This window comes from Notothenia rossii, assembly GCF_949606895.1.
Source record: "Notothenia rossii genome assembly, chromosome: 1".
NCBI lineage: Eukaryota > Metazoa > Chordata > Actinopteri > Perciformes > Nototheniidae > Notothenia > Notothenia rossii.
In genome coordinates, this window is record NC_136912.1 from 67,542,681 (window position 1) to 67,686,859 (window position 144,179).

A 144,179-nucleotide genomic window follows, 5' to 3' on the forward strand; every position below is an offset into this window, starting at 1 on the left:
CCATTGATTACACTTTTCTTTTGTCTACTTTCAACCTTTTCTTTTACCTTCCTATTCGATTGGAAAAGTCAAGAAAATGGTGCCGATTCTTTCTTTTCACCAGACATTGGGCGGGGCTGTCATTTTGCAAGGCAGTGATGTAGTGCTGCTCTCATCTATGGGTTCTTTCTTGGCCCATGCTACACTTTTCCACAAAGTTTCAACAAACCAACTGACCAAAGCTAAAAACATTGCTTGGTGGAGGAAATAAGTGTAGTCTCATGCTTAGTTTGCTTGCTCCACATTTAAAATGATTTTGTCCCTTCATTTCACTTTCATTCACATTATAACCATGCTGGAATCATCCTTGCAATGTTACTAGATCTTGAGGATCGTAAAGTGGCGGTACAGATTTGCCAGATTTTTAAACCAGCCAAGGATCTTCCAAGGATCTGTCATTCAATAAATACGTAAGGCCCTGAAACACCAAGCCGATTATCGTTCGTCAGTCAATGTTGGCCCTTAGATTAGCGTCTGTCGGCCAAGTTTTGCGATCAGCTACAATGTTTGGCCCTGCACACAGCACGATTTGACATGTTTAATCTAGCGGCAGAAGCTTGTGTGAAATTGGTGGCTAAATGCAGTTTTGATTTAATGTGCGTATCATAACAACAGCTTCTAAATCAGTTTCTTTTTTTGGAGATGAATATAGCCTGCTGCTAAGGAGAGTTATTTCCTGGAAAGTAGAATGTACGTTATAGTTGGCTGTAGTGTTTGCAGTGTGAACAAATTAGACTTTTGGGCCAAGATGTTGCCAACGTGACACAACTTTGGCTAAGTTGCCGCTAGGTCTTTAATTTTGGTTTAGTGTGTCAGAGACATAATGGTTTTCAAGGTAGTTTAGGAACACCTGCTAACTCTGAGCTCATATCACACACCTGGGAGCACAAACACATTATCATGAAAACATATCTGTTTACTGAACACACACACAAACACAGGTTACACTTCACTGCGGTGGGTGATTGTTCTTCACAGAGAGAGATGGATTCCTCTGTATGTGATGGAGACTTATGTTGACGAATGCTCCACACACACACACACACACACACACACACACACACACACACACACACACACACACACACACACACACACACTCACACACACACGCACTCACAGTGGGAACCATGAAGTGTGACAGTGCAGTCATACACAGAGCCTGATAACAGCCCCAAAGAGACCCCTGCCTCTTCAAAATGTAACTCCAGCAGCTTCCAAACAACACACACGAGCACAAGCGAGACATTTTACACGAGTGAGGTGGGCACTAACAAGCTTCTGTTTGACTAATAACACGCGTGTTCACTTGAGTATGTGCATACATGTTCCGCAGACAGAGACAGAGATTCCCATCTGACAGAGAGCAAATGCTCGTATTAATATTTGAGTTCGTGCTCTGTCCAGGCGTGCTGCTGAAGAGAATGCATAATTGATGTGGAAATGTCCGACTACTTAATCTCTCCACCCTCCCCGCCTCCGTCCGCTGAGTTATGCTTCCATGCTTAGAATATTGGTATCCATCACACCGTGTATTTATTTATGTACATGTTTGTATGTTTATGAAATAATCTCAGGTTTATTCAGATGAGGATCATCTATTACCCGGGCGTCAGTTTCACAGCAGAGTGTTCAGTTTGTGCTGCAGGTGGTTTATGTTCAGTGCATGGATGGATGTGTCCTCTTGTTCAACACAAAGACAGATGTTTGTGTAGCCATAGCATCTGAATGAGCTTTGTTTTCACTCTCTTAATCATTGTGACTTTAAGTGTCTTAGCCTGTTTCTCTTGGAATTTGGCTCAAACTTCCACATACACAAACCCATATAGTAGAAACAGAATATGGTGGTAAAGATCAAGGCCCCTGTGGCCTCAGTAAACAAATTAAAACACTAAAAAGGTCAAAGTATACCTTCAAAGTCTTCACTAAATATATTAAAGGAGTCTGGACGAACATACTGTAGATGTATATTTGTGTACATTGGTTGGCGGAGGCAGTAATTGTAGTTTTGCTAAAGCCAATCGATAGTGACTGCCATATGTTGTAGTTGTTAATAATTCTCATTTCATGGCGGTTTCAAGGACCTTCAACTGAAAAGGAAAATGTATGAAATGTTTTTAAGAACACACACAGGTGAAATGAAATTGGTGAAATGCTTCTGAAAATGAGATGTTCACTAGTCTTACCACTACATGACCAATGGCACGCAAAAAGCAAGAAGCAATTGTTAAAACCAGGATTCATTTAGATTTCCAACACCTAACATAACTTTGGTTGGACCAATATTGCAATTATATTTTTTACCTAATATATTTGTATCTCTGTTGACAAAATATGTACGACTCCATTGTTGCTCCATTACATGAACTGCTCGTAAACTATTGATTATACAGTCATTTTGTTCAGAACAGCTCATTTCCTGTTTCTTATCAGCTGCTGAGATGCACAAATAGAAACAGAGAAGATGTCTTTTCAGCAGGGTTTTTCTGTAATGTGTCTCTATTTTTATTTGCTGTCAGGTACAAGCCCGCTGGACAGTCCTCGCAACTTCTCCCCGAACACGGCCGGACACTTCTCCTTTGTTCCTGCACGAAGGTGAGCTTTACAGAAACACACTGAAAATAAGATCTGGAGCTTTTCTGTTTTTTTACAAACTCAGTATCAGTAAGATCATTAATACATCACAAGCAGCAGGTAGCATCACTGTTCAACATGATTAACAGTGTGGATAATAGTCATTTGTGGGAAAATAAAGCAGCATTATATAACAGGGAGTGTACACATCGAAGAACAGACCAGTTGTGCTTCAGCTTTTATCCTCAATATCTTTTTAAGGCTGTGAAACGGCTCAGTGGCCCCGGCGCTTTGAGAGCCGCGTTGTTGCTGCTGCTGCTGATGATGATAGTGTGTGAGCTGATGAGGAGCCAGATGATCACTGTGGGGCTGTCACTCAAACCCAGATTAATAAACCTCTTATCTGTCTGGGCTCTCAGAATAGATCGTAATTACTGAGAGGGAAGGAGGGAGTAAGAGTGTGTGCCATGTGTGTGTGCGAGCATTCATGCATGTTTCATTGACAGAAAGTTGCATGCATGTTTAAGCATTTGTGAAATCCAAGATAAGAAGATGTCATATCAAACTTTGGTAAGATGTAATGAAATCCTTAGCAAGCCTGCCTCTTTAATCTTCATTAAGATGATGATGTTTCCATGGTAACACACCTTTCCTGATGTACTAGACCCCCCAGGGTATTTCCATGACAACACATCACATATGGCAGCAGTGCAGCGGCCAAAAAGAGCATTAACGTTGATTTGAATTGAAAATCCCTCGGTCCGAGTGCTGACCTCAGTGCTGCAGACGCAACAGGGACACCATGTGGTGGGGTCGGATATGGCAGGTCAACGATAGGAGGGTTTTACAAATTCCTCTTTCAAAAATGTTTCCCTTGGGGAAACGTTTTCAGACTATTTTAAATTAATTCATGCCACTTTTATTTTGTTTGATACAGGCAAGAGATACAAATTAGGCCACCACCATATGATGAGATGGTAATATCATCTTACAAAATAAACAACAATAATGACTCTTAAACTGTTAAAGCCTGACATAAGAACATCTTTAAACTACATAAATATGCACATTATTCTAATGTCTTTTTAATTATATTTTCTTTTTATTATATTTGTTCTTATATTTTTCTGCTAGCAATATATTTGGTTTAGCACTTTATCCTTATAATGTGGGACAGGTCTGGAAGATAAACTGTGTCAAATAAAACAATGTTATTCCATAAATTCTTCAAAATCGTATTTTCTTCGTATATAAATATTTAATTTTGATCTAGTGGTGGGCAGAGGGGATGGGACTGTGTGTGTGTGTGTGTGTGTGTGTGTGTGTGTGTGTGTGTGTGTGTGTGTGTGTGTGTGTGTGTGTGTGTGTGTGTGTGTGTGTGTGTGTGTGTGTGTGTGTGTGTGTGTGTGTGTGTGTGTGTGTGTGTGTGTGTGTGTGTGTGTGTGTGTGTGTGTGTGTGTGTGTGTGTGTGTGTGTGTGTGTGTGTGTGTGTGTAGCTTTAACAGTGACAGCTGCTAACAGCTTTAAATGGAAAACCCTGTCTTGTCTCCCTCACAGTCACGGACACAGGGCTGACAGGTAACCTCTCAGTTTTGACCTCTGACTTTTTTGCTCCCTCCTTCTGCCGTCACCTTCCTGCCCTCCTCCGTCCTGCATGGCTGAGCACATCAGAAAGTCCCCTGCAGGGTCTCCTCTTCAACCGCTGAGACATACGCTTCTGCTGTGCCATAGAGCTCCATTATTATGTATTATCATCAGAAAACTATTTTAAAAAACAACAGTTAGCTTGGTGACTGGTCTTTGCATTACCAGGTGTACCACTAAAACTCACTGGAGCACCAAATGTGGATTCATCCGCTGCTGGAAAAAGTCCCCAAAAGATGCTCTATTTCCCCTCCTGTTTCTTTTATCCAAAACTACAGTGAGCAGCCGTTTAGAGAAAATACTGAGTATTTCAAAGAAAACTATATATTTGTGATTTTTCAAGACCTACCGACAGTGGCACTCAATTGGCTTGGAGCAACAGGAAGTGTTAAATGATGGAGTGACACATTCTGGTTTTGAGAATGACACAAATACAGAAGAACAGCCGGCCTACATTTGACAAAATCAAACCCTGAAGAGGTTTGGAAAGTGTTGAAAGCAGCTGTGGGTATGGAGCAGAATTGTGAACTCCCTCATGCTTCACATCATGTCTGCAGAGTCTCCTCCTCATGGCTTCGCCTGCACTTCTTGAGACCATGTTATCCTTGTGTTTGCACTTTTCCTCCTTGACCTGAAACACTTTATCTTTCTATATGTGCGGCTGCATTTCCTTGATATGGAGGTTTCGGGAAATGTGTTTACATGTTTGTTTTTTTAAAGCGTGTGATGTCTTCATTTCTTTGTCCATCTCCTTCCCTCCCTCAGGACGGATGGCAGACGCTGGTCTCTGGCCTCGCTGCCTTCCTCTGGCTATGGCACCAACACACCCAGCTCCACCGTCTCGGTAAATATATCTGTCACTTTTCTATGTCTCTGCATGTGTTGTAGAGCATCTTTGGAGCCCACAGATCCTCCCTCCTCTGTGATACCATCGCTTGTTTCCCACCTTCCTCTTTCTTGCTTCCTCCTTTCTAAAGCCCTTAAGCGTACTTCTTCTCCCTTCACTGTTTCTCCTCTTTTCCCTTCTATCACTATCAGGGACACATCATACGTCCCTCTGCTCTAATCCTTCTTCCTCTCCTTTACCTTCTGCCGGTCCTTCATCTCCCTGCTTAATACCCCAGAGCGCGGCTGCTCTGCGCCTGCTGCCTGCAGAATGAGACTCAGCGTGCTTCAAAGGCAGCGAGCCGAGTTATCTGGCTGTTGGAGCTCTTAACATGAGATCCAGACTGCTAGCAGGCCTGCTAGCTCACTGTTTGTTAGTAAATGACTTGTTAGATGAAAAGGACATCCCTCAGTGCCCAGTAATGACTGATTTGAAGGTTGAAAAACTTCTCCACATGTGGGTTCAAATTGAGATCAAATGTAGTTTGAACTACTATTTAAAAACCAGTCTAATGACTGAATATCTTGGACATACTTCACTTTAAAATAGAGTCATTTGAATGCTGTTGGATTAGGCCGTATGTACCAAAGATTTGTAATAAAAACGTTTAAAAATGTTAACACGATTATTGCATGAGCTGCATGTAGTCCAAATAAAAGCAAGAGTCAAAGTGACTTTCATCATCTCGTTCTCAACACACCAGCACATTTTAAGTGACTGGTTTGGAGGCACTGTTGTTAAATTTTGCTCTCTTTATAGCGTCATTATAAATCAATGTGATTATATTTTAATCCAGTCACACAAAACAGTAAAGTGACAGAAATAGAGATTCATACTTTTCTATTTTAAGATCTGAGGATATGTGTGATCTAAAACAAATCTTCAGAATCAAGTTAAATATGACATGTTTATTATCTGGACTAATATTTTAACATTCATTGTCTAATGTGGCTACAGTAGCATACCAACACAGGAAGACAGGTCTCTCTGATTAATTCTTTATCTAGAACTCAATACAAGTCAATTGTCATCCATTACATGTTACTTGTTAGACGCTTTTATCCAAAGCGACGTACATACTCAATACTGTGGCCAATCCACACAGGAGCAATTTGGGCTGAAGTGTGTTGCCCAGGGACACAACGACATGCTGACTACAGTGGGGTTTGAACCGGTGCCCCCCTGATCCGAACACCAACACACTAATCCACTGCGCCACAGCCTCCCATCCATTACTCCTTTGGCTTCAGATCATATTTAAAAGTCAAACGTGTTTTGAGTTTTTTGAAAGCTAGGCCCCGCTTTTGGAGACTCCACACCAAAGACCCTGACCCAGCAGTAGCTCCAGGGCTGAATGCTCCCTGCTTGCCCTGTGTTCTCCTCTCCTCTCCATCCTGCCCCGCAGTAGCTCCAGCGCTGGTTGTAATCTGTGCTCCCTCTGTGCTCCTCCTCTCACAGTCCTCCTGTTCATCTCAGGAGAAGCTGCACCAGCTGCCCTTCCAGCCCACTCCGGACGAGCTGCACTTCCTCACCAAACACTTCAGCTCCGAGAGCATCACGGACGAGGAGGGGCGCCGCTCCCCAAATATGAGACCGCGCTCCCGCAGCCTCAGGTAGGAGCTGCGTTACCAGTTTACAATCTAACCACAAACACTGAGCAAAGTCCTGCCTGCAGCGAGCAGAGGTCACCACAGCTGAAAGTGGAAACACATGTGGAATGGCCATTAAGATTCTCTTATAATAAGAATCAAAAGTGCTTCATTGATCCCTGCGGGGGTTTAAGGGTACGTTACTGTTGCTCCATTGTAGAATAAAAACATGTAATCAGTGAGAGGAAATGTATAACAACATTAAACTATTCATATAATAACAGAGCCAGCCAGCTAACCAATCAGAGCAGACTGGGCTCTGGTTTCAGACAGAGGGTGAAAAGAGGTGCTGCAGCACAGGCAGTATGAGAAAAATAAAGAGCTTTCAAAAAACTATTAAATAAAGAAATGTAACATACGATTCATTTTTTAACGGCAGGAGTAGCATAAGTGATGATTTTACTTGATTAACTGTGTCATGCATTATGAATATGATTAAAGCCAGGTTTAAGCAGAGTATTGCACAGTTAAGTGTTTGCACAAGTTATTCTATGGTTAGACAGTATTGCAGAGTTGAGCTATGAATACATGTAGTGGTTATAGATGCTAACAGGGGTGAAATAAGTCCAGGGGGTCGGTCTGTTGCCTCAGTGCGTTTGATATTTGAGGGAGGAGTTGAAAAGTTGAATGGCCACTGGCAGGAAAGATTTCACTGAAGAATGAGTCCTGCACTGAATTTGCTCCTGAGCTTGACCAGCATTCATAAGGTGGGTAGGAGGCCACGGCTAAACGTTCTGATTCACATCTTGCACCATACAAGTTTGTTGTTTTGCTGCATTGCAATATTGAAGAGACAGAACATACAATGTACAGAAGCCCAGTATTAGTGTGTCAGTGTTGGTCTTATGAGTTTTGTTTGGAAGTGCTTGACTCTGTGATTACTTTGTGCATGAGTTAAACCTTGAACTGCAAGTCAAGACAGCAAAAGACATCCAAAGTAGAAAGTTATCACCCTCTTCATTTCATATTGACTACCAAACCAAATCACTCCTGAGCTGGCCTGTCTTCAGAGGACATTATAGAAATAACCTTATTATTGTATTTATTCAGAGCACTCAGTGGACTAGCCTAATCCTGCAACTCAGGTCTTTAACATCTCCAGTTCATTGCAAGCATAATCTTTTACATTAGTTTGTAATATTCTTTCCTCTTCATGTTTCTAAATGTACTTGACAAAACATGAGAAACATCTCATATTAAAATGCACTCAACACCACTACACACTACAGCCTCAATAACAAACATATGTATGTAAAAATCAATCAATATCTCTGCCAAGGTCAATCTAAATTGACCAACAATGGCAGAATGTATGGCAAAACAGTAATATTGGTCTGCATTACCTTTAACAAGTTGACATGATAAAGTAGTATATAGCTGCTGCCATACAAAACCTGGCTTGTATATTCTTTTTAAATGTGCCACATGAGTTATTCACTTATCCAAATGATACAAATGATGGCCAAGACATTGACATTAACACCAAACATGAAAGATAACTGGACTCGTGCTTAACCAACTTTAGTGTTTGAAGGCTGAATATGAACAAATAAGTGACCAGTTGCCTTACACACAGGCCTCGATGCCCTTAGTTGTGTGCGTGTTCGTGTGTATGTGTCAGATTCCAGAAAGGTCATACTCTCCCCTCTGATGTGTGAGCGAGGAGAAAGTGCACTGTCTATATCACTGACACTCACCTGTGGATCTGTCTGTCCTTCAGTTGTTTCTCTCCGTCCGTCTCCAGCTCAAATGTCTTCATGTTCTCTACGATTCTCCGTCTGTGTGTAGATTGACTTCACCCTCTCCTTTCACCACTGTGTATTTCACCCTTCCTTCCTTACACTTTTCTTTATTCTCATCTTTGTTTTCTCTCCTCACCCACACTTGGTGTCTCACCTCCATCTCTTGCTCTGCAGCTTCCCCCCCCCCCCCCCATCTTTATCTGGATTTATTTACCGCGAGATATTGGATTCTTTCATCCTCCGAGATGAAAGAAGGCGAGACTGAGTCGCATGGTGTGTATCTGATTAGAGTCCCACTGTGTTTGAAGATTGATACCAGGCTCTCAGTATGTGAGTGTGTGTGTTTAAATAAGTGCCATCTCACGTAATCCACCCTCACCCTGTGTCCTTAAATAACTTCCCTGGGCAATAGAACACAATTAGAAAACCATAAAATGAGATGTTGAGAAAAATTAGAGAACAGGAAACTTAAAAAGGACCTATTGTGCTTTTTCGGGTCTTCCCTCTCCTCTACTGTGTTTCTCCCCCGCACACTCACTATGTTACTCTCGTGCTTCTATTGGCTAGCGCTACAACACATAGTACATGATTAATTTTAGGTTAAGAGACAGGACATCTGTAAGTGGTTGACCAATCACAACAGAGCCTGCCAGATAACCAATCAGAGCAGACTGGGCTCTGGTTTCAGACAGAGGGTGAAAAGAGATGCTGCAACACAGGCAGTATGAGAAACATAGATAACTTTTTGAACATTAAAGCATGAAGACATGTCCCAGTTGAGGCACAAAATGCAAACATGAAACCTGAAAATGAGCATAATAGGGACCCTTTAAAAATATTTAAGCTTTTGTCAGATATACAATGAAAGCTCACAAAACAATGCTTTAATTACTCCGAGGAAGTTTATAAACTTGGAGGTGACTTTGAAAGTGTTTCGGCTGCGGGCCCTCATGTGCACGGTGGATGAGCCTCAGCGGAAAGCCTGACATCATATTAGTCCTCCAGCAGTGAGTGTCATTAAAAAGCTCTTAGTGAGCCGTCTGCAAACGGTCTGCAAGTGCAGATAAATAACCAACAGGGGCAGACTGAGGATTAGGGGTCGGGTTCTATTAACCAGCTCACTTTTGGATCCAGTTCCGAGTTGATAGAATCCCCTAATGAGGATACTAGTGCGAGGAAAATGTAGTGAAGAGGATGACGTGAGTGACTGAGAGGAGAGGAGATGGTGATTGGACCCAGGGGGAGGAACAAGTGTGTCTCTGTATAAGAGAGAGGGAACAAATGAAAATGAGCTGCAGAGCACAATTATATGCTAATTTTACGACTCCGGCGTGAGTGATGGCAGTCACCCTTTTTTATCATTTTACACTTTCTCCCTAATTTGTATTCTCCCCATCTCATCCTCGTTGAGTTAAGTTTCTACAGTGTATCTATCACCTCTTATCATTCCCTTATCTCTCCGTCTGTCCACCATCCACCATACTCTTTAGATCCCCATGCATCCATCATTCATGAGCCATGAACTGTTACAGGCTGAAGCACCCCATTGACTTCCTGTCTTGAAAACCACTTTCCCTATTCTATCATACATATCAGTAATCTTAGACAAAACAAACCCGAAGCGGTAATTCTAGTTTCTGTTTTATATTAAAGAGGCCCTATTATGTTTTGGGGGGTTTTGCATGTGAATGGGCTGCAAAGGGTAAAATCCCAGAGTTCCCTAAAGAGGGGGTTTCTCTGAGACACACACCACCCCCCCTTTTTGGAAACACATCATGGACTCCTTTGTTTACTATTAACATAGTGACTCCACTATATAACACTCACATTTCTATTGGCTAGCGCTCCAACACATTGTACATGGGGCTTAGGGGGATCTCTAAGCGGTTGACAAATCACAACAGAGCTGGCAAGCTAACCGATCAGAGCAGAGAAGGCTCTGGTTTCAGATAGAGGGTGAAAAGAAGTGCTGCAGCACAGGCAGTATGAGAAAAATAAAGAGCTGTTTGAACATTAAAGCATATTCCACCGCTTTGTGGTTTTAGGAGATGTTACATAGATGTCTTTAAAGATTTCTATGGTGTACACATGCAATCACAGTACTCATTACATTCCCACATACACACACACACACACACACACACACACACACACACACACACACACACACACACACACAAACACACACACACACACACACACACACACACACACACATACACACACACACACACAAACACACACACACACACATACACACATACACACACACACAAACACACACACACACACACACACACATACACACACATACCCACACACACACACACACACACACACACACACGTAAACACACACACACGTAAACACACACACACACACACACACACACACACACACACACACACACACACACACACACACACACACACACACACACACACACACACACACACACACACACACACACACACACACACACAGTCACACACCTCATCCCCATTCTAGCCGGCTCTCTGTCACGCTCAATTAGGCCTCTCATTTCCCAAGTCGCCCGCCTCAGTTCTGAAGCATCAATGTTATTTTTCTCTCTCACACACACACACACACACACACAGCAGCCTCTCCCCCCTCCTCACCTCTTCCTCCCACCCGCCTCACCGTCACCATCTTATTGGCTGTCTCGACTGATTTACTTCAATTAGCCTCCCTTCCAATAAGCTCTTTTGCATTTTGAATGCCTTTTGTCACAGGTGACATCACCACTTAGCTAGGGGAAGAAAAGGAAGACGCCTTTCCAACAATGTTTTAATTATCCAATTTTATAAAACACCCTGGGTTTGCGATTGTGAATCTTTTATTCTATTTCGTTAATATTTCCGTTTTTTCTCACACTTTTTAACTTGTTGCCCCACACTAAAACAAAAGTACTCTTCACAACTTCCTCCCAAGCCTCGTTTCCAAGGTCGTTTCTCAAAATAATGACGAAGACATTTTTTCCAGGGATTGCCGCGGGGCAATTTTTATTTCCCATTACAGTAGAAATATAGCCGTTTTCTAATTAGCCTTTGTCTGGGTTTCTCGTGTTATTCATCCTGGGGATTCACTCCGACCTCCGCTGCAGCTGGCTCTGTACAGGAGCTTTATTTTAATAAAACAGGCTCTCAGCTACGAGCAGACGAGGAGAATAACACAGACAGGAGGAGAAGATATTCTGTGGAAATTAAACAGAATGTACATAACAGCCTCTGGCACTGAATCCATCTCTGTCAAGGCTAACCTTTAATTACTGAGCCCGGTGGCAGAGCACGCTGCCAGGGCTTTTGATCGATTTTTATTTTTCAAGTAACACGAACATGAAAGGAGAGTTTGAAAGTCGAGGGCCTCAGAGCTCCCAGTGATGGACGTCCATCAGAAAAAGGTTGAGTGTGTGTGGGCGCGCATAGTTGAGCTGTGCTTAGTTGAAAAGGTCAGTCAACAAAAAATTTGAAAAAGCTACTATCTCTTTTACCTTTAGAGTGACGTTCTTAGTTTATTTTTGTAACAGGAAATATTGTTTTCATTTCGAAAGCTTCTAGTATGGTGACCGACAGGAGCAAACACCATTCCATCGCTTTCACAGTTATAAACGCTGCGCATGTTTCATGAAGTTGATACAGACTTTTCTGTATTTGCATGTGTTTTGACACATTTGTTAAAAAAAAGTATTTGCATACATTTTGAAACTGCAGCGCGTTTCTCCGAATAGAAGGGTTTGGGGTTGTTGTAGCACGTTTGCACCTGTCGGCCACCGTATGTTAGGGCTGTGCTTTCGATCGATGTAGGATTAGCTACTGACAATTCAAACTCAACACTTCCTTTCTAATTTCACGTTAAAATCTTACCAAAAAAAAGGGAATTTCTCTCTTGAGCTTCTGTAATTGTTCAGTTTAATTGTCAAGGCAGAAACTCATAATCAAAACCACTTTCATTTTCGAGTTTTTCTTCAATATTTGGTATAACTTAAACTTTATTCTCCCCAATTAGAAACACACAGATTAAACAAAAAATGTTTTGAGGTGGAACATATTTGTGACTCTTTAATAATTTAACTGTAATTATCAATGCTGTTATCACCACAAACTAAATTATATTAACTACCTTTTAATTATTGTGTTTAGAAGCACATCATTCAAAACCTGGACAAAATAAACCAAAACTATTATTATTTTTATATTTATCGCTGATATATTTTTGATTTTATTAACCCCTGTGAATCTGTGCTATCTTGTTTTTCACTCTTACCCTGTTGCTGTTTAAACAATTGAATTTCCCCACGGGGATTAATAAAGGTCCATCTTATCTTATCTTATCTTATGTCAAGATGCCATCAAAGGACCTTTATCCAGAAGTATATAATATAAACAAAATCAAGCTCCCAACAAAGCAGGTGAAAACAAAAGAATAATGTGAGCTCAGCTACGTACTGTACACCTGTGTGTGTGGTAACTTGTCACAGTATGTGTAGGCGTGATGATAAACTGCCTCCATGAGGTTTGCCTCGTATGTCACTTTCAGGCTTCTCTCATTCCTATTAGGCTGGTAATTGGACTGTGAGCTGCCGATGGATGACTCAAAGCATTACCTCATCGTACCGGTCACGTGTGTGTGTGTGTGTGCATGCTTGTATGTTTCTGTTTTTGTGTGTACCGATGACTCATACTAGTAAAGACATCTGGAGACAAAACATTCTACTTTTACCCGCACCTCTTAATCTTAATTTGTGTGACTCTTTAGGAATGCCTGTAAAATACATTTGACCTTGAAAGATTTAAAAAATAAATGGAGACTAGAATTTGGCACACAATGATTTATTAACATGAAGATTATTGCTATGCTTACAAAACGTTGAAATTGCAACTGCAATATTTAGAAATAAATATTTACAGTCATAAATGGATAGAATGAATAATACAGCAGGCTAACAAAGCTTGAAATTGTCTGGAATTAAATTTCTCTCCCATGACATACACATACACACACACACACACACACACACACACACACACACACACACACACACACACACACACACACACACACACACACACACACACACACACAGCCACTTCCTGTCACTTTCTGTCACCTGTCGTCATCCCCTTTTCTCCTGAAAGTGAGACATAGAAAGGTCAAGGATATTGCTGGTGTCGCTATAGAATAAGGAAAAAGATGAGTCCCAGGAGGAGGGAAATAGAGAGGAGATGAAGTCCACTGTGTAGAAAACTGATGGATTGATATTCTGTTGGAGCGGGTATAGACTGAAGGAGACATCACTGTCAGTCTGCCCGGTCATGAAACCCCCCTGAGAACTGATGGACCCTCACTGCAGTTGAGTTGTGGACAACCTTGGTTTATTACTGACAGCTACACACACACACACACACACACACACATTCACACACATGCTATCCGGGGTCCAGTGGTCTCCCGAGGCCTTACCTTTGTGCCGTTCTGTGTGTGTGCAGCCATGTGAGTCCAGAGGTTGCCATGGTCCTCTGGTTTACACCGCTGAAGGCACACATATGATAAAGACCCCGAGGTCCCGTTAGGGCGTGGGTCCACCATCCAGCTCTTATTCCCACTGTGCCCGGGTGACCTGACAATCCTGAGTGTCTCATGTATTCTGGTCAGCACTACCTCCTGTAGGAGAAGATTTATCCTTCAGAAGAACTAGGGCTTATTATCTCAAGTGTAATTACAATTAGTGTAAATGCTACAATATGCATAGATAGCTGTTGCCAACTTTAGATTTTGGCCGGCGCCATCTTTGTTTTCTGCCACCACAAGACTACAATATTTAGACATGAGGGTAGAGCATGGGAGGGACATGCATTGCTATGCCTCTATCCTGATTGACAGGCCGTGGTGTTGGCGGTTGTATTTTATACAGTCTATAGCTGTGAGCATTTTTGTCAAGATTGTTTCATATATAACATTCTTAGGGAACTCAGGAGGTAAAAATATTAGGAATTTCTCCAAAAAGTCAGTAAAAAATAATAGTTATGCACAAAATAGAAGAAGAACAATTATGTTTTTTTCTTTAGTCATTTGTCAATTTATATGAATTGGGACACCAGTAGAGTACTGTAGGTATAAGATTTTCCAATATGGCACCCCTTTCATTACATAAAAGTTAACATTAAAACAGTTCTTCAGATTTCTGAACCCATAGAGCTTAAGAGTTGTTCTCTGGCTGAGTTTCTCCCCCCAGGCACAATTCAATATATAGTATAATACACCTTTCTACACAGGCCTATTGGCAAAACCGGGATCAAATATAATTGTGAAAGTTCAGCTTTGATGATGTGGTGATTGTTTCTCATGATGAGCTGCTTTCATTTTATATTTTAAATTATATAATAACAGACTTGCCATATTCCAACTGGAATGACTCCACTCACCTGTGTTATTGTGTATGTTTCCAGCCCCGGGCGTTCACCTATCTCCTTCGACCATGAGATCGTGATGATGAACCATGTGTACAAGGAGAGGTTTCCCAAGGTTTGTACTAGGAGACACACTTCCAGTACACAATTAAGTCTTTTTTCATGAAAAAAATAAACATTACAGTATTGTTCTATAACTGATCACTTGTACTTTTAAAGGTCTCAATTAAAAAAAAAAGTCTAGCTTTTAGGTATATATATTTTTTATGTTTAAAAAGGACAGTTTCAAATATTTAGTTGGAAGAGATTTTCTTTATTAACCTGTGCACATGACGTTTGTTGTCACTGTAGTCTCTCCATATGTCTGGATTGCGCGTATCTCTACTGTGACTCATCCTTGTCCCCCCCTTTAATTGCCTACCCCCCTCCCCTCAGGCGACGGCTCAAATGGAGGAGCGTCTGGCTGAGCTGCTCTTCTCCTCGACCCCCGATAAGGTCTGCCCGCTGGCCGACGGGGTCCTGAGCTTCATCCACCATCAGCTGATAGAGCTGTCCAGAGACTGCCTGGAGAAAAGCAGAGAGGGCCTCATCACCTCCCGGTACTTCTACGAGCTGCAGGAAAACCTGGAGAAGCTGCTGCAAGACGTAAGTCCAGAAACATTCACTGCCCTGCACTCAGATACCTTTGTTTTAAGAAGGCAAAGAGTATTTCAAAGTTGACGTTAATGGATAAAGAAACCGTATCCTATTTGAACAATTACCATAAACTCACTTGAAACTTGATTGCATTCCTACTGGCTTTCTAGATCCAAAACGTTTAATATCCTTTGCATAAAAAAAGAAAATATATTTATTAGAGAAAATGAAGATAAATGTTTTATATCAAATGAATTACTCGAGGAGAAAACACTCTTATTTGATATATAATATGTAGTTTATTTATTTATTTTTAATAGCTAAATGTCAAGGTAAGCTTATTTATGAAACACCATTGCAACACAAAGGCAATAAGAAGGGCTTTACCTGAGCCATTAAAACAACATTTAAAAGACAAACTCAGTAAGAGGAAGTGGAAAGAATTCAATAAAAACATCTGCAGCTATAATTGATTTTATTTTAAGTTGAACCATTACCAATAAAGCAGGCTTTGGGTTATTAAAGTATGTCTGAAAGCCAATGCTATGAAGAAAGTGCTTAATACTCTGCTTCAATAACAAAACTGTTTGGCTGTTTACAAAATCACTCCCTCCTTCTCTCATCCCATCTTCCATCTACAACACTCACTCAATAAATCCTTTCTCATAGCAGAACATTGACATTTTAGATATTAACGACTCAGCCTCATCTTGGCGTCATCACTAACAGATGAAGATGTTAGATGACGAATTTCCAAATCTATTATAGGCAGAGCATTGTGTCCTTGCTGCAGATGCTTTTCATGGTGCATAAAGCATTCATTTTAAAGTAGAATTTGTTTTATAATATTTAACAGCCCCTGCAGTTCTCTAATTATTTCCTAGAAATAACTTGTAATTGACGGGCAGGTACCTGGAAAGGATTATGCAAATTGGTAGACTTCCAATTAATTAATTCCAATGAACTGCTGATATAACCACTTGTATTCAGTGCAGGTTAGCTGAACCTAAAGTACAAACAGACAATATAAAGAATAGCTTTCACTAATAAATCAATAATGACTTGGGTTCAAATGAAACATCTGCTTTAAAACTCAATACAACTAACTGACCGTGATAACTGCCTCAAACCAATCTATTCAGTGGCAAACTCCCTAGAATATTATTATACCGACCCCTATAATAAAAATTCCAAATGCCGCTGTGTGAAAAGTCCGTCCTGGATGAAGACATCATGACTATGGCAGCCTCCCGGTCACACTCAGTTAATCGTGGAACAACTCACGGCGCGACGCGCTTCTTCGTTCACCCATCATAGTTACAACTGTCAGCGCCTTGTGATGTCATACGACTGGACGGCACACACAACTCCCTCAGCTATATCACATTCCTACACACACTCACACACACACACGTTTTGTTTATTATACCTCTGTTTTGCTAATTACAGCTTGACACGTTTTTACGGACAGTTTTTGTGTTTCTTTGTGTGTGAATGCAGACATTTATTTACATGTGTGTGTCCGTGGTGACATCTCTATTAGCTCAGTGTTCCAATGCCTGGGGGGGGGGCGACATTATGACTCCCACCGGCCTCTTATTGACCTTCTGTTCTACTGGGACACACACACACACAAACTATCCCTCCATCATTGAGACACACACACACATATATGTATGCAGGCCAACACGCACACACACACACATCCTACCCGATTTTAATTTCACACTCCAGCAGTCACCGTGGGCTGACAGATGACTCTCTCAGACGAACAGGAGGGGTAAGGGAGGTGCAGTCGGAGGGATTTTTTGGGGATGGGCGGGGTTTCAAGGGGATTCCGCTGTTTCTGATTGGCCCGTGGGCTTGCAGGGAGGTGGATGTGGAAGCCTGTTCGAATGCTTTTGGAGGGTGTGAGGAACTGGACTCGAGCACATCTGGAGTAGACGCTGAAGCTGCAATGCGGGGTGGATGATGACATCATCAATTAGGCGGCCTTGTGCTTTTTTTGTTGCCGTGTGGCACAGCAGCAGGTGGACAGAGGACAGTATGGAGCTGTAAGCAGGTGGACGGAGGTTTGAAAACAGCCTCTGTGCTTGCGTCGTCTATGGGAATTCCTCGTTTTTTTGTGGCTTTTCGGCAGAAGCATGTCTTGCATCTCGTGTCAGAGGAGGCTGGAGGAGGAGGAGGAGGAGGAGTTTATGCTGGAGGATGTGTTGATGAGGAGCAAGTGGAAGGTGGTCACTCACAGCTGGGAGGAGGAGGAGGAGGAGGAGGAGGAAGAAGATGCAGAAGCAGACTTTACAGTTGAGTCCATCTCGGTTTGATTCTATCAAGCTTTATCGGCACTACGGTCTTGTTGACGTTGATGAGAAGCCTTGTCGCTTCTCAGTTGGAATGCTGTTTAATAAAAAGTTAGAGCATACCAACTCACGCAAACTTTGAAATCACTCTCTGCTCAGCTTTGGTTCTGCTTTTGGTGGCTTTATTTGATGCCTCTTGAGTTGATAGTTCACGTTTTAGTTTTCAGTCGGTTGTAACTTTGTGTCGGATATTTTGTATAATTTTTTGGTTGAAACTAAATCAGCTTCTTTCAGCTTGTTTTGTAATACTGGTGACCGCATTTGAAATATTCCAAAAGATAATTAAGTGTGTTTCAGAGGTCGATGACGAATACATTAATTATTCAATCTTTTTGTAATCAGTCAACTACTGTGGGTGTTTTTTGTCTGTAGCTGGTTAATAATTCAGACTTCTTAATGAGTCATCAGGCGATGTTCTACTGGTGGATCTGACAGTGTGATGTATACTTTTGGATCAGTTAATAATGAAGAAGTAAATGGGCAAAAAGCCTTTTAGAATATACTGAAAAAACGTGTACTTTACTACATTTAGTGCCTTTAGATGATCTGCAACTGTCATTAGGATTTATGAATGGTGCCTTCACTGCTTGGTTGTGACATCTGTTGGTCATCCAGATGTTTTCGTCATCAGATCAACCCTTCCATATCTGGACAGTGATCTAAAGTCTTTTAGGCTGGTGTTGCTTAAAGGGGCAGTTCACCAAGTGACAATGAAGATACTCTTGGTTTCCTCCAGGGGTTATAATATGGACATCTATTTTACATTTAAAAAATGTAACTGTATATATCATAGTATATAAGATCAAATAGATATGTTATCTGAGCATTACATTAACCAACCATTCATTTAAGTAATAACCCTCAATCTAATAATCCTTTAGATGCAGACACACAGAGATTTTGTAACAAACACACACATTGCTGTATAAACAGTGAAAGAAAAGAGTCTCTTGACACATTAAAACCATTTACTGTCACATATTGATAACCTTGGCTCAATTCCCTATGGTTCTGAATTAGCAGTCAGATAATGGAAGTTAATTGAATTTATTTTATGGAGGAAAAACATCAATTCTAACCATGTTTCTTAGGCTCTCTGTTTGTAACCCTGAAGTGTTCCTGTTGTGACAATGCTAAACGAACAGGACTCACACATCGTTGTCCAAGATCACTTATCAGGTGCTTTAGTTGTAAGAAATGTCCGTTTTTATCTGTCCACTACTTCTGCTCCTGACATGCCTCTGTCCTTTGCCTTTGTCCTGCTTCCTTATCCTTTTTCTTTATTCATCCATTTCTTTTTCCTCTCCTCATGTCATGACCCCATTACAGAGCTCGCAGGAGGCCTCCTCACCTCTCCTCCTTTTGTCCTCCTCTGCTCCTGCTCTCATCTTTAATCTCTCCTTCACCCCATCTCCTCCGTCCCTCTCTTCTCACCACAGCACGTCTTCTCTTCATCTACCCTCATCCATCCTTGTCACAGGGGGGCCATAGTGACCTGCCTGGCGGTCACTATGGCAACCTGCATCCAGGCCATCCCTTGCTGGAACCCCAGGGAGACCCTGTTAGACCCCTATGGGTCACCTGAGGGCGAGGGAGAGGCAGATTGCAAACTCAGCTCTGGTGATCTGTCACTGCGATATGTTGATGGTTCACTCTGGATCCTCACCCTCACCCTCAGCATGTTTATCACACACAGCTGAAAACATCTGGCTTTAATTGGCTCTTAGATGGACTCAGGTGGAAACATCACCTGCTTGGAGAAAGTGATGAGTGCTCCTGGGTGTGCTCCATAATAGGTGACGTCACCTCGGGGATGAGAGTAGCCTGTAGAACAATGGCACACAATGCTCGATCTTCGTGAATGTTGTGCATGTTTTCTTTGCAACAGTAGGTTCACTCTTGACCTTAACAGCTTTTTTTCCGTATAAAATGTTTGGTTGAAACCATAAGCGTGAGTATATTTTGAATTATCTGTGGTTTTGACCTAACCAATTTATTCCACAAATATTTGTTTTAAATAAACTGTCACACAGTTAAAGACAAAAAAAACTTTATTTACATTTATTGGCTAACATTTTTTAAATGTTTTATCAGGTGCAAACGTGAATTCAATAGAAACCATATAACCTTTAAGTATAAATGTTTGAAAAATCTTTCAGAATGCTATAATTGTATTTTCATACTTTTGTTTATCACTTTATCAGACAATGTGTCCTAAATATCAATATTGGGGAAATGTTGAAGACCAATTATTAGATTACCAAGTGGGAGATGATTATGTAAAGAAGTTCACCAATAACAAATATAAACCACATCGCAAATCGCAGACAAAATGATCTCAAAGTTGACAAACAAATAAGAGCAATATAATGGAAAACATTGCCTTAAAAGTCGGGAACAATAAAACACTAACATGAACAATGATAAGTAATAAATTATCTGCATAATAATATATTCCATGTGCGCCGGCACAATATATTTGTAATAAAGTGAAATCTACAGACAGCATCAAACAGTACACATGCATATGAGCTGTGGAAGCACATTTCCTATAGGTTAACCCCACCAGGGAATCTCTTCCACATTAGACATGCAGACTGAATACACAGTCTGTCACACACACACACACACACACACACACACACACACACACACACACACACACACACACACACACACACACACACACACACACACACACACACACACACACACACACACACACACACACACACACTATGACTGCTTAATTAGCCGCTGCGCTGTGGGGGTCCATTTCTCAGCTGTCCATTACTCACTGATCACTGGCCTGTATACTCACCTCACACACACGCACACACACTCTGTCTCCTTCACGCTGACGTATATTCACCCTAATACATATTTAGCGTGCACATACAGTATATAGACCCCCCCCTCCGCTTCAGTTTTCATTACAGATATGAATAATTCAGGAGGGGGTCTGGGCGTCTGTCAGCATGGCTCTGCTAGACAAACAGCCACGAGCTGCCCATGCTTTGTTTATGAACCCTGCCTCCACTCTGTTAGCCTGTCTGCCACACACATACAGTACATACATTATAGATACATACATACATGCTGCCTTCACACACACACCCACATTTCCCCCCTGAGATTGAAACATGTTTTACAGTGGGTGGTTTGTAATTGTTAAAGCTTCCACTCTGCACACCAACACGTACACACACTTTACTTCCAGCCCATCTCTTCCCACGGATCAGCGTTTGCTCCAGATGCGCTTCCAGTGGATTGCTGGGTAAATTGCTCTGTCCACACACTGACAGACATTTCACGGTGGATATCAGGAAGCGAGGCGGAGGTCGTTCTGATTTAGATTACCTCTCAGGTGTCACCGATGGAAGGACTCCAATGACCATTTGTCCTCAAACTGTTTGTCCTTCACCAAACAAGACACATTTTCTGCACAGATTCAAGGTCAAACATGCTTTCGTGGTGATAAGTTATTAAAATATGATTAAAAATAATGAATAGATATTTGTATGTCGAAGCTTCCATTAAAAAAAGCTATTTAAGGACTTTCATTACAATCTCTCAAAAGAAAAAGAAAATGTGACAATAAAGAATGAGGTGAACTGTTTCTCTCATGTTAACTCTTCTACTGTTGTGTTGTTTTCTTTGTGTGTCCAGGCTCACGAGCGCTCAGAGAGTGTGGAGGTTACCTTTGTCACGCAACTGGTCAGGAAGCTGATGATCATCATCGCCCGACCTGCACGTCTGCTGGAGTGCCTGGTGAGAGGAACACGTCGCTGTTGAATGTCACATATTCACTGACTGGTCATATTATTAAAACACACACAACGTCTGTCATTTACTTTGTAGCATGCTTCTCACCACTGCTACAGACTACAGGCTCCAGACTTCATTAGCATGCAAATCTCTGACTAAAGTGTCACTTGCATTGTGGGTATTTTAGCTGCCAGGTTTTGATAAAGCCTGGAATACTGTAAGGATATCCTTCTAATGCCTCATTGATTCTTATACTCTTAATTGATGATCTTCTACTTCATAAATATATTTTTGCTACATTTCAGAGGAAAACCTTTTACATTTGACTGCACTACATTGATCTGACAGCTGGGGCTGGTAACACAAAAAGCAGTTCATCAGCTTGCAAATGTGATTTTCCAGAATAAACTACAAACTGTTGTAAAAGTTAGCTCCACATTGGCCAACTGCGGCTTACACAATGATACACCAGCACCAAATATCCAGTTAGATAGATAGAAGATAGTCAAGATATATACCAAGAGTAGTTGTTCCTATGTAATACTTACAATTATTTGTGTAATACTACTAATAAAGGTAATACCTGAATTTGTATATAGGACTTGCACCAAATCAATCATATTCATATATCCCAATTTCGCAATACATATTTGTCTCAGCATGCTTTACAGATCAACAAACATGAATGAAAATTACAAAAATATAAGAAAATAATAAGAAAAAATGTAACCTATAATTGAATGAAATAAAATTAAAACAACAAGAAAAAAAGCATTACATCTAGGACCCAGGAGGAAGGAAGCTTGAAACCAGCCCTAACTACAGTATAGGCTTTATCAGGCAAGATAATATTTTTATCATAATGAACATACATGTATAGAATAATACAAAAGGCAGAAAAGCAAGATTAAACAATCAATAAAGCAACAATAAGCGCAACATATTGGGATACAATCGACTAAAAGAGGATATTTACAGCACAATTACACACACAAGTAAGCCTTATTGTAAATTAGACATACATGTTCATCTTGTGTCATTTTGATTAAGTGGAGAAATGGTCATGTCTTGTTTTCTTACGTGCTTTAATCAGCCTGGCCCTGGTTGGTTATCCTCACCAGCTGCATAAAGTAGTTTCACATTGTAATCACACGACTGCGGTGTGGTGTAAATTAGTCCATTTGAAAGATTACGATGAAATAAATATTAACTGGAAATAGCTTTTTCATATTGTAAAGCTTGACTCCACGCATGGTTAATAAACAATTTAGAGCTTCCTGCTCCCGGCTGTGAAATGATTCAACCACAGCAATTCATTTATGGACTTCCACTGAGCATTTTAAATCAGCCTGATGTACACACACACACACACACACACACACACACACACACACACACACACACACACACACACACGCACACGCACACGCACACGCGCGCGCAGTTTTGTATATGAATACCAGAGGCTCTTTCTCCTACCACCATGCAGAGCTCCATCAGTTTGTGTTATGATGGTGCACATCTGTGGCCTAACAGGTGAATCTAACCTTGCGTGAGCCCTGAAAGGAGAGAAGGAAAGGAGGGGAAAACAAACAAGTGTAGAAGGCAAGGGTAATTGGAGGAGCAGTGGAGGGTGAGGGAGGAGAGAAAAAGGAAGGGAAGAGAAGAGGGGAGGTGTGGAATGCCCGGTGCTGACATTGGTACTTTTGACTAATCACATGCTGCTGAAGCTGTGACACCACACAGGATGGGTTTTTACAAATGAAAGCACACAGATAGAACACCGGTGGTCTATATGTCTTTGTCAAAAAACATAGGAGTTAAATTGGGGTGTGCAAGAACAAAAGTCCGTCCTCCTCTCATTCCTTTGTCCTTATTCCGTCACATGTCCTTGAAAAGCCTGAAATGACGATATTCATGCATCTCAAACAGTACGGTGGTGGTCTTTGTTTTTGTTCTAGCTTGGAGGTTCAGCTCAGAATCTAAAATGGCGTGAGATAAATATAAAAACCGATAAGAAGATTTTTATTGCAAATGGGTCTATATTTTTTAATTGAAAAAGTTAAACTTGTTATTCTATTAAGCAATTAAACAGTGACTGAGAGTTAGCACAATTCATGAACAAAAAGACAATTCTTGGCAACTTTGATCATGCTCAATGCCATCTTTCACATCTTGAAGCCTTAAGGAGACAAGTATTAGGATATTAAAGATGCTCTTTAAAATACAATTATAATGTCTAAGACCACCACCACTGGCTCGGAATAAGATTAGGGCCACCAGATCTGAAACGTATTTTAATTATTAGATTAAAGTCAGAATTCAGAATTGTAATTTACAAGAAAGTTAGCATAGAGACTGACTTGCCAACATGATGCAGCTGTCCAGCATCTCATCTTATTTTCGAAAATAAACAGCCTTAAATCCAGCTAGATTTAAAAATGGGGTACTAAAACGTGACGCAACAAATTATTTCACAAGCTTAAATATTTGCCTTTAACTTTTCCGTTTGTCCCCTCCCCTCCTGCCTCCAGGAGTTTGATCCTGAGGAGTTCTACCACTTGTTGGAGGCAGCAGAGGGCCATGCTAAAGAGGGCCAGGGCATCAAGACGGACATCCCCCGCTACATCATCAGCCAGCTGGGCCTCACCAGGGACCCCCTGGAGGGTAAAGCACTCTCAAACTCAACATTTATTATTATTTGTTAATATATTTCTGTCTCAGTTTGTAACTGATCCTTAGCCGCGTTCACACCGCAGTACTTTTCCCACTTTATTTCCAATATAGTTCCGAAATGTCGCGTTCACACCAAAAAGAGCCGGAACTCAAATTAGTTCATGAGAACCTTTTTACCCCCTTTTCCGTCCCTGCTAGAGAGCAGGAACATTCGTGGGAGAAAAAGTTTCCTATGTCTGATTGGCTGGGCGGATTGCAAATCACACCACGTAAAACTCCCAGAAAGTTTTGTGAAGCCGCCATTTTATTATCCTCGCATTAGCATTATTAGCATTAGCATTAGCCCAGCGCAGAGAGACCAATTTATGGCAACACAAAAGAAAACATGGGAGCGGTGGAGATGAGGAGGTGTCGACGTTCTGACAATTTACTCGGAAGGCTTCAGTAGAAGCTGCTGGGAGTCCCAGCAGCGTCTACTGTAGCCAGTCTCCAACTCCAGGGACTTCCGGCCGGGGACTCCGGGTGGCAGTATACGCCGTGAAGTTGTTTGCGGCCTGCCAGTAAAGAAGAAGAAGAAGTGACGTCAGCGGCTTCATTTGCCTAATCCTCCCTCGGGGATTTATTCCGGTGTGAACGCGATCTGTACTTAGTTCAAGTTCTCATGAACCTTTTTGGGAAAAGTACTGCAGTGTGAAAGCGCCTAATGCGTCTTATGCTAAGCTAGGCTAACCACATCCTGACTGCAGGTTTATACATCCTCTTCCCAAAAATATGTGTTTATGACCAGCTATGCAGCAAGCTAAACATTCAAACATTATTACCTTATTATGACTACCATATTTGATCTGCCAAGCAGTTTGAAAAATGTAAAAAGAACTGCCTATATTTCCTTGAGACAACTGTGTAAACAATATTGATTAACAACTCAAACGACAGTGATTTAACCCTCCTGTTGTGTTCGGTTCAAATCTGACCGATTTACTACTTTCATCAATCATAACTTTTTTGTTTTTGATTCAATTGCATTACTATCCTTCACAGTAGACATTTGAACATACAATTGCTGATCACCACTTTCATTACATTTTGGACAATTTAATCAACTTTGTAACACCCATGGTGTTCCCGGTCCGCTATAAAGAAATGGAATTAGAAACCATCCAGATCAGGTAACACACGGCACACACACAAAGGCTGCCTTGGATTTATTAACAATAAAAGATATATAGATTTTACCTTCCTCATACATCTGAACCCAGCTGTTGACAATTGTTACATAACCTCTGCACTCCTCCTTATTCATAACACATAACAGAAATGTCCAGATGAAATGTGATGATTTAACGGGAAACACACACACACAAACACACACACACACACACACACACAGACACACACACACACACACACACACACACACACACACACACAAACAGACACACACACACACACACACACACAGACACACAGACACAAACAGACACAAACAGACACACACACACACACAGACACACACACACACACGCACACAAACAGACACACACAAACAGACACACACACACAAACAGACACACACACACACACACACACACACACACATACAAACACACACACAAACACACACACACAAGATTTAAAAAATATAGATTGGTTCATAGCCCAGAAGTTGCCTATAGTGTTGATAACGTGAAACAGCTATCGTAGGCTAATGGCTAGCTTGTTTGGTTAGTAGAAAAAAAGTACTTAACAGCTGTAAGGAAAGTAACTAAAGATTATGTTTCAACAAGGATATTTTGAGAGCAGATTAAATAGATGCTAGGTAATATTTGCTTTGCCGTATGCAACAAAATGGTGGCTGTAACAATGTCAGTTTAACTGCTACTAACAACCAGCAACAGAGCAACCACCTGAAACTAATACCTCTGGCATGCCTGGTGTGCTAAATGAGAATTATTTTTCAATGCTAAATAGTCGAGCAAACATGAGGCATAATGTGTTGATAAGTGAGCATTTGAGCTATTTAGTGAGGAGAAATGGAAATCAAATCTTTATTAAGGTCGGACGAATACTGATGAGGATATAAGATCCTGCAGCCAGAGCAAATCTTTCATCTTCCTCACCATCTCCTCATCGCCCGCTGTCATTCTGTGGCTACATACTGGAAGGATTATAGCAGCTGAAAATCAGCCAATGAATGAATCACTCAAGCCGAGTGTAACGTCTTCATGCTTTTTGCGCCGTGATGGATGGTTAGGTACTTTAAGATTAAAAAAAGATCAGGTTGTTCAGCCGCCTCATGTGGTGCAATACAATATGCTCCCCACTGCAGTGACCATTGAGCTGAAATGTATGGGATTTTTTATCCTCAACCAGCTGTGGTGTTCACTGGGAACAAAGCCATGAACATTGTTTTCCTTCCAACTCCAACACCACATGGAATTAGAACACTGCTTCATATGGATTACGTACTTTGTCGGTGTAGATGTGCAACATGAGTGTGGAGCCCTGAGCGCATATACACACCACCTTTAAATCAGATTACTCTTGACCCCCGACCCCGGTGCATGTCTCTGGAACTCAAGTATGCGCCTCTTGTGTGTCTCTGTAGAAATGGCCCAGCTGAGCAGCTATGACAGCGGGAACCCAGAAACCCCAGAGACTGATGAGTCAGTGGATGTGAGTACTTCATCATATCATTATCACGTTTAATAGGTGTTGTGTCTGCAGTGGTGGACAAAGTACTCAGATTTGTTACTGTAAAAGTAGCAATACTACATTATACACAAGTACTTTGTTACAAGTAAAAGTCCTGCATTCCAAATCTTACTTAAGTAAAAGTATTAAAGTATCCTTATTGAAATATACTTTAAGTACTATCACTTACAGTACTCTTTATGCATAATGGCCCATTTCAGAATCGTAAATATTGAGTTACTGGGTTACTATTGTGATTATTCATGTGTTTTTATCACAACTGGTATATGTAAAGTTAATTTGAATAACTTTATATACTGTTGCTGGATATCTTAACCTTTAAACATATGTAAAAGGTTATTTAAACATTGATTTATATTTTGTATTGGCTATTAATATAACCTAAAAAGTAACAAGTATCAAAAGCTGTTAAATAAATGTAATGGACTAAAAAGAACAATATTGGCTTCTAAAATGTAGTGGAGTAGAAGATACACAGGTAAAGTACCAGTACCCCCAAATTGTACTTAAGTACAGTACTTGAGTAAATGTACTTTGTTACTATCCACCACTGTATGTCTGTCAGCATTAAGTTCTAAAACACTCTTTCGTAAGAGATGTTCTTACATGCATTAAATTATCTAGGGGAAATGGAGATATTCGGGGATGAACCTCAGTTAAAGCACTAATAAACGAGGATGCTCTCCTTCTCCATCCCTTTATTAATTATGAACATGTCTCATGTATATCTGATGTGTTTCAGGGTCAAAGCACCACCGTCCCGCCAGCTCCTCCTAAGACCAAACCCCCCCGAGAGGAAGACTTTGAAAACATCAAGCTCATCAGCAATGGAGCCTACGGGTGAGACAGCATGATATTCACATCTTCAATATTCTAAAATGAATATTTAATTGCTGCATTAAAACAAATTCCCTCGGCATGACTTGGTTTGCCGCAATAACAAACAGACTGCCTTAAGCAAAAAGTCAAGTGTTTTATTTCTCTTCAGGGTCTTTTCCATAATGTTGTCGGATTTTAAATAACAACCTGAGCCTGTCTGATGCACAATCCACTCAAAGAAAATGTATTGATTGATGTAGAAGCGTACAATAAACTGAATTCTGATTCTGTAACCTCTGTGTTTCCCCTGTGCAGCACTGTGTTTCTGGTGCGTCACAAGGAGACCCGGCAGCGTTTCGCCATGAAGAAGATCAACAAGCAGAACCTGATCCTGAGGAACCAGATCCAACAGGCCTTCGTGGAGCGAGACATCCTGACGTTTGCTGAGAACCCCTTTGTGGTGTCCATGTTCTGCTCCTTCGAGACCAGAAGACACCTCTGCATGGTGATGGAGTACGTGGAGGGTAAGCTCAGTTTAGTTATATCTTTATCCTGTTGCCATTTGTAGCGGTTGTGTGGTGTTTAATGCGGAGCGTCCTGTGTAGGTGGAGACTGCGCCACGCTGCTGAAGAGTATCGGAGCCCTGCCGGTGGACATGGCTCGGATGTACTTTGCAGAGACCGTCCTCGCATTAGAGTATCTTCACAACTATGGCATCGTACACAGAGACCTCAAACCTGACAAGTAAGACACAAACACACACACCAACATACTGCCACTGAATGCCAATATGTTACCAAATTAGTGAAATAAAAGCATGTGTTTTCTCATTATTTCGTAAATAAATCTTCCTCCTTTCTTTTATGTATATGTTTAAGAGATGGTTGTATTTGTTAAAGAATATGGATACCACACCTACTGTAAGAAAGTAATGCTGAGTTCTATTTTATTGTTAGGAGTTCAAGTAATGGTATTTTAGAGGCTTTATCGGCTTTTTTTACGTTTGGAAATAATCTTTCCTTGTTCTCTCCTGCAGTCTTCTCATCACGTCCATGGGACACATTAAGCTGACAGACTTCGGTCTCTCAAAGATCGGTTTGATGAGTTTGACTACAAACATGTATGAAGGACACATAGAGAAAGACACCAGAGAGTTCCTTGATAAACAGGTACCAGCTCACTTGTTCACCTTTATTTTATGTCGTATTGTGGCGCAAAATAAGGACATTTGCGACAGCTTTTTAAAATATCTTAGAGTTTTTTGTGTGTTTTGTGAGGATTTTATAAAAAGGCAAACTTGCAGCTGAAAGGGAAGTAAAAGTTGATGATCAAAAAAGGTCATAGACATTTATTATAGCCTGAGAGCTTACGCAGTTAGCTTGCCAACAAGTTTTAGGCACCTCTTCATTTCCCTCCTCCATAATAAAACTGTCAGTAATTATGACAGTTCCACAGGTTTTCCCAGAAATATTGCAAAATCATGTCAATCTAATTAGTTTGCTTTGCCATAATATTCACAACTGCTTTTCCCAGACTGATTTGTCTGTGTGCTGATGCCCCTTCAGGTGTGTGGCACTCCAGAGTACATCGCCCCAGAGGTGATTCTGCGTCAGGGCTACGGTAAGCCGGTGGACTGGTGGGCCATGGGAGTCATCCTGTATGAGTTCCTGGTGGGCTGCGCTCCCTTCTTTGGAGACACACCAGAGGAGCTGTTTGGCCAGGTCATCAGTGGTGAGTAGCTGTACCACCACTTTCTTTTTGTCATTTGTGCAATCGGTTTACTCAGCAGCATTAACAGTAGACGGCCACTTTACAGCAGGAGAAATCTCAGAGAGAACTTAATGGAATTTGCATACAGATTTGATTGGTACAAAAATACATTTATGCTCAATTAATGCTTATCACTTTACAATGTATTTATAATCCGTTAATGTTACCGGCTATATAAAAGTATTCTCCTTAATCCTTATATCTGTATTTTATATTTGCTGCTGTAACGCCGTTCATTTCCCTGCTGTGTGACGAATAAAGGCATTCTAATTCTTATCAACTATGAAAAATCTTGCTGCATGTAAGCAGTTAGCTTGCAAGCTAGAACAACTAGTTCCCTGTTCAAGCAAGTACTAGTAATCTAAACCAGTGTTTCCTGAGCTGGCAGTTTTGATGCAACCATGCGGTCACATTTGCGCTAAAAAAAAAACACAAAAAAGAAAACAATATCAATAATTATTAGGGCCGGGACTTGATTAAAAAAATTAATCTAATTAATTAGAGGCTTTGTAATTAATTAATCGAAATTAATCACATTTTTAATCACATATAAATATTTGACCTGAGAACAGTGAGAAGCAATTTTTTTCACATGGATTTTAGTATACCATTGAATAATGACTGAATACATAAGCTTAAGCAACAAAACCTTTTTAGCATATTTAGGAATATAGTACATTTCAGAGATTCAGGTAGCCTATAGGTAGGTAGACCTTCTGTAAACTATAACACTTTGTTTTTTAAGTAAAACACAATACTTTCAAGTACATTCAGAAAATTGGAAACCCTGACTATTAGAAAGCATCTCTCTGTTGCTTCAGAGGCCATAACAGACTTTGTTGATTTACCTACAGTTGATTTAAAAAATCTAATACATTTCAGTCCAGCTCTCTCAATAACCTTGGCCAAAACAATAAACAGTTCAACATAAAGTGCCAGTTGCACCAACAACATAATAAATAGTTCAACATAAAGTGTACCATTTAAAATAAAATAAAAAAGTGCCAGTGATTGACCTCAATCCCTCCTATTCTTCCAATATCCTGATGAAAAATAAAATCTCTCTGTTGCATAGGCCACTGTTTGATCAACGCGAATTGGGTGTGGGTCCTTGTACTCCGAGTCGGGCTAACGTCCACGCTAGCTTCCACGCTAGCTGCTATATGTTTTGCATTGAGGTGATACTTGAGGCTTGATGTGCTGCGGTGATATGCGAATTCCTTGCTCTTATTGACGCTTCCACCCGTCCGTTTTTTAAAACAAAATGTCCCATTCACAGGGCCAACCAAAGCGGTCTCATCAGCTTCTTCGTTCATGTTTGACAATTGTTCACTGTGGTTTGTTGTTGTCTGAAGTCATGAACGTTAGTTGGTGCTCCAGTATAATCGGTACCCCTGAAACTCATCCAGTGAGAAACGTTCCGCGGTGCAAAAATAAGTGCGATTAAAATACGTTAATTTTTGTGTAATTAATTAATCTTAATTAACGCGTTAAAGTCCTGGCCCTAATAATTATACAATAACACACAGTAGTAGTATAATACGTTTTTAACAAGACTCCTCTAAACTACTACATGTTTCTTATATAAGTTCCTGTGAGCAGAATACACCACAGTGCAGAAAAGATGTTGAAGGTAAATGTATTCCTATACGATGGATGACCTGCTTAAAAATGATGTCTTGTGCTGTAGTTCCTGTTCTCTGAGCAAGGCGTGTTTACAGTGTATCTGAATGTTTCATGTTGGAGCCTGGGGGCTTCCAGGCTGACTTGATGAAATCATCAGAAATGGACAGTTGGAAATGTTTCTCTACAGCAGAGAAGCACAGGGTTGACATGCAGGGAATCAAATCAATTGTGATTCCTCCTCTGCGTTTTCTTTGCTCCTTTGAATTCCCTCTGATGAAAGGGCAAGTCAATGGCCATAAACCTGTATTGATCCCTGCATGCCTTTTTTATGAGCATCTGAGTCCGCCTCTCAAGACAGCTGCACCGCGGTGATAAAGAACTCAGGGCCTCCTTGAGTGTGTTTTTATCTGTCTGCTAGATGTGTGCTAGTGAGGTGCATTACGTAGGACACAACTCCAGGGTGCCATCACCAAATGTGTGTCATGAAGGAACAATAAACTGCTAACACTAGCTGTAGCAAAAATAACATCACAGAGAAACAACATATTGGTTGGGAAAAGATATGTTTGATAGGCAACAGCGTAAAAGCTTGTTTGATTTCTGAAAATAAACTACTGCTACTGCTACTGGTATCAGGTGGTGGAAGAAATACTTAAAAGGCCTTATTAGGCTTTTTGGAGTTTTCCATTTCCTGAAGTGTGTTGTATAGGTTTGTGTGCATGTAAATGGTCTGCTAAAACTAAAATCCCAAAGTTCCCTCTGGAGAAATGTTTCTATGCAAGCAGAGCGGAAAAAGTTGAGACCTATAGTTCCACTATATTGTTTCTCATTAGTCCCCTCAGTAATAAAGACACAACATGTCCATGTGTTTACGCTGTGTTTATGTTAGACGAGATCATCTGGCCGGAGGACGACGAAGCTCTACCTTTCGAGGCTCAGGACCTCATCTGCAAACTGTTGAGACAAAACCCTTTGGAGAGACTGGGCACAGGTAACACACACGCTGACCAGGATCTCTGAAAATGTAGTAAACATTATTGAAACGTTTTTTTTCCGGAACCTGTTTTACTTTGTCCGAAGTTTGAACCTGCTTTTGTTTGTTAGTCTGTCTCCAGCGATTGGTTGGCCCAAAGCTGATCAAATCTGATACTGAAGCAGCCGATGTATGTTCTCATCTGTTTCTTCTCTTTCTTTGTTCCTTTACTTTTCACCCCCCCTGTTCTCCACCCTCTCCTTCATCTCCAAAGGAAGTGCCTTTGAGGTGAAGCAGCACCAGTTCTTCACAGAGCTGGACTGGAACAGCCTGCTGAGGCAAAAGGCAGAGTTCATCCCCCAGCTGGAGTCTGAGGACGACACCAGCTACTTTGACAGTACGTCTCCCACCGATTCTTCCAAATCTCCCCCTCTCTGAAACGACACGTGCTCACACAGTTATCACCACATATAATAACCTGCTTGTTTGTGTCTCTCAGCTCGCTCTGACCGGTACCACCATGTAGATTCAGAGGATGAAGACGACACCAATGATGAAGAACCCGTGGAGATTCGACAGTTCTCATCCTGCTCTCCTCGTTTCAGCAAGGTACAGATACATACATTCAAACTATCCACTGAAAGACAGATTGAATTTCAAAATAAAACAAATACATTTACTGTTGAGTGCGACCCATTGAGAAACATGGCTCAAAAACTGAAAGTATTGCATCCAAGCTGGTATGTTATCTGTAAAAATGTTTTACGGAAGTTTATGCCATTATACTATTAACAAGCTTCTTTTTTTTTTATTCAAATGTAAATTATAGTTTTATGATAACAAATATTATTTATGTTTTAAATTTGCACAAAGTCATGAAATAATGTATTTAATAATGTTTATGTAAGGCTTATATATTTTGTTGTGAAAATTATAATAGCCATAAAGAAGAGTAAGTTAATACAATCCAATAAATTAAACCAATAATAATAATTAAAAGGAAATGTTTAAGAATTGAACAATACATTTAAAAAGTTGATTAAATTCAGAGCAAAATTAATCCACATTTGGATCAGATCCAAATCCAGATGCAGAATTGATTTTGAAGTTTTGAGTGCTTTCTTATTTCTTAACGTTTTTATATTTAAGAGATATATTGGATAGGGACTTAATTTTGTCTCAACATATATTTTATCTAAATAAAACAATATGACATCTTACTCTGTCATTCATATTTGTTCCCAAACATGAGTTGACAGGTTCAATAAGTCTGGCTTTAAAAGCCTATGGTGGGGAATGATAAAAACATGAACTGTCTTAACACACATGTCGTGTTGTGTTCAGGTGTACAGCAGCATGGAGCGTCTGTCCCTGCACGAGGAGAGGAGGACCCCCCCGCCCACCAAACGCAGCCTCAGTGAGGAGGGAGGAGACCGTATGGACAGCCTGAGCGGACTCAAGTCCAGAGATCGATCCTGGCTGGTGGGATCTCCAGAGATGTGAGGCCTCCATAAAACACACCTCATAGAAATAATAATAATAATAATAATGCTTTTCAGATGGTCTTCTCCTGCGTTTGTCTATTGATTCATCCAAAAACAAGCTGGGATGTGAGAACTGTTGACTGGAACTACTGTAGATGTGTTATTTTTAGGGCCAGGACTCGATTAAAAAAATTAATCTAATTAATTAGAGGTTTTGTAATTAATTAATTGAAATTAATCGCATTTTTAATCACATATAAATATTTGACCTGAGAACAGTGAGAAGATGTCAATAAAGTGTGCCGTCACACAGAGGTAATTTGAATTGCTTACCGAGGTCCAATGATCCCCAGTCAGGGCAACACATTCGGCTTTCTCCAATAAATTCTCTTTATCTTCCTTTTCATTTTCATAAAGCTGCTGGATTCTTTTTGTCACTGTCTTTTTGCATGGCAGCTCATATGTTGTGTCAGACGATGCAATCTGTAGTACCTTTAGCAGCCCCTTATCTTCTACCACTCCAAGTGGTCTACAGTCGAGTGCAATCCAGTGAGCTGGTTATTTTTTCAGACGTGGACTTAGTTATCTTGGCCCTGAAACCAGTCATCTGGTTGAGTGTGGGTTGGGTGTGGGTCATACTTGTCAACCCTCCCGATTTTAGCGGGAGACTCCCGATTTCACTGCCCTCTCCCGGTTTCCTCCCGGGGTCATATTTCTCCCGCATTTCTCCCGATTTCTGACAAAATCAGATTTACACACGACTGTTTCCACTCGGACTTTAATACAGCTACACCATTGTTTGGTTTCCATGGTAACACGTCTCTTTAGTAGCGCGCAACTCAAAGTCTGAGAGGGTGAGGCAGATATTCACAGAAAACAGAACAAGAATCGACAACTACTCTACTCTCTGCTCACTCCTTTCCTGTAAAATACAGGTCCAGCCCACACATATGCTCCATCAAGGACGGTGCTACAGGCTGCAAGGCAGTGCACTTACAACTACAATAAGCATGTTAATGTTAATCTAACCGTGCTCCTATCGACGCTTCCATCCGTCCGTTTTTAAAACAAAATGTCCCATCCACGGGGCCAACCAAAGCGGTCTCATCAGCTTCTTCGTTCATGTTTGACTATTGTTCACTGTGGTTTGTTGTTGTCTGAAGTCATGAACGTTAGTTGGTGCTCCAGTATAATCGGTACGCCTGAAACTCATCCAGTGAGAAACGTTCCGCAGGGCAAAAATAAGTGCGATTAAAATGCGTTAATTTTTTTGTAATTAATTCATCTTAAAGTCCATGTAATGTCCAAAATAAATGTTATTCTGTGTTAATAAATCGCTTCATCACTTTCCACTGTTTCATTTGACATATCAACATCAATGATTCTTTCCATAAATACCCCCCAAATAACATGAAATGTGTGCCACTTTCCCGTGTTATTCCGCTCCGGTAGCGAAAAGCTTGCCAGCCATTAACCCAGCTGTGTGACGTCACACGTGGCAAACACCAGCCTCGTCTGGATTGTTTGTTTTGTATCCTTCCGCTATTTTCGCTCAACATATGTGTAACCGGACCTCGCTAAACTTTTTTTATCTAACAATTCATGATGGGGAAGCGATGTGTAGTTGTGAGCTGTGAATGTTTCCTGATTGCTATAAACATTGATCATGGGTGCTGGAAGATTGTGCACAAAACTCGGGTAAGAATTAAGTTACTACAGGTGTTATGCCAGCTTGAGCTAAATGTCACCAGAGTACAGTGAACTTGCCTAGTGACTGGAATATATAAAAGGTGAAGTGAAATAAGTAAGGCCAAACATGAATTACGTCTGAATATCTTTATTATTTTTACCACTTTTAATTATTTGTGGGCTCGCACATATACCAAAAAGACTAATGTACACTGCAATAAAGATAAAATGTTACAAGTGAAAAATTAACAAAAGAACCCTTTTTTATTTATCAAACAGTAAATTAATACAATCTTACAAATTTGTGATTTGGAAAATGTTGTTATATTTACATGTTTCTTTGGAAAAATAATATTGTAAATGATGTACTTTGTAAATCATTTACATCATGCGAAACCATTTTAACCAGTTCAGCTGCATGACTTATGTCAAATTACAGATTTGGCCATTGAAATCCCTGATAGCGGCCTCCCGGCTCAGGGTAAATCTTCCGTATCTCGGTTACAGCACATGCAGGCAGCGGGACTCTGATTTTTGGGCCGAGTACACCCCAGCACCAACGTACAAACTGTCGATAAGCTGTATATCGATGCTTCCTAATGAAAAAAAAGTATACAGATTATAAATATATTTGGAGAAAAATAAAATGTTATGTAGTAGACTATTATGTAGCAATGGTTACAAATTGGCTTATAACATGATATTTGTATTTTACTTGTACAAAATAAATATGAGGTTATACATGACTGCGTGACAGAATCATAGACCTCTTATATATTTCCTCACATGTGTAGTTGTTTCTTTTCCCAAGCATACATTGAACTTGCATACACAGAAAAAATAAAAGCCAAGCTGTTTTTGACTGCTTGAAAGAGTTTAATGGTATCTTTAAAAGTGTACCATATCTGTAGCGACTAAAAGTATTATATGAAAGCAAAGCTGCAATAGGCAGTTGGGTCAATCAATATTTACTTACTGGTGTAGTGGGCCATCAACTGCTCTGTGTTGTTGTTTGTATTGAAGATACGCTATTTTCAGTGTCCAAACACTGAGACAGCCTTCTCTAAAGCCTGGGTGGCTAATAATGCACCTTGGTTTCTCGTCGGTGTCTTCTATCTGGCAGAGTCCTGCACGGGTCTGATTTTCAAGACCCGCTCCCGCCCCGCACCCGTGACGTGCAGTAGGCCTACCGAACCCGCCCCGCTACCCGCACATATTGCCAATTAGTTCCGCGACCCGACCCGACCCGCCGGCACATGATCCGCAACCCGACCCGAACCCGCATATAAGCAGTGACAACGTGCAATTATTAACACACGCAGTTGCATATTTGGCTCAAAAAGCCTGGGATGTTGTTTATTTTCTCCATCTAGGATGACACCAAAAGCCTCCCAGACGTTGGATTTCGCTCTTGAGGAAGAGTTATTGAAAATGCTGTATTCTCCGCTAGAGAGCTTCACCTCAGCCATTCAGAATGTGGTGCGCTCAGCAGCAGATAGATGCACTGCAGAGGTTATGATTATGCTCGGTACCGCGGAGGAGAGGTCTGAGGATTTAAACATTAAACTAAATTATTATTGTTTAAATATATTTATTATGCAACACCCGCAACCGGACCCGCATCATCTTTGTTTTACCCAGAAGCGAACCCGGAAAAAAGCATTTAAAAAAATACCACCCGCAAATCACCTTTTTTGCGGGTCACCCGTCGGGTACCCGCGGATACCCGACCCGATGCAGGACTCTGCTATCTGGTCAGTAGGTTGCAAACTGTCTATTTGTTCCATCACCTGCCAGATCTCTCTGCAGCATACACATTCATCTGCAGTGGGCATGCTTTCACAGCATTGACATGTACACCTGAATATTGTACATAACATTAAAAAACAAAACAATATCTGCCGGACGTGTGAGGAACAGATGACAAATTAAGATCGACATTTAGTGCAGGTCAAATTAAATAAAACATAATTTACCATTCAGTATTGCCGACTCGAGTCTCGCCGGCTGCGGAATCCGCTTCTCTTTCACAAGTTTCTGCCTCGTTGTTCGATTGCTGGGCAGGAGGCTCGTACTTATAAGGCAAGATGCCTTGAAGTGAAAGGCTAGCTGGTTCACTCTCTACTTCTGTAACTGAATCCAGATAACCCACCGAATCTGAGCTTGAATGATCGCTGTCGATGTCGCTGTCTGAAGTTGTCGCGTTGCTTGCCATTTGGACTGATTTGATCAAATGGCAATGTTTGCCACGTGTGACGTCACCGCTCGTTCGGGAGTGATCGGGGGCGTACTCGGCAAACTTCGGAACCAACATCGGTTTTTAACGTATATGTCATTTAATTATGACGAAACATTTTTATTTATTTTCATTCTGGTGATATCTAAACTACATGTTAAAAAACACCTGTGTTAGATGCATTACATGGCCTTTAATTAACGCGTTAAAGTCCCGGCCCTAGTTATTTTACCTGATACTTACCTGCCAGTGAATTAGAAATGAATATGTTTTATAGTCATAGTAAAAGTGTTCTCTGTTGCTTTGCAGTATGTTAGATGTGTGTTCTCGTTTCTCACATCCTCTCCTAATTTCCCTCCCCAGCCTGCGGAAGCGTCTCTCTGTCTCGGAGTCGTCCCACACAGAAAGCGACTCCAGCCCCCCGCTAACCGTCCGGAGACGCTGCTGCTCCGCCATCATCGAGATGCCTCGCTTCGCCATCTCCTCAGAGGAAGAGGGAGGTCAAGGTACATTCTGACAGCCTGGAAGTCAATCATTGTCAGGAAGGAACTCTTCTTAGTTTCTAAGATAAAAGGGGACAAATTACAAGAAAGAAAGTCAGCTAACAACATTGTTCAAAGCCTTATCACACAAAATAGTTTTCCCTCAACTGTTCTGAATTTAAAATCTCTGAATGTTATCCATTGTAAATGTATGTCCTTTTTCCTTCGTGTTAATTTACAACTTCATTCTTAAAGAATATCCTATTTTTTTCTGATACCTTTAAAAGTCTAATCATGGGAATTCTACGTTTTTTCTCAGAACCCCCCTTTCCTGGCTGCATATTAAACTTGATATACTAACCCACAATTACCCTAATTCAACATCGTAAGAGAAACCCTGAAGTAGACGCCAATAGATTCATATATTTTATGAAAAATAAATATAATGATCTGTAACTCTAATCCTGGATGTGTATCATTGGTTTCTCCGGTGCAGCTGGAAGCCGCAAGAGCCCCAGCCTGTTGGGTCTGAGTTCTTTGAGGGGCCCCCGGAGCGAGGAGCTGCCCCTCGCCATCCCAGAGCTCCCAGTGGAGCGAGAGCTGAAACTGGAAGAGTCTCCCACCTCCGCCTCCAGTCAGCTCAGCAAGGCCACGCTCACACGTCAGTACAACACAACAGCAGACCATGACATAGCTACACATGTTGTTTTCAATGTAAAAGTCACTGTTTAGAACTAGCGCAGGGAAGGAATATTCTTTGGGTTCCATTCAAATGAAAAACCTGTTTAATTTGAATGAGGAATAACCATTGATCAAAACTGCAGCTTTACTGGAGCAATCCTTTTTTTTTTTAGTGTGTCTCTAGGTTTTTTAAAGGTATTATAATGTCAATTGAAAATAACATATTTTTACATATTGTTAAGAGTTTTGAATAACATGTTTTTAGGTTCTTATGTTAATTTACTTTTACAATACCATTTATATTCTGACTGCGAAATGTACATACAGTATATTCAACCTCTCTGCCTGTCCTAACTTGACAAATCCACCTAAAACCTTCTGTATGATTTGTCAAAAAATACATTTTGAATATCTTCTTTGTTAATTTGTAATATCTGTAATCACCCTGATTATGTTAAATAATTTATTCCCTGAACTCTACTCAAATCCAATTGTATTGTGTTAGACCAACATGTGCCATTAAAAACCAACAACCCTTATTCTGACCCTTCTCTCTCCCCTCCTCTCGTCCTGCAGCGGGTAGTTCAGGCGACGTGTTTGATCGTGGTCACAGACGTACCGTCAGTAACGGCGGACCCACTAAAGCTGCGACAGACAGCGACTCTCCGTCCACTCCCAGAGCCATCAGCGACCTGGCGGCGCGCAGGGCTCGCCACCGGCTGCTGTCGGGGGACACGCCCACATCCAGCTCCAGACCGCTCAACAAGGTCATCAAGTCAGCCTCTGCCACCACGCTGTCACTGATGATCCCTGCAGGTCAGTGTGTGGCCGGGAGCAGGGGGGGGGGTTAGGGTGCTAGGGTGCTGCTGAATGCTGAGAGCCAGGATCATAGTCAATGTTTTTTCAATTTTAAAGGGAAGTTTGGTTGTTGTCAATGGGGTTGAATGGCGTAGATGTTGGTTGCCACACTCCAAGTTCAGAGAAAAAGATAGGAAAAAAGCAAACAGTATTTTGGCCACCTGAAAGAAATTAAAAACATTGATATCGTTCCATTTTATACAATATTTAGAATATTTTTAACACTATCAGACGGTCCCTTTCGACATTGAATTAATGCTAAAACACTGAGCCAGTGAACATATGGTCCTTTCATTTCATTTCAAACCTTTATTTATCCAGGTGAATCCCATTGAGTTCATCGATCTCTTTTTCGAGGGAGACCTCCTTATCTACAGAGTGTTAAATGAACACTCCGGATTTTACTGTGTATCTTTTACACTTCCTTTAAAGCCACCAGAATCCATTGACAAAAACAATAAGTGGTTTACTGCTGCTTTGTTTGGTTATTTGCCTTTAAAACAACAATATCACAAACTAGCTAACTGTTTGAGTCTGAGGTAGACTAGCCTCCCCAGGTTTTTGCAGGGTCAAATCATTTTGTATGGATAAAGGCCTCACACAACCCCACTTCAAATAATGTGAAAAAGCCCTTTAAAGCTCCGATTTCTCTGCACAAAAGATATTAAGAATAAAGCAGCCCTTAAAGACAATAGAAACAGATTTTGGGATAATATTTAAGTGTGATCCTGGCTTGACTAGAAAAAGGAAGATCTAGGATTGTACTTTAAGAACACCACATTTCCACTATATCAAATGTCCATTATGTCTGTTCTTAGACCACCACGGAGCCTCTCCATTGGCCAGCCCAATGTCGCCCCACTCGCTGTCATCCAACCCCTCGTCACGTGATTCTTCCCCGAGCCGGGACCTGTCCCCGGCCGTGATCAACCCCAAGCCTGCCATCGTGATCCAAAAAGTGGGCAAGAAGTACGGCTTCACCCTGAGGGCCATCCGGGTGTACATGGGAGACTCCGACATCTACACCGTACACCACATGGTCTGGGTGAGTCCCACAAGGAGACAAAAATGGCGACAACAAATATTGATTCAACCAAAAAAGTATTTATTCAAATTAGCATATACTGTAAAATGACCTTTAAAAGTAAAAGGGAAAGTGTAGAAGATAAACAGTAACTAATATTATATAAGTGTATTGTTGTAAAGATGATCCAGATTAGCTTTAGTCAGTGTGTGTCAGGATGTGGGGATTCTTGTTGTTGACAGAAGATGGCAGTAAACAACAAGCTAAGCCCATAGGTCTTTCCCTGCCTTCTTCCCATTCGTCCTCTGACCATCTCTCTCTGTTCAGCATGTGGAGGAGGGGGGTCCGGCCCACGAGGCAGGGCTGAGGGAGGGAGACCTCATCACCCAGGTCAACGGAGAGGCGGTTCACGGACTGGTTCACACAGAGGTGGTGGAGCTCATACTGAAGGTACACACAAACTGCATTAAATTAAACTCTATGTTTTATGGAAAACACACAGTGTACACCAAGTTATTTTATTTATCTTGATTTTAGTCTTCTTTTTTTTTTTTATCAGGACATAAAAATATTATATTATTTGCTGCTTTTTGTTCAAAACTAATGTTAGTTCAAATTAAAAAAAATTGTTGACATAAAAACATCCATCATGAAATAGTTTTCACTCCTACCAGAAGTACTGACACTTCGTCATAAAGGTCTTGAATAACAGTAAAACATATTTAACATAATATAATTTTACACTTATGCCTTAATTAAGTTTTGTTTTTATTGATGTTCTTGTTGTTACTCTTTTCCTCATTCTATTACTAATGACATACATTTTGTTTGTAAAGTAAAACATATTACATACACATTTGTTTTATTTAATTCAAATGGACACATTAATCTAAGTAAGACACCTAAATCCAGATCTGTAATGCTCTCCGTCCCTCAGAGCGGTCCTAAAGTGTCCATTGCTGCCACCCCGTTTGAGAACACGTCCATAAAGGTCGGCCCTGCTCGGAAGACGGGTCAAAGGTCCAAGATGGCGAGACGTAACAAGAAGACAAAGACCAAGGAGGGACAGGACAGGTGAGACACACAGCTGTGTTGTATCAGACATCACTTTGTGTGTATTTCAAGCAGGGTCGTTGAGTAAGCTGTTGTGTTTTTCAGTGCCAGCAAGAAGAGGACGTCTCTGTTCAGGAAGATCACCAAGCAGGCGTCTCTGCTGCACACCAGCCGCAGTCTGTCCTCTCTGAACCGCTCCCTGTCCTCAGGGGAGAGCGGCCCCGGCTCGCCCACACACAACCTGTCCCCACGGAGCCCCACACAGGGCTACAGGTCCACGCCAGACTCCGCCCACTCAGGTTAGAAACACTGTTCTGCAATGTTAACATGTATTCAATGGCTTTTAGGGACTGAATGATAAGTCATCTCATATGTGTAAACCTACTTTGTAATAACAGTGATTCTGATGATATTTGACAGTTTGAATGAAGATATTTAGCATTTCTCCCTCATCAAGGGTAAAACAGTGATTCTTACAAAAAAAGAAACATATTCTGCATAAATGTACTTGTAAGGACAAAGAGTATAGCTACTTGTAATTATTCTAATTATTGATCAATTATTGGTTTCCTAATCATTATTAATTGTTTTGGTCCATAAAGTTTGAAACAGATTGTTAAAAACCTTAGAAGTTGAGTTTATAGTGATAAGACATGGAAAGAAAATAGCAAATTACGTAATTATGCTTTTTTGTTACATATTTAATGTGTACAATGAAAGCAATGGGAATAACTTGTCTATATATTTAGCTTTAAATATTCAGAAAAAATGGTTAGGTTGATTTTTTGTAATTATATTGTAAAAGCCCCTAACCCCAAGAAATTATCCCTAAAAGTATGTATAATATATTGTAAAAAAAGCTATGTATAATTTATGTATAACAATCTCTTATAATTGTATATATCTGTACACTTTATTTGATACCTATATACATTTTTGTATAAAGATACTGCCATCACATCTAAAGTGTATTTATGAATGTATTTCTTGTCCCCTCAGTTGGGGGGAACTCCTCTCAGAGCAGCTCCCCCAGCTCCAGCGTCCCTAACTCCCCAGCGAGCTCCGGCCACATCAGGCCCAGCTCTCTGCACGGCCTCGCCCCCAAACTCCAGCGGCAGTACCGCTCCCCCCGACGCAAGTCCGCCGGCAACATCCCTCTCTCCCCTCTGGCACGCACTCCCTCACCCACCCCTCAGAGCAGCTCGCCCCAGCGCTCCCCCTCCCCTCTGCCCTGCCACGCTCTGGCCCAGTCTGCGGTGGGTCAGTCGTTCCCCGTGAAGCTCCACTCCTCCCCTCCCCTGGTGAGGCAGATATCCAGGCCTAAGAGCGCAGAGCCTCCACGCTCTCCGCTCCTCAAGAGGGTGCAGTCAGCTGAGAAGCTCGCCTCCTCCCTCGCTAACTCCCCCTCATCTCCCTCTGGCGTGACAGCGGGGGGAGCGTCTGTAACAAGCCGGAAACACAGTCTGGACATCTCACACTCAGAGTTTAAGAAAGAGATTCTGCAGAGGGAACCCAGCCTAACGAGCCTACAGGTAGGACTTCATCACATAAGTTGACAATATATTGATGCCATAATACTGTCTAAAAATGTTAACCTCTATTGATGATGGGATGGCTTTACAAAGATTCTGATACTCTTGCAAAACGCAGTGGTTCTCCAATTTCGATGTATTGGATGAGGGCTATTTCTGCAGGAATGTGCATGACCGGGAAATAAAATGTATTTTAGATCTACAAAGTTGAATCAATCTGTTTGATTTGGAAACAACACATTAACCCGAGAATAATTTTAAGGCAACAAAGAAAAGTTAAATATTTACAGACAGACACACAACTTTTTCCAAACAAGCAATTCTGTGCAGCTCATTGAAGCGAATTACATTTAAACCTGAAAGAACCTTTTCTGTTTGATGTTCTTCAAAAGGATCCAGCAACAGAGAAATCACCAACGACACAAACTAGTTTGTTATTTTGCCAGAGTGATTGTCATCTTATCAGTGTGTAGCTGCTGACTGAACTACTATATTGAAGGATTTCTACATTTTGTCATATCTTTTTTGTTTCATCCCTCCCCCACCCAGGAGTCAGCCAGCGAGGGTCTGCTGTCCTCTGCCGGACGCGGCGTGGAAAAGGGCAGCCTGCAGAAACACTCCTCCTCATCCAGGAAGTTAGGGCGCCAGGAAGGGGACAGTTCCCTCAGCTCGGTGTCCGGCTCGCTGGGCCTGGCTCCCGGAAAGAGCAAGCTGAAGGACAAACTGTCCGCCATCCGGCAGGACAGAGCCGAGAGGAGAGAATCACTACAGAAGCAAGACGCCATCCATGAGGTCGACTCCTCAGAGGACGAGACGGACGAAGGCTCTGAGGACAGCCAGGACGGACGCAGGGGAACGACCTTTACCCCCCCTCCCCTGCTGAGGCCCACCACTGTGAGAAGCGGGCCTGGAGGCACCCTGCCGTCCCTCTGCCTCTCACCCTGCACCCCTCATGCCACATTCTCCCACACGGGGCCCTCACAGGTAGGCAGGCCGACTCCTTTGCACACACTACCCTCCGTTTCAGAGACGAAGCCTGGACAGTTCGCCTCCCCTCTGGGAGTAAAGGACCCCAGGTCTGTCTCATCTGCAGAAGACAGCGTGAGACAAGAGAGGAAGGTTTTTGAGCCAAGTGCAAAACCCATTCAGGGCCCCCTTCCCTTCTCCACCCCAGGCAGTGCATTCATCTCAGTCAACAAGGACACTTTCCTCAAGCCTGCTCCTCCATCGGACCTAAAGAGTCCCATGGTGAAGGCTGCACCCTCTGATCCCAAATCAGGGGAGCAAACCCTGGTCAGCACCAGGACCGCAGTCCCCTCTACCACAACAAATACTACCAACTCCCGAAGCACCACAGACTCCAGAGACTCCAGACCCACCACCATCAGTACAACAGACAGTTTAACCGCCGACAGCCAAGAGACCCGCCCCTCCTGCTCCTCTCCTGGTATCCCCAAAGAAAAGAAGGAGGCTGACAACCGGAGACTTTGTGCTGCGGCTGCTGCAAGTCTGAGTGTGTCGCCCTCGTCCACTTCTGGATCCAGCTCCTCCGCCAACTCCCCAGTCCCGCCCCCTGAGAGTACCATGGACAAAGTTGTGTCCCAGCTGGCGACAGTAGCTAAGAGTGTTCTAGGTCCTGTCAAACTGAACGCCACTGCTGACAAGAGCCAGAAAGACCAGATACCATCCAGAGGTGGCACCCCAGAAGTCCCACCGTCTAGCCCCTTCTCATTTCCATCCAAAGGGCTACCAACCCCTCAGTCTCCCATCCTTTCAGGGTCCCAATCCAGACAAAAGACTGAGCCAGCTGCCCCCTTGACCACCTCGCAGACCAAACCTTTAACCCAGAAAGACTTTGCAGCCCTGCCGTCTTTGTCATGCAAGGAAGTCCCAGAAAGGCCCGCATCAGGGTCTGAGACCGCTGCTATGTGTCCATCTGCACAGAGGCTGGGCGCAGCAGCCGCTCTGCCTTTCCCAAACGCAGCATCCTCTGCAGCAGCTGAGCCACAGCAGAAGAGGTCCGAGCCCCAGACGGCCTCTGCCAACGCCACCAACGCCGTGTCCGCCTCCTCACAACAAGACAAAGCAATCTGCAAGAAGACGTAGCAGCAGGAACCAAAATAGCAGATCACACAGCTCAGTGCTGGTTCGAGGTTGTAGAACTCACACAATCTGCATGTTTTGGAAGAAAAACATATTGGTAACTTCTCATTAATCTGAGAGGTTCACTTTCAAAATAAAAGAAAGGCGTAGAGAGGGTTGAGGAGCGGAGACAGATGCAGCAGTCCTAGTTTCATTCCAGTGCTCTCGGTGTTCATGTGAGTTATTTTGGTGTCCTGTCCTCTTTGGTTTCTGCTTTCAGACTGAATGGCAATATGAGTTGGCAGGTTTTTTTTCTCTTTCTGCAAACATGTACGGGGCTAGGAATAAAAAGCTCAGTGGTCCATGCACATACAATTTAAAACGTTGACACATCACACACACCTTCCTCGCTCTCGATCTCCTTGTGCTGCCCCATTACTTTTCACCTTGATGTTTGGCAGAGTCTTCACGCATGTTCTACATACAGATCAGGACGTGCCTTACTGAACACACACTTGTTCCCCTCTTCCCTTCCCTTGAAAAAGATTGTATCTCAGCAATAAAGTGCAGCGTATGTTTAGCAATCTGTGCAAATGCATTACATTGTTTTTAATAGTACTTAATCTGCACCGTCAATGTGCACTCAGCACCCAGATAACTAGGCCAAATCAAACTCCACTCTAGATGTAGTCCCTCAGGCTCAGCACTGCAGGCCTGCGGCAGGGAGGCATATCCCCTGAGCACGGGCTCCAGGCGTGGTTATAGGATTGGATTCTTGGGAATGTCAGCCTATTCCTAAACTGTACCACTCTCCTCACTCATCACCCAGCTTTATGTTTAATGTCTGGATTGATCTAAGTTTTCCTAGATTTTTCAGTTCTTTTTCCAAGGTCGAGCCATTCATCCCTAAGAGCTAGAATAGATTGCATTCCTTCCAAGTTGAAAGCCTCCACTGCCTAGAAATGATAAACATTGTTCCTTTAGTTAAACATGTGACTACTAGCTAAAATGCTATAGCGTTGTGATTCAAATATTACATCTGGTTCCATGTTGGAAAACACCCAGACATGACATGAGCTCTGACATTGACGAAATTCTCTTTAGGGTTTACTCCTAGCTAGCTAGAGTAGCTAACCATCACTTTCATGTGTTGCTAGTGCCAGATAAAAAAGCATTCTAGCTCTAGTTAATGATTTTAGATTTACTAAAAGATTAGCGCTTTGATAAACTATTAGAAAACCCTCATATTTGACAAGCTAATTACTGGAATAAATATCCTTTTTAAAACCCAGGCCTAGCATATTAGCATTAGCACACTTGCCCTCCCTTTAGTTCTTCTATACTGTATATACCACGTTAGCAGGCTAATCAAATGTGTTTTAACTCTGCACTTCAGATTTAGATTGCCCCTTTACACGTGTTTTAGTTCCAAACACACGCATAGAAAGGAAGCCAAGGACTTGAACACTGATTTATTGGTTTTATCGACACTCAGCTGAAGAACCGAAACTGAGCTTGCTTAAATTGACTGAGGTTATTTTAGAAAACATGTTTCGGTTGGACCACCGCCTTTTTATTTCTCGCCCCATCAGCCTCTGAAGGCTGCGGTAGTTTTATTTGGTATCTGGACCAACTTGCTGTGTTTTTTGCCTATAATCCTGTAAAGTCATCAGACTTGACTTTGTATATGTGTGTGAGAGGGAGAGAGCTTTGTTAATTTGTGCATGGTAATCTGTGTGTGTATGTTTATATATACAGATACACATGTGTATAAGAATATTTAAAGTTCTGTTTGCATCTGTTTTATACCCTGAGTGTGTGTCTGCGTGCGTGTGTCTTAGGATCACACCCTGCTCCCTGTGTTTGTGGCCGCTCGAGCCCTCGACGTGTCGGGCGTCAGGCTTTGCACAAAACTTTTATCTCATTTGTCAAACGAAAGGCAAGGAATCACTAAAAGGAAAGCCGAAGGAGATTTTTGTCCGCTCACTGCTGTGTGTTGGGTTGGAGCTCAGTACTGCTATCGCTAAAACTAAAGTGCAGTAAGCCTGTTAAAAACAATTTCTCATGTTTGTTATTTCTCGGATATATTATCTTTCATTTAGTCCGTTGTGATCCCGCTCCTGATTCCTACTGTTCCTTTGAAGGCAAGATGTTTTATTTCTTTTTGGTTTATTTGACAGTTTTAAAGAATTCCCATTTCATTGAATGCACACCGAGCCCAACCCCTGGTGTGAGTCCACTTGTGTTGTACATTTGAACGTTTTCTGAAAAGCAGGATGTTCCTGTGAGTTAAAGATGAACTGAACCTCCCTCAGTGTGTTGTGTCACTGTCGGGAGAGAAAGCCGAGCTCACCGGTTTCAGTTTAACTAGACTAGAGCTTTCAGGCTCGCTTTGAAAGACTCTGTTAGAGTCTGACTGTGGCAATCTCTGTAATATGTTTACATGTTCTTGTTTTTGTATCTCAATGTGTTTTTTTTGTGTCAATGGAACTTGTTGCCTGTAGCAATCAATCTCCTCTGACAGGCTAGGATAATTACCAATGATGTGTTTAGGTGACTCCTGACCTGTGAATATGTGGTGTGAGTATTTAGCTGTGTGATGAAGAGGTCACCTGTGATGGAGGGTGTGTAGAAAGGAGAGGATTCAGCGCACACATGTCAAAATCATCTCCGCTCTCGTGCATGTCGCCCCTCTTGTCTCATGGCGGCGCAGAATGGACTTAACAGGTGCGTCTGTCGAGATGATCAGCATGTAGGCTCATGGGAGAGGAAGCAAACTGTTTGACTTGGTAACATCTCAAGATGTATCTGCAGTTCACTCCGGCCAATAAGACGAGACGTTGAGACTAATCATTTTAAAAACTATTTCTGTCCGTTTGGGGCGTCAGATATGAAAAGTCCTGTTGATTAACCGACCACATTGGATGTTATTCACACAACACAAGCTTCTTGCCTCTTAGCGTGGTTTCACCAGGACAATTAGAAGACTATTTCAGAGACAAAAGAGGACAAAGTGAAACAACATCTCAACACATTTGTAGAATCAGTCAGCAGGTTGTAATTGAGAGCGAGCACGGACAGATTAATAAGCACTGACTGAAGTTTTAGAGCATGCAAACACAAGTCTTTGTGTAGATTTGTGCGAGTAACACATCTGGCTGTAAATAATTGGCGGGTTTGGGCATGTACCTGGTACGAGCTTATTAAAAAGCAAAGGTCATTCGGAATATGATACTTTGTGCTTTGTTGCACAAATTCTAAGACTGGTGGCACCCAACATCAGGCTTTTATACTTCTGAATCTGAAACTGAAACTAGAGCTGCAATATTATCAGCAGAACTTGATATGTCCGGGAATTACAAGTAAAGTCTATAAAGAAATGCCAAAGATATGATAAAGGTCCTTTTAGAAAGGGTCTCTACACGTTCAGTTTAGTGACCCTTAACAAAAAGAAACAAATATTGACCATTATATTTCAATCAGATCCAAAATCAGTGCCTCGATAAAACCACAATAACTCAGCTTGTTGCTTCATGATTTGTCCCTGTGTGCTCTTGAATCCTGACCAATTAAAACAGCCTGATTAATTCAAACCTGAAATTCGACTCTTGATCAATCATTTTGTCCCTCAATAATCTTTCACTATGAGTTTGTCAGTGCTTTAATCTCCACAGGCTGTCAGAGTTTCAGTTTTACATTCTGATGAAACACCGCTGTCCACTTCATCTGCAGATAATTGGAACCTGAGTGTGTTTGTGTGTAATCACACACACTCCAGTCCATCTGCTCGCAGCTGGTCGTCCTATTAGTGCTACACAGACAGCTGCCTCACACACACACACACACACACACACGCACAGATCAATACTTGTGCCATCTAATGCAGCGGTGCCAGTTTACCATCTCCTCTAACAGGAAAAACACACATACACACATACTTACCCCACAAACACACCTCCCGAGTGTAAAGATGATGGTCTGGCCATCTGCTGGAGAGTGAAGCAAGTGTCAGGTTCCCTGGTGGAGTCATTAATCTCCAGCCCTGAGCCTGTTGACACACACACACACACACACATGCTGGCCCAATAAAACACTTCCCATCATCCCTCAGGCTCGGCTCGGCTCGGTCCGGTCAGTTCAGCAGTTACACTGTTAGCAGTTTGTTCGGCCTGCAGCCTGTGTGTACCCATCATGCACCTCTGCTGCTCTGCGGCTGAGGCCCACAAACCAGACACTGAGCTTCTTAAGTTCTTTTAACGGCCTAGGGGCCAAATTGAATCTGTAATCAGTGTGAAAGTCGGGAATTGAGAGCATGCGCCTGGACATATCTTGTGGTATTATTGACACCAATTAATTTCCATACATATTTGTGAATCCTGTTGAAACAGCTGCAGGAAGCTTTCAAATTAAAAGATAGAAGGTGTGTGCATTCTCTTACATTTATTACAGTTTTAAAACAACAGATTTTTTTAAGATGTCCCTGCGTGCTTGCAGATATCAAACCATGAATTACAGACTGATGGAAGGATCCGTTTTGTCACTAAGGAGCTTCCGTAAATCTCTCAATCTGAGCGTGTGAATTAACCAGCTCTGTCTGTGAGAGGATTCCAACTAGAGGCTTTGGGTATGACAAGGTACGAGGTGAAGCTACACACACACACATGTTCAGAACCACGAAACAGGAGATGCAGTGATGTTTCAGTGTGCAGTCTGTTGAGCTCCTATCTGCCTCTGAGGGGTCGTGTGTGAGAAACGTTGACAGACTTGACTCTTGTCGATGAGGGCAGGATTTCCAAGCTGTGTGTTTTTGTGTTTTGTCTTTAAAGAGTAACGAAGAGGAGAAGGAAGATTCATCTGTGCACCGTTAAAGCTTGAGAAGGACATTAAGAGAGAGAAAAAAAACATTGCTAGAGTAAAACCAGTGCAATATCTTTTAATTTTTTATTGTGGTAAAAGCATGTTGTTGTCAATCTTACCTTACAACAATAATAAAGTTTTTTTTTTATGTACGTCTTGATTGTGATTTATGATGTTTTGTCTTTCACTGTGTCTTATCATCACCTTGTATGTGGCACATCCTTTTTAACATCAAGGCACATACAGTGGGGCAAAAAAGTATTTAGTCAGCCACTAATTGTGCAAGTTCTCCCACTTAAAAATATGAGAGGCCTGTAATTTTCATCCTAGGTATACCTCAACTATGAGAGACAAAATGAGAAAAAAAAAATCCAGAAAATCACATTGTCTGATTTTTAAAGACTTTATTTGCAAATTATGGTGTAAAATAAGTATTTGGTCAATAACTAAAGTTCATCTCAATACTTTGTTATATACCCTTTGTTGGCAATGTCAGAGGTCAAACGTTTTCTTTAAGTCTTCACAAGGTTTTCACACACTGTTGCTGGTATTTTGGCCCATTCCTCCATGCAGATCTCCTCTAGACCAGTGATGTTTTGGGGCTGTCGCTGGGCAACACGGACTTTCAACTCCCTCCAAAGATTTTCTATGTGGTTGAGATCTGGAGACTGGCTAGGCCACTCCAGGACCTTGAAATGCTTCTTAGGAAGCCACTCCTTCGTTGCCCGGGCGGTGTGTTTGGGATCATTGTCATGCTGAAAGACCCAGCCACGTTTCATCTTCAATACTCTTGCTGATGGAAGGAGGTTGTCACTCAAAATCTCACGATACATGGCCCCATTCATTCTTTCCTTTACACGGATCAGTCGTCCTGGTCCCTTTGCAGAAAAACAGCCCCAAAGCATGATGTTTCCACCCCCATGTTTCACAGTAGGTATGGTGTTCTTTGGATGCAACTCAGCATTCTTTCTTTTCCAAACACATCTAGTTGAGTTTTTACCAAAAAGTTAGATTTTGGTTTCATCTGACCATATGATATTCTCCCAATCCTCTTCTGGATCATCTAAAGCAGGGGTGGGGAACCTCCGGCCCCCGGGCCGTATACGGCCCGCGAGACCATTTGGTACGGCCCTCGAGGTAATTTATAAACAGATGAAAAAAGGAATCTAGATCGCAAAAAAATTAAACAAGCGAGTGCCTGTTTTTCCTGGCCAAGGTCAGGGTCCTCGTCTGACAGGGGTTTAGTGCTGACGGAGAGCACCACAACGCCGCTCTGGCACTTCATAAATTGCAGTATCCATAAGGAGCCGTACACATGCCGCAGTTTTTGCGTGGCTGTGTCTTTAGTTGTAAGCCCAGTGGCGATCTGTTCATCTGTCATACTGATCATACAGTCAATAACTTTGTTGTTATTAGCATCTGGTTAGCTAGCTATGCTAATGAATATAAGAAGCTTCTACAACCAGTGAGGTAAAGGCACATCTTTATATGACCATAGTTATACAAAAATAAGAGAATAAAGTAAACAGGTACAGAATACTATATGACAGTAAAAAAAAAAAGTTGTTATTAATAAACAAGAATACAGTTTAAAAGGGGAGTGATTTGTAAAATATCCATATAGAAAAAGAGATCTGCTTACAGTTCTGTTTCATATGGGTGTTGAGAGATGTATAGATCTCCTAATGTTGCTCTCAAAGTGCACCAGATTGATGCTTTTAACTTCAACATTTAAGAACAAATCTTCCCGGGGAAGCTTGCCCCCAGACCTCCTAGAGTCCTCCCTTAAATCATGTCCACATGGATAGGATACTAAATACATTTGCACACATCTTGTGTCCTATCTTTCTGTTTTGGTGGTCATGCCACAACCGTGCACGTGAATGCATGCGCGAGTCATGGTGAGATATCTGGATTAAGAGGTTGCTTTTTCTTTGCACAGCATGAAAGAAAGGCCAAATGAATGGGCTGTGATTTGAGTGTTTTTAAGCAGAGGTCGATCATTTGTACGGCCCTCGGAGGATATTGAAAAAATTGAAATGGCCCTTGAGAGGAAAAAGGTTCCCCACCCCTGATCTAAATGCTCTCTAGCAAACTTCAGACGGGCCTGGACATGTACTGGCTTAAGCAGGGGGACACGTCTGGCACTGCAGGATTTGAGTCCCTGGCGGCGTAGTTTTTTACTGATGGTAGCCTTTGTTACTTTGGTCCCAGCTCTCTGCAGGTCATTGACTAGGTCCCCCCGTGTGGTTCTGGGATTTTTGCTCACCGTTCTTGTGATCATTTTGACCCCACGGGGTGAGATCTTGCGTGGAGCCCCAGATCAAGGGAGATTATCAGTGGTCTTGTATGTCTTCCATTTTCTAATAATTGCTCCCACAGTTGATTTCTTCACACCAAGCTGCTTACCTATTGCAGATTCAGTCTTCCAAGCCTGGTGCAGGTCTACAATTTTGTTTCTGGTGTCCTTTGACAGCTCTTTGGTCTTGGCCATAGTGGAGTTTGGAGTGTGACTGTTTGAGGTTGCGGACAGGTGTCTTTTATACTGATAACAAGTTCAAACAGGTGCCATTAATACAGTTAACAAGTGGAGGACAGAGGAGGCTCTTAAAGAAGAAGTTACAGGTCTGTGAGAGCCAGAAATCTTGTTTGTTTGTAGGTGACCAAATGCTTATTTTCCACCATAATTTGCAAATAAATTCTTTAAAAATCAGACAATGTGATTTTCTCGATCTTTTTTTCTCATTTTGTCTCTCATAGTTGAGGTATACCTAGGATTACAGGCCTCTCTCATCTTTTTAAGTGGGAGAACTTGCACAATTGGTGGCTGACTAAATACTTTTTTGCCCCACTGTATGTATGCCACTGAACGTACATTAAGTCGGATATAATACATATATAAGTGGCTACAGGGTTTAAAAAGATGCCTCAGGATGCTGCTAGTGCAAACACATCTCTGTATGATGAGCCTTTGTTTCATAGTTTTCTCCATGTTAATGCATTAGCTTGGATCCAGAATCACAGACACACAGAGGTCCAACTCAGACAGAAAAACTGCAATCAATTTCAACTCTTTTTGTAGAGTCCTCCACCTCAGTCTGTATATGTGGTCGGCTCTCGGAGTTCCACCTCATCACACACCACATCTGATCCTCATCAGCCACATTATGCTTAAAGGATTGGAATCTGAGGTAAGCTCTCTGTTTGTTTTCTGTCAAACCACAACATGATCTTCTCCACTTGAGGTTTAAATTGAACCGTACATATTTGTCTCGGACATGTCACAGTAACCAAAGCAACGAGGCCAAATATAAGGCAATACTAAAGAGGCACAATATAAAGATGGCAGGAATCTTAACACAAACAGCGTCATTATGAAAAAGATTTTATCAGCACAACTTTTACTTGCACCATTTGGCTATTCACCATTTTAAATGTGTAGTGTGCATACTACAGGCGCAACAGGCTGAACAACATGTTTGCTACAATCAGAGTATTTCATATTTATTAATCACTCAGGCCTTTAGTGTATGTGTAGCCTTTATTCCTCATAAAACATTTCAAGAGTCAGAAAGAAGTATTCTACCTGAATCTGCTCTGCTCTCTATCTTTAATCAACCTCCTCTGTAATACAGAATACAAATGACATTTCTTAGAGCACCTGAATGCTTTACTTGTCTTTCATTTTAAAATCGTTAAAACAAATGAAAATAATTTCCAGAACAAACTACACAACCAAAATACACTGAATAAAAAAACAGAAATACCTCTAGTGTGTTCTCATAATTCTACAACAGGGATAGGTGTAGAAACAAACTTAATTCCATTCATCTCCATTATGGAGGCAGATATCTAAGGCGTAGATAAATAGAAGCTCATTGCACAAATAGCAAATTACAGGTAAGACAGAAAATGCATTTATATATAAATTGGGTGAAATAGAACTCAAAAGAAAACGTTCAGGCCTCAGTTTCAAATTGAAATAACTTAAGGTTTCTTTTTTTCTTTTTTTTTTACAGTGAATTACACCTTTTGTTCTCGGGGGGGAAACATAGTTCGCCTGCTCTCTTCAGTTCTTCCATCTAAGAAATGTGATGTTAAATTTCCCCCCCTCTCTCTCCTGCTTCATGGCATGCGTTTGATTCCCAGTCATTTGTTCTCATCACGCTCTGGTGTCTGTCCAGAGAGCGCGAGGAGAAAAGTGGCAGTAAATTATCTGTAAACTCATTTTCCCTGCAGTTCCGCGTGTTATGAGTAAAGTGGCTTCATCCAGTCAGTTAAGCCGTGGTTCTGCGGAGCTCGCCTCCCTAATGGCTCTTTCAAATGGGCCGATCAGCAGCTGGAAGTGTGTCCGCTGTCTCTCCGTGTCTCTACAGGAGATTTCTGGCCTCTTAATGGTCTTGAGAGACAGCTTCAGTGAGGCCTGTGGTGCATTTACGGGGGGGGGGGGGGGTAATGGCTAATCTTTGCAGCGCCGCAGGGCCGCCACGCCTCGAGGAAGAAATGCCGCTAAAATGGAGCTCCATTAGCTTTCTTCAACACTGGGGCAGCTTCTTGCTAACGCACCTCACTCTCCTGCCAATGGACTGCTGAGGTCAGGGGTCGCACCGCCTGATTTAAACACCACCTACCGCTGCATTCTGGGATAATTGGGTCCCTCTCCTTCCCCCCCTCCTGCCTCACCCTTCTTCCACCTCTATCCATCCATCCAGGCGTCTGCAGGGGGCTGTCAAAGCGGAGGAGGAGAGCGAAGGGCCTCTCTCAGTCTTTACTGGAAGTCCTGAGGGGACGGAGGTACACACGGTGGTGAGGGGCTCTGACAGCAGGCCAACCGACGCCTGCACACACACACACACACACACACACACACACACACACACACACACACACACACACACACACACACACACACACACACACACACACACACACACACACACACACACACACACACACACACACACATACACACAAGCGAGAGAAATAGTGACAGGCAGGCAGCCGGGTGATGAATTGCCAGCTTCGCCTCGCTCTGACACGGCTCTACATGACTGGGCAAATTCATTCCAGGCTGCCTGGGAAGGAGGGGAGACAGGGAGGCAGCATCAAGGGAGGGAGACGGGAGGGAGGACGGGGATGTAAAGGGAGGAAACAAGACCCAAATATGTGGACCTGACCTGTGTTAGGGCCAGGCCTCGTACCATCAGTAAAACAAGTCAACTGACACCATCATATTCAGATGTCTTTTAACTTTGACAAGCCGCTTCCTAAGGGTGAGAATTACAATTTGAATTTGATAAATGTTTTGAAACAGATTTAGCGAGTTTCCATCAAGTGGTTAGCAGGAAATAAACATGGCTACACGTTGTTTCGACAGAAGGTAGCATAGGCTGTGGCCATGGCTGTTATCTGGCAGGAAAAACAGTATACGAGGTAGAGGTTACAAACTGGAAACAAAACAAGTCACCTTAGGCTAACTAAACTCAACAACAGAGAAACAGAGAGAGGCCATTATGGATAACTTTCCATAGGGTAACTTTTTAGCTAAATTTAGGACGATTTATTGATCTTTGCCATTTAAAAAAAATGCCGATGTAAACACTTTGGGGGGGGTGGATCAATGAACCTGATGAACTGGGGGATTCCCTCGAATATTGGTAAGGTGTATTTAAACTCACTGCAGCATGAAACTGACACTACACAAAGAAAACTGAGGTGTGTGTGTGTGTGTGTGTGTGTGTGTGTGTGTGTGTGTGTGTGTGTGTGTGTGTGTGTGTGTGTGTGTGTGTGTGTGTGTGTGTGTGTGTGTGTGTGTGTGTGTGTGTGTGTGTGTGTGTGTGTGTGTGTGTGTGTGTGTGTGTGTGTGTGTGTGTGTGTGTGTGTGTGTGTGTTGATTTTCCTGAATTTCACTCCAACCTGAAGTCCATGCTCCTCTGTGTATTTACAGTGGTATTTCTCCACACTCAGAAACTAGAAGAAGAAAAAAACATTATTATTCAGCCAAAACCAAGACTGTTATTTCGCTTGACGCTAAAAACTTTAAAGGAATACTTAAAAAATATTTTGGGAAGTAGGCTACTTTTACTTTGTCCTACTTTGAGGTTGAGAACAATGTCACTCATGAAACTGGGGGAAACAGTAAGACGTAGTGCACCATGCAGTTGCACAAATACAAACATGTAATATTAACATTCATTTGTATTTGGTGAGCTACAGACAGGGAGATCCAAATGTTGTTCTCACAATCCGGAGGAATACAATTTTAATATCATACATATATGTATATCTACATACATACCATCCTGTTCACCCACATAATCAAACATAGACACATATATATACATATACCCACATTAAGAGGCTTTTATCAAAATAAAAGGCACAACAGTCCATCTATGAAAATAGAACTGTCACTAATAACCAGATGAAGAAGAATGTATTACAGTAAAAATATGTACAGTTTGCAAAAGAAAAGTGTCTGGTGCTGGATGTGTGTATTTGTCTCTGTGTTTGTCGGGGGGGGGGGGGGGTTAGCATCCTCACAGACTGGTGTAAAAAGCTGTTTTTTAGTCTGGTGGAGCTCGACCTGAGGCTGTGGTAGGGTGGGTGAAGATGCAGGTGGAGGGATGGGTGGGGTCACCAAAAATGCTTTTCCGGGTGAGGCGGGTGTTGTAGAGCTCCAGGAGTGTTGGGAGTGAGGCACCAATGATCCTCTCAGCAATGCTCACTAGGCGCTTCTGCTGAGGTGCTCTCTATGTGGCACCTCGGTTGAAGACATTCATGATGGGTGTGGGGGGCTCCTGCTTTCTTGCGGACGAAGTAGAGGGGCTGCTGGGCTGTCTTGGTGATTGACTCAGTGTTGTTACTCCAGGAGAGGTCCCCGGTGATATGCACCCCCAGGAATTTGGTGCAGCTCACCTGCTCCACAGCCGCACCACCAACGGTCAGTGGGTGGGGGTGTTGGGTGTCGTTTCTCCTGAAGTCGAACACACTCTCCTTTGCTTTCTCCACATTGAGAAATAGATTTTTATCTATGCACCACGTGGCCAGCTGGTTCACCTACCTCCTGTAGTGGGTCTTGTCGTTTTTGCTGATGAGACCCACCACGGTTGTGTCATCCACAAACATGATGAAGTGGTTGGAGCTGTGTGCAGTCGTGGGTCAGCAGGGTGAAGAGCAGGGGGCTGAGCACACATCCTTGGGGGGCCCCCGTACTCAGCGTGATGGCTCCTGATGTATTGTTGGTGACCCGTACAGATTTTGGTCTGGCAGTGAGGAAGTCCAGCAGCCAGTCACAGAGAAAGGGGCCGAGGCCCAGGGTGCTGGGGGACGATGGTGTTGAATGCTGAGATAAAGTCTATGAACAGCATCCTCACATATTTAGTGTCCAAGTGGGTGAGGGCTGGGTGGAGAGCAGAGGAGATTGCATCCTCAGTGGACCTCTTATCTCATTATGCAAACTGAAACGGGACCAGGGGGGGAGGGGGGATTTGACTTGCTTCATGACTAGCCTCTCGAAGCACTTTATTCATTAATAACATCCATGCTTTTAATGTTGCGACTTGTTTAAGCATGATACGGGCAACCATAAGCAGCAAATGTACAATACAATCTGTGTGGACTTTTCCCAAGGGCTTTATGAGCCTTTGAGTTTATCCAGCAACAGGAAATGTCTTGCACACATTTTGAAAGCAGACTTCCCCTCAGTCGTAGGTTACCTTGCCCACTCATAATCAGCCACAGGGGAGAACAAAGTACAAAGTTACTTCTCTTTTCACCTCAACTTCCTCCTCCTCATCATCATTAATGAGCGAACTGAAGTGTTTTAATCTGGCTCGTGATTCGATGTGTCCTGGCACAGAGAGATTACATCCCATTACACCCAGTGTTCTAATTGGTCTCTGTAGGAAGCAGGTGCCAGGTACTTAATGAGGCCTGTTGTGGCTGATGTATGGCTACTGTAACGTCCATCCCGCCGCACCGACATGAGGAGGCCTATGAGACTAATAGCACATGAAATAGATTCCATTGTGGAGAGGAACAGAGACGGATAGTTGAGGAGCAGAGCGGGCAGCTCTGTCAAATTGAAAAAGTGTGTGAAACTGAAAAACAGGAGGTCAAACTATTCTCTTTGCTCTAAAACGCATTGCTGATGCAGAGAGGTCGTTCTCGAGACAGTTGTAGTAATCTTACATCTTCTTTTGCTAAGATAAATAAGTATCAACTACAGCACTTGTTATAAGAAATTAGCTGACTATGTGATTTAGTCAGCTAATTATTTGCACAAAACTTCAGTTCTCATTCGATTACTATAGCGTTTTGATTTCATGTCCTCCACAAAAGCTGATTCAATAAGTGAAAAATAATGTGTTTCTGATCCATTTCAATAGTTAAATAGTCACATGGTTCACCATTCCACACAGTTTTATGACAGTAGTTGTTCTGCAACCCTGCTGACAAACCAACAAAAGGAAACGAAAATATAAACACACACAACAACAAAGGATAAGTGCAGTTTTAGCCTTTTAACCTACCCAGTCGATCTTTAGAAGCTAGAAAGAGTACATTATATTTTAAAAGTATCCAAACAAAAAGACCTATAGCTCAATGTGCTGATACTTTGCAAATGAAAATATCTAGCACCATCAGCTTGAAAATATGCTAAATCTAGCAAAAAAGTGACAAAGTTAGCAAGACTAACAGCCTGTCTCTGCAGGCATCCCTCCATAGCCACTTCCCAAAAATGATCATCATTACATAAAGGTATCTTAATAAATGTGAACAACAAACCCTATTGTTAGAACTCACAACTGTCAAGCTAGCAGTTTGTAAAAGACACTTGGACGGGCAACGAGTGCAGGGGAAGAAGCAGGTCAGCCAATCATTTCAGTTTTGGCCTCACTAACATGAGAAATTAAGGGTTCAAGTAAAAATATATTTTGGAGAAAATATATTGAATTCGTTGTTCGACTGGAGTGGAAATATAGACTTCAATGTATGCTTCATCTAGTGGCCATTAGTGGTATTACATCTTTCAAATGAGGGCACATTTATAAGGGAGAAATGCATGCTTTTCATTTGATATGACGTTTCTTTCAAAGAGCTGTTTGCATCCCCCCTGCAGATTTAACAAAGGACATCGTTAAAGAATTCACCTGGACTCACCTCATCACACACTTAGTACCCCGCAGAGCTCGTGTGTGTGTGTGTGTGTGTGTGTGTGTGTGTGTGTGTGTGTGTGTGTGTGTGTGTGTGTGTGTGTGTGTGTGTGTGTGTGTGTGTGTGTGTGTGTGTGTGTGTGTGTGTGTGTGTGTGTGTGTGTGTGTGTGTGTGTGTGTGTGTGTGTGTGTGTGTGTGTGTGTGTGTGTGTTAGGGGTGAGACCACAGACACACGATCAAGACCTTCCTCCTGACTTTGAACAAAGAGGCTGCTGTTCGACAAAGAAAAGATAGGAAGGGGTTAAGAGCTCCAGATGTGTGTGTGTGTGTGTGTGTGTGTGTGTGTGTGTGTGTGTGTGTGTGTGTGTGTGTGTGTGTGTGTGTGTGTGTGTGTGTGTGTGTGTGTGTGTGTGTGTGTGTGTGTGTGTGTGTGTGTGTGTGTGTGTGTGTGGGCACCCTGGGTCTCCATCAGTGTCTGGCTGATTGATTGGGACGTCAGCCAAGATAAAAGATCCCGTCCTCACAGTGCGGCCACGCAACGCCCCGGGGAGAGAAAGGCACACACACACACGCACACACACGCACTCTGACACACACAACCGCATGCACTTGTATACCTGTACTGAATACAGATCGGGCTCCCGCTGGCCTGGCTGTGTTTACACTCCTGGGGCTTGTGCTGTCTCGGTTCATGACTAAATATTCAGGAAAAATGTTATTTTCATCATACTTTTAAAATAATCTACATTTTAAGAATCTCAATCACCAATGAAACACCATACTACATGTGGTTTGGACCTTCTAGCTGTAATAACTTCCAAATATTTACACATTTATTTAATATAATATAATAATCATGATGAATGTATACTGTATATGAGAACCTGTGGTTTTTGGACACACACACATGAGAAAATAAATGATCAAACTTTCAGAATTTGAAATACCTCACTGATTCCCACTGGGCAATTGGGTTGTGTTATGAAAGCTCCAAACACAAGCTGAAATATCAAGAAGAGACAGGGCAATGGAAAAAAGAAAATAGTATGTAAAATGTACTGTATGCATTATACTTCAATATTTAACACAAACTAATGATACAAATAAGAAAAAACAAAATATGTAAAATAAAGTAAATGATATACTCTCAGGAATAGTACAACATTTGACCATTACCTGAAATGTTCAGTATAAATAAAGTAAAAATGCCAAAGTAAAGCATATTGCAAAGTTGATGATCAGCTGTGTCCAAAGAAATAAGAACATAATGTAAGGGTAAATCACATAATGTCAAAGAGATATATACATTATATTCTTTTGAATAATGTTTAGTGAATACAAATAATAAACTGAGCGCACAAAATTAATATTAATATATGGAAATTGTGTTTTTATAGACGGTAACATTTTTAACTGTTTGACTTCAACTTTCTGACATTGGTTTATGCAGTTCATTTGAAAAAAGTCTAATCCTTTTTTTCCTCTACAGAATGTAATTATAACCCCTGCATGTATTTTTTTTTTGCAAATCATGCAAGAATCGAGATTTTAACTTGTTTTGTTATGGTTCTAATGAAAAAGTTGTTTTATCAGCGCACATCTCAGATACATGCTGAAATCCTTAAAAGTAGGTTCTGAATTGACTGTATGGCCCTTGGTCTTATGTGATTGATTCATGCGAAGTTTGTCTTTAACTTTCAAAACTAACCATATCGTATTTCCCCCTGTGTGTGTGTGTGTGTGTGTGTGTGTGTGTGTGTGTGTGTGTGTGTGTGTGTGTGTGTGTGTGTGTGTGTGTGTGTGTGTGTGTGTGTGTGTGTGTGTGTGTGTGTGTGTGTGTGTGTGTGTGTGTGTGTGTGTGTGTGTGTGTGTGTGTGTGTGTGTGTGTGTGTGTGTGTGTGTGTGTGTGTGTGTGTGTGTGTGTGTGTGCCCATCATTAACTGTTGGATCTACAGCCTCCAGTTTGAGTGTCTGACCTGCAGGGGCTGCTGCTGGAGCGCATTTATCTTTTTTTGTCTCATTTCTCTCCTCATTCATTTTTGTCCCAGTCCTGACATCTTATTCTGCTTTTCAGAGGCCACTCTCTCATTCTCTTTATCTCTCTCTGTGTTTTCAGAGCCTCACCCAGACTCCGACCCTCCACCCCTTCTAGCCTTCATCGATTTGAACGCATGTCTCCTCTCCTTTTTCTCCCCCTCTCCCCCTTTTTCTCTCCTCCTACTCCCTTACCACTCTCATGACTTCTGTTCAACCCTCCATTCATTTTTAATCTCCCTCCCTCCCTCTCTCTCTCCCTCCCTCTTCCCTCATCCCTCTCTGATCATGCAGTGGAGACTGTGTTTGATGTCTCTGACATCTCTATCAGAGAGCAGCGAGGAGGAGCCTGCAGGGAAAAACAGCCTGAATTATATACGCAAGAAATGTTCATATTTAAGAGCCAAGAAGCACAAAGACACCAGACTATAACAGATGCTGACTGTCCATAGTCCAGAGTCCAAGCAAAGACAACAATTAACCTGAAACCTTGAGTTCAAGGTTCATTTCATTTACATCCTGTAATTAACTCACAGTAGAGTTTAACTCTCCTATTTGTTATGGAGACTGAAATACTTTATATACACATAACCTATGTTGTTATATTATTAAAAAGTAATTTTAATGATTTATTGGGAAACTATACAGGACTGTCTCAGAAAATTAGAATATTGTGATAAAGTTCTTTATTTTCTGTAATGCAATTAAAAAAACAAAAATGTCATACATTCTGGATTCATTACAAATCAACTGAAATATTGCAAGCCTTTTATTATTTTAATATTGCTGATTATGGCATACAGCTTAAGAAAACTCAAAAATCCTATCTCTAAATATTAGAATAGTTCCTCAGACCAAGTAAAAAAAAAAGATTTATAACAGCAAAACACAATCAAACATTTGAAAATGTCCATTAATGCACTCAGTACTTGGTTGGGAATCCTTTTGCACGGATTACTGCATCAATGCGGCGTGGCATGGAGGCAATCAGCCTGTGGCATTGCTGAGGTGTTATGGATGCCCAGGATGCTTCAATAGCGGCCTTTAGCTCATTAGCATTGTTGGGTCTGGTGTCTTTCAGCTTCTTCTTCACAATACCCCACATATTCTCTATGGGGTTCAGGTCAGGGGAATTTGCAGGCCAATCGAGGACAGTAATGCCATGGTCAGTACACCAGTTACTGGTGGTTTTGGCACTGTGGGCAGGTGCCAGATCATGCTGGAAAATGAATTCCTCATCTCCATAGAGCTTTTCAGCAGACGGAAGCATGTAGTGCTCTAAAATCTCTTGGTACACAGCTGCATTTACTCTGGGCTTGATGAAACACAGTGGACCAACACCAGCAGCTGACATGGCTCCCCAAACCATCGCTGACTGTGGGAACTTCACACTGGATTTCAAGCAACTTGGATTTTGCTCCTCTCCAGCCTTTCTCCAGACTCTGGCGCCTTGACTTCCAAATGAAATACAAAACTTGCTTTCGTCTGAAAAGAGGACTTTGGACCACTGTGCAACTGTCCAGTGCTTCTTTTCCTTAGCCAAAGTCAGACGCCTCTTCCGTTGTCTTGAGTTCAGAAGTGGCTTGACCATGGGAATACGGCTATTGTAGCCCATTTCCCGGACACGTCTGTGAACAGTGAATTTTGATACCTGGACTCCAGCTTCAGTCCACTGTCTTTGAAGCTCCCCCTAATTCTGGAAGCGACTCTTCTTCACAATGCTGTTAAGGCTGCGGTCATCTCTCTTGGTTGTGCAGCGTTTCCTGCCACATTTCCCCCTTCCAACAGACTTTTTGTGGATGTGCTTTGAAACTGCACTCTGTGAACAGCTTGCTCTTTGAGAAATTTCTTTTTGTGTCTTACCCTCCTGATGGAGGGTGTCAATGACGGTCCTCTGGACAGCAGTCAGATCAGCAGTCTTCCCCATACTTGTGATTTAGTTTACTGAACCAAGCTGAGTGTTTTTCAAGGCTCAGGAAACCCTTGCAGGTGTTTCGAGTTAATTAGACGATTGAACACCCTACTAGTATACTTTTTCATGATATTCTAATATTTAGAGATAGGATATTTGAGTTTTCTTAAGCTGTATGCCATAATCAGCAATATTAAAATAATAAAAGGCTTGCAATATTTCAGTTGATTTGTAATGAATCCAGAATGTATGACATTTGTTTTTTTAATTGCATTACAGAAAATAAAGAACTTTATCACAATATTCTAATTTTCTGAGACAGTCCTGTATTACAACAAATGTCATTATACAAGTAATGTGTAATCCTGTATGCTGATCATCATGTTCTCCATCATCACACCATGACTTTGACATTTGTTAAACCGATACTAACCTGAATTTAACCCCCAAGACTCACTTTGCTGGTAAAGGACTGCTGGTTTGAGTGTCTGACAGTCAGAAACCCCCTCCCCTCGCACCTTTGTGGAGCTGGAATCAGAGGGTTATCCCTACCTTTCCTCAACTAACAACCCAACATCACGTCCACTCAGGGCCGGCCCTTGGCATAGGCAGTATAGGCGAATGCTAAGGGCGCTTCAAACAATGGGGGGCGCCAACAATTTAAAAAAAAGAAAAAAAAAAGTTAGAAATTAAAAAATATATATTATTTTTTTATTTCATAACACAATTTCCCGATTTTGGATCAACAAAGTACATCTTATTATCTCATACTAACAGAACTATGCCCATATTGCGTACAGCGCCCATAAACTATGGCGCACCCGCCTAAAGCCAAGTTGAACTACCCCAGCCCCAGTAAAAAACAGAGGTTTATATGAAATAGTTCTTTTCTTGAAATAATGGTTTTAGTGTGCAATTATAGGTTTTAATTTTGTATTTGTGTTAATTTAAAATAAATCAAACTCCCAAAAAACGTATACAGCTTTTATTAACATTGGAATTTACTGTGTAAGCGGCCGCAGGGGGGAGAGCTTTAGAGAGCTCTCTCCTGAAAGACTGAGAGGCTCTGATAACCTCAACTCAGTGAGGTAAAGGCACACCTTTATATGATCATTATAGTTATAAAAAAATATCTATTCTCTTATAGTATAAAATACTATATGACAGTAAAAAAAAGTAGTTATTAATAAACAAGAATACAGTTTAAAAGGGGAGTGATTTGTAAAATATCCATAAATAAATAGTAAATCTGTTTACAGTTCTGTTTCATATGGGTGTTGAGAGATGTATCCATAGATCTCTTAATGTTGCTCTCAAAGTGCACCAGATTGATGCTTTTAACTTCAATATTAAAAAAGAAAATCTTCGCAGGGGAGCATGCCCCCGGACCCCCAAAGAGGAAGTTGGTTCCACCCCCTACTTAAATCATGTTCAAATGGATAGGATAATAAATACATTTGCACACATCTTATGTCCATATCTTTCTGTTTTGGTGGTCATGCCACAACCGTGCACGTGAATGCTTACGCGAGTCATAGTGAGTGCCTGCATTTTTTGGGGAGGGGGGGAAAGCAAATTGGTCAGGGCCGGCCCTGCGTCCACTTTATTAAACAATGGGTGGTTGAGGTGTAAAGGTAAGGGTTTTCTTCATTTCTCACCATAATCCCCCTGTGGATTTATGAGCAGACGGAACATATTCTTAGAAGGTGTGGTCCATTCTCCCAATTAGTTTGATGCATTGTGTCTCTATTACAGCAGGCTTTTCACATTGCCTGTGGCCATTTGGAGGAATACACACCTCAGCATTAGGAAAAGGACTGACAACACTTGGTACACACTTGGAGAACACTGAAGCATTCCTATAATAACAACTCCTAAATAGCCCTTTGAAGAAGCCTGGGGCAATTTCTTAATGGAGGTATATAGAAGCACACACACCTAGCACGCACCCAGTCATCCAAACACTCAGTCATAAAGCTACACACTGAAGAGGCCTAATGGGCACGACAAGACTTAAAGCAAAGACAAACAGACACAAAATGAAAACAAAGAGACATAAAAACAGACTTAAAATGACCGAGATCAAAACAACTACAAAGAGACACAAAGCAACTACAGAGATACAAAAAACCACTAGAGAAAGACACAAAGTAACTACAAAGACTCTCGGATTTACTACAAAGGGACGCAAAATGACAACAAAGTGAGAAAAAGCAGCTGCAAAGAGATACAAAACAACAACCGTCGGAAACTAAATGACAACAAAGAGACATACATCTACTACAAAGAGACCAGAGGCCTGTACTACGAAGCTGGTTCAACCTAACCTGGATATGTTTGAGTTAGCCGGTTGGCCTAATCCAAAACATACGCGCTCTCGCTAAAATGTACTACGACACGGGTTATCAAGTGGATCGCTCAAGCCAGCCGTGTCCTATCTAGTTAGGTGCGCGTTCACATGAAAGAGGTGGTATTTGGAGCATTCGACCAATCACAAACATGGAGAAGCGTACTGACAGCGCAGCGTCATACTTCCTGAATGAAAAGTCAACTATAATATTAGACATATGAAGAAGTTAAACTTTAAACATCCATGACTTAAACACTTTATCCAGGATAAAAGCCACATAGCTGCACCTGCAAGGTGAATACAGCTGCTAAAAGAAAAAGTGTTTGAATGCGTACATTAACAGGTTTATGATATCACTGCCCCGTCTAAGACACGAGTGGATCTGACTTTAATTACATTTGACTCGAGTGTTTCGTCAACTTAATGTGTTCCTTAAAATAATATACTACGAATCAACCGACCAGCTACACAGCCTAAGTTACCATGGAGATCTAGCCTGCTAAAAAGAGAACCAGCTTCGTAGGACCGGAAACCCCGAGTTTTCCCTGAAGTTAGCCGGCTAAGCAAAAATCCTGCTTCGTAGTATACCTATACATATATATATATATATATGTATATATATATATACATATATATATATACATACATATACATATAGAGATATGAGCTACGAAGATACGAAAATGACACCCAATAGAAGAATCTACTTCAAAGAGACAACTTCAGAAACACTAAAAAGAGACACAAATCGAAAAACAAAAAAGGTTTGAAAGAACCACAAAGAAGAAAAATGAAGGCAAAGACCACATCTATAACATAGAGACATGAGAAGACTACAAAGAGACACGCAACTACCAACAAAAGGCTGATAACTAAACTGTCTGTGGATCTTGCTCCTATGTAGGAGAAAGTGTTCGGGCCTTTTGAATGTCTGTGCCCAGGGTGCCATTGTCTCATGATCCACTCATGAACACACACACTTTTGCAGCCTGCAAACACACAAACACACAAACACACACACACACTGCTGTAGTGGAGACTGTGTGTGTGCCGGCTACGGTGATCAATAATTCAATGTGACTGTGTGGATCCAACCTCTGGCTTCACACACACTGTCATGAAGGGATAGGTTCAGATAGCTCCCAGTAATCACTCCCCACTCCAACACTTGGGTTTTTCTGCTTGTTCCTCCTTCATCCAGTTCAACATCTTCTTTTTCTTTCTCTGTTATGTTTCTCCGTGCTGGCCTTGGTCTAAATCAGTCTCATGAGATAAACGGAGAAGCAAACGCACCGAGAACAGCAGATCAGCACCTTTGTTCTGCAGCTCTGCCTCCTCTCAGATCTGTGTTTCTCCTCGGAGCAGCTGATCCGATCATGACCTCCGCGCTCGCCGCTGTTCTCTAACTGTAATGGTGTTGTGTCCTGAACTCTCACCCCCTGTGCTTCATCATTGTCACTCACTGAGCCAGAAAACAAGTAGATATTCAATTATCAGCAGGGGTTTGGTGGCGTTGTGGGCATTCAAATGTAGATTAACCAATTAAGCCATAGGAGGGCACTGTTTGATTAGATTAAGACGCACACAGATCTTTATAAAAGATGATGCTTTTCAAAAATAATTACAAAATTACAAAAAAAGTGCATTCTCAATCTGCTGTGCATCACTCAAGGTTTAATATTTGTGATAGCTTTACATCCCTAATTAGTCAATTTCTGTAAGTATATTCCACTTTACTGAAATAACCGATTATTGTGGGCTGCAATGACTAAAAGGGTGAGCAGACATGTCTTTTCTGAGTCAATGTAATGACCTCCTAGTGTATGTTGATATAATGCACTGCAAGGCCCTTCATCTCAGGTACAAATAAATCTTCATGCTCCAACACCGTGATATTTCAGACAATAAAGAAGTGGTTCTCCAGTTTGGTGTGAAAGACCGTCCTGACCTCAACACCTTTGGGATGAAGTGGAACATACAGTGAGAAAGAACCATCACCTGACATCACTGCTGGAGCCCAGTAATGCTCTGGTGCCTCAACGAGAGCAAATCCCTGAAGTGAGGTTCAACATCTGGAGGAGAGACTGAAAACAGAGGAGTGGAGGTTGTTAGAGCGCAAATTAATGAGGCTGGAGTCACATGTAAAGGGTCTCTGCACACATCACTGCATTTTTTATGAGAAGGTTAACTTGTCGTCCTTGTACAAAACAGTATAATGGACCAGTAGATAAAGAGGGTTTCATCCCCCCCAATTTAAATTCAAATCCTTATTTATGTTCTTTATTGACTGCTAAAACAATAGAGCGGCTACCTTTCGGCCACACAGACACATTCAATCATAAATAAAGGGTGAATAGACCCCTGATGAACATGTTCTGTTCCTAAACACTGCTTATTAGTTTGTTAGTGCAATGTTTAGTTCTTTTCAAATCAGTTTATTTAAAGTGGAATATATCATGTCGTTTTTAACCTTTTGCAGTTTTGTGTCACATGATCAGCAGGTCAGGGAAGCGCAAAGATGTTAAGGTGGCATTGCCTGTCAAAATGGCATTGCATTAATAAAAAAAACGTTATGGCTTTCACTAAGCCCCATCTCCCATATGTCCTGGGGACGCATGCAAGTAATACACATTTGGATGATATGTGAATTTGATTTAGTGTAACTTTAGCAAATATGGGCTGATCACAGCAAAAAGGGGCAGCTCAGCCAGAGGTAGAATATGTTGTTGCTCAATCATCTTATGGTCCGACATTGGGCATGTGCAACAGATACAGCATAGCATTCAGTTGAATATCTGTATTCTATTACATTTACTTTTTCACAGGAATGTTTCCCAAAACAAAATAACATTTTCATTGGCCATGTTCACACTCACATTCAAACCTGAATTGTTTCACTGCAAACAATGAGAACTCACTGGATTGATTAAAGCAGAATGTATACAAGATAGCCTTCTGTAATCAGCCGTTGTTTCCCCCCTGGTGGACAGTGGGGGAGCTTATGCCAAACAAACCCAGTGATGCCACTGTCTCCACTGATTGGAGCACAACACACATGTGACCTGACACTGGCCCTCTGAGAAAGTAGTCCTCTACCTTACATCCCGTTGTGTGTTGCTTTACAAACAAACACAGTTTTTCTTTTAAATTACTTGGAGATCTTTCAGTTTAACCAAGAGGGAAACAAGCTCAAATGTACAGTCACACATCATTTTCTCAAGGATTGTTTTGGTTACATTTGGAGCCTTTTTTTTCTGTGATTCACTTCTTGCTATAAATGGGAAAATAACCAGTGAGATGTTCACAGAAAGGAAATAAGTATTTACTTATTTCTCTGAGGCATTCATTTGAAATCAGATTTGCTGCTGCATTTTCAGTTTGGCTGGCGGTGAAGTGATTACACAGCTCTGTACATTGGATTTGTCGAGTTGTTTGATTTATTGAATCCTGGTGGATTGTGCTTTGCCTTTCTGTACAACATTACATCCCTTTATCGTCCGAGAAAACTGATTTCTCAAAGTACTTTCAGTCAGGTACTTCTTCCCAAGAGTGTTTTTTTGCAAATGCCCATCTTCCCTGAAATAAAGAGAATAATTAAGGTGGCATGTAGAGATTTGCTGTCACTAAGTGAAGCTCTTTGGTGATGAGTTTTGGTGAAGCCACGCTTCATCTAAAGGAGGCCACGGCTCTCAGGAGGAGCCCATGGAAAAACCTCCCCAGCGAAAAGCAACTTTAAAATGCTCTATTAGCTGCTGTCTATATGCAGATCAGATTCACTGGGTGGCCTCATTTCATACGGTAGATCATGAATTGATCATGTGTGGAAGGATTGCGCACGCTGTTTAGAATTACATTCAATATAGAAGAGCTTCATCACAGACCCAGCTGCACAGGCATGATTTAGGATGTGATGTATACAGTTATTACATTGTTCTGGTGGATAGGAAGTTGTGATTCAAAGTTTCATTCACCAGTGATTGCCCAGTTTTAACTGAGGCTACTGCACTATAGCTAGGGGATTTTAAAGTGTTTTAATTGTGTTAAAGAGGACATACTATGTTCATTTTCTGCTTCATATTTGTATTTTGTGTCGCTACTGTGAAATGTTTACATGTTTTATTTGCTCTGATTGGTTAGAGATGTCCCGCCCCTTCACCTATGTAAAATGTGTAGGAGTGCTAGCCAATAGAAGCATGAGTGTTACTGTTACATAGTGATGTCATTTTGTCACATAAGTAAACAAAAGAGTCCAATGGAGGCGTATCAGGCAACCATATCAGGTTGTTGGTGATGTGGGAGAGGAACTTTGGGATTTTAACCCCAAAACAGCAGAATACAACCCTTCTAATCAAATGTTTTTTTGCCTCTTTTTTGGTATGCTTGTGGCAAAAACGATGCATCATATTGAGAATAATAATGCTGCCTGGTGCAACATAAATGATATTTTTGAGGATCAGTTGAGTTGCTCTTTTTGAACAACGGCAGAAACAGCCCAGGAGCGTTGGCCCAGATTCACTCTCACATCACATGCTTTGGGAGCTCTCCGGTGTATATCTGTATTAATATACCTGTACACTATGTGTGCAGATTGACTTAGGAGGCTCTCTGCTGGGCTGCATTTAATTACTATGAAGATACATTTTCTGGGATGTCAGAAATATGTGTTTGGATGTCAGTGTGAGAAGTTTTCCCACTCTTGCCATAAGCAGATTATACAGAATATTTGATTTGCTTCTCCAACTGGCACTCGTGGGGATTTGGTAATACTGTCAAAAAAGATGTGAGGAGAAGTTGAGAGGAGCGATGGAGAGAGATAGCAGGAGAGAGGCGGCCTTTGATCAACTCGAGATCTCACTGGCTCTCTGGCAGCAAAAGCTTGCTCTTCTAAATCGCATCTCTCTCCGTCTCTTCCTGTTGTTAGTCCTTAAAACGGCCCTCTACTCTCAAACTTCCAGCGCTATACAATCTGATCTTCAGTTTATAGACTGTTTTTAACTTATTTTTGTCACTTCGTCTTTGTCTTCCTTACAATTCCTAACTCTCCAAAATACTCTATATGTCCCAAACTTTTTCAAATAAAAGAAAATGCTGTTCTCCAGATGAAAATCCAACCCGCTCAGCTGGAAACCTTTTTTTCGAAGTGCTATCATATACTCTGGTTTTGACAGTGTGCGGTGTTAGAGAGCCTCCGGGGGCTGGATTGGCAGGGAAACTCTCACACTGAGAGCCAGGCCGGGCCGCCAGCCATTATACTGTCACTGGCTCAGAGTGTCCCTCTTTGATGATGAGCTGTGGGATCTAGACGGGTAACTCCAACATTACAGTTCACTTGGAGGTTACAGGAGATATTTGGACTAAATTTGATGTAGAACAGCTCGTCTTCTCTTTCAACTACAGCCCACAGAGCACCCTCCACCAAAGCTTTAGGCACACAGCTGCTGCTATAGAAGTCAAATTAGCCTGAACCTTTCCTGTGTTCCTGTTATAATAATGTTACAGCAACTTTCATCAGTCTCCACTGATGATAAGATCTAAATAATAAAACGTTATCATGCTCCAGACTGCACAGAAAGTATTGTAAATTGTGTTTGGCAGGTCTGTGTCGCCATTTCTGTCTAAGTGCCCCTCCTTCCTACAAAAAACAGTAATAACATGCTCAGGTTATATCTAAGTTCCTATAAATGTAACTGCATGTGTTTGATTGGCATATTTTCTCGTATTGATCTTAGGCCCCTGCATTTAATCAAATCCAAATCATAATGGCAGACTTTATAATGTCTACCGAAAGCGTATCGTTGATTGAAGAATTGACATAGTATCATGCTGTAAACAAACTTGTGATTGAACAGTTTGCAGTAAATCAATAACCTCAATACTACAATACTGTATAAGAAGTGACATACTGTTACTTTAACAATTGGTTTGTGGACTATGGGTTTTAAGCTTCGAGTTGAGAATTTGGACATCACTGTCCAAGTTAGTTTTTTCAAACCAATATGGTTATAATATATAATATAATAGGGTAGTGCTTAGTTCAACCGAATGCTAAAAATAACATTTTTAGGTAATCTATAAGTCATCATTTAGTTTCACAAAGTGAGAAAATATGCTGTGTCGTTATTGTTTGACAAAAATACACCCTACCAGACACTATGCTAGCAACTGATCAATCTCTGTTTCTCTGTAAATGGGACCTTAAGTAACAAAATAAACATGATGCTGTACTGTAAGTAAGAAGACTTGAAACTAGTGGTTGAGACCAAACACGTATTCGAACATGTTAACTGATGTAATTAATTAAGTGAGCAGTGGGCTCTTTTTCTCATAGACTTCTATACAATCTGACTTATTTTGCAACCACTTGAGGCCTCACTTGCTGGCTATTTGAGATGAGGCATTGTAGTCACTTTGAAGACATGGAGATTGCCACCATCCTACACATTAATCATTGGGTCTATGGGGCCCCTGAGGGTCCCGGCTCTGCCCAGGTGTATATTGAAATAATTACTTATGGTAGGTGGAAGCCACCTTATTGGTGAATAAACGTTTTTACTTAATGGTCATTAAACGTTGATCAAATTAACAAGAGCTAACCAAAGCACAAGTTTTACAAAGTGATATTATCTTATTCACCTTAAAAGTCATATTAGTTTCATGAGTAACAACACTTTTTTTAAAGCAGTGTTTTGCAGAATGATCTAAATGTTCTCTCATTACTTAACACAGTTCATCTGTATATTGAGGACATGTGGGGGAGGCTGGATCTCTGCAGCTCCTGCGTGGAGGCAGTAGGATTGAGGCTGCGCTTGTTGATACTCGTGTGTGTGTGTGTGTGTGTGTGTGTGTGTGTGTGTGTGTGTGTGTGTGTGTGTGTGTGTGTGTGTGTGTGTGTGTGTGTGTGTGTGTGTGTGTGTGTGTGTGTGTGTGTGTGTGTGTGTGTGTGTGTGTGTGTGTGTGTGTGTGTGTGTGTTTATGTACTGTAGGTGTTGTAGGTGGAGACTGCATTGTCAATGGGTTGAACTCAATCTGTGAGTTCACAAGCGTTTGTTTGCTCTCCAGTCGACCAGTATGTAATGTGAGATATACTGTCCTTGTACTTCAGTTCTTTCAAATGTTCCAACCAAAGCATTCCAAAAAATTGAAAAAGACATCAGTGTTATTATTTAACCAACATACTCTCACTCCCTAAGCGTCCATGAGTGACGCTTGGTCAGGGTCCCGTGGCGTTCAGTTGGGACGCGCCGAGGCTCCTTCAGCCTCATAAACGGACGCAAAGAGTTTTCAACTGATTGCAATGTATTCCCATCAACGGCGGTATTTGACGCTCATGGAAGCACCGCATCCGTTTATGTCGGCAGCTCTTAAAGGCAATGTGAGCGTCCATTCCCATTGGATAATGGAGAATTGTACACCCGGAAGTAAGAATTCTCCTTACTGTCGATTGATTTGACAGTGATATCTCCACTACTCATCAACTCAAAAACACCAGATTACCTTTGTTAATTAAACGACATTGATAGGTTTAAATTGTGTACAATACCTTTGTGTTTTTCCCCTTCATTTCTGAGAAACAACTTGTTTTCTCTGAAATGTGGAGCGCCAAAGAGACTACACTACCCACAATCCCCAGCTATTTTTGTGGCGACGCTTTGACAAACCTCGTGATAAGTCAACAAGCTCTGTGGTTGGATGAAACATAAATTCATGCAAAAAAAAGTCCAATTTAGGGTCCTTCTCAGGTCGATTATTTTGATTTCCTCGCTCCTCGGTCCTCGGTATCACAGGAAGTTGATTTGCGCCATATTGAGTACCGTGCCATGGCGCTTATTTCTGCCGGAGGACCGAGGATCGAAGAGCGAGGAGCGATAATGGAGGAGCGATAATCGAGGAACCATCAGACCATCCTCCTGTGAAATCCACAGATACTCGCCCCGCTTCCTTACTGTGTATCGCTCACTGATTGGACGATGCAGTGCATGCACTGATCTAATGCTTCTTGACATGAGAGCAGTGCCCCAGCGGAGTGAAGAAAACACATGAAACTCACGGGACTCACTCCTCAGTCTCTATACTGTGTTTTGTTTCAATTAATGTATCATTTAGTTACAAATATGTGATATATCTGAACAACAAAGTGGTCAAAAATAATTGTATTCATTTATTGGAAACATTTTCATGATCGCTTTTTTCGTTTTTAGATTTTAAGAATGGCGTTTATCTTTTTTGAGAATGAGTTCTTATTTTATTTAATGTATTTGGGTCTACAACAGATGATACAAATGTTTGTGTCGGTAAATGTGTACTAACAGAGGCGGGGGTGTTTGTGAAAATAAGGGGACAGAGCTGGCTGCTGTCAGACGAACAGCTGTGCGGCGTCATTACAAACGGACGTCGCTTCACATGATGCTCCGGAAGAAAGGCTGTTGATCGCCGTTCAAATGACAGCGTTGGTTTCCCCAAAAGTGGGCGGGGCTGTAAAGTGACGTAGATTTTACTCTCATCTATTGTTCAAAACCATTCTATTTATTCTAACGTAAATGATATGCCAGTGTTTTATATTTGTATTACTTATATTTGTATACTTTATTTGCTATGAGTTATATCTGAAGCAAATTATGTTTCTGAAGATGTGTAGTTAATTCCACCCTTCAATGTAGCATAAATGTGAACCCTCATTACAGGAACAATACCGGAAACAGACGTAGGAAAGATCCTCAGCTCGCTGATTGGATGTTTTAGCCGCAATGCACGTTTTTAAAGATATTACTGATTTTCTTTGCATATAAGAATGTAAATACTGAGTTGAGAGAATAGTCAGGGGATTTGGGTGATGGGAGACACATCTATGGAATCACAATTTCAATAGCTTACCATTAAATGACGGATATACCTTTCTGTCTGTGATGTTTTACAAATCAGATATTAATGTGTAGAAGTAAAACATGAGAAATAGTATACCAATATCCTGTAAAATTATGTAAAAACATGAATAAAACCACATACCTTCAGATGTTATACATGCATAAGTGTCCTACACTATTAATACAAAGTTATTATTAGTATGCTGTGTGAACCTTGTGTGCACCGCCTAGTGGTTGAAGCACGTTATTGAATTATTTTTGTTGAATAATGTTATTTTTGTTGAATAATGTTATTTGATGAAATAAATGTTAAGAGTATTTTCATATGGGGAAAATAGAAGGTCAATGATAGAAATATAGAATATAAAAAATCAAGAAGATACTGTAACGGCCCGTCCACAAAAAATCTTGAAAATCTTGGAGCTGGGCGTGTCTGAAAGCTTGGGGATTTTTTGCGAGCAATGCGACAAATAACCAATCACATGAATCTCCCGCCCCCGGCATACAAAGCAATAGCAATGTTAAAAGGAAGGAAACTGGATATAAAATCCCCAAACAGGCGAAAACCTACCAGTTTCACCCATTGTCTCTGCCACCTCCCTCCATGCCTGGTTCCTCCGGTTTGTATCCCGGTAAGTTATTAGCGACTGGTCATAAAGAACCGGGTGATTTGATACCGCAATAACTCATTTCTCCTCCATTTTCAGAAATATAGAAAATGAACGGCGGTATGGCTCTCCCAGCTGACGCTTCCACCTCAGCTACAAAAGTTGAACATTGCTCAACTTTTGAATCCTGAAAATCCTGGAAATCCTGGAAATCTTCGCTTTGCTTCCCCACAATGCAGTTCGGCGAAAAGCGAGGCAAAGTGACATCACCCCATTCAAAGTCAATGGGCAGAGAAGCGTTGGAAGATTTTTTTAACGCTGCTGTGTAAACGGGCCGTAAGTGATCTCTACAATAAAATAGTTTAGTGAACGATGTACAAAGATATTAATATGAGGATGTGCAAAACAGACAAACTAATTAACCTTTATTAACACATTAAAGAATACTTTAGGTTGATGTCTTCTTTCAAATAAGAAAAAAGCTTTGGGGGTATCTATCTACAGATAAATATTAAGCCTGACAAAGTACTCAACGTCTAATATATTGCTTTCCCGCAATGTTAACTTGAAGCACTTATTGTAACCGATATTATACACATTAATATCCTCTTATGTATGTAGATAGTATAAGAAATCTGCAGAATTTGACAATTTAATGGTGGAGGTATACACACATATTGATAGATGTCTTGTAATGCACTGTTGAGGAACCTGTGACCCAAGTTTTTCATTCATTGCATAACTACACCGTAGTTGTGTATATGATATGTCAATAAACCTTTGAAAATCTTGAAATCTTGAAAGGGATGTGCAAAATAGCCATTATATACAGTTTTTAATGAACTAGTAGTAGAGAATAACGAGTAATGATCCCTTTCATGCTTAGAGGTCACTACAGTGGACAGCTATTCAAAAGGGGTTTTCTTGTATATGCATTGTTTTTTTTTGCATTGTTGCACCATCAGCCACTACATAGGACCCTATTGCACCATCCCATACACTGCTACTCAGTGCCAAGTCAGTGTAAGTGCATGATACATGTCTCTAAACCAAGATGGACGACAGAAAGCCACATGGACCAAGTCACCCATCTATATCTTGCCAATCCTTTTATGGAAAGCGTCCCCGGCAGGTATAAAAGATGCGGTGACATCAAGTAACAACTAAGGAATCATATAATTCATAAATGATCAAAGTATTGATTTTATGTTTGCAGGAAATCAGGATTAACCACCTGTCCACTACAGTGGACGTCATGCAACTACAATTCGTACTGGTGCTGCTGTTGTTCCTACAGGCAGATCATGCAGACTGTGTGGGGCCTCACCTTGTGGAGTGGGCCACATCTTGCAGAGGGGGGCCTCATCTGAGGTGCACCTATGTGCTTAAGTGGCGCAATTAGGGTGGCGCGGCACGGTTTCGCCGCTGCGAGGCTCCACTAGCACTCATCAAATACTGTGCGTGGGGCCTCAAATTGGTCCCTGGCCCTGGTTATTCTTGAAAATACTTCATCTGCAATATATTTTGGGCCGTAAATCAATATACTTATTTTATTATAATATAATTTTAAGTTTGCACATCTTTATCATTTTTTCAAAATTTACACTTCTTCAGTTCAAATCCTGAACGCATACTGTCCACCTGAGTGGACATATACAAATCTATTTGAAAAAACTAGATTAAAAAAAACTAAAGTTCAAATCTTGTTTTTCATGCCCCAAGAGCAATAATAACACTGAGGTTTTCATAATTCATGCATGAAAGGGATGACTTTATAGAGATCCGCAGATAAATGTTTAGTCTTCTCAAGCACCAACAATCAAATATCTCTCCTGATTGTTGGCACTTGACAATCACCTTCCCTGAATTTTACTCAGGTGTAACTAAAGTCTGCTTTAAGGGTTGTTTATATTTCACAGCATTAATCAGAATCTGCAAAGTAACTAAAATAAATGTAGTGGAGTAAAAATACCAGGTTAACCTCTGAATTGTTGTGGAGTAGAATTACAAAGTAACAATGAGCTGCTATGTGGGTATATATTAATGCTGCCCACTATGGATACAAGCGATTTTCACCCATTTAGTAATTACATGTTTTAAATTTGTACACACCAATTTGTTTCCTATCGCCTAAACCTCCAGGGCTATACAAAGTTTAATACTGTCAACTTCTAATTTTGGGAAAAACGAAAACGTCTTTTAAAACTACAATTCCCAGTAGAGACGTGCAATAGAGAACATGTTGCGTAACACAACAGCCAGCATGTGTAGTTCTGGGGGGGCGTTCGAGTACAGTTTTGAATAGTCTGCCATGGTTTCGTTCCATTTCAAAGAGCTTGACCTCGGCGTAACCTTGGCGCACTACCACTCCAACATCCAATCCCAGAGCTTGAAGATTAATCACGGGGTTTGTCGCAAAGCGGACAGGCGTCGTTAAATAATACATCCATGGTTGTTACAACAATAGCTGGGGATTGTGGGTAGTGTAGTCTTTTTGGCACTCCACATTTCAGAAAAAAAAAGTTGTTTCTCAGAATTGAAGGGGAAAAACACAAAAGCATTGCACACAATTTAAACATATCAATGTCGTTTAATTAGCAAGGATAATCTGGTGGTTTTGAGTTGATGAGTAGTGGAGATATCACTGTCAAATCAATCGACAGTAAGGAGAATACTTACTTCCGGGCAGGGGCGCCGTAAGGAGGTGAAAAGCTAGGACGATTCTAAGGGGCCGTGACTGACAGGGTCCCCAAACATTTTTAGAACATTAAGAAACATTTTTTAAGTAACTTTTCATCAATCATCAATAATTAACATTAATATAACGCCATATTGATAATGTACTCACTAAACTTACGATTCATTTAACTTATTTTCTTCCAAAAGTGAATTATCCAAAGCATCAAACACCCCCCTCTATTTACTTGTAATGGTTTGGTCCTGCCTCCAAACGCTGTGCGGCACCGGCCCTTTCTAGCAGAGAAAGAGACTAGTGAGGAGGGATGCTAGTACTTTACATTATTACATTACATTGCATTTAGCTGACGCTTTTATCCAAAGCGACTTACAATAAGTACATTCGACCAGGAAGATACAACCTTGAAGAAAACAGAATCATATAAGTACATCAGGTTTCATAGAGCCAAACATTTCAATTGCTACTCAACTGGCTTTAGATAAGCCAGTCCTTTATTAGAATATACTGTAAGTCTGCGCCGGAAGATGTGTAAGCTATCTGCTGTCCTGATTTCAATGGGGAGCTCATTCCACCATTTTGGAGCCAGGATAGCAAACCCACGTGTTTTTGCTGATGGGAACTTGGGTCCCCCTCGCAGTGCGGGTGCAGCGAGCTGTTTGGCTGATGCAGAGCGGAGTGCACGCGCTGGGGTGTACGGTTTAACCATGTCCTGGATGTAGGAAGGGTCAGATCCATTCGCAGCATGGTACGTAAGTACCAGTGTCTTGAAGTGGATTCTAGCAGTTACTTGAAGCCAGTGAAGGGAGCGGAGGAGCGGTGTGGTGTGGGAAAATGTTGGAAGGTTGAAGACCAGACGAGTTGCAGTAGTCTAGGCGTGAGATGACGAGAGCCTGGACCAGAACCTGCGCTGTTTTCTGGGTCAGCTGGAGACGTATCCTCCTGATGTTGTAAAGCGTGTATCTGCAGCAGCGTGTTGTAGCAGCAATGTTTGCAGCGAAGGACAGTTTGTTATCTAGGATCACACCCAGATTCCTGGTTGGGTCTTACTTCCGTGTGTACGATGTCTCAACGACTAACAAAGTCAGGCTTTCAAGAAAGTAAAGAAAGGAGAAAAAGACAAGAGAGAGGGACTAAAGGGCGACAGTATGTCACCCAGTTTTTCAAAAGAAAAGGTGGTTGTGGTCTATGAGTGGTGGAAATTAGTCTGTTAGCTAAGCTTAATCCATTGTAAATAATAATTGTAATGTTTTGCTGACATTAAAGGTGGGGTAGGTACGTTTGAGAAACCGGCTCGAGATACACTTTTTGTTATATTCCATGGAATGAAGTGCTTTGGCAAAAAATCCATTAAAAAAATGTCATCTGTGGAAGCCGTTGCGCTGTAAAAAGCCGGCCCGGCTAAAATAACTGGATGGCCTACCTGCCTGTCGGCCATCCATCTGTGCACAAATTTATCTCGTGCCCTCATTGGTCATGTGTGCGTTCGTGTGTGTTGGAGGAGGGGCTCGGTAAGGAAGTGGCAGATTTGTTCCGGTTGTGTATTTTCAAATTCTAGCGCACTCGAGCTGGTTTCTCCAAAATTACCAACCCCACCTTTAAGTACTGTTAATATCTTCACAGAAAATTCAGAGGTTTTTCATCTCACTCCTCTTTTAGCTGACATTTAATAAATGCAGGTACATTTCTAGCAGCTATTCATACTAAATCAGTTGTCCCTCCACCTGGTGCCAGGACCAACAGATCCATTTTTAGGCTCCGCAGCCCTGTTGCCATGCTGTCCATTGAAAGCCAGTTGGCTAGAAAGCTGGACTTCAAGGACTTGATCAGTGACTTTGCCTGTAACGGCCCCTACACACGGCGGCGTGCGTTGCCGCTTCAACGCTTCTGCCCATTCACTTTGAATGGGGTGACGTCACGATTCGCCGAACTAGATTGTGGAAGCAAAGCGTGGCTTCTCTCGCGGTGCTCGCTGCAAAAGTAGAGCAATGTTCTACTTTTGGACGGAGGCGTCAGCCAATCGAATCATATGCCAGTACAAGCTCTAGCCAATCAAATCGCGTGGTTGTGTGTCTGGGGCGGGAGATTCATGTGATTGGTTGTTGGTCGAGTTTCAGCCCCCCCCGCCGGCAAGCGACAACACACGCCGCCGTGTGTAGGGGCCGTAAGAAGGCTAGGCGCTGGGCTCTTGGTGAGTAAGGCTGAGCCAGGGCTCATAATAACTGTTAAAGGGCAAGGCTATGGTAACGACATTGGATCACTACACACAAGATGCATGATGAGAAAAAGACTGAGAACAGGTAATAGGCTCTGATTTAGCTCCACCATCAGGGCTTTTCATTTCCATTTCCGTTTTGTTGTCCGTTTACACTTTAATACCCACTTATTTTGTAGTTGGTATGTATATTTAATAAAAGAATCTGCTGCTTATGTTATTTTTTTTGTTATAGCAATTTATAAATGATAATATTGGTGTTAATGTTCACTTTATTTTAATTTAACCTGTTAAGCCCCAAGGTCCCCGCCGGCGGGGACCCTGTTTTTTTTCTTTCAGGACACTGTTTCTCAGGGGATCTTAATATTTAAGAACCTATTAATGTGTTATACCAGATTAACGGAAATAATCTCAGCTAACTGACAAATTTTTTTACCAAAACAAAACACAAGTCTCATAAGAAGTATCTAAATGACCCCTTGGCGAAAAACGCTAATGGACATTGGCACAGAACTCAAGATAAAAGTACCCTTATTACTTATCATAGCTGCACATACAAGATCTCCGATTAAAGCTGAGGTTCCACAGATTATTTAGGTATATAGTATCATCACTGAGTGATCCGAACTTGCGACAGGGGAAGCAAAGACAGACATCACAACACGTACCTTTACGTAGCTTCTAGGGAGATCGTCTCACCGTAGCTGTTAATCTGATCAAAAGACGTGTTCAATGGCATTAAAATGAGAAAAAACGCGGCTGAATCGGTTAATCCATAGGTTGATAAAGTTCCTGGGCAATAATTGGAATTATTTATAATCCATAATTCCATTTTTATGTAAAAATCGCTGAGCAAAAGTTAGCTGCTAATGGTAGCCACCAGAGTGGCTGCTGCATCCGGTCTTGGCTATGCGGCAGTATAATACACACATGTTACGTTCCCTATTGGGCTAGGGGAACCAAAGGGAAATAACACGACCAGAGTGGTATTGGTAATAATTATAAGTGGCTTTATTATAACAGGAGAGAACTTCAAAAGGAAGTTTATAAAGAAACAAACCCTCCCGTTACACGGGGTACAAAATATGAATGAGGAAAGCTGCACACACACAGCTGTAGCTGGTCTACAGGTGCTAATCACCTGGGTCTAAGCTAATACGTTTCGCAAAGATAACAGCTGATCAACAGGTGCTAATCACCTGGGTCTAAGCTAACACGTTTTAAACAGATAACAACAGCTGGTCAACAGGTGCTAATCACCTGGGTCTAAGCTAACAATCCTACACAACGTTACACAATAAGAGAGGCACAACACACTACTTGCACTCGGCTAAGTATCTACGGATTACGGGGTAGCTAACAGTATAAACACACACAGTAAAGTATCACGAGGCTAGAGGCGTCTGTCTCCCTACACAGAGCCTCCAGAATGATCTCCGTTCCCAGCCTTTGTACTCCTCCCCCGGGAGATGTGCCGGAAAGGGCGGGGATTGGATGAGGTCTCATCCAATCACCTCTTCAGATGCAGCGAGGGCGGGACGTCGGAGGAACTGCGCCGCTCAGGTGTACACACACACACACACAAACAGGTTTACCAGCCTTAACAGCCCCAGGAAGGCAGCGGCTGTAACACCCCCTCCCTTAAGACAAAACCCCACAGGGTTTTTGATGAACCATACCCCACAACATAACGAACACAGAAACACATCACTACAGTCTGGACAGAGCATCTGCAAACACGTTCTCTGAACCCTTTTTGTGTCGGATCTGCAGGTTGTAGTCTTGGACGATCAGAGCCCACCGCATGAGACGCTGGTTGTGATTGTACATGCGGGACAAAAAGACAATGGGATTATGATCGGTAAATACTGCAACTGGCAAAGAACTGGATCCGACATAAACTTCAAAGTGCTGGAGAGCTAACAACAAAGCAAGGGTCTCCTTTTCAATGGTAGAGTACCGGACCTGATGTTTGTTGAACTTACGGGAGAAGTAGCAGACAGGATGATCCTCTCCATCCGCATCCTCCTGCAGTAGAACAGCACCGGCCCCCACTGCACTGGCATCCACCTCTAGTGTAAAGGGCTTAGCAAGATCGGGAGCAGCGAGCACAGGAGCGTGACTTAAGAGTGTTTTTACGCACTCAAATGCATATTGGCACTCAGGAGTCCAAACGTAGTCCGCCTTGGGACTTATCAAATTAGTTAGCGGTTGGGCTACAGTGGAAAAGTTGCGGCAGAAACTGCGGTAGTAGCCTGCCATGCCGAGAAAACGGCGGAAGTCACTCCTAGTGCCGGGCACCGCACATTCAGTCACCGCAGCTTCCACTGGTCGGACTTGGCCTTGCCCAACCTGCTTCCCTAAGTAAGTGACAGTAGCTTTCCCAAACTCACATTTGGCCAGATTCAACGTAAGAGATGCTTGTGCGAGGCGGGTGAATACCTGACCCAATATCTGCATGTGCATCTCCCAGGTGGGAGTGTACACAATGAGATCATCTAAATACGCATTACAGTTACTTATTCCTGATAATACAGTATTCACCAGTCTCTGAAAGGTGGCAGGAGCGTTACACATACCGAAAGCCATGACTGTGTACTGTAGGAAACAGTCAGGCGTAGCGAAGGCGGAGATTTTCGAAGCATGGTCTGTTAAAGGTACCTGCCAGTAACCTTTAAGCAAATCCAATTTGCTGACGTATTTGGCGGAACCTAAATTGTCAATGCAGTCCTCCATTCTCGGCAATGGATAGCCATCGGACACCGTAACAGCGTTCACTTTACGGTAGTCCGTGATAAAGCGCGGAGAACCGTCAGATTTAGCCTCTACTAGGCATGGGGAGCACCATGGACTAGAGCTCTGTGTAGCTAAGCCATTAGATACCAGATATTCCGCCTCCGGGTTCTGCTTAATCGGCCTCGCGCCTTTTACATCGATGTCATGCGTTATCACATTAGTTTGTGTCGGGACATCCTGAAAAAGGCACGTGAATTGAGCCACTAACTGGGTTATGTCATGCTAATGCTCCGCCTGCAGATGACTTAACGTAGTGGGCAGCGTCTCTATCATCTCCGAGTTACATAACCGGGCACCCGGCTGGTGATGGGAACGCATCACCAAACCGTCATCAGATGGGCCGGAACTATCTGTAACAATTAATGCGGAAGCAGCTACTCTTTGATTAACCAACCCCCCAGACTGGCTGTCAGCAGCGATGCGCGAATGATAACGCTTTAACATGTTAACATGGCAAACCCGCGTTTTACGTCGTCTCTCCGGAGTGCAAATAACATAATCGGTGTCACTAAGACAGTCACGGATTTCGTACGGCCCGAGGAATTTAGCGGAGAGCGCAGCGCCAGGGATAGGCAATAATGCAAGAACCTTTTCCCCTATCTCAAAGTGCCTAGGAACAGCAGCACGGTCATAATTACGCTTCATGACAGCCTGTGAAGCGGAGAGCGACTCTCTAGCGAGTGAATTTGCCCGGTGCAGGCGCTCACGAAACTGACTAACGTAATCCAATACGTTTTTCTCTGGAGGAGTATCAGCCGAGAGAAACTCATCATGTAAGATTTTAAGGGGGCCGCGGGGCGTATGGCCGAAAACGAGCTCCGCGGGGCTAAATCCTAACGATTCCTGAACAGCTTCACGAGCTGCGAACAAGACGAAGGGAATTCCCTCATCCCAGTTTTTTACCGTTTCCATACAGTACTTCCGCAGCATGCTTTTTAGGGTCCGATGCCACCGTTCCAACGCACCCTGCGACTCTGGGTGATACGCGCTGGAAATAACATGTTTCACTTGTAGTGTTTGGAGGACCTGTTTGAACAACTTGGATTTAAAATGTGTCCCTTGGTCACTCTGAATTACCCGCGGTATTCCAAATGTGGAAAAGAATTTTTTCAACGCCTTAACTATAGCGGCGGAAGTAATACTACGCAGCGGAATAGCTTCAGGGAAACGAGTAGACGTACACATAATGGTGAGCAAATACTGTTGGCCCGTTTTTGTACGCGGTAAAGGGCCAACACAATCTATCAACACCCTGTCAAAGGGCTCACCTATAGCCGGTATGGGATGTAACGGGGCTTGCGGAATTTTTTGGTTAGGCTTACCGACAACCTGGCACACATGACAGCAGCGGCAAAAGCTAGAGACATCCTTCTTTAAACCTGGCCAAAAGAAATGTTTGAGAACGATCTGATAAGTTTTAGTCACGCCCAAGTGTCCCGACCATTGACTCTCATGCGCTACAGATAGTACATGTTGACGGTATGGCGCCGGCACAACTACCTGATGCGCTACACTCCAGTCAGCCTCAGCCGTAGCAGTGAGGGACCATTGGCGCACTAATATCTCCTTATCCAGCACCTAAGCTACCTTTTCACCCCTTGCTTTGCTATTACTCACCACCTGCTCGAAACACTTCGCAAGCGTCGGATCAGCCCTCTGCGCAGCGAGTAAACGCTCTCGGGTTACCGGGAGTGTCGAACCGTCAACAACCGGGCTGGCAGGTTGCGCTGGCGCAGTAGCCACGGCAGGGGAAAGGGAAACCACAACTTCTGATCTTTTCTCCGGCATCTTGTCATTTGTAAACAGTGTCCCAAACATAGTATCATTTAGAGACACATCTGAGTCACTCTTACGCGCCTGCGCACGGGTGACAGCACAAATGGGGAAAATGTGGGCATTTGTTACCTCAGGCAGTACAGCCTGCGGAGAATCCAATATTTCAAGCGCAGGAGTTACCTTACCTCCTGCAATGTCATTTCCCGTTAGGAAAACTATACCACGTATGGGTAATGCTGGGCACACAGCAACAGGGAAAAATCCAGTTATTAATTTAGATTGTACATGTACATTGTGTACGGGCCGGGGCACATAACCCATTTACATGCCACATAATATTGATCCATACCCACACACTGATTGGTCGGAGAATGGCAGGGCAGATGCAACAATCACCGACTGGGAACTTCCAGTGTCTCGTAGGATGCGGATGGGTCTCTGATCATCCGACTCACCTGTTAACGATATCAATCCCTCAAACACAAAAGGCTTAAAGCAGGGATCTATTTCTTCATCATGGTCGGAGGGAGGAATATTGGGTGACTCCGCATTAATTAAACCAATGCCTTTCGGCCGGGTCAGACTTGGTGGTTGCTCCTTACGTTTACGAATCATGCAGTTAGCAATAACATGTCCAAACTGATGACAATAGTGGCACTCTCTCTCCTCTCTTGTTACCCTATACAAATTCCCCGGCTCAGATGGTGCAGCAGACACACTGTGTGACCTCTCATTAGCGAAAGGGGAAAACACAGTTTTATGCATCAACACATATTCGTCAGCCAGTACAGCAGCTGCGGAGACAGACTGTACTTTCTGTTCGTTTATGTATCCCACAATGCGGTCAGGCAACCTCCTTTTAAATTCTTCCACGATAATTAATTATTTCAAAGCAGAGTACTCTGCAGCGTTACACGAGTCAATCCACTTTGTAAATAACATCCCTTTCTCCCTGGCAAACTCAACATGGGTTTGATTAGAACCCTCTCTATGGTTCCTGAACTTCTGCCGGTAGACTTCGGGAACTAGCTCGTACACCCTAAGTATGGCACGCTTCACCAGGTTGTAACTTAAGCTGTCCTCTAACGAAAGAGCGGAAACTGCCTCTTGAGCTCTCCCGTGAAGCTTACACTGTACTAACAGCGCCCAGGCTTCAGCCGGCCACTGTAGTGCAGCTGCAATGCGTTCAAACGCACCAAAATATGCATCCACTTCAGTCTCGAGGAAAACTGGCACTAATGCTAAATTTTTCCCTACATTGAAGGCAGGTGGATGAGAAGGAAGTGGAAAGCTTTCTCTAGGATTGCAAATAACACCAGATGCGCGCAGTTCGGAGTCTAGCTCTAGCGGGTGCGGTGCTTCCAACTCCGCCGCCTGCCTCTGACTTAACGGGTCTTCAGTTAAAGCGTTAGACCCTGGGAGCTCAGCGGGCACAGCCAGTACTAGTAATTCCCTTCTCACCATCTCATCCCCTACCAATGCCTTCAACTCTTCCTTTAACATCTGCCGACTTACCACAAGACTGACCACCATTTATGAAGCTGAAGGAGCCTCAGCGAGTCCCAACTGCGCGCCACGGGACCCTGACCAAGCGTCACTCCTGGACGTTTAGGGAGTGAGAGTGTGTTGTATTTAACACATTCAGGATACAGTGTGGTAATCTAAAATCATCAGCCAGATTGTGCTGTGCAGCATTGAGTGAGCAACTGTTAATTAAATCGGTTGTGTCAAAAGGCCATAGGGCATACTTTCACATTTCCTTTTTTATCTCATTGTGAAAAGAAGTAATTTGGTTTAAAACTCTACTTGTATTAAATGAATTCTGTCCCTGTACACCCTTGCCCTGTGCTGCTGGACGTGACCCTGCTGTGGAAACATTTTCCATTGTCGATATTTCATTTGCAGTCCTTGGGTGAATTCTACAGGCACAGATAGAGCGAATGTTTAGAGTAAGTGTCTGCAAATAAAGAACATTGGCCCTCCAGGAATGACCTTCCTTACAGCAAGGACTGAGGGGAGAAACATTTCAGATCTCTGAGGATATTGTTTTCATGTGTTGTGTTGTGTTGTGTTGTGTTGGCTAAATCTGAAGTATTAGTGTCCTGTTCTTTAGCAAGATGATCATCTTTATCAGTGCTGCTGCTGCTGTAGTTTAAATCTGATTATGTATCTACCTACTGTAATTCAAGTTTGATCTCTGCCAGCTGCAATAGTTCTGCTTTGGTTGGAAGTTTTTTTTAAATATGTTTTTTATATACTGTATATACAGGATATTTGAGTGCGAACCCAAATGTCCTTGTCAACACTGTAGCACATCTGCTAGAGAACATGTATGGGGGGTAAAATGATATCACGTTATTCATTTTTGCAGTTGACTTTATATTAATGGCTCGATTTAATGTTCAACATGAGCAAGAGTGAGCCTCCTTGCTTCAAACTGTTGTGAACCCACAACCCCTTTGTCATCTTCTATTTGACACCAATATTGAATTTACTTTTTTATATTTAATTCTGCTTTCTTCAGGCAGACAGGACCTAAGTACCTTAGTACTTTATAGTAGAAAGACATGGTGTTATTTGAACCATCTGTGTTTTTCCTTTCTGTTCATGAATTCATGTCTGACAGAGAAATTGGATGCTTTGTACCAGAGATGTGGACTTGAGTTTACTATATTCACTGCTTTGTGTCCCTTTGGGGAAGTTAAAGACTTTGACTTGACTTAAGCAAAGAGGACTTAACTTTTCAGGTCAACTAGGAAATATAAACATTATAATTTGTCCAATATGAGAATACAAATGTGCAGAGTTTGCTCGTTATCAACCTGTAATTGGCTGTTGCAAGGGCACATGGTGCACAGCGAAATAATGCAAATGTTTAACTTAAGGCATTACTGCTAAGTGAAGTTGGCTGTTCAATCCTTTTGAATACAGGGGTGTTTTTTTTAATAAACTCCCCCAGGCGACTGAGGTCCTTGGAGACAGCAGGGCCTGGGATTAAAGTTAACCCTCACAGGGAGGTGTCATTGGGAGGTTGATTTTTATGTGTTGTCATACTGCCACTTCTGCATTCGATTTACTGTCACGATTTGGTCCAATTTGGATCACTGCACCACATTTTATGCTGATGAGTTTCCAGTGTTTGTTTTTTGTTTTGTCCTTTCTGAATTTAAATCAAATGTCCTATTGCTATAGCTCTCAAGGGAACTAGACTGAAATCATAATCATACAGTTGACCAACATGCTGTTTTTGTTCCCTCTTTTATATATATGCTTTTTCTAAGGAGCACAGTCAACAGGATTTGTAGTTAATGCGAGATGTTGGGGTGTGCGGCTGGGATCCTGAATGAGGATGTCGGCTATGAAAAATGGCGTGTCGTACTACATTTTGTTGAAATATTGTTATATGGCCCTGTTGGCCTTTCAGAGGCGGGAGAGGAAGGACAATGGTGAACTAAATCCTTTTTCCTTTCCATCCTGTTTTTAGGAGACAGCTGTGAAATGAAGGTGTTAATTATTCATGAAGTAATATGTATATATTTAAACTGCAGGAATGGAGACAAGCATCCATTATTCAGCACGCTGGTGCTTTTTCAGAGATTAATCATTATTAAGTGAGACTGTGTGGGTGGGAGAGTGGACACAGGAGGACGAGTGTTAGGATCTGTGTGTGTGTGTGTGTGTGTGTGTGTGTGTGTGTGTGTGTGTGTGTGTGTGTGTGTGTGTGTGTGTGTGTGTGTGTGTGTGTGTGTGTGTGTGTGTGTGTGTGTGTGTACGCTGCATGCAGAATCATAAATCACCCAAGTTGATCTCAAGTGTGTGTGAGTGTGTGTATTTAATTACGTTTCAGTACTGTTTAATTATTGCTGGGTCTCAATATTAACATTGGAGGCACGAGCGTTTGTCTTTATATATAAATTGCATAATTGCACACAGGAGTACTTTGTGCTTATTGAGTATTTTATTGTCGGGTTTGTGTGTGTGTGTGTGTGTGTGTGTGTGTGTGTGTGTGTGTGTGTGTGTGTGTGTGTGTGTGTGTGTGTGACGTGTGTGACGTGTGTGTGTGTGTGTGTGTGTGTGTGTATGTGTGTGTGTGTGTGTGTGTGTGTGTGTGTGTGTGTGTGTGTGTGTTTGTACTTCAGCAGTCAGATTACAAACAATCATGACCACAGTCTACTGATCAATAGCTTACCACCTCTTACCATGCTAGTCACACCTTACTACCTCCTTACTGTGTGTTTCTTAGTCTATAGAAATGCTAAATGAGATACTGTGTGTGTGTGTGTGTGTGTGTGTGTGTGTTTGTGTGTTAGATCCATTGCAAATCGGAAATTCCTGATTAGTGCGTTTAGTTTATAATTTGTTTAAGTTATATTGGTTCCTTTATATTAAAGTGTGTTTCAATTATTTATTCTGTGTTTTGAACAACAAAAGAACAATAAAAGAAAATCTAAATGAAGAGCCACTCTGAACCTCTTTTATAGGCCTATGACATGATACATAATAAAATACAAGTTCTAACACATTCTGATCTCGGAGAATGATGCTACTTTAATAACAGTAGACGTGGACAATAGTGTCCCGTTCCAAAGCGTATTGCGTATTACCCATGTTTCGATCACTCTTTCTTTCTTTTATATGTCACTTTATACAAATTGCAAAAATACACCACCCAGTCTCATGGCATTTCGTGTTATAGTCACCACATTTCATTTATTGATTCGTGTCCACCAACACGATTTTCCCCTTTTTTTCGTGTCACACAGAACGATTTTTAAAAGCAATGTATTTCTATTGGTAGTGTGTTTCTTGCCTGCAACACGTATTTTTGTCCGGTCGGGTCTTGGAAAACCGGAAGCTGTGGAGTTCATAAAAACATGTTCTTACTAAATAACAAGCCACGATTATTGTTTTTATTTTAAATCGTATAATGTCTGACTTCTTTGCCGTCCGCGAGGAAAATAAATGGGGCTCAGAGCCTCAGAATACTGAAATCTGTATTTTTTTCTAATTTGTTGTTCTTTTCTAAATAACACACTGTAATTTACTAAACAATAACACACAATTATCCTTGTTTTAATTTATTTGTTTAATTCTATAATCTCTGGCTTTTTTGGCGTCCGTCAGGAACTGAATTTAAAAATTAAATAACCGGAAACAGACGTAGGCCTATAAGGGATATTTCGAGCATCATTGCGATACACATCCACTGAACTGATTATCCAAGATCCTCAGCTATGGTTTAAGCTCGGTGATTGGATGTTTTAGCCGCAATGCACGTTGGGATATGGTGTTAATGCGATATGAAATCCAAAAAACATTTCGGAGTTTAGGATGGCCGAAGAAACTACACTACCCATAATCCTCAGCTATCGTTTGGGACTACAGTCCCTTTGCTTGACAAACCCCGTGATTAATCTTCAAGCTCTGGGATTGGATGTTGGAGTGGCAGTGCGCCAAGGTTACGCTGAGCGTCAAACAGCTCTTTGAAATGGAACGAAACCACGCCAGACTATCCAAAACTGGAATCAAACGGGACCAGCCCAGAACTACACATGCTGGCTATTGTGTTTCGCAAAATGTTCTATGGGACGTCTCTACTGGGAACGTTTTTGTTTTTCCCACAATTAGAAGTTGCCAGTATTAAACACATTGGTGTTATCAAATTTAAATCAAAACATATAATTAATAAATGGGTGAAAATTGCTTGGGTCCATAATGGGCAACATTAATATATATACCCACCTGACAGCTCATTGTTACTTTATAATTGTACTCCACTACAATACAGAGGTTAACCTGGTATTTTTACTCCACTAAATGTATTTGAGTTACTTTGCAGATTCTGATTAATGATGTGAAATATAAACAACCCTTAAATCAGACTTTAGTTACACCAAGTGCCAACAATCAGGAGAGATATTTGATAGTGGGTGTTAGACTAAACATTTATCTGTAGATCTCTATAAAGTATATTCATTACTTGTTATTCTCTACTAATAGTTGATTAAAGACTGTATATAATTGCTATTTTGCACATCCCTTTCAAGATTTCAAGATTTTCAAAGGTTTATTGACATATCATATACACAACTAAGTTGAAGTTATGCAATGAATTAAAAACTTGGGTCGCAGGTTCCTCAACAGTGCATTACAAGACATCTATCAATATGTGGGTATACCTCCACCATTAAACTGTCATATTCTGCACATGTCTTATTCTATCTACATACATCTTATAAGAGTATAATTCATATGTATAATATCAGTTAAAATAAGTGCTTCAACATTTTCACATTTCCACATTGCAGGAAAGCAATATATTAGACGTTAAGTACTTTGTCAGGCTTAGTATTTATCTGTAGATACCCCCAAAGCTTTATTCTTATTTAAAAAAGACCTTAACCTAAAGTATTCTTTAATTTTTAAATAAAGGTTAATTAGTTTGTCTGTTTTGCACCTCCTCATATTAATATCTTTGTGCATCCAGCACTGAACTGTTTTATTGTAGAGATCACTTACAGTATCTTCTTGATATTTTATATTCTATATTTCTATCATTGACCTTCTACTTCTCCCCTATTTTGTATGTACTCTTAATATTTTTCTTCATCAAATATAACATATTAAAACAATTATTCAATAACGTGCTTTAACCACTCGGCGCTGTACACACAGTATACAATTCCATAATAACTTTGTATTATTACTGTAGGACACTTATGTATGTATAACATCTGAAGATGTGTAGTTTTAATCATGTTTTCACATAATTCTACAGGATATTGCTATACTATTTCACATGTTTTACTTCTACACATTCATATCTGATTGGTAAAACATCACAGACAGAAAGGTATATCCGTAATTTAATGGTAAACAATTGCAATTCTGATTCCATAGATGTGTCTCCCATCTCCCAAAACCCCTGACTATTCTCTCAACTCAGTATTTACATTCTTATATTCAAAGAAAATCAGTAATATCTTTAAAAACTACAAGTCCTTTTCTATCGGCTGTGCACCGTTATGGGGTAAATATAACCTATCTACCAATTGGATCAAATATAAAAGTCAGCCGAATTAATGTTGATACTGCAAGGAGACGTATTGTGTGAAAAAAAATTGAAGATGTTGTTTAATTGCTGATATATTTATGATCCACGTCACATATTCAGTTTCGGTGGTAGTTCTTCCAGTTTGTCCAAAGGTCTTCTAATCAGGGCTCTATAAATAAAGAACAACGGCAGATGTTTAATATTTAATGCAGCCGAACCGTGTATTACAATGCCGTTATGTGATGACTTCCAAAGGGAAAAGCAAGCACACTCGGAATAAAGTATTACTTTCTTTTTTTTTTTTAAATGTTTTTCGGATTTAATATTAGCACCATATCCCAACGTGCATTGCGACTAAACAATCCAATCACCGAGCATAAACCATGGCTGACCTTGGGTAATCAGTTCAGTGGGTGTGTATCTGTTTCCGGTTGTTTTATTTTGAAATTCAGTTCCTGACGGACGCCAAAAAAGCCAGAGCTTATAGAATTAAACAAATAAATAAAAACAAGGATAATTGTGTGTTATTGTTGATTAAATAACAGTGTGTTACTTAGAAAAGAATAACAAATTAGAAAGAAAAAAGATTTTCAAAATACTGATTTCAGTATTCTGAGGCTCTGAGCCCCATTTATTTTCTTCGCGGACGGCAAAAAAAGTCAGACATTATACGATTTAAAATGAAAAACAATAATCGTGGCTTGATATTGAGTAAGAACCTGTTTTTATGAACCACACAGCTTCCGGTCTTCCAAGACCCGACCGGACAAAAAGACGTGCAGCAGGCACGAAACACACTACCAATAGAAATACATTGCTTTTAAAATCGTTCTGTGTGACATGAAAAAAAGGGGAAAATCGTGTTTGTAAACACGAATCAATACATTAAATGTCGTGACTATAACACGAAATGCCGTGGGACTGGGTTGAAATACAATACAACCTTTGCTAACTTGCCATGATAGTTAAGTAACTTGCTTTGTTAGCTACTTGCCTTATGAGTTAAATAACTAGCCAAAATAGTGAGCTAATTCTTAGCTAATGTAAGCTAGCTATCAGGTTGTCATTTGCAGAGATGGGGTCGTTACTAAAAAAAAGTAATATATTACATATTACTTTAAAAAAAGTAATATATTACACTACTTCGTTACTCTCTACATAAAGTAACTCGTTACTTTACTCGTTACTTTACTCGCAGGGCCGGCCCGCCCCTCCCTACAGGCAGATCACGCAGACTGCTAAAGTTTCAAATGTTCTCTTTAGTTCAGTTTCCATTGTCGCATAAGACTGATCCAGATAGCTCCTGAATGTTTTCCTATCTGACCATGGCTGTCCTCTGTCTCCTGCTATCTGTATTTTGCGCAGTATATCTCTGAACGATGGTGATTCCACTGTGCAAATGGGCAACATTTCCTCTACTATGAAGGATGCAAGCCTGTCCATCTCTGCTTTGGTTACCGGTCCTCCAAATTCAAATTTTTGCTGCTTCGGAGTCGGAGGCGGCGCACTCACAACATCCTCACTCCGGGTTTGGGGGTCCTTAGCTATTAGCTTCACCTTAGCATGTGTTCTTTGCAGGTGTTTGTTGAGGTTTGACGTGGTGTTTACAGCAGTGGATAACAGCTTCTGGCATGGACAAAGTTTGCACCTCACCGTCACATTCCTGTCTATTCTTCGGACAAACTAAAAATAATGGGCATACCTCCGCTCCACCCCTCGAAAGTTATCGCTGACCCAGCCATGTTTATGCAGCACTGCACGTTGAGATGTGGATGCGCAAGTCACGCAGATTACGTACATATAAACCTGCTGTCATGTCTAAGAAACTTATAGTGAAAGTTTATTCTTTATGTTAGTTTTGTCATGTCCCTTTTTCCTGTGCTTTATGTTTATTCCCTTAATTAATTATCCATCTCATTTCAGGCCTCCACGCTCCCCGCCCCCTTCTGTCTCCTGCGTCCTTGATTATTTTCCCCGCCCTGATTGTTTCCACCTGTGTCCCCTTTACCTGTGTATATATGGTGTTAGCTCCCTCTTGTTCATTGTCAGTTCGTTGACTCTCTATGACCTACATTCCTGCTTACCTCACGAACTTCTCACGGATCTATGTTATTGATCACTGTTCTAGTTTTCCTCGAAAGAGTGTTTTGTTTTCCTTGTTTTCATTACTGTGCAAATCCCAGTAAAGTCTTTATTTTGAAACACTATCCGAGTCTGAGTTTTGAGTCGTGCAATTGAGTTCATGCCTCAGAGTTCACTCCTTGACTGTACGAACTGACCAACAAAATGAACCCAGCCGACTCAGATCAGATTAAGAACGCCATCCGCTTTCAGGGCCAACGTCTTGGGCAACAAGAGGAGCATATGGCCACCATGCAGCAGGGAGTGCAGAATCTAACCAACAGCCATGGGGAACTACAAACATCGGTGACGACCCAAGTAAATCTACTGGCAGCAGAGGTTCAGCGTGTGCTCACTCACCTGCAGGCTGTTTCTCCTCCTACGACTCCTCCGGTTCCAGCGGCGACCGGAATCGATCCCAACCGGGCTACTGAGCCGCACAGTACTTCCGTCTGGCTCCACCCGAAAAGTACTCCGGAGACTCGGAAGGCTGCCGGCCGTTCATCGTGCAGTGTGAGCTACACTATCACCACCAACCGGCTGCTTTTCCCACGGACAGTTCCAAAGTGGCTTTCATGATCTCCCATCTTTCCGGCCGAGCAGCAGCGTGGGCTACGGCAGAGTGGTCCCGAGGCTCCCCCATCTGCGGGTCTCTGGAAAACTTCATCGACACTATGAGAAAGATCTTCGATCAAACCACGCCGGGCAGGGAAGCAGCTCGGGCTCTGATCAAGCTGCGACAACATCAGCAGAGTGTGGCTGACTACGCCATCGAGTTCCGGACTATGGCAGCCGACAGCGGCTGGAACTCCGCTGCATTGTTTGACGCTTTCGTCAGCGGTCTCTCGGATCCCCTACAACAGTGGTTCTCAAAGTGGGGTCCGCGACCCCCCGGGGGTCCGTGGCACTCTGCCAGGGGGTCCGTGAAAAGTTTTCAGATTCATTAATTTAAATGATCATGATATCATTTTTTTTTCATTTTTTTTTTTTTTACAAAAGGCTTCATAGTTCAACAAATAATATTTTATTTTTTTAATCTAAAATAGTTCATAGATTACGTTCTAATCTAACAAATCTATACATTTAAAAATCAAGCGCGTCACTCGTTACCATGGAAACAACAATAACTGGTACGTCAGTCAGAGAGCGCCACTGCTAGCATCATAGAGATATAACACGGCTAGCATACTACGAAGATGGACCGATTTTTAAAACGACAGGTTACGGCTACAAATGAAGTAAATGAAAAACAAAAAACAAAAGTAAGGAAATACGATGAGGAGTATCTCCAATAAGGATTTATTGAAGTGGAAGGGAAACCGAAATGTCTGATATGCCTGCGGTGTCTTGCCAATGAGGCGATGAAGCCTGCCAAATTGAAGAGGCACCTCGAGACCAAGCATCCAGATTATGTAAAAAAAGACCGGGCTTTTTTTGAGAGGAAGGGCGAGGACTACAGCCAGCAACAACAACGGATGGTTAATGTTACGTCTGTTTCTGCTAAAGAGCAGATGACGAATTTAGGACATGTCTGCTGATATCAAATCACAACTGCTGGAAAGACTGAGAGGGTCTAAATTCGCGGTTCAATTGGATGAGTCCACTGATGTGTCCGGCTCTGCGCGGCTCATCGCACTGGCGCGAGAGGAGAGGGAGAGCCGCAGAAGTGAGACTGACTGAGATTACTTTGAGCAACATGCATGGGAATAAGTTACAATGTAATACATTTGTGTATATTTCTCGCTATTCAGATGGTCTGCTGCCTGGTGCTGCTGTTGCGCAATGTGCAGTAGTGTCCTCTTTTCGCACCATGACATTATCAGTTATGAATTTGTTTTTCACTGCTTGAGAAAATGGACTTGTGGCTGAGAGCGTGTGAAAAATGTCAATTGTGTGAGAGTTGGCAGCCCTGTGAACTCGCTTGACATTATTATGTATGAAACTGCCAATCAGATTTATTTACTTATTAATCGAAGGTGCCGAAACGCTGTTCTGGATCGTTCCCGCCCACTTTAAACCGTGTGTGTGTGTGTGTGTGTGTGTGTGTGTGTGTGTGTGTGGTTATGTGTGTGAGCAACAGAAATGTCAGATACTGTATGTTGCATTTATTGATTTAGTTTGATATGTGTGTCTTCACTTGCAGAGAGAAGCAATCAGCTTCATGGACTGCCTTGCATCACTCCAATAGTGTCCAGAGCTGGCTGCCATTATAAGTAGTGGTTTGGGATTGTAGCAATGCAGTTGCAGTTGTTTTGCAATTTACTTGATATATGTTGCAATGCAGGCATGTGTTCAATTGTTTATAGCCTGCATTTATTTTGTTATTAGACTTTTATAAATCATTTAATTTTAACTAAGAGTGAAACACTTGGTGTGTGTGTGTGTGTGTGTGTGTGTGTGTTCTGAAATGCACTTCAAATTATCACTTTTCTCTTGATTTCCCTTTGATATTTTGTTTAGGTACAGTATTACTTGCAGCTAATTGATTGATTGTTTTATGGGTATTCTGTGTTGAGATGGTGCAAATATTTTTAATACATATCTAATATATTTCTAATACATTGCTCTTGTGTTCTTCTTTCACATAACTAAGACTATAGAAGTGTAAAAAATAGGCTACATCAGATTATTCCAAGGGACATACATGTCGAGTCAAGTCAAGTCCATTTTTATTTATATAGCCCAAAATCACAAATCAGAATGAGGGGGTCCTTGGTGTATTCTCTATCTTGTAAGGGGTCCTTGGCTGAAAAACAATTGAGAACCTCTGCCCTACAAGACCAGCTGGCGCCTCTCGATCTGCCCGCTGAGTTGGACTCTGTCATATCCATGGCAATAAGGATAGACAATCGTTTGACGGAGAGGAGAAGGAATAAATCAATAAATAAATGCGGTTGATCCGCCACTCCAGAGGAGACGCTCGCCGCTGGATACTACTTCTTCTTGGAGGGCCCATCAGCTCGCAACCTGTGATCCGGACAACAGCGCCCCCTGGCTCCGTGGAGGAGCCAAGGCAGTTGGGCCGCGCCAAACTTTCGATGGCAGAACATCAGCTACGATTAAAGGAGGGTCTGTGCTTCTACTGCGGGCAGCGCGGACATCCACCAGCGGCTTGTCTGGTAAAAGAGGAGGCTCACCAATAAAGAGGAGTACGTTGGTGAGCCGGATCTCTTCCTCTGACTTTCCTCCTCGCACCCTGACCCGCATCCAGGTAAAAATCAGAGACAATGTGGTTACTCAGGGTGCTCTCATTGACTCAGGGGCAGACGAAAGTCTTATGGATTGGGGTTTAGTTAAAAAATGGGACATAAAAACTAAACCTCTACCCCAGCCTCTTGAAGCGAGTGCTCTCGATGGGCGGCTGTTGTTTAAAGTGACTCACCAAACAGAGCCTTTAGAAATAAGATGTAATGATAACCATCACAAGAAAATGTCATTTCACTTATTTAACTCAGCCCAACATCCACTCATCTTGGGGTTTCCCTGGTTGAAACTTCATGACCCTCACATAGATTGGCAATCTGGGAGGGTGGAGGGGTGGGGAAAGAATTGCATTGATCACTGTGTTAAGCAGGTAGCGGAGATTGACAGGAGAGGTAACACTGGGAGTGTTAGGCAGGGAACTATCCCAGAAATATATTTTCCTGATTTAATTCAGTCCCTTCCTGCTACCACGATTTAAGTGAAGTATTCAGTAAATCCAAGGCTCTGACTCTTCCTCCTCACCGCGCCTATGACTGTGCTATTGACCTGATTGCTGGGTCTCCAATTCCTAAGGGTCGACTATATGTTATTTCAGGACCTGAGAAAGAGGCCATGAAGGACTATATTGATGCCTGCCTCAAAACAGGCCTTATTCGCCCTTCTTCATCACCAGCAGGAGCGGGGGTTTTTTTTGTTGGCAAAAAGGATGGGTCTCTTAGGCCATGTATTGACTACTCACCTCTCAATGACATTACGGTTAAAAACCGGTACCCCCTTCCTCTCATCTCGTCCGCTTTCGAGCAGCTTCAGGAAGCCAAGGTTTTCACCAAGTTAGACCTGCGTAACGCCTATCATTTGGTCAGGATCAGGGAGGGCGATGAATGGAAGACGGCTTTTAACACCCCTTCAGGCCATTATGAATACCTTGTAATGCCATTTGGATTATCAAACGCTCCTGCTGTTTTCCAGGCTATGATCAACGACGTGTTGAGGGAGTTTCTGAACCGTTTCGTTTTTGTCTATCTTGACGACATTCTGATCTACTCCCCTGACTTTGACACCCATAAACAACATGTCTGCCAGGTCCTACAAGAGCTGCTCCAGAATAGGTTGTTTGTCAAAGCAGAAAAATGCGAATTCCATGCAGAGTCAGTCACTTTTTTGGGCTTCATCATTTCTCCAGGTCAGGTTAGGATGGAACCAGAGAAGGTTAGCGCAGTAGGTTGTTGGCCTACCCCTGACTCTCGTAAAAAAGTGCAGCAGTTTTTAGGCGTTGCAAATTCTTACAGACGTTTTGTGCGGAGTTTCAGTGCTATTGCAGCCCCTCTTCATGTCCTCACGTCCCCTCAAGTGCCTTTTTTGTGGCTCCTCAGGCTGAGGAGGCTTTTTCTCGGCTTAAAGGAATGTTCACCTCTGCTCCCATACTCACCCTGCCGGACACCACTCGTCAATCAATCAATCAATCAATCAATGTTTATTTATATAGCCCAATATCACAAATGTTACATTTGTCTCAGTGGACTTCACAGTTTGTACAGAATATCAGTATGACAATACGACACCCTCTGTCCTTAGACCCTCACATCGTACAAGGAAAAACTTCCGGAGAAAACCCCACAGTTTAAAGGGAAAAATGGGAGAAACCTCAGGGAGAGCAACAGAGGAGGGATCCCTCTCCCAGGACGGACAGACGTGCAATAGATGCTGTGTGTAAATTCAAAAGATAATACATTTTCAACATAGGTAGTCCAAATGTTTGGAAATGCATGTGTGTATAATAGGAAGATGAATCCACAAGGATATCCATCCAGGACCTATGATCCAGGACCACAGCCACGACTCAAGATCCAGGACTCGCGATCCATGACACAGGACAACAGGATCATCCATGACTCCGGATCCCGGCGTATATAGACACCAAAAAGAAAGACATTTGGGGAAGCTGGGTTAATCGGAACATGAGAGTACACAGGTATAGACAGAGAGAAGGAAGAAGTAAGATGTCCCCCGACAAACTAAGCCTATATCAGCAAAACTAAGGGCTGAATCTAATCAGCCCTAACTATAAGCTTTATCAAAAAGGAAGGTCTTAAGCGCACTCTTAAAAACGGATAGGGTGTCTGCCGTCCGAACACAAACTGGAAGCTGATTCCACAAAAGTGGAGCTTGATAAGAAAAGGCTCTGGCTCCCATTGTACTTTTAGAGACTCTAGGAACAACCAACAACCCTGCATTCTTGGAACGCAATGCCCTAGTAGGACAGTAGGGTATAATGAGTTCTTTAAGGTAAGATGGCGCCTGCCCATTAAGGGCTTTGTAGGCGAGAAGAAGAATTTTGAATTATATCCTGTGTTCTATAGGGAGCCAGTGTAAGGCAGCCAGAACAGGAGTAATGTGTTCCCTTTTCCTAACTCTGGTTAGTACACGAGCTGCAGCATTTTGAATCAGCTGAAGCGACTTGACTGACGTCTTGGCACACCCTGATAATAAGGAGTTACAATAATCCAGCCTTGAAGTAACAAATGCATGGACTAGTTTTTCTGCATCGTTTTGAGGCAAGATATGCCTGATTTTTGCAATGTTACGTAGATGGAAGTAGGCGATCCTTGAAATTGATTTTATGTGGGCGTTAAAGGATAAATCCTGATCAAATATAAAACCAAGATTCCTTACAGTCTCACTGGAGGCCAAATGAATGCCATCCATAGTTATTATATCTTTAGATAATTTGTTTCGTAGATTATTTGGGCCAAGTACCCGGACCAACCTCAAGTCTTGGGGCGACAGAGCCTTCTCCGTTGCTGCACCCACCCTCTGCAACTCACTACCCCAATCCATCAGAGATTCTTCCTCCCTCACAGCATTCAAAACATCACTCAAAACCCACCTGTTCAACACTGCATTCAACCACTGACCACCCCCCTCCCCCCCTATTTTCTGTTTTGTTTATCTCTTTTTGTATTTCTTTGTCTTTTTTTGTTGTTGTCTTTTCTTAATTCTCTGTCAAAGCGTCTTTGAGTTTCATGAAAAGCGCTATAAAAGTCCCATATATTATTATTATTATTATTATTATTATTATTACAATAACTTCAGTTTTGGTCGTGTTTAACATCAAAAAATGTAAGGTCATCCACGTTTTTAAGTCCTTAAGGCAGTCTTGCATTTTATTTAGATGATTAATTTCATCAGGCTTGATTGATAAATATAGTTGAGTATCATCCGCATAACAATGGAAGTTTACAGAATGATTCCTTATAATGTTGCCTAACGGAAGCATATATAATGTGAACAAAATAGGTCCGAGCACTGAGCCCTGTGGCACTCCATGGCTAACTTTGGTTTGTGTGGAAGATTCATCGTTGACACGTACAAACTGAGAGCGTTCAGATAGATAGGACCTAAACCAGCCTAAAGCAGTTCCCTGTATGCCAACTAAGTGCTTTAGTCTTTGCAATAGGGTATCATGGTCGATAGTATCAAATGCAGCACTGAGATCGAGCAAAACAAGAATAGAGACAAGTCCCTTGTCTGAGGTTATTAGAATGTCATTTGTGATTTTAACCAGAGCTGTCTCTGTGCTATGATGTGTTCTAAAGCCAGGCTGAAAATCTTCAAATAAATCATAGTTTTTTAAGTAATCACACAGCTGTTTTGCGACTGCTTTCTCAATAATTTTTGAGAGGAACGGAAGATTAGAAATAGGTCTATAGTTGGCTAAAACCTCTGGATCGAGGTTGTGCTTTTTAAGAAGCGGTTTTATCACTGCTACTTTGAATGATTGTGGAACATAGCCTGATAATAAAGACATATTCATAATAATTAATAAAGAAGTGCTAATTAATGGAAAAACTTATTTTAACAGCTTAGTTGGAATCGGGTCTAATATACACGTTGATGGTTTGGAAGAGAGAATCATTGAATTTAATTGTTCAAGGTTTATGGCTGAAAAGCATTCTAGTTTACTATCTAGTGTAATATTAGAACTTACATCTCCGGGGGCTGTTGATAACACTATACTGGTCAAAGGCAATAGGTCATTAATTTTGTTTCTAAGAGTAACAATTTTATCGTTAAAGAAGCACATACAATTATTACAACTGAGTGCTATGGGAATAGAAGGCTCAATCAAGCTGTGGCTCTCTGTCAGCCTGGCTACAGTGCTGAAAAGAAATCTTGCATTATTCTTATTCTCATCTATTAATGAAGAGTAGTAGGCTGCTCTCGCTTTACGCAGTGCTTTCTTATATTCATTGAGAGTAATATGCCAAATTAAACGGGATTCTTCAAGTTTAGTGGAACGCCATATTCTTTCAAGTTGTCTCGACTTTTGCTTTATTTTGCGGGTTTCGGCATTATGCCATGGAGCTAATCTATGTTGTTTTATTTTCTTCTTTTTCAAAGGAGCAACAGAGTCTAATTGTATTCGCAGCGCATCTGTAGCACTATCAACAACATGATCAATTTGGGGTGGTGTACATTTTGTATAAGTTTCCTCCCTTACATGCAGACATGCTATCGAGTTAAGTATTGGTGGAATCTCATCCTTAAATTTGGCTATAGCACTAACAGATAGGTTTTTGCTGCAAGAGCTTTTGACTAATGCTTTGTAGTCTAGTAACAGTACTTCAAAAGTTACTAAGAAATGGTCGGATAAAGCAGGATTATGCGGTTCGACTAATAGTTGCTCAATTTCAATACCATAAGTCAGAACAAGGTCGAGAGTGTGATTATAGCAGTGGGTTGGTTTATTTACACTCTGACAGAAACCAACAGAATCTAATATAGAGTTAAATGCAACAGTAAGGCTATTTTTATCATCGTCAACATGAATATTAAAGTAACCTACGATAATTACTTTATCTGTTTTAAGTACCAAAGCTGATAAAAACTCAGAGAATTCTGATAAGAATTCTAATAAGGACCTGGTGCACGGTACACTGTAACAAATAAGATTGGCTGCAAAGTTTTCCAGGTCGGATGAGTAAGACTAAAAACGAGGCTTTTAAAGGAGGTATAATTTAATTTTTGTTTAGTATTGATAAGTAAACTTGAGTCAAAGATTGCTGCAACTCCACCTCCTCGGCCCGTGCCTCGGGCAATATGAGTATTGATATGGCTGGGTGGAGTTGCCTCATTTATGCTGACATATTCTTCATGTCTCAACCAAGTTTCAGTGAGACAGCATATATCAATATTACAATCTGATATTAAATCATTTACCAATATTGCTTTAGATGCTAGAGATCTTATGTTTAAGAGACCACATTTAATCTTCCTGTTTTGTTGCACTGTAGTAGTTGTTACATTTACTTTTATTAGGTTATTATTAGGGCTGCCCCCCGATTAGTCGACCAAAGGTTAGTCGGCCAAAGAGTCTTTGGTCGGTCAAGATTTAATTGGTCGTTGGTCGCCGAAAAAAAAACACGGAAACAGGAGGTGACAGTCAGTCACTTGTTTTCACGTCAGGTAAGCTGATAGTTTTAACCATGTCAGGCGTAAAATCAAGAGCTTGGGAGCATTTCGAAAAAGTAACAGACAACCCGAAGAAGGTGATATGCAAACTTTGCAAGCAAATATTCTCCTATCATTCATCAACTACAAACATGACTTATCACCTGAAACATGTAAGTACCGTTCATGCCATTAAAAGATGGACGCTCTGCGTCTCTAGCCTTAATAAAAAGCCTGTTAGATAAAATGTATTTTCATATTATGGGCTATTAGGCTTAATGTAAACTTAAATTAATGTGCATTTCTCTCAATAGGCTCATCAACTATACGTTGATAGTGCCACCGCATCTACCTCAACTTCATCTTCGCAGCCGCCATTGAAACTCTCACAGACAACACTCGTTTTGAAGCCCCCTCTTTCAGAGAAAAGGAAGAGAGACATCACCGACAAAATTGCAGATTTTGTGGCACTGGACATGAGACCTGTAAACGTTGTCGAGGGGGAAGGGTTCAAACAGATGATGAAATTCATCGAACCGGGTTACACTGTACCCAAACAGGACACCATAATGCACGCCATTAAAAACAAATATAACACGACCAAACAGGTACTTTTGGAGAAACTTAAAGCCTGCACAGCAGTCAGCTTCACTACTGACACATGGACCTCCAACCAAATGGATGGTTACATGACTGTGACGGCAAACTTTATTTCCCAAAAATGGCAATTACATTCATTCGTGTTGGAGACTAAAGTGCTGGAGGTGAGCCACACAGCTGCCAACAAAGCAGAGCGACTCAGCGAAGTGATGGAGGAGTTTGGGATTCCGCCAGAAAAGAGGGTCGCTGTGCTACACGACAATGCCGCTAATATGGTGTTGTGCGCTAAACAGCTATCTCAAAACCCGTCCTGGGGTAATGTCCAGGGAATTCCTTTTTGCGGGGCACAGCTTGCAGTTGTGCATAAACGCGGCTGTTAAATTAGATCCCATCTGCCGAGTGATTGCTGCTACCAGACGCCTTGTGGGACACTTCAAAAAAAGTGCCAAGGCAACAGCAGCTCTCACTTTGAAACAGAAGCAACAGAATGTGGCTGAACACAAACTGATACAAGATGTGTCCACAGGATGGAACTCCACTTATTCGATGCTGGAGCGTCTTCTGGAACAGAGATGTCCGGTTACAGCTGTGCTTTCAGAACCCGGGACCACCCACTGGTCTGACCGAGATCTAGATCTCACAACTGCTCAATGGAGGACAGCGGAGGACATTGTCTCCGTGCTGAGGCCCATGATCACCCTCACCGAGCTGCTCTCACAAGATATAAACGCATCTCTGTCTGCTACGCTGCCGATGCCCGTCAACATGAAGAGGCGCCACTTGTTGAGTCGTGATGATGACAGCATGACCGTGAAGGCAGTTAAGAAAAAAATCACAGAGGAAATCGACAAAAGGTGGGAGCTCACAGGGAGTCTGGAGGGCAGCATATATATTCAAGCTGCAGTCCTTGACTCACGGTTCAAGAGCTTGTCATTCCTCGGTGCAGAGAAACGGGACGATGCATACACAACGGTGTGGGATCTGGCTGAGAGTTTATCTCCAGCAGAAGAAGCTACTGCTCAGAGAGAGGACAGCAGCGGCGCAGAGGAAAGTGAGCCCACACCAAAGAGGCAAAGGGAAAAGCAGCAGGACATATCAATGCTGATGGCCTTTGATGAAGATCAACAGACGGAAGAAGAGAAAAATGAAATGAAGACATACTTGGAGGACCGAACCAAGGTTGACAAGGGACCACTGATTTGGTGAATGAATGAGGAACGCTATCCCAAGCTTGCCAGAGCATTTAAGCGCATATTTTCCAAATCCGGCTTCATTGTGAGCAAGACACAGAGCTCACTTCTCCCGGACAACACAGACAAACTCATGTTCTTGTCTCATAATATGAGAAGACTAAGATCGGAGGGAAACCCTGAAAGTCAGGTAGTCGTCTAGCCTAATATAACACCATAGTTTTGTAGTTTATAGTTTTCGTTCTTCGTTCGTTCAACTGAAGTGTTTAAGTTAAGTTTTGCGGTATATTTATAATTTTTGTTTGCATTCCGACCTCAGGAAAAAACTGAAAGTTTTATTTTCATGTTGAGAATACTTCTCCGTAGGCCTGTTTACTTTTGCACTGATATTTAAATATTTATGTTGGCTTAAGCCTATATTTATTTATTCATTTGTTTATATAATTTATATTTATTTTACATGTTTTTAATATAGTTTAAATTTAGTTTTTTAACAGAAGACTGTTTTTGTTTGTTTTATAAAGTTATTGTGTTGGTTTTAAAATTTCATAAGTTGTGTGATGTTTTTATATGGTGTGTTGTGTTGAAATAAATTAACAAAATGTTAAGGCAGTTTCCTTGTTGATTTTTCATCATACACATTCAGAATCATAATTTAATTACTTGCCGGTTGCGCGAAAAAGGCGTTTTTTCTCTGCGTGCGCTTTCATTCGCGCCACTGGTCGATCAGTGGTCGACCAGTGGCCTACCAGGAAAATCTTTGGTCGGGGGCAGCCCTAGTTATTATGTATGACACCTCTATTAGGTTTTACCTTAAATTGTCCTTGGGCAGACACACACACCGTTAATATTGGGTATTTTATTGGGTTCGGGATTCCTATGGATGACTGCCTAGGAGAAAGCGCAGAGAAGCGTGTAAGACTACGACTCCGCCTCCTGGTCTCAACTCCAGTTTGTCATGGATTGAGTCCACAAAGCCCTGAAATGTTTGCCGAAATGAGATTTGCACCTTCTAAAGTAGGATGAATGCCATCTCTCTTAATCAGACCAGGTTTTCCCCAGAAGGCTGTCCAATTATTTACGAAGCCCACATTGTTTGCTGGGCACCACCAAGACAACCAGCGCTGAAATGATGACATGTGGCTATACATGTCATCATTGATCAGATTGAGGAGGGGACCAGAGAAGATTACGGTGTCCGACATTGTTTTAGCATAACTACACACCGACGCCACATTAAGTTTGGTGCATTCTGATTGGCGTAAACGAACATCATTACCACCGATGTGAATAACAATCCTACTGTATTTACGTTTATTTTTAGCCAGCAATTTAAGACGCGCCTCAACGTCGCCCGCTCTGGCCCCCGGAATGCATGTGACTGTGGAGGCTTCGGTCTCATAATAGAGCTACCAATAACCAGAGCCGGGCTTCTATGGCTATTCCCGCTTCCAACCTAACAACTATACTACATTTAACACATGTATCGGTAAAGGAGGTAGGGAAGTAACCAAACATGAGACAGTTAGAGCAGGAAATAGCACCCGAGGGTGGGGAAAGAGCCATGGCTAGCTATCAAGCTAAAGTAGCTACCGTTAGCAAACCCGAAAAGAGTGTAGGCAACTGTGGAGTTACAGTCGCTAAGAGAAGGAGAGTTCTGAGTGCTTAAGCTGTAGTAACGTGTGATTACGACGTCAGGCTCGTGGTAGAAGTGGATGCCTCCAACGAAGGGGTGGGAGCGGTCCTCTCCCAGCGACTACAGAAGGACAACAAACTTCACCCCTGCGCTTTCCTGTCCAGGAAGCTCTCCCCAGCAGAGAGAAATTACGACTTGGGAAACCGTGAGTTTCTGGCCGTGAAGCTGGCACTAGAAGAGTGGAGGCATTGGTTGGAGGGAGCCGAGCATCCTTTTGTGGTCTTGACCGATCACAAAAACCTGGAGTATATAAGAAAAGACAAAAGACTGAACTCCCGCCAGGCTAGGTGGACCTTGTTTTTTAACCGTTTTGACTTTGTTCTTTCCTACAGGCCGGGGTCTCAGAATGTCAAGCCTGACGCTCTGTCCCGTCTGTTTGACCCTGTGCCTGCAGTCAAGGAGCTGGAACCCATCATCCCATTAAACCGGGTGGTAGGAGCGCTGACTTGGTCAGTAGAGAAGGAGGTAATACGAGCCAATGCTGGAGCTCCTGCACCAAGGGGTTGCCCGCCTAACCGGCTTTTTGTTCAGGAGGCCGAGGATCACAGCTGATTCACTGGGCTCACACTTCACTGCTCACCTGTCACCCCGGAGTCAAGAGAACTATGTTCATTAAAAAACAATGTTTCTGGTGGACATGCATGGAGAAGGAGGTGAAGGAGTATGTGGAGGCGTGCCCTGTCTGCGCTCGAAACAAGACCTCTTCCAGGGCGCGAAGAGGACTATTACAACCACTCCCTATTCCCAACAGACCCTGGTCAGAGATCTCCATGGACTTCGTCACTGACCTGCCCCTCTCTATAGGTAAAACCACAGTTCTCACGGTGCTAGACCTGTTTTCTAAGATGACACATTTCATTGCTCTGCCCAAGATGCCCTCAACTAAGGAAACGGCTGAGGTCATGATGCATAATGTGTTTCGGCTTCATGGTTTCCCAAAGGATATTGTCTCCGACCGGGGCCCCCAGTTTGTGTCACGCTTCTGGAAGGAGTTCTGCAGCCTCATCGGTGCCACGGTCAGTCTCTCGTCTGGATACCATCCGGAGTCACCAGACAGAGCGCCTAAATCAAGAACTGGAGACCTGCCTGCGCTGCCTGGTGTCCCAGAATCCATCCTCCTGGAGCGAGCACCTCACCTGGGTTGAGTATGCGCACAACATCCTCCCTACTTCTGCCACGGGCCTGTCCCCGTTTTAATGTGTTTATGGCTACCAGCCGCCACTGTTCCCAGCCACGGAGAGAGAGGTCACGGTCCCATCGGCCCACGCTCTGGTCAGGCGTTGTCGGCGCGTGTGGGCTGCGGCTAGGAAGATTCCCTGCAGGAATTCACAACTGGTTCAAAGAGCAGCAGACCGAAAACGCCGACCAGCCCCTCTATACCAGACAGGCCAAAAAGTCTGGCTTTCTACAAGAGACCTTCCCCTCCACATACTCTCCCGTAAATTGGCTCCCCGGTTTGTGGGTCCTTTTCCGATCACCAAGGTCATCAACCCGGTTTCAGTTCACCTTCCATGTACGGAAACTAAAACCATTGAAGGAGAGCGCTATGGTTCCCACCGCCAAACCCCCCCCCCGCCTCCCCGGATGATCGATGGAGGTCCGGTTTACACAGTCAAGACACTATTGGCTAGCCGGAAAAGGGGTAGAGGGTGACAGCTACTGGTTGACTGGAAGGGTTATGGTCCTGAGGAGCGGGCATGGATTCCTTCCCGCTTCATCGTAGATAAAAGCCTCATTGAGGATTTTGACCGCCTCAACTCAGAGGAGCCTGGGCCGTCAGGAGCCGTCCCTAGAAGGGGGTGTACTGTCATGTCTAAGAAACTTATAGTGAAAGTTTATTCTTTATGTTAGTTTTTTCATGTCCCTTTGTCCTGTGCTTTATGTTTATTCCCTTAATTAATTCTCCATCTCATTTCAGGCCTCCACGCTCCCCGCCCCCTTCTGTCTCCTGCGTCCTTGATTATTTTCCCCGCCCTGATTGTTTCCACCTGTGTCCCCTTTACCTGTGTATATATGGTGTTAGCTCCCTCCTGTTCATTGTCAGTTCGTTGACTCTCTATGACCTACGTTCCTGCTTACCTCACGAACTTCTCACGGACCTATGTTATTGATCACTGTTCTAGTTTTCCTCGAAAGAGTGTTTTGTTTTCCTTGTTTTCATTACTGTGCAAATCCCAGTAAAGTCTTTATTTTGAAGCACTATCCGAGTCTGAGTTTTGAGTCGTGCAATTGAGTTCATGCCTCAGAGTTCACTCCTTGACACCTGCGGCGGAAACCCCTCTTGTCTGCATACTTGTCAACCCTCCCGATTTTTGCGGGAGACTCCCGATTTCATTGCCCTCTCCCGGTTTCCTCCCGGGGTCATATTCCTCCCGCATTTCTCCCGATTTCTGAGGTCTCAAGGTTGGCAAGTATGCTTGTCTGTCAGTGTGATTATGACTGATTTTAGTAAGTAACAAAGTAACGCGTGTCGGGGCAATGTAAGTAACTGTAGTGTGATTACTGAATTATAATTACACTACTTCGTTACCGACAAAAGTAATATTATTACAGTAACGCGTTACACCCAACTCTGGTCATGTGATTGAATGACATTTTTAACTTTTTTATTTGGGTTTGATGTTTGGGTATCTGAATACATTTTGCCATGAGATTATTTCTTAATGTTAAGTATGATATGTTCATGATATATTATTCAAATGTTATATTGACTAGAACCATATTTACAGATGCTACAGTAGTAAAGTAGCATGATTATCCATACCTACAGTAATGTTCATTAAGACTTATTCTTGTCTTGGCTGTAAACCACATGCGGTACTTGACGTATTGTTATGTTGCTGTTGTCTCTCCTAACTCCATGAAGTTGGACATTAGGTGCATCACATACAATCCACCGTATAAACTGCAGTGACTTTAGCAGTTTGCAGGAGTGAGTGAACATTCACCTTGAGTGCTTAGACAAGGCCACCTTCACTGCAAAGAGGTCCACATGGGGATTTCATTTTCTACCAATCAATTTAGTCAGCTTTTGCATTGGCCATCCGATCAGTCAATTGATCAGGTGCCCTATCAGATAATCAATGTATCCCTGTGTGAACTGCTGACCTTTTTATGGAGTCATGTGTTTAATGAAGGATGAGCTGACAGTGGAATCAATTGAGGAACACGTCAAGTATATCTTGGAGCCACCGATAGATTTCTCTCTGCAGTCCGATCACCAACAATCAAATATCTTCTTAAAAATCACTCTCAATAACACCTGTCAGCTGAATGTAATGTAGACGCTCGAAAAACATGTTGAAATTCAATGTTGATCTCAAAGATAGAATGATTGGCTTCATTTAAAATTTAAATAGCTGTCTGAAAAACGCTGTTATCACTCTACTTGCTCGTGTAGTGCCTGAGTGACTCTTGTCCCTCAGAGCAATAGTTACTGAAGTTGTGATAAAATATTCTGGATAATTTTCCGCCTCCAAAATGAATTCAGAGTAATTGGTTTCTCTTAGGAGAACCTGTCTAGTGGATCTTGCTTATTTATGCTGAAACCCTCAAAGAGTGAATCAACTTTTGTTAATTCTGAGATGAGGAAAGTATACTGTAGTAGTGGAATCACTGTGAAAAACCAGAGTGATGGCTGAAGTTTTACAATTTCTGCAGCACAGGACTCAAACAAGATTTTAAGACTCTGACCCCCAGGACTGAAGTTTATTAAATCTGGCTTGTTATTACTCACGTCATGTACCCATCTGAGGGAATACCAACTCTCGATCCGAACCTGAAGTGAATACAACAAGAGGAGAAATATACAGTATTCATGTTCCTTGTTTCTAGGGGCTGATCAAATTCTGTTTTAATTATGACTTCTTATCTCTGGTATTGAATTGTGGGACTTTTCCAAAGATAAGTTCAGAATTTGTAACTTTGTGTAAAACTTTAGTTTAACTTGGAGGCTCCTAAAGACAGTTAGACTGCCTGATACATTGCATGATTACTACTAAAACAAAAACATTAACTAAAATAATAATAATTTAACAGAAAACTATTTTGTTAATCACACTTTTTATATAGCAAATATGCAGTTTCATTCTTTCATAGGCTTTGTGTTTTAGTGTTCCCCCTGTCCTTCTCTCTACTTCTACTTAAGATTCTCTTTATTATTGTTGTTTCTTCTGAGTCTTCTGCTGACCTTTAATTCACATCCTGATTCACTGCCTCCAATTTTGACATCTTGTTTCTCTAAGTTTCAACTTGTGTGGTTTTTTGTAGCATTTTTTGACGACACACCATTAGAAAAGAAGAAAAACCCACTTTATTATCCCATGGGATATCACAGGGAAATTCAGTTTTTGACTGTCATACACAGAGTGCAGTGGAGTGCTAGTAAACATGTACAGAAATACACACATGCATTTTTATGAACTTTTGGCACCACTGTTCTTTTTGTGCTATTGGGCCTTGAAAAGTGACCCACGAGTTTCCAATCCAAGTCCCACAGACTGAGCTACTGTTGCCTAGTTGTCATAATCATGTGCATCCAAACAGTTAAAAGTAAGTGTACTCTTGGTTTATAGCAGCATCCTGAATCAATTTAGTTGTGGCTTCATCATTAAGCTGTTGCTGCTGCTGTGCTGCTCAGCCAGAACAACTCTCAGTGTGTGTGAAGCTCAGTCTCTGGATTTCTGTATGTGAGTGTGTGTTCCTGCCTGCCTGCTGTGTGTCATCATGACAGGACTGTGCCCTGACTCTGGCTCACAGTTTGTATTCTGGACGAACTAAAGGAGGATGTTTATACAGTGTGAGAAACTGCAGATGATGTCCTCAGGTCGGCAAGGCAACAGCAGTGTTTACCCGTTCACCTTGCAAAGAGACGGAGACGTACAATGAAGGGGGACGACAGAGATAAAGTGAAGTCGTCCTTCAGCTGATCATGCTGTAAAAACAATATTAAAGCAGGTTATGCCACACACACACACACACACACACACACACACACACACACACACACACACACACACACACACACACACACACACACACACACACACACACACACACACACACACACACACAAGGGGTCGTATGATCCATCCTATCTGTCATCATTGGATCAATCGCCAAGCAGAGGTCAATTACTCTACACCTTTCATGATGGTCACAGAACTATTACACCCTTTTCATCTGGCCAATGACTGATGAGTCAAGCGAGAGATCTTGTTTGTTGAGAGATTTCATTTCATTATCTTTTAACCTTTCCGTCTTCTCATCTCTCTCTTCTTTGTGTCTGAGCAGTAGGTGCCAGTTTAATTAATCCATGGTGTAACTATAATGTATCACTGTCATACAGTTGATCCTGGGTCCAAGAGTCTATGGTCCAAATCTGTTCCAGCATAAGCAAAGCTTAGTGCAATAAGTGAAACCTGACCTTTCAGTCAACATAGAAACAGGGCTGTTTTCTTTTGAGAGCTGATGTACCGACAAACATGGTGAAAGCTTTGTGGTTTGATACTGTAGATGGAAAATTAAGGGTTGTTTGAGGCCTCATAGGAACATTACAGAACATCTAATGTGATTTCTTGAGACGTGCATGAAAACAACACTTGCATTTGTAATAATGCTAAGACATTTTGTTTTCAAACTTAGACTTAATGGGAAGAATTTGTTAATGTGTACACCAGCGTATAACAACATGTGTAACTGTGTTGATCTCATCGACACTTCACCATTTACTTGTCAAATCTCTGTTCTTTTGCTACCATTCCCTCTGATCGGCTTGGCTGTTTTGTTTTTTTCAATGCAAAAAGATGTGGCCAGAGAAAGATACTTACAATAGAAATACATTGTTTTTCAAATCCTTCTGTGTGAAACAAAGAGGGAAATTGTTTCCGTGTACAAGAATTAATAGATGAAACTTTGTGGCTATAAAACGAAATGCCGTGAGACTGGGTTGGAGAATCAGAGTTCTAGGAGCAAGGCTAACTCGCTGGAAAAGATCAACAGACTCCTCTCCAAAACTACTGTAGGTTTGTTTTGATCCCTTAACACTTGTATACATTTCCAATCTAATATATATTAGATATCTATCAAAACCCAACATAACAATACTTTGACCCACAGTGATGTTGGCTTTACTCTCAGACAGCAGTCTTTCAGCAACAATCATTAGCATTAGCTTCTTATCTATATGGCTAACATCAGTTTTCAGGATAAGTAACTTATTAGCTAGCTAGCTTGGGCACATTAATCAGCTTACATTTATTTTTACTCCAATGCATTTAGCCTAGAACTATAGCTTCTGCAACTATATTACAGGGTGGACGGTAGATAAGACAGGAAATTAAAGGAAAGAATATCAAACATCCTCAGTCCGAAGTGGGATGGGTTGTGGTTAATGGTAGGTCCTCATCTCTATCCCATAAGGTTGCCTCAAAACTTTGTTTTGTTAGTGAGCTGTCAATCAAACCTGTAGTAAGCATCATCGTATTTGTCCAGAGACCTTCTCTTGTTCCCATGTAGCCTACTTGTTATTATTAATAATTACACTGAAGATAAGTGTACTGCACGTGCAGGCATGTCAGTTTGTGAATTTATTTGTGCGCTCTCATAACTCTAGTAATAATAATAATCAGTGGACACATTATGTGAACACAAAAGAGCTCCAGTTGTTAACTCTGCCCCACAGAGGCACAGCTAACTGTATCACAATCAATACATCCTGTTTTATTAAGGCTGTGTTGTGTTGTTTGTTTTTGTGTATTTATTGTTCCAGTCAGGTATCTATCCTTTCCGTCAGTCAAGCCCCCTCTCCGTATTGATCGGCCTAAAAACGTGTTTTCCATTGATTGAGGAGTAATTAAATGATGGAGAGGGAGCCATCAGCAATCTGCATTGATTGGCTCCAATAAACTGAATCTTTGATGTGAAATGCTATTTAATAACCTGCATACTTGTTTTTTGTATGCCTAATCATTGTCAACAACAGGTAGCAATCATTCCCAGGTAATTGCTACTTCTGACTCTCCCCATTGGACTTCCCTCAGACTTCAGAGCCAAGAGGATCAGACAGAGACAGAGAGAACGGAGTACAGATAGCCTGTTGTCAACAAGTTCTTGCCTCTCCCTCCTCTCGTTATCTCTGTGGCCTCGATATGAACTCGCGTTCACAGCATCCTCAAGGAAACATACTTTTTTATCTTGCTGGGTGTCAGAATGTGCTGTGTGTGAGTGTGGAAGATGAAATGAAATGCAGCAGATTTGTTTCGCTCTCACAGCATTACCAGGCCCCCGCTGCTGTGGAACTGGTGACCGGAGTTTGACTCCTGCGTTTGTCAAATCCCAAAAATAACCAATTTTTACAAAGAGATTAAAGAGAAGGGATGGGGAGTGGGGATTGGATAATAGTAAGTAGTAAAACGAAGCTGTGCACTGCAAGTACTTCTGCCTCCTGATATTAAAAGTCTCATCATTTTCTTATATGCAAACCTGTTTTAATATAAATCATTTGGATTTTAATAAAAAGGTATCAGTCCTGAAGCAAGACAGAATACTCTTTCTCAAAGCAATCATGTATTATATAAATACATTTGATATTGCATTATATACAGTTTATGAAACTATGGTGTAATATGATGCAAAAGCATGTAAGAATGATGACATAATATATTAAGCCAATGCGATATGATATACAGGAAGATGAACATAGTATTTCTGGGATATAATGAAAGAAACTGACTAAAAACAAGAAATGTAAGAAATTGTTGATTTGTAAGGGATACTCATGGACATACTTTTCCTACCCATGTAGATTTATTCAGCTGGTTTTATTATAAATACTGTTAGGTCTCAAACATAGACAAAAATGACTTGATAAGATGAAGATTTAGAAGAGTCGAGGTATGTACGTTCATGCAGTTGAGACCCAACAGCTCGGACTCATATCTTTAAGATCCAATTCCCTCTAATTGTATCCTAATAAAACGCTTTGTATATTTTAGAAAACAAGTTTGGGTTCTCCTACGAATGTCCACCAACACAATGAATCAGTGCATCTGTGTAGTGTAAGCAGCAAACTAATTTGTCAACTTAAGGAAAACATTGTGGTTTGAAATGCATTCTTGCACATCCTGTCTCACAATTAAAGGTGGGGTAGGTAAGTTTGAGAAACCGGCTCGAGATACACTTTTTGTTATATTCCATGGAATGCTCTTAACATCCCGATAGCAATGAATATCTTAAGTGCTTTGACAAGAAATCCACTAAAAAATGTCATCTGTGGAAGCCGTAGGACTGTAAAAAGCACGACCAATCATTTGAGCCGGCCCGGCTAAAATAATTGGATGGCCTACCTGCCTGTCAGCCTTCCATCTGTGCACAATTGGTCATGTGCGCGTTCGTGTGTGTTGGAGGAGGGTCTCTGTAAGGAAGTGGCCGATTTTTTCAGGTTGTGTATTTTTAAATTCTAGCGCACTCAAGCTGGTTTCTCCAACATTACCTACCCCACCTTTAAGTAGATTCTATATGATTGTTGAACATTAATTGTTTTGTTTTACTAACTATTTGTAATTTGAGACCTGGACCCAGCTATGTACCCTGGGCTTTGATTTTGTTTTATTTCATTCAATAATGTCTTTTAGCCTTCTCTAACGATGGAGATAGAGAAAGAAGGAATGGGATAGTGTGAAACCAGTGATAACTCATTCACACCAACGCAACTCCGGTTCAAGCTCCGTGCTAGAGCTTTTCAGGTTCAGAACCGGTTCTTCGGTTTAGCTCCGGCTCTTTTCACACTGCACAGAGTCGCTGCGTCATTGCGTCATCGTTTGCGTCATGACGTAACCGTTTGCGTGCCTGCTTCATAAAGCCAAACCGCGCGGAAACCCCAGCTCACACCGACAACGACAACAATGGCCGATTGTGCTCCAGCTTCCTCTGTACCTCTTCAGAAGACCAGATTCCCAGTAGGTAGCTGGTCTCTTCAGTGGACCACTGCTGCTTGTTAAGTTTCTCCATCGTTATGTACAAACTGGATAAAACACCGGCTTTTTGTCGTTGTTCAGGAGTTGATCCCGCCCCTGGCCCTGGTCCTGCCTCGACGTAAGCGTGACGTATGCGGTGCTTTTGCTCTGGCCGGACAATTTTTTGGTGCTTGAAACGAACCGGAATCCGGAGCTAAGAGGCTGCTCCACTGCGGTGTGAAGAGGAAAACCTGGTGCTTTTCAAGCTCCAGCTCCGAACCGGCCCTGAAACACCATTGGTGTGAATGAGGTATAAGAGAGGAGAGGGCCAGGGTTACAGCAGGTTGCTTCCCCTCCCTGCTGACAGCCCATAATGAGCGACTGCGTGGCTGCTCTGCTCTCACAGGAGATAATTAAAGCTGCAGCGATGCAGCGGCTGGAGCCAGTGCCGGGCGGATGGATGGAGACGTTAAGGGCCTTGCTCTTTGATAAGAAACTGTTCACAGAAAACCAGACTGAAACCTGTGGACTTTCAAAATCAGGCGGCTGTCACTGCTGCCCCATCGGCAAACAAACAAACAAAATCTAGTGCGTTGGTGTTCTGATCAGGGGAGCACAGGTTCAAACCCCGCTGCAGCCAGCATGTTGTTGTGTCCCTGGGCAAGACACTTCACCCCAAATTGCTCCTGTGGGGATTACCCACAGTATTGAGTATGTAAGTCTCTTTGGATTAAAGAGTCTAACATGTAATGTAAAAACAAACAAACCTCTTCTAAAAGGGGCCTTACACTGAATTCAGTGCTCTGAGAAAACTGTGAAAAAAACTATATGCACTGACCTGGCATTCAACCCGTCTCTGCTTGAGGCACATCTGACAGATCCATAGAAGAGTGGGAAAAGATTTTCATGACGCACCACACGCTGCAAAACCTTTCTGATGTTTCAGTGCCGCGTCAGGATGTGACAGCAAGTTGTAAACACAGCGTGGTGCTAGCGGTGGGTGGTGTCTGTGCAAGTGCTGTCTTTGACTGTTTGTGTGTTTGTGGCAGGGCTCCTGGATAATGAGGGTGACTTTGGGGTTGTTGTAACATCATGCGAGAGGAACCAGGGTTGTAGTCGGAGTACCTGCTGTGGGGTGTGAAAGGTTTGCAGCTCTAATCACACTCTTCAGGCTGCTGCTCTCTTTCTCTCTCTCTGGGATGGCTCCCCAGTGGGGCTGATTTAAACAAGTTTTACACTGGCAGCTACAAAGAGATGATGATTGACATGTGAACTTGTCTGCGTGTTTTTGTCAGCACTGACCTGAATGTGAACTGTGCCTCATTCATAGTGTCACTGAGTTAGCACAACAATCTTCGACGTGTGGAAAGTTACGAGGTGATTGCGTAAACCTGTTTCCTTTCCAAAACAAATGTGTAATTAACACTTGCAAAGACGTTTTGTAAGAAAGGCAATTACTGCCTGGATAAAGAAAGTTTCCAGCCAAGAAAATATGACAGTCTTGTATAGGGATGTGACGATAAATTGAATATCGCGATAAGGCGGTAAATAAATGGCTCAATTGAGAACCGCAGTGACGCGTCGTAAAACCCGGAAGTTAGCATTTTTAGCACTTCCGGTTACTAATACTTAATACTAATTAGTAACTACTAATTAAGATTAATCCATATTGAAAATAGGTGTCAGCTGCTACACTAATTACAATAGTTATATTTCTTAATTAATTAAGATAAGATATTACTGTATTGATCCCAATTTGGGAAATGTTTTGTGTTGCAGCAGCATAACAAGAAAAACAAAATATAAGTTGCTTGTAATATGGATTAATCTACCATTTATTTCTTTAGTTCAATTTAAAAATGTCAAAATAGTGAAAATGTTCACGAGACTTATCTAAGTGCAAGGTTATATCTTTAGATGTTTTGTTTTAGCCTATGTACTGTATGTCTTAATGCTCTTACAGTATATGTGACGGTGTGACTTCCATGAAACTATATTTTATATCTTCCCAACAGACGAGCTGACAGGAAACCTAACACTCTAACAACCACAACATTGCAAAGGCGAGTAAATGTTAGTTAAAAACAATTCACAATTTTTTTATTTCTTCTTCTTTCTTGCAGTGAGGTGAAGCTGACCTTGCACTTGGTGCCAGTCAGGATGTTCCTCACACAGGCTGAATGTTTCTCCTTCCTTACTGACACAGAAGCCCTTGATTTGCAATGCTTCACTAATTGTCATTTCCCTGGCTCCGTAGGGACACTTTACCTCCAGCACAGCGGAAGACCCTACCTGACCATCCGGAGATGCCCCCAACAATCCTGATAGGGAGAGCCACAAATCTGACTCATGGACCTGCATCTGAGTTGCAGTGGTGAATGCCCTGACGCCCTCACATTCATTCATAGTCCCCCACTGTACAGACAAAACACCATCAAGGGCCTGTTGTTGCCCTGGCACCCTGGCAATAAAGGAAGCAGTCACACGCTTTGACCTCAGGACAGCTCCAAAGTTGCTGGCAGTCAACCTTCCTTTCCTGAACAAATGCCAGTTTGGGTTGGTTCGCTGACCAGTTGTAGCCACCTGAATTGCCCTCTGTTGCTCTTCAGACAATGCCGTGCTTGCCACAATTGCCTCAGGTCCCTGATGCCCAACAGATTTGATAATTTCAGGAACAGTAAGTGTTTCCAAGCTGTAGTGTTCCTCTTCTGGCTCGGGGGAGAGAAGCCAAGAAATTCCTGAGAACCTGCCCCCGAGTCTGTCCCTCAGCCAGTCACGATCTTCGGAGGTGGGCTCTCTTGTCAGCGGGTTAAATTAGATATTGGTTTCAACAGTCACATTAAAACAGTTACTAAATCAGCTTACTATCACCTAAAGGACATATCTAGGATTAAAAGACTAATGTCACAGCAGGATTTGGAAAAATGTGTCCATGCTTTTATCTTCAGTAGACTGGACTACTGCAATGGTGTCTTCACAGGTCTCACTAAAAAATCTATTAGAAAGCTGCAGCTGATTCAGAACAACGCTGCTCGAGTCCTCACTAACACTAAGAAAGAGGATCACATCACTCCTGTTCTGAATGCACTGAATGGTTTAGGCCCAAAATACATTTCTGACCTCCTGCTAAATTATGAACCATCCAAATCTCTCAGGTCTTCAGGGACTGGTCAGCTTTCTGTCCCCAGAGTCAGAACTAAACATGGTAAAGCAGCGTTTAGTTATTATGCTCCAAATATCTGGAAGCTACTCCCAGAAACCTGCAGGTCCGCTGCAACTCTTACTACTTTTAAATCCAGGCTGAAGACTTTTCTTTTTGTCGCTGCTTTTAATTGAACTATTCATATCTTAGACTGCACTGTAACTTTTATCCATGTATTTTTTCTTTTAATGTTCATTTTATTAGCTTCTTTTTTATTTACTGATTTTAAATGCCATTTTTTTAAATGTCTTTCATTTTTTGTAAAGCACTTTGAATTGCCTTGTGTTGAAAAGTGCTATATAAATAAACTTGCCTTGCCTTGCCTAATAAAGATTTCATGTGACACATACAATTGATTTGTTGATGGGAATTAATGTGAATAAATTAACTCTAGGTTAACGGTACTCTTGCTATCACTACTCACCGACACTATAAACCTTGTCCCTCATGCTAGCCCTGACAACACCGGTAAGCACACCTTCATCTAGGCTGCACTGTTACGTGTCCTGACTTGTAGGGGTTCTCTCCTCTATCTACACTCTTGTCATCTTTGTAAAACGATATCAGACTGGTAATTGACACAGCCATGACTTCTAGTTAAATTCAGTGTGGCTAAAATGAAAAGCTTTGTTAAAATATGCAAGCACGCAAAAGTCAAATTCAGCTTTATTGTCAAAACTTCTACATGTGTTATACATCCATAAATATCGTTTCCCACAGTGTGACATGTATACATAAAACAAAACAAAAAGGGCCTAGATAAACGTGGTATTAAGTTTAAAATATTAATATATTTAAAGTGTTCAAAGTGCAGTTTCAGTGCAAGTCAGTTGAAACGATCTTAAGTTGGCGTGACGTTGAAGTCGTGCGACCCTGCTGCTGCACTGGCTTGTAGTTCGTTTATAGCATAACGTTAGCATTTCGCTTTTGGCAACTAGATTTATGATTCAAAAATTATAAAAGTAAGGTTGACATGTGGAGATTATCCGGCTGAACAAAACGTGATCCCTCTCTTAAATGTGTGTCAACCACAGACCTTATTTCGAGTTATTTTCCAAAATCCTATGGAGAATTTGCATTGGTTTTTCAAGAAGGAACCGGAAGAAGTTTACTTCCGGGTTTTACGACGCGTCACTGCGGTTCTCTATACCGCGACTTTTGAAAAAATCTAAAAGATAATTAATTAAAAAAAATATATATATATCTTTTTTAAACCTTTATTCAACCAGATGGTCCCATTGAGATAATCTATCTCTTTTTCAAGGGAGACCTGTCCAACATGGCAGCAAGTAGGTTACAACATGAACATAAAACAACAGATAACACAAAAGGCCATCGTATTTACAGGGCTACATGTACACACCTAGAGACATTGACAAGTACCAACAGTATATTTATATCTCGCCCTATCAATAAGCCTCACCTTCTTGGCAAAAACTGTATTGTTTTGAAGTGGTGGAGAGACAATTCACAGTTTTACCCACTGCTGTCACCCATGGCCAAAGCATATCTCTCTGCCCCAACAACATCAGTACCAAGCAATAGAGTTTTTTCCACAGCAGCAGGGGATATTGTAAACGCCCAAACATACCAGCTTCTACCTGGAATAGTGGACATGCTCATATTCCTAAAAGATAACCTTGATGATTTTTATTTATTTTTTATTTAACCTTTATTTAACCAGATAAAAAGCATTGAGATAAAATCTCATTTACAATGCTGACCTGGCCAAGAAGGCAGCAACGTTACACATAACACATAACACAAACATATAAAATACAGAGAACATAACTAAGAAAACAAAAGACGAAAAAAGCAGTTACTACATTGTGCACATTAGGAAGGAAGGCACTACTTATTACTGCAAGAGCAGCTGGTGGTAAGGACTTCTGACAACTTCAATTTAAAACAGGCTATAGAGACAAGTGCCATCAGTTTGAGGCGTGATTGAAGGTCATTCCAAGACCAAGGACCATAATAAATTATGCTTAGTGAGTTAGTGACTAGAGTTGAGTTACTTTAAAAACTAAAGTGAAACTTGATTTATTCCATTGCAGGGTCTGATTATTATATTGCTGACACTTTAAAATACGACTATCCTGCCAAAATGCTGTACAAATCAGATGTATTATTTAATAAAGAAAAAAAAATGCAAGTAAAAAAAAAGAAAAGAAATTCACATTTTTTTCCCTTTATTTTTCAATATCGCGATAAATATCGTACCGTGGACTTTTTATCACGATATTATCGTACCGTGATTTTTTGGTATCGTTACATCCCTAGTCTTGTACCATAAGTAGGTCCCAGTGAAGAGGGTTAAGTGGCTGAGTGGACAAAACGTAGCTTAACACTTTGTTTTAACTCAATATACTAACAAGCTTACTAGCTTGGGTTTCTCAAAACAAGAATTCTCACATGGTGGTCCTCCCACAACCCAGTCTCACTGCATTTCGTGTTATAGTCACAACATTTAATATATTGATTCGTGTTCACCAACATGATTTTCCCCTTTTTTTCGTGTCACACAGAACAATTTTAGAAAGCAATGTATTTCTATCGGTAGTATGTTTCGTGCCTGCAGCACGTCTTTTTGTCCGTTCGGGTCTTGGAAGACCGGAAGCTGTGGGGTTCATAAAAACATGTTCTTACCCAAGGTCCTCAGCTATGGTTTAAGCTCGCTGATTGGATGTTTTAGCCGCAATGCATGTAGGGATATGGCGTTAATGCGATATGAAATCCGAAAAACATTTCGGAATTTAGGATGGCCGAAGAAACTACACTACCCATAATCCCCAGCTATCGTTTAGGACTACTGTCCCCGTGATCAATGTTCAAGCTCTGGGATTGGATGTTCGAGTGGCAGTGCGCCAAGATTACGCCGATCGTCAAACAGCTGTTTGAAATGGAACGAAACCACGCCAGACCATCCAAAACTGGAATCGAACGCCCCCCCCCAGAATTACACACGCTGGCTATTGTGTTTCGCAAAATGTTCTATGGGACGTCTCTACTGAACGTTTTCGTTTTTCCCACAATTAGAAGTTGCCAGTATTAAACACATTGGTGTTATCAAATGTAAAACATATAATTAATAAATGGGTGAAAATTGCTTGTGTCCATAATGCGCAGCATTAATATACCCACATGACAGTTCATTGTTACTTTGTAATTCTACTCCCCTACAATTCAGAGGTTAACCTGGTATTTTTACTCCACTACATTTATTTGAGTTACTTTGCAGATTCTGATTAATGATGTGAAATATAAACAACCCTTAAATCAGATAGTTACACCTGAGTAAAATTCAGGAAAGGTGATTGTCAACTGCCAACAATCAGGAGAGATATTTGATAGTTGATGCTTGAGAAGACTAAACATTTATCTGCAGATCTCTATAAAGTATATTAATTACTCGTTATTCTCTACTAATAGGTAATTAAAGACTGTATATTATGGCTATTTTGCACATCTCTTTCAAGATTTCAAGATTTTCTAAGGTTTATTGACATATCATATACACAACTATGGTGTAGTTATGCATTGAATTAAAAACTTGGGTCGCAGCTGAGGTTCCTCAACAGTGCATTACAAGACATCTATCAATATGTGTGTATACCTCCACCATTAAACCGTCATATTCTGCACATTTCTTATACTATTTACATACATAAGAGTATAATTCACATGTATAATATCAGTTAAAATAAGTGCTTCAACATAGTGAACATTGCAGGAAAGCAATGTATTAGACGTTAAGTACTTTGTCAGGCTTAATATTTATCTTTTGATACCCCCAAAGCTTTTTTCTTATTTAAAAGAAGACCTTAATCTAAAGTATTATTTAATGTTTAAATAAAGTTTAATTCGTTTTTCTGTTTTGGACCTCCTCCTATTAATATTTGTGTACATCCTGCACTAAACTGTTTTATGTAGAGATCACTTATAGTATCTTCTTGATCTTTTCTTAATATTTTTTTAATCAAATATAACATAAAAACAATAATTCAATAACGTGCTTTAACCACTAGGCGGTGCACACAAGGTACACACAGCCATAATAACTTTGTATTATTATTAGTGTAGGACACTTATGGATGTACAACATCTGAAGATGTGTAGTTTTATTCATGTTTTGACATAATTTTACAGCATATTGCTATATTATTTCAGACTCAGTATTTACATTATTATATTCGAAGAAAATCAGTAATATCTTTAAAAACTACAAGTCCTTTTATATCAGCTGTGCACCGTTATGGTGTAAAAATAACCTATCTATGAATTAGATCAAATGTAAAAGTCAGCCGAATTAGTGTTGATACTGCAGGGGACGTATTGTGTGAAGAGAAATTGAAGATGTTGTTTAAATGTTGATATATTATTCAGTTTCGGCGGCATTTCTTCCAGTTTTTCCAAAGGTTTTCTCATCAGGGCTCTATAAATAAAGAACTACGGCATATCTGTAATATTTAATGCAGCCGAACCGTGTATTACAATGCCAGAAAAGCAAAAACACTCGGAATAAAGTATTATTTTCTTTTTAAAAAAAAGTTTTTCGGATTTCATATCGCATTAACACCATATCCCTCTATGCATTGCGGCTAAAACATCCAATCAGCGAGCTTAAACCATAGCTGATGATCTTGGGTAGTCAGTTCAGTGGCTGTGTATCGCAATGATGCTCAACATGTCCCTTATAGGCCTACAGATGTAGCACTGAATTTCGGACTCCAGCTTACAGCTTCCTGCCTACTACCTGCCAAAGACCAGTATAGAGGAATGTTAAGCCCTCCCACTATTTTCCAAGAGGGCGTGGCCAGATTTTCAATTTCAGGTTTTAACCAGGAGATGGCGCTTCATTCACAAATACAGAAAGACAAGTTTCATTGACTTTCGGTTGTGTTTTGAAGAACATTTGAACACATCAATATTTTAGATCAACTAAAGTATATCTAATCTTGTAATTCAATAATATATAGTCTTTATATATTAAATAATCATAATGTAAATGTTTACATTACACTTCTTTATTTGTTATGCTCATACTTTAACCTTTACAATCGTTTGCTTTAATATGCAGTATATGTTTGTGTTTGCTTCATCCTGCTCCCTTTCGGACACATACTGTATGATTTATTATTAATATGAAGATATTATTAAGATAAGATAAGATGTTACCTTATTGATTGAACATTTTAGTTTAGAATGTGCTGTCCCACGGTAATTCAGAAGGCTCACAGGTCACATTCCGACCATTATTTAAAACAATAGGTGCTTTCACACCGTCTACAGTTTGATTTGTATAGAGGGAGCTCTGTCAGTTTCCTATTTTTCAGAGCACATCCTGCTACTAAATATGTCACACGCACGCTCTGTTGACTGGCGCAGCAGCGCGGATGCGATCAATTGCCATAAAAACACTCTTCTACTAATACAGACGGTGTCATATGCCTGCGGATGTGGCCGTTGTTGAAGCCTCTTCAGGCTCCGCATCGGCAGGCCTCTCCCTCGGTTTGGAGCTGTCAAGCTCGACCCTAACGCCGCTTACAGCCGGCCAACTAAAAGTTGTTTTCCGTTCACGTTGTCATTTTTAGACTCCTTCGCTTCTTTGCTTGTGAATCCAAAAGCTGTGACGCTTGGCTGTTTTCGTTTTGCCATATTTTTTTATTACACAGCCAGAGTTAAAAAAATATCAATATGAACATTTCAAATACCGCGCCGGCATCACCGCCATAACCATAGCAACGTAAGTAAGAATGCAGCGCCGCCACGTACAGATGGCAACACCCAGACATGTTCACAAATATAAAACAAATATTCAGAAACTGTAATGAACAATAACTATTATTTATTTCAAGAACTGTTATTTACAGAAACTCAACATTTCTAATCTGTGTGACACAAATATGCACGATTGTTTGGGCTCCCCCTATTTATCTCAAAGTCAGCCATCAGGGAGCTCCCTCCCTCTTCGGGGGAGCCAAGCTCCCCCTAGCTCCCCCCCATTTCGAACAGTGTCTGTGGCTGAATGGCCAGCGATTAGGTGCGGCGCATTTATCATAGGTGATCAGAGCTAACTGCCTGCCGTCAGATTTCATTTAAAAAACAGATCTGATTTTAAGACTATTTCTGCGCTCATAAAGAATGATAAGAATAAGAATAATGCGTATTGAACTGGTTTCATTAATTAGTGAGTTTATTTAACACTAGAACCGCCAATCGGGTCAATTTGTGTGATGTGTGTTGTGTGTGTACAATGTAACTTTTTTTCAATAAAATATTAAAGTCTCCCAGTCCCTGACTTTTCCTGAAAGTGTGTTATAGCACCCTATGTTGTTAAAAATTGCATTCTAATAGCGGGATTTGACGGGTTTAGGTAGGCCTATACAAAAACCTCTGGCGGTTCTAGTGTTAAGGAGCCTGTGACACGATTTTCCCCCATCATCCAAACCCATCAATTTGAGTAAATATTGTCCCCTTGAAAACCGTTACTGAACTGATTTTGGATATTTGTAGTTTGATAACCATTAATCTGCCCTTCAATGTTGACCATTTCCTGGATCTTCTCGGGGATTCTTCAAGTCCCGCCAAATTATGGGTGACGTCAATGCGGGCACAGCGCTCCAGCTGCACCGTTCAGGATCCCAGCATCTGCATGTAAACGCACGATGGCGCACACAGCAGCAAGCTCAGACAGCGATGACAGTTTAATTTTGAACGTGTCTGAGAGCTCATATGAGGCTGAAGGGTCGGTTTATTTTGTATCTGTTAGAAGTTTAGGAATTAGGCGCGTCAATATGGGCGATCATACGGTCGTGTAGCCAGTGGTGGACTGGGACTAAAAATCAGCCCGGGACTCTCGACCGGCCCACTTCGGTACAACTAGTAAATTGTCAACGGGGGGAGTGGGGGATGTGCTAGTGACTTATCCGACCGGCCCACTTCGGTACCGGCCCATCGGGATTCGTCCCGATGGCCAGTCCGCCACTGCACCCAGCCCAGCCCACGTAAACTGTCAACGGGGGGAGCCTCGCTGCGGGGAAACGGTGGACCTAGTGTCCCGATCGGAGTGGGAATAATAATAATAATAATGATAATAATAATAATAATAATAATAATAATATAATAATAATCCGTGCATTTTATCCATTAATTTCCCCAACATTGTGGTAAAAAAAAACACACGTTTAATCCATGTTGGTGTACTACTACAACCAGTGGTGTAGTGGGGATGTTTAACTGGGTGGACGGGGTGGTGGGTGGACAGGAGACACTATGGACGCGCTCGTGAACTGTCAACGGGGGGGGGGGGGGCTTGGGGACCTCTGTGTCGCCTGTCAGCGCAACTTACATGATGCCGTTTAGACAATATAATAATAAAGGGCGGTGCCGGCTGTCAGCGAACCGATCCGGCCATTCTGCGCGACTATCACTCAAATGCGGGACATAGTCTCAATGTGTGGGACGCGGGACAAATAATAAAAATGCTGTGTGTGCAGTCCCGCACAGTGCGGGACACCTGGTCACCCTACACACACAGTTCTGCCCCTCACACACACACGCTTCAAATCAAGTTGCATAAATGCTTGAGCTACGTTTTTATTATAATTACTGTGAAATCTGCCTATTATGTTTTCGTCATTAATACAACAAACACACACTTGCAACTGATAACACTGGCAATGATTTTAGATGTATTAGACTATTAAAAAAATAAATCATGCTTCAAATAAGTGGGGGTACGGCGTACCCCCGCGTCCAACGCCCACTACACCACTGACTGCAAATACAAAAAGCTAAGGTTTGTTTTCTCATCAGGAAATGCAGACCGGCTCAAACAAAAGATTTTTAAATCATCATCCTCACGATCATTTAATGTATCATATGTTCGCCAAATTGACATGAAAGCACTAATAAATGTAGTTTCATCCACTTGAGTTTACAAAAATAATCGATTTGTTTTTATATCACATCCGACGGGAGGAAATTCAGCAGCTCTCACTACCGATTTTTAATCCTAATTTAATCATCATCTTCACCACGATCATTTATGTTTATGTTCGCCGAATTGACATGAAAGCACTGACAAATATGAATATACTGTAGTCAACTTCATTAAAACGTTATTAACTTGCCTAAACTCAGTAATTCACCATTTCTACACATGACAACACACTTTGTCCGTGTTTGGCTCTCTCGCCGCACAGTGAAGCGTTCCCGCATTGACGTCACTTCCGGCTTCCCCCAAAACCTCAAAATGAGTCGAAGGAATTTTCCCGCGATGTTCGAAATTATTGATATTTATCGGAACGGTATCGCTTTTTCTTTTTTAAACTGACGGTTCGAGATTACAAGTAGCCCTCTATTTCATTGCACAACAGTTGTTGGGTTCGTGTCACAGGCTCTTTAAGGTAATTAGGTACAGTAGAAGCCCTTTTTTTTATCAGTAACAAATTTAGCAGTTGAACATAAAAGTCAACTAACTGAGGGTCACTTGCAATTACAGTGTTGTGTCTAACTGTAAGCTTGTCACTCAGAGTAACCTACCGTTAATTTAGCTGCTGGAGAAGAAAGATCAAGGGGGGAGGGGGGGAGAGAGCTGTGGTTGATGGGCCATTAGTTGTGTAAATACACAGCTGAGAGCTGCCGTTTCATTCAGACTGTTTAAAAAACTGTAACAACGGACTATTTTTCTTAGCGGATGCATGTCAATTTAAATCAATACATACAACTATTTTTTAAATCAATACATACAACTATTTTTTAAATCAATAAAAACATTTTCTAAATTCATAAAAGCATTTCAATTAATATTGGGAGTCATGTCGTTACTTTGTTGAGAATGTGGCCGTGTAATAAGCGGGATAATTTGCAGCGACTTGTTCCTTATGGGGAAAATAACACCCGTCATGTGTGTGTAGAGGTGTGTGTGGTTAAAACACTTTCATGAAGTGAAGGAATTTCCTTCTATAAAACAGCTGTGGGCAGCAGTGAGTGTCACGGACATGAATTCATAGATCAAGGCAGACTGGTGCACACACACTCTCCTGTCCTGCCAGACGACACGCCCGTTCTAAGCCGTGTCCCTCACTCCTCACATCCCAAGCATCCCCGAAAAGTGTAATATGTTGTTACATCTCAGATGTTATGTTTCAGTTGTGCTCTGTCTATGTTCAGTGATGCAAACTTGTCACCTTTCGGCGAAATTCGCCGTTTTGAATCCAAAATAAGTCGTTTGTGTGATTCATGTAGATCTGCAATACAAATATTTTTGGGGTATGGGGGGGGGCTGGGACCCGGAGTAATCTGCGGCCGTGAGCTGTTATGTGCCATCATGACACGCATGGTGTTCTTTTTTTATATATTATAATGAAGTACGAGCTGTGTACTCGAGTCTTCCTGCCTGTCGGCTCTGCTCATGGATGTATAATAAGGCTCTGCTGCTCCGACATGATGGTCTAGCTTCAGCAGCTACATTAGCTACGGGTGCATTCGTTAATATTAACTGTGCGTCCGGAGTCGCTGTGGCACAGACTGGACCGCTGGTGAACAGCTGTTAGAACGGGCCGTTCAGGTGTTCAGAGCAGAGCTCCCTGTCGGAGCGGCAGAGCGTGATGTGAACTGAAAAGTTTTTCTGTGGCAATATTATTTCAGGAATCGTTGAGCTAGCTAGCTTGCATACATTGTCACTATCTGCTAACGTTAGCTTTAGCCTTCTACTCCTAATAGTTTTTTCATAGGCTATAAACAGAGGTGGTATACACAAGTTATTGAGCCGTTTCCGCTCTACATCCTGAACTCCTCCCTTCGATGCAATGCACTTCCGTTTTGGCGGACTGGGTTTGTTTTGCTAGCTAGCTCCGTTGTGCCGACAAAGCACTGATATCGCAGAGACAAAGAGGATATAACAATTACAACATGAAGAAAAGTGGTTCGGGAACTACGTGTGCGGTAGTTGGTTGCAATCACTCGAGAAAGCACCTGAACGAGTGGTTAGATAGAGAGTGCTACGACCACAAACCAGCACCCAGCACCCAGCCATGTTGTTCATTAAATACAAATAAACACAACAAATACTGCATGCATTGTATTTTTTAATATTATATATGAATATTTTCATAGTGATGTAATTGTGTGGGCTGCTTTTATATTTTAATGTGTAATACCTGTTAGGATTAAACATGTGATCTTTCTTGTTGAAGCCATTTCTTTAGTTTCCTCTCAACAATTAATTAATTCAGTGTTATTTATGTACAGTATGAGCTTAATATGAATGATGAACTGTGTTAAAAGAAATTGTAGCACTCTAAGGAATATATGAAATGCAATAATGCAATAACAGTGCAATAATGAAATTAAATTACATCAAACTTTATTTTCACTCAAACAGTACAGGCACATATGATATATTGCACAGCATAAAGAGATCATGTAAATTGTGCATTGTGTAAACAACAGACAACTGTTGGCTCCTGTGGGCATGACCTAAATAAGGCAGTTTATTTTGGTTTTAAAATGCTGAGATATTTACTGCAGAACTGTAACCTTCCCTCAACAAAATCGTCAACAATTTTCGGGAGCATGTGGGCAAAGTAGAATGTGCGCAGCCTTATGATATGCCTTCAGACTGTCCATTGCTTTTCCATCTATTGCCATGGATTGAACGAAGTAGGAGCAAATTTTGCTGTACGTTATGCTGGGCCACGTCGTCATGTTATCCTCCCAGTTTTGCACTGAATTCGGGTGGGGGAGAGTAACGCCATCTCCAGTCAAAGAAGTAGAATCGTGTTCCCAAGCTAGCATCACTGTTAGCATCGAAATCGCTGTGTTTACACCAGTGCCCGTCTGACTGTTTACACCGGTTTACACCGACAGACGCTGTGCAAAAGACTTCCGGCGGAAATGAAGTGCATTTGTGTAGGGTTATGGCGCTACCCGTGGTTTGGCGCGTAAACTTGTCTATAAGCAGAGCTCTTAAGTCTCACGCATTTGGCGTGAGACACACGCATTTCACTCCATTCACACGCTCACACGCCACACCTTGTATTTCTCACGCAGAGATTTCTTTCCAGGGTACCGCCCACCAAGTTGCGCCGCAATTTTGTACTAGGCTTGTTTGAGACGCGTGCACTCCACCAGCCCCCCCCCCCCCGTTGAAATTCGCGATACGGAGGGCTTCATACTCCACTAGCAGCCCCCCCCCCCCCCCCCCCCGTTGACATTCGCGGTACATAGGGCTTCATGGGAACTTTGAGGGGAGCCAGAAGTTGGAGTACCAAACACCGCTTCCAAAATCTCACTCTGAACTCTGTTCAAAACTTGAGAGCCCTGTATAAGTATATATTGTACTTGAGTAAAAGTAGAAGCACTCAGATCTTGTACTAGAATAAAAGTAGAAGTACTCAGATCTTGTACTTGAGTAAAAGTAGAAGCACTCAGGTCTTGTACTTGAGTAAAAGTAGAAGTACTCAAATCTTGTACTTGAGTAAAAGTAGAAGTACCAGAGTGTAGGAATACTCTGTTACAGTAAAAGTCCTGCATTCAAAATGTTCCTCAAGTAAAAGTAGAAAAGTATTATCATCAAAATATAGTTAAAGTAGCGACAGTAAAAGTAGTCATTGTGCAGATTGGTCCATTTCAGAATAAGATATATGATGTGTTTTATAATGATTGATCATGAAAGTGTTCTCAAAGCTGGTAAAGGTGCAGCTAGTCTGAATGACTTTGTATACTGCAGGGTAGCTTGTGGATTTACTCTAGGTGGAACTAAAGTCTGATTTAACACTTGATTATATTTCACATCATTCATCCACATCTGTAAAGTAACTAAAGGTATTACATACATGTAGTGGAGTAGAAGTAGCAAAACATTGAAATACTTAAATAAAGTACAAGTATCTCAAAATTGTGCCCAAGTATAGTACTTGTTGAGTTTATGAACTTAGTTACTTTACACCATGTTGCTATAAAGATAGAAAGACTAAGCCTTGCACAGAGGCATGCAAATACATTTTCAAAATACTCAACAGTGCTGCCAAAATTATAAACTGACTACTACACAATTAAAATAAATGCTTTTATATATTTCTATTAGATGTGACTCTTTGGCGTTTCTGTTATTATTAACACTGCTGCTTTAGTTGTTCTTACTGCTAAAATCCTCTGTTATTCCTCATTTTAAAGCCGATATTCTGTGGGGTGGGGGAGCCGAGGGCTCGGATCCTTGTCACCTTTTTCATACCGATGAGTTTGCATCCCAAAGCCTCAGTCACCTTAATTCATGTAATAAAAACATCTCAGGTCAGTAACACTCAAAGCTAAATGTGCAATACCATGTTCAGCTATGTTACTATTTATAATGTTATTGTTGTTACATCAGAAGAGGTACATATTGGAATGATTTCTTAACTTACAGTAGGCTATTTTTTACAATGTGTGTTGGAAGGATTTATTAAATTACTATGAATAATTTCATTGTTGAAGGCTTTTAGAGAAGGGTGAACTATAAGCCTGAATTACATAACATTTTATACCTAAAATCATAAAAGCCACAATAAATAAATCACAATTATTGTAGTTATTTTTGCCTCCCGTATTGCTTTCAACCCACCAGCTTTTATGGTGTTGTTACGTCACTAACTGTAAGCTTGTCACATACAGTCTATTAGACCCTCCAGAAAAACGCGGGCCAAAATCCTTAATTATGCGGGCTAAAATCATTGATTATGCGGGCTAAAATCCTTGATTATGCGATAAAAATGCGGGGTTTTTATGTGATTTTATGCGGGACAATTGCGGGAAGTTGGGTAATATGCGGAAAGTTGCGAAATATGCGGAAGGTTGCGAAATATGCGAACAGTTGTGAAATATGCGGGAAGCGGAAAAAAGGTGATTATTCTCTCTCACACACACGGTTTTTGAGGTTGAAGCCTCTGTGAGCCTGAGTTGCTTGGCTTTCTTGTCCGCAGCAGAAACCATTTTTGAATGTTTGAGCGAATCGAAGTGGGTATTCACAGTCGATTTCCTTTAATGCTCCAACACACAGTTGCACGGGGTACAGAACAGTTTCCCCCCACTTTCGTGCAAGACATCGGGGTACTGCTTTGCCCGGTCTTTAGCTGAAATGTTCGTGGGTAAATGTGATGGATTCGATTTGTTCATCTTGGTGTGTGAATTCCACACCTTCACACGACGGTGTTTGCCTTCTGTGATGCGCGGGCTGATGACGTTGCGTCATCATCACTACTCGTCAAGACGAGTTAACTTTTTTATTTTTTTTCTCAACTTTGTGTGGAAAAATGCGGGGATTATGCAGCCTTTTGATAAATATGCGGACTTTTAAAAATCTGCGGCATTTTGCTGATTATGCGGGAAATTCTGCGATCGCAGAATCGCGTTTTTCTGGAGGGTCTAGTCTATGGTCACTCAGAGTAACCTACAGTTAATTTAGCTGCTGGAGAAGAAATATCAGGGGGGGAGGGGGGAGAGAGTTGCCGTTTCATTCAGACTGTTTAAAAAACGGTAACAACGTACTATTTTTCTTAGCGGATGCATGTCAATTTAAATCAATACAACTATGTTTCAAATCAATAAAAACATTTTCTAAATCCATAAAAGCATTTAAATTAATACTGGGAGTCATGTCGTTACTTTGTTGAGAATATGGCCTTGTAATAAGCGGGATAATTTGAGTGACTTGTTCCTTATGGGGAAAATAACACCCGTCATCCAGATCAGGATCCCTCCGCTACGCTTTGGGATCCTGATCTGCCGACGAGGCTCCATTAAAATATAAATATTTTTAGTGAATTACTGAGTTTAGGCACGTTAATAACGTTTTAATGAAGTTGAATACAGTATATTCATATGTGTCAGTGATTTCATGTCAATTCGGCGAACATAAACATAAATGATCGTGGTGAAGATGATGATTAAATTAGGATTAAAAATCGAGAGCCGGGCATTTCCTCCCATTCGGTTTTAACATTATTTTGTTAAATAACAACATGGTGATGTTTTGTAAATGATTACATGTCTCTTATTTAGCACAGAGTATGATATCCGTGACATATGAATCTTAACAAAGTTCCGCTGTACATCCAGCGTACTGTATCTGACTTTATTTCACATGAGCTCCAGTGTGGAACCCCACTTCACCCCCTGGTGGATCAATGATCCATTGCAGCTGGCTTCATTATAATTACATTTATCTATCACGGGGGCGGTCTCAAGTCAAGCTGGAGGTTTTCCCTTGAGCGAGGGCAGATCATGTACCAATCACGGCCCTCGCGTTTCAAACTGTCTGAAATGAATCGCTACATCTGTAGTAAAAAACTGTAAATTATAGTGTCCGTCCAAAAATTCTTTTTTACTTATAGTGAAAGCCACCCTTGGATGATGGTAAGGTAGACTAAAAGCTTTAGGAATCCAAAGTACAACATATAATAAGTACCCTGTATCAAGATTGATGCAAAACAAGTGACATTTGACCCTTTTAGAGAGGTTTAGCAAAAAAACCTCCACCTCTGAGGTGATTTGGGTAGAAATGGGGGTTATGCCGTTTCTCTGGAACCCATTGGTCGATTTTGGTGATTGAAATCTCTTTCTGACCATTAGAGCCAATAATCGAAGGGGAATCTCCCCACACACACACAATGTAAAACAAAAAGGTGGGGGCTTCCCGGACGCAGTTTTGCATGAGTGTGAACCTATCTCTCGCTCTGACATCTGAAAACCAAAAAGCAGGTTTATTGCTCATGGATTATCAGAAATAATTTCAAGGGGACACAGACACATTGGATTAACCTATGGATTAACTTCAGCAGCGTTTTTATCATTGTAATGCCATTGAAGACCACTTTTGACCAGACTACGACACAGGTGAGCCATGTTAGCGTTTTTAGCTACCTAGCGCCATATGTTTTGATGTCTGTTCTTGTTATTATCTCAGAGAGTTCGTATAATTGAGTGATAATGAGGGGCACCCCTCGATTCTGTGTCACCTCACGATGTGAAACAATGGGTTGGATGTGCAGCAAAGATAAATAATAAGGTTTTGTGAGTGAATTTCGGTGCAGTCATCTGTTAGCATTTTTCGCTCGTTGCTAGTTCAGAGCAGAGTCCTGCACAGGTCTGATTTTCAAGACCTGCTCCCGCCCCGCACCCGCGACGTGCAATACCGAACCAGCCCCACTACCCGCACATATTGCCAATTAGTTCCGCAACCCGACCCGACCTGCCGGCACAAGATCCACAACCCGACCCGAACCCGCATATATATGAGCAGTGAAAACGTGTAATTATTAACACACGCAGTTGCATATTTGGCTCAAAAAGCGTGGGATGTTGGTTATTTTCTCCATCTAGGATGAAACCAAAAGCCTCCCAGACGTTGGATTTCGCTCTTGAGGAAGAGTTATTGAAAATGCTGTATTCTCCGCTAGACAGCTTCACCTCAGCCATTTAGAATGTGACGCGCTCAGCAGCAGATAGATGCGCTGCAGAGGTTATGATTATGCTCGGTCCCGCGGGGGAGAGGTCTTAGGATTTAAACATTAAACTAAATTATTATTATTTAAATATATTTATTATGTAACACCCGCAACCCGACCCGCATCATCTTTGTTTTACCCAGAACCGAACCCGGAAAAAAGCGTTGGTAAAAAATACCACCCGCAAATCACCTTTTTTGCGGATCATCCGTCGGGTACCCGCGGATACCCGACCCGATGCAGGACTCTGGTTCAGAGGCTCAGCGTTAGCATTGTGGGTTTTTTAAAAAAAAAAGAAAAAAAGATCAGTTAGATGAGTTTCTTCCCGTTACATGGATATAACACATTCATAGTTTATTAAATGAACATGCCCTCAGACACTGTTGCCAGCAAGATGTTGCAGGAGGGCCCCGGTACAGGGGTCTCTCGGGCTTAACAGGTTAAAACATGTCAAAGGTGTCTGACAGGATGTAGACACAGAACACAACAGATGTTTAATCAGTATATCAAAGATTGGAGCATGTCGGATCTGCAGCAATAGAAATAGAATCAGGATAGAGCACACATCCACTAAGACTGGCTACGGTTGAGATCGCACGGGACAAATGTAATTTATAATGTGTACACCTAAAAAACATTAACACGTTTAACCACCAAAGGGCAGCAATTTAGTGCACACATCATTAGATTAGTTTGCTTCATATTTCCATTGATAATTCATTAAATTGAGTTCTCAACAGTGTTGTTGTAAAAGTAGTGTAAGTTTCTAGCTGGATATTTAGAGACACATTTAAAGCCTTCTGACACTGTACCAAGACTCTCTCAGCACCTATTGTAATTGCTGTTTGCATTTATTTTACTGCAGTGTCATCTGTGTGTGCCAAACCCATCTTTTAAAATTGCAAGCTATAATAGGAGAATAGGTTTTGTGACACTGTGACCTAGCATCCTGTTTTAGTTGCAGCAGGCAAAAGTCTGGTTTCAGGATTGTACACTGAATTGAGGAAAATGTAATGGCCATCATACTTTTGAGCTATTTTATTCTGCTTTCTAAACATATTTCTTTCAATTTCCTGAAAGTGATTTAGATAATCAGGACAATCTGTTGCCTTCTCTATGTGACACTCATATGTGACTGCTTATTCTCCCAACTATAATTCTGGACACTTTACAGAACCTACAGTATCTTCTGTGGTAAATTAAGCTGTTTAAGACCTAGGCCTTTCACTAAAACAGAACCCAAACCACATCTTTATGACTGTGTTTAACTGCTGCTGGGTGCACCATATTGCATTTCTTTCACCTCAGACTAATTATTCCACTGCAGAACAATTACACATTCAGAGCATTGGAGACTGGGACTGTGGTTTAACTGGGAACACATGAGGCTTAACGTAGCCGAGGCATGAAACGACATGGAGCAGGGCTGCAAACAGAGAGAAAATGACAATGGTGAACCTGACCATGCAACACGACCCTGGCCCACACGTGGAGCAACACATGTACCGTAATCCACACATGAGACATTCATGTCCACTGTGTTTATGGTTTCATGAATGCTCTCACCTCTAGGCCTTGTCAAGCTGGTACAAGAAAAGCGGCCATGCATCTGATGGCCTTTTTAATCGATTCCCTGTGTATTGATTTCTACCTGCCCCTTGTGGTTCAAGATCTCTCTCTAGCCTGCTTTTGATTGGGCCTTAATGTGTTGTTAATGCATGAGAGAGTCTGCGATGTGTGCCTTTAGTGTGAAATACATGAACCGGCCCACCTCACAAACCACACAGTGCTCAGAGAGCCAATTCTTGTTTACATTTCACAATGGCTGCCATTTCTGTCCCAGCTGTCTTTAAACTTTTTTTCATCTCAGTGACAGTCCATAAAGCATCCATTATATGTCCCAGACCCCTGGAACAGCATTATCTTTTCTTTCTACTCGACTCCCGTAAATGGAATTTTAATTAACAGTAAAAAGCATGCAATGACTTGGAAAGGCTTTAATTAAGTTTTTTTTTCTTTTTTCGCAGCGTGCAATTTACAGCATGTGGTTTGGGTGTTTCGATGATATAACCATGGAGGCCTGTTTCGCATCCAGACACGAGCACAACAGAAGCGCCTTTGTTGGTTGGCGACGCGCCAGAGGACAAATGAAGAGACAGTTAGGGAACAATCGAGCAGATGTAAAGCATTGTGCGTTTGCTGTGTCATCGCTGCTGGCGGCTGAATGGAGTCGGAAGGGAAAGGCCGTCTCTGCTGAGTGGAGACAATGAGGAAAGCGGCTCCTGACTGGACCTTTGTGTACGATCAACAGAGTCTCATGATGAATATGAAGATTATACCCTGCAGGTTGACACAGATGGAAGGCTCTGCTGTACATCTATTGAATACACAGCGGGTGGAAAAGGCAACATTTGTGCTTTAATTGGGTATTATCATGCATCATCATCATCATCATCATCATCATCATCATCATCATCATCATCATCATCATCATCATCATCATCATCATCATCATCATCATCATCATCGTTGCTGCTTTAAGTCTTTCAAAGAGAAGCCTTTTCGGCCAAAGATGAACCTGTTCGAGCTACACAAGCAATCCACCAATTAAAAAACAAGTTCCGCTTTTACATCAGTTGCCTATGAGAAAATAATTCCCACATTGTCGGTTCTACCCGTATTTTCTCAGAAACGTTTTTTCACGAGATCAGCCTGGATTTCCCAGCTTCTCCCTTTTGGACTCCCCTGCTGTATGTGCGGTTGCCCTCACACTTATTTTGAAAGAAGCGCCTCCCCCACTGCGACCGGGGCTCAACCGGTGCACCCCTACCCACTCCCCGCTGGGAGAGAGTGAATGAGTGATTTGGTGGAGGTGTGTGTGGGGGAGGACGGACACAGCATGAAAAAAAACATCAGAGGGAGAAATCCGTCTGTGTCGCTATGTTTCATCCCCCGGCACGTACACACACATGGTGCGATACGGGGGCACTGGGCGGGCACCTGTAGCTCCCCGCAGAGCAATGAACTCTGGGAGGAATGGAGACACAGACAGTGAGAGACAAGGCTGCAAAGAGGAGAAAATAGCCTTTGGGTTTGCTTTGTACATTAGTCGAGGAGGGGAAGTGAGGAGACCGAATTTCAATTTTGATATGGATTTTTTAAAGGCCCCTTTAGGATTTATTCTGGCTTTTAAATAGCAGTTTGCTGTGATAAATCGCATTGGGTATATTTGTATAATAAAGAGGCCCTGTTTTGGGGTTTTCCCTTTCCTGTATAGTGTTATATGGGTTTGTGTGCATGCCAATGGTCTGCAAAGGCTAATATCCCATAGTTCATGCCAGAGGGGGTATCTCCCACACACACTCTCACCCTGCCTTAAATGTCTCCATTGGACTCCTTTGTTTACTTCTGTAACATAGTGACATCACAATGTACCACTCACGCTTCTATTGGCTAGCGCTCCAACACTTTGTACCTGCTTTAAAGCTTTGTTTGGCTCTTCATATTTTTCATTTTCTTACATTTTATATTTCTCAGAACAATTTCAAATGAGCATGATTTCCATAAGTGTAGACCTCTAACATTAGCATCATGTGCAACACAAATCTAAAAGTAATGAAACCAACGAGAGCAGTTAAGGACACAACAACTCGGTGCATTTAAAGACTTGTCAGATACATTCCGCCTACTGTGAGTGTTATTCTTCAATGCTGCTTTTGTACTCGGCCTTCCAGAGAATGTGATGTACAGAGAAGCCTGAACAGCCTTCCTCTGCAGTACTAAGTGACTCATACGTCTGTTTAACACGATTGCATGCTGCTGAGGATAAAGGTGGATCTCAGGTCACATCTGCAGAACGAGGCTGCTTAGTTTAACTCATTAAGCTCATTTACTCCATCGAATTGAATTTCTTTTAAATCTTTCAAGTAGATTTTATTTCACATGTTGCCTCTCTTCATACTCTCACAGCTACACAGAAGAACCAAATTCATGGATTGCTTTGTGCTAAAGGGGTGCTTTTCAGGAGTTTGTAAAGGAGTGAGGCTTTTCCATCCACACTTTCCCGGTTGATGTAGAGCTTTGAGTCAGTGAGTGCCTTTGCGGGCAAGATTGCTCATTTATTTTTAAGGAACGTGTAGGATTGATAAAACAATGTGCTCATAGCCTTATTTAATACTTAGGGGTAGAAGAACCCTGTAACCAGTTAACAGACACCCATCACATTTGAATGGCTTATATTGCAAACTTTCAACTATTCCCAGACACAGCAATAATTGATGGTACGGTCCTAAAGCAAGTTCGATAGCTAAATATCAGCTGAAAGACTTGGCTCAGGTTTCATTACATGGTGTGTAGAATTTGGCAACAGTTGTGTTGTTCATGTGTCTGTGTGGCCCGGGGCTGGCAAAAGTAACCATTGTGTCATTTCAAAGATGCCTCCCGGTGTTGGATGTATGAGGGCCTTCCTTGATCTGATTTTCCATCCATCCATCCATCCATCCATCTTCTCCCGCTTATCCGTGGTCGGGTCGCGGAGGTAGCAGTTCCAGCAGAGAGCCCCAAACTTTCTTTTCCCTGGCCACATAAACCAGCTCTGACTGGGGGATCCCAAGGCGCTCCCAGGCCAGAGAAGAGATATAATCCCTCCATCTGGTTCTAGGTCTACCCCTTGGTCTCTTCCCAGCTGGACGTGCCTGGAACACCTCCCTAGGGAGGCGCCCAGGTGGCATCCTAACTAGGTGCCCGAACCACCTCAACTGGCTCCTTTCGACGCGAAGGAGGAGCGGTTCAACTCCGAGTCCCTCCCGGATGACCGAACTTCTCACCTTATCCCTAAGGGAGACACCAGCCACCCTGCGGAGAAAACCCATCTCGGCCGCTTGTACCCGCGATCTCGTTCTTTCGGTCATGACCCATCCTTCATGACCATAGGTGAGGGTAGGAACGAAAATGGCCCGGTAGACAGAGAGCTTTGCCTTCTGGCTCAGCTCCCTTTTCGTCACAACGGTGCGGTAAAGAGACCGCATCTGATTTTCCACTGTTCCAAATTATAATTTTTGATTGCTTAGTGGGATTTATTGCCAGAAATCGTTTATAATTGTAATAACTGTTTTCATGTGTAATTAACTGATACGCCATTTTGTTTTCGTTAGCCATAGAATAAGCCCTACAAAAGGGTCCAAGCCCCGAGGAAATGTGCCGGCCGTTGAAGCCGATTTTGCCATGCCGCAGTGGCCAAGCGGTGGTACTACAAGGCAGAACAAGGCAAGTTAATTTATATTTCACCTTTAAACACAAGGCAATTCAAAGTGTTTTACAAAAATGAAAAAACATTAAGAGCATTCAACTCGCCTGATGTCATTTTGGCCCAAAAATACTATTTCCTATTGACTTACATTGGGTAAAGACATCTGTAAATCAGCGTATTATTTTTATGCAAACTTTTACGTCACCAGAAGGCCAACATAGTTTCTCTGGCACTCTTGGAAAAGAAAAGGCATCCTAGATAGTGGATGCCGACTTATTTAACAATTAGAAAATACTTAAGCATTCAGATATGTTGGAAGCCAACCAACATCCAGATGATCTAAACCACTTGTTTGCAGGTAAAACTGAAAGTAAACGCACCTCAGATGTCAGCAATAACGCTTCACCCAACAAGTAACCTCTGGTAAACTACAGTTGATAAAACTTGAATTATTCTGACTGCTTGTGTTCCTTCACACAAAAGGTCATAATAAAATATCTAAATCAATAAAATAGCCTACATTATCTTGCTAAGCTTGGGTATTTAACAAGCCAGCAAGAATACTAACCAGATAGTTTTAGTTATCTGGCAACAAAAACACACCTAGATCTTGCCCAATCTTTTCCAATAAAACAACACTTGATCCAAAAGGCGCTAAAGCAACAAGATATATGAATAGTCAAGTTGGAAAAACTAATCACCAATCCTTTAATGTCTCCCTCAAGCAGTTGAGGACACACCAACTCATAGCCAACACCAACTGCATTTACAGCCTTGTCAGAAGAATCCTCTTTTCTCTGCTTTGTACTCGACTTTTAGGAGTATGTGATATACAGAGAAATGTGAAGACTGTCCTTCTGTTCTGAGTTCTGTGAGTGACTAATTTGTCGGTTATACACGGTTCATACATGCTGCTGAGGATAAAGGTGGATTGAGGCTGCTCAGTTCAGTTCAGCTCATTAACGTCATCACATGGGCTTGCATGGCTAAAGGGAGACTTCTGAGCACTTGTTGAAGGAGTACATTTTCTCATCCTCATTTCCCCTGAAGGTAAAAGAGCTTCTAGTTGCAGCCGAGGGTGACATTAAAATAGAAAATGTAATATGTAGGATGGATGAAACTATGTGCTCTACGCTTCATTTAATAGGCCACTTAGGGGCAGAAGAACTCTGGAACAAGCTGCATTTTTTATTTGTATAACACATTTTTATCTATTCCCACACCCAGCAGAGAAAGAGCAACATTATCATTTCATGTAATAATCCTAACTCAAGGTCCTCTTACTGGTTATGGTTACCCTTGTCTCTGTTCAAAGATGGTCTCTGGTGTCGAATTTGTGAAGGCGTTTCTTGTTCTGACGTTTTTCACTGTGCAGTACTACAAAGATATTCAGGAATTTTAAATCATCTGTTAGATAACATTCGATAACCTTATTTATTAAACGTACAGAGCGTAGGGTCTATCAAAATCTACTTCAATATTAATAACTCATTTATGTATTCATTAGTGTGAACCTTGGAATAAAATAAATGCGTTTTTCAGCCCTTGTTATCCAAATAAGGAGTAAGCCCTCTTCCAAAATTGCCATGTTTCACTCTCATGTTTCTACAATAGCTCTGAACAGGCAAGTGCCAAGTTTGCAACACTGACAGCTGTCCCTTAAGGGCTTTCCCCAAATCCAATTCAAATTTGCATTAATGTGAACACGTCTATTGTACATACTCACAGCTCTCAGGCTAGCAGCTTGTGGTGATGTTAATAGGTAGGCGGGCAGGTCCGGCAGATTAAAAAGCACATATACCAGATTTTCTTCTTTTTATATGAGATAATACTGTCTATGTGCATCCATTTCTTAGATGTCCTTGAATTCCTGATTCTGTGTGTATGTTGTTGTGTTTGAGTCAGGTGGTGGGAGTGTGTCAGTGGGTTTAGAGCTAGAAGTGAAAAGTCGATAGCGGCGAGTCAGCGAGGATGCAGGTCTGAAGTTATGCAATATCAACTTCACAGTGAGAGGTCTGAGCTGTGCATATAAATAAAAACTTCACAGCAAGTTTGCCTCCTACTGAACCCTCAAAGAGTCGCCTCTGTATCTGGGTCTTTGACAGATTTTTGTGTGCGACACCCAGAGTGAAAGAGGAAACATTGCATTTTGTATTATCTCTGTGACACCATGGCCATTAAAAATGACACATTAAAGGGGACACATCGTGCTCATTTTTTGTTTTAATGTTTGGATTATTGATTTTTACTAGAAGATGTTAACCTGCGTTAATGTTCCAAAAACATTTTTTCTTAAGCTGTCTCTTCAATCATACCGGTGTTGACTCTCTTTCTTAAGCTCTTCGTTTTAGCGCCTGTCTCTTGAAGACCACCTCCCGAAAAAGCATAGCCTGCTCTGATTTGTCTGTGTTTCTGGGTCCTTTTACCTTAAAACTAGAAAATGAAGTACTTTATGAGAATAGATTTTTGTTAAGAATGTGACTTTCTTTGCATCCAATAACCCTTATTGCAGCCGGTAATGATTGAAATGTAAATGTAGTGGCCCTTCCTAATTATGAATGAAAGATTTTAACATTACAGCCTTTCAGAAACTCTTCTTAAAACACAGATACTGAATATAGATTTTATTTATTAGTTGTTTCAATTAAAGGAAATAACACCTCTATTAAAAGAAAGGGATCTTTAAATGAATATAAAGAAATTCATTAAAAAGTGGAACAAAGTAATGTTTCTTTTGTGTGTACAAGCTTTGAGAAATCCCCTCCGTCATCCCTCAAAACACAACCTTTACGCTTCAGCAAAATGTCACCAATTTTGAAAGCAGCCATCTGTTCAATCCACATCGACCCCATATCCGATACAAAAGGCCACTAACAGTAAAGTAGAGTGTTGAGTGATTTGAATGCTGCTTATGGAGATGCTTCACCAAGCGCACCACACATAAATCACTTTGGAGTTGTCGCATTTGGTAAAATGGAAGTCGTAATTTCTCTCAGGAAGCCAGAAACACTCGATGCTTAAAAAAACTAATTTTCTGTCATTCATTCTGACATGGTGGTTGGCTGAAATAACTACAATACCATGAGGCTTAATCGTTAAGGCTGTGACATATGATTTCCCTAGTTGCTGAATAAACCCTGAAAGGGAACCAGTATTTACAGTAAAAGTAAATTATTTGAAGTTGCAGATCGTATACTAATTTGATCAACATGATCGTCGTTAGCTTTCCCACATCATTAGCTGTGAATTTAAAACATATTTTAGCATGGCGTTTGAATGTTTTTTTGCTGAAATGCTCCCTGGGAGTCATGGTTTTAATCGCTTATTCCTTATTTACTTTTTATTGCGTAACCTGGTTGTTAAACTCTTTGTAATGATGATTCTAGTTTTAGATGTGCTCCAGCTGTCAGTTACATAATATCATCAATGGGAAAATAGCTTTGGATGGCCTTGACAACCAAAAAGCGTCAATGTTGCATGTTAATAAATTAACATATACATACTGTTATGTTTTGTTTGAGCAGGGTGATTAAGTCCATAATTGACGTCCCATCCATAATTGAATAGGAAAATGTTGTGGTTATATAATGCACATCGTGAACCACTCTTCAAGATTTGAAACTAAAAATAGGAATCTACAGGAAATAATTCTCAATACAAAACAGGTATAACTTATTGTATGTGTCTTTTCATCTTCTGCAGATTTCTGCAGCTTTAATGTTCCTGATGGTAACAAAGACCCATGCAGGAGCTGGAAGAACTCCTCTTAAATCCTTCTGTCAGCCTCAGAGGCAGAACCTGGCGTGGCTCGATCACTTCCCTTCCACCCTTTTATTTCTCCAGACTGTTGGACGCACACATAAAACCCACAACTTTCCCAGAGGTGCAACACAATGAAATAGTGTGATTATGTTGAATCCCTGTCAGTAGCTCGGTACAAACCAATAATCCTCCCATTCTGGCAGCAGTTCCTGACCCTCTGCCACAGATCCACTCAGAGCAGAGGGGAGAATATCAATAACTGAGAGGACTCAGCAGGAATCCTTCCACACCTCTGAGACTCAGGCACCAATACCTGCCGTGCTAATGAGGGCAGTGCAGGTACGGCGTCCACTGAGCCCTGAGCTCTGATGGATTAGGAGGGATGATTATCTGGTATCTAAAGGTTTGGTGCAATCAAAATGGTTTAGAAAATTGAGCCAGACATTGTGATCAAAACAGCATCTGGGAAATGTGACTGCTGGCCTCAAGAATACAAAGATGTAGTTGAGGTTAAAAGGGCCACATTATGCTGACTTTCAGGTTTCATATTTGTATTTTGTGCTTCTAGTCTGACATGTTTCCATGCTTTAATGCTCAAAAAGCTCTTTGTTTTTTATTTTTGCTGCAGCACCTCTTTTCACACTCTGTCTGAAACCAGAGCCCAGTCTGCTCTGATTGGTTAGCTGGCCAGCTCTGTTGTGATTTATCAACTGCCCCTTAGCCTATCACGTACAATTTGAGCGCAAGTGTTACGGAATAATGTCACAGGCGTTACAGGCATTGTTGAGTGTGTGGGAGAGAAACACCCTATCAAAGCAACTTTGGGATTTCATCCTTTGATCACCATTTAAATTGCGCGAAAACGTAAATACAACACTACAGGAAAAGGAAACAAAAAAAAAACATAATAAGGCCCCTTTAAGCAAAGCGCTACCAATATCCTGACTTTTAGCCCCTATATTGGTACGGGTCAAGCTTGAAAACACGGAACATTCTTGCATGTTGATCCAGGATCTTGATACTTACTGCTGCATCCTGTGTTTCATATTCTGCCAGATTAAATTTATTTTGGAATGAAGGTTCATTCATTCATTCAAGTCAAGTCACTTTATTTGAACATCCCCAGAAGCACATATCATTAATAAAAAAATATTTGGGTTTCATCATTCTTCTAAAGATTAGTATTTTTGCCAACTTCTCTGTCTTAGCCATAAAATAATAAATCATTTTTCCGATTCCTGACATTTAGAGCTATGAGTTTTTCAGAAAGTATTTCTGTCCATCAAACATACCCCCGTGTCTCTTTTGCAAATATTTTTCTTGCAATTACCACGGTATCTGACTTTTTAAAAAATGTAAATGTTAAATGCTTTTTAATATTTTTTTATTTATGAGGTAAGGTTTATATGAATTGGTCTGTCAAGAATGTTGGTATTTGTGAACAGTTGAATTGAGATATTTAAATTACGTAAAATTAAAAACTAATTGGAAGTTTTTCTTAGGCAATTGAATGTGCA

At 41.6% G+C, this 144,179-nt stretch overlaps 1 protein-coding gene and 1 long non-coding RNA gene across 4 annotated transcripts; one reads left to right on the forward strand and one right to left on the reverse strand.

Moving 5' to 3' along the window:
- Window positions 1–2,478: 2,478 nt before the first annotated feature.
- On the forward strand, window positions 2,479–50,435 carry mast2 (microtubule associated serine/threonine kinase 2). Of its 3 annotated transcripts, XM_079667779.1 has the most exons (27): window positions 2,489–2,634; window positions 4,171–4,191; window positions 5,023–5,101; window positions 6,602–6,756; window positions 15,002–15,077; window positions 15,398–15,607; window positions 21,628–21,729; window positions 24,261–24,393; window positions 27,011–27,078; window positions 27,860–27,957; window positions 28,252–28,460; window positions 28,542–28,680; window positions 28,973–29,105; window positions 29,502–29,667; window positions 32,222–32,323; window positions 32,580–32,702; window positions 32,805–32,914; window positions 33,650–33,804; window positions 38,078–38,220; window positions 38,693–38,857; window positions 39,454–39,693; window positions 40,554–40,780; window positions 41,087–41,209; window positions 41,697–41,833; window positions 41,918–42,111; window positions 42,812–43,344; window positions 43,894–50,435. In XM_079667779.1, exons 1-27 carry the CDS (start codon window positions 2,504–2,506, stop codon window positions 45,448–45,450), a joined length of 5,529 nt encoding a protein of 1,842 aa, XP_079523905.1. In that variant the 5' UTR covers window positions 2,489–2,503; the 3' UTR covers window positions 45,451–50,435. The 3 variants fall into 3 exon arrangements, with proteins under 3 accessions (XP_079523906.1, XP_079523905.1, XP_079523907.1); XM_079667780.1 differs by lacking the exon at window positions 4,171–4,191 and having other exon boundaries at window positions 2,479–2,634; XM_079667781.1 differs by lacking the exons at window positions 2,489–2,634; window positions 4,171–4,191; window positions 5,023–5,101; ... (1 more) ...; window positions 15,002–15,077; window positions 15,398–15,607 and adding an exon at window positions 19,450–21,235.
- Window positions 50,436–53,776: 3,341 nt separating this feature from the next.
- Window positions 53,777–94,718, reverse strand: LOC307043360. Its single transcript, XR_013809355.1, has 3 exons — window positions 94,225–94,718; window positions 67,737–67,822; window positions 53,777–56,253 (listed from the first exon to the last, which is right to left on the reverse strand). It is a non-coding gene; the product is annotated as an uncharacterized lncRNA (long non-coding RNA).
- Window positions 94,719–144,179: the final 49,461 nt, after the last annotated feature.

Excerpts from the sequence above, each read along its gene's own strand:
- mast2 (XM_079667779.1), top strand. The coding sequence starts at position 2,504 with ATGTCTTTTCAGCAGGGTTTTTCTGTAATGTGTCTCTATTTTTATTTG. Across the intron at positions 15,608-21,627 it reads TGGAGAAGCTGCTGCAAGAC|GCTCACGAGCGCTCAGAGAG; the intron begins GTAAGTCCAGAA and ends TTGTGTGTCCAG. Across the intron at positions 28,681-28,972 it reads AGAGACCTCAAACCTGACAA|TCTTCTCATCACGTCCATGG; the intron begins GTAAGACACAAA and ends TCTCTCCTGCAG.